This window comes from Triturus cristatus, chromosome 1_2, assembly GCF_964204655.1.
Source record: "Triturus cristatus chromosome 1_2, aTriCri1.1, whole genome shotgun sequence".
NCBI classification, from domain to species: Eukaryota; Metazoa; Chordata; class Amphibia; order Caudata; family Salamandridae; genus Triturus; species Triturus cristatus.
In genome coordinates this window covers 462,601,288-462,745,466 of record NC_140580.1, presented here as the reverse complement: position 1 = coordinate 462,745,466, position 144,179 = coordinate 462,601,288, and the positions used below count along the sequence as shown (strand labels likewise).

The following is a 144,179-nucleotide window of genomic DNA, read 5'->3' as shown; positions in this document are numbered from 1 at the left end:
TCTCTAAGTTCCTAATGTCCATCTCCAAAGCCTCCAACTTCTCATTGTAAGATTTATTCATTTCTGACCTAAGTTTGATACACACTCCCCTTATAGTACTTTTTAGAGCCTCCCACCTAATGAGATCGGACGTGTCCCCTTGTTTGTTAATCTGAAGATATGATGTTATAGCCTCCTCCACTGTGGCCCGGTGCTTATCACTAACTAGGATTTCATCATTCAGCCTCCAAGCTGTCTGACGAGAGGATGGTTTAACATTAGTGAGTGTTAAGGAAATGCATGAATGATCCGATAATACCCTGGGCTCAATGGTTGTGGAGTCCAATCTAGGAACGCCATTTTGTGTGATAAAGATGAAGTCAATCCGTGAGTATGAGTCGTGTGGTGGAGAATAGAAAGTATAATCTCTCTCCGTGGGGTTTTGGAGTCTCCATGTGTCTATCAAATGGAACCGCTTACACATACTAAGAAAAGCTTTATGGGCTTTCGTAGATTTAAAGACACATCGTGAATCCCTATCCAAAATTGCATCTATAGGGAGATTAAAATCCCCCGCTACTATGTGCAACGCAGTATCCGGAATAGTTTCAAGGTGTTTATTTAGTTTGTCCCAAAATACCAGATCGCTAGTATTGGGTGCGTACACGCTGGTGACATAGAACTCTGTATTATCCTTACTCATCTTGGCCGTGACCCATCTACCATCTGCACTAACTTCAGACGACAAGACCTCCACCTTCGATTTCTTTGCAACAAGTATCAGGACACCATTCTTTTTATTTACAGCCTCTGCACCCACCACCTCATTATAGAATTTATTTCTCATGTGGTAAAACTGCTTAGCTTCAAGCTTCGTCTCCTGGAGCAAGACGATATCACCCTTCAGTCTTTTAACATAATCTAATATCTTCTGTCTCTTCACAGGCTGGTTCAGGCCCTTAACGTTAAGCGACAGTACCTTTAGTCTGTCTAAATTACATGCTCCCCCCGGCGAGCCAAATGAACTATTTATCATCAGGAGGTTGCAACAACATCACAACAAACACATATTTCACGGTGTAATCGTATTTAAATCCGCAGTAAAGCCCAGTACCCCCCACACCCACAAGAAGCAAAAAGATGAGGACCATGCAGGCCGGAGTAAACAACAATAAAAATAAAAAACAAAGAACACATACCCCTACCCAACAAACCCCCTGCCCCCCACCCTTCCCACCCCCACTGAACGAGATAGACATGGTGACTGGAAGGAGAATGCGTCGGAACTCCCCCGTGCCTACCTTATACTGAGAAAAAGCACCATGGACCTGAGGAACTATCCCCCTTAGATTAAGGCCTGATACAACCCCTTAGGCAACAACACCCCCCCACCAGCATAACCCACTTGCACCTCATCAATCAATCCGGACCAGTAGTTTAAACTCCCCGACAATCCCTACCAACCCCCATAATAAACCTGTAAAACACTATGCATGACCGTTAACTATTTTGGCCCAGTAAACTGAAACTCCTCTATACAGAAGGCAATAATTCTAAGACATCACACATGGCTAGATATCCTGTGCATCATCCACTGCGTACTGCCAAGAACACTGTTTTGGAGAAAACCCGGAGACAGGAAATATGCCCTAGGCAGCCTGCCCCCCAGACAGCATTAGAACGCACAAAGCTATGTTCACCCATATCCTGAGGCTGAGGCCTGTGCCGCCGTCCCCAATGATGCACTTGTGTCCATGTCCTGATCATCCGGGCCCTCCAGCATGCGTTTCAGTTTCAAAGGATCAGAGAAGAAATGAGGGGACCCGTGGATCAAAACACGGTACTTTGCAGGGCCAGCGAACCCATATTGAAAGCCCCTTTTCTTTAGCATTGGTCGCAGCGCCAAGAACGCTTTCCTAAGCTCCACCGTCTCTTTACTGTAGTCCTGCGAAATGTACACCTTGGCCGATTTCCATAAAATATGATTGTTTTTCCTCATGAATCCAAGAATCTGTTCCACGTGTTGATAACGTAACGGCTTGCACACAATTGCTCTGGGCCCTTTCTGGTTTTTATTTATCTGGCCTGGTACTCTGTGAGCCCTATCGAACTCCAGTGGATGGTGGAAGGACAGATTAGTAGCCTGGGAGAACCAAGACTCCAGGAAAGCCCCGCAACTAGCATGCTGATCCTCCGACCCCTCCGGAAGGCCAAAAATGCGTAGGTTCCCCCGTCTGTTCCTGTCCTCCAACTCCGCCAGTTTCCGCATAGTGTGATCCGATGAAATGCATAAGCGGGTGATGGCTGCACACGACTTTACTTCGAGATCCTCAAGCCTGCTGATCCTCGACTCTGCCTCCACCAATTTTGCATTGGTTTCACGAATATCCTGCCTGATAGCCGCCACCTCATCTTTAGTAGCCTTAGCCAGATCCCTAACTTCCTCCAGCTTATTCAGAATCAGATCCGTCGAATCGGGATTACCTTTCGCCCCTTTGCTGGGTGAACTAGGATTTGATTGGTCAGATTTGAGTCTCTTCGTGCTCTTCATCGATTCCTTGCTATCCGCCATGGTAGACCGTCGAGAAGACACCTCTGCCAGATAGAAAGTCTCAAATTACATCAGCCTGCTCCAGTGGAGTGACTCTTGATAGCCTTACACTCTGGCGTCTGAAATGGCGTCTTCCCGTCTTCTAGCAATGTGATTGGAGGAGCTCAGAACATGGCGCTGATCACAACATGGAGACCAGTGTAGATGGACAGGAAATGGCCGCACCCCCACATATCGGGACCATGGTGCCAGGCAAAAGATCGCAGGCGAGATCACCCAGTGGCCAGGAAGTCATGCAGGCTCAGAGCAACCCAGTCACGGAAAAGAAGTAGAGCTCCGGATTCACCCAGTAGGCCTAGCTCCACCCTGGAGGGAGCCGTGTATTCCATGCGCTCCACCACAGTGACATACACGCCATAATCATATTTACACAGGCCGTACTGAAGGTAGTAGAATCGATCTCACAACTCCACAGCCCACATCATCAGGGTAGGCACACATCCCTCGCGGAACGCAGATAACTCGAAATACTCAAGCGCCCCACAGACTCTACAACAGAAGCACGAGGGCTCTCCTTTCATGTCGCGGTATCCGCCATTTTGTCAATGCGACATACATCAACGACTGTTCATCGCGCTGCGCAGCTCCTCCGTTACACCATAAGTGCGCTCCAGCACCTACACCAGCTGAGATCCGATAGCCTTCACACTTGACCTCGCTCCACTTCGGCGACCGCCAGCCGCCGAAACCTCTCCCGTCACGCGGTCCCGTAGTCTGCCGAAGTCCTCACAGGCATCGATCGGATCGCTTAAGGCCGTGGCCGAGCCGCTTCCCAGCAGCAGAACGGCTCCAAATTTCTCCTCTCAGGCCTCCTCACCTTCCGATCACATCTTCCGCCCTCCGTTGCTGGAGAGGAGCGGTGAGGCCCGTTCCTCAGCCCTCATTCGTGTGTCGCACGGGCAGCGAGAATCACCGAGCCGCCATCTCCTTCGGCGTCCAAACCACGCCCCCTTTTTTAGTCAATTTTGATATCAAAATTCCTTACACTAAGCTTGCTCGCATGAAAAGACCTATGCTGGTCAAATCTCATGCTTGGAAGTCGGTACAACAAACCGAATTGATCAAAACACTGCAAGAGGATCCCCCAATTTTGACAGACCCTAGTGTGGCAGCTATCAATTTTGATAAATGGCTCAGTCAGGCAGCTAATAGATTGGCACCAGAAACTATTAAGCACAGGGAGGCAGGTATCATCTCCCTGGTACTAAAGACAATCAAAATTAAATGTAGGCGCAAAGAACGCACCTCGAGAACTGACGATAGCTCTAGCCGTAGGAAGGACTATTGTCTAGCTCTTGAGGAATATAAGACCACCATAAAACACATGAAAACAGGCCATTTCACTCAAAAAATTCAAGAGGCCTCTAATACCTTGAAGGAGCTATTTAAAACTGTCAATCTCTAGATGTCCAAGAGATGCTGTATTTGCACTGGATCAAAACTTTGTGAACAATCTGGCTGGGATTTTTTAAAGCAAAGTTCAGAACGTCTACAACAAACTTGCAAATACAGTTGAAGTAGACGGGACTATCTATCAGGGGGAAAACTTAGAGAAGGCTCCACAAGGAAGTCTCACTCAATTCTCTGTTTTAGAGAAAGAAAAGGTATAAGACCTCCTGCTTCAAATTAAATCTGGGTCCCCACTTGATCCTTGTCCCCCTCATATTCTTCATCTGTTCGCAGAGGAGCTCACTGTCTCTCTGACGCCGATGTTAAATCACATCACAAGTTCCGGGATCTTTCAATCTAATTGGAAAATTGGACCCTCCTGGTAGGTCGCTCCCTCTCCACGCAGCTCCGCCTGTGTGCCCCTGCTGCTGCTGCTAAGACGCACTGGTAAGTGTGCCCATCCTCCGGTATCTGTGCTTCTGTGCCACTCGTTTTTTTCCCCCTCCATTGTGACCCGTTTTTCTCTGCTTCCTGTGCTACTCGTTCTTCCCCCTCCTTAGTGCCCCGTTTTTTTGCTCTGTGCCTCTGTTTTCCCCTTCTCTGTGCCCAATTTTGCTTTCTGTACAACTCGTCTCTCTGCCGCTGTGCCCCCTGTGGCCCCGCCCCCTGCCCACTCGCTGCTCCCGCCTCCCAGCTGCTCCTCCCTCCCACCTCTCCATATATGCTGGACGCTGTGCAGTCGCACAGCAGACGCGCGCAGCGGGCGCGCCGATAGGCGCGCCTAAGGCAAGCCCGTCTGAGCCTGGACCGCACCCAGCGCCAGAACCCCTGGCCCCCGCGAACGCCACGACACCAGACTCCAATACGACGCCAGCACCCTCCACACACTCAATGCCGTCCGAGACCGCAGCTGCTTCCAGGCCGCCCCAAACGCACCCACGGACCTTTCTCCTGCTGCACCTGCAGCTTCATCTGCGACAGAGCCACCAAACCACCAAGGACCGGACCCAACCACCTCTGCTGCATACTCCTAAACACACGCTCTGCACGCAAACACGCCGTCGAGCTCTGGGACCTGCTCGACACCTCCACCCCAGATGTTGTCTTCCTGACCCAGACCTGGTGGAATGACTCTTTGGCCCCCGATATCGCCATAGCCGTCCCGGACGGCTACAAGATCGCCCGCAGAGACTGCACCAACGGAACTGGAGGAGGAATAGCCATTGTCCACAAGTCCAGCCTCAAGGTCTCCACCGACTCAGACAACACCCTCAGCACCGCCGAACACCTGCACTTCCGGATCCACACTGACCCCAACACCACCCTCCGAGGAACACTAGTCTACAGACCCACAGGACCCTGACCACAGTTCAGCGACTCCATCGCCGACCTCGTCAGCACCCACGCACTCGCCTCCATGGACTACATCCACCTCGGGGACCTGAACTTCAAAAACAACGACGCCAACTCCGCCACCCTGATCGACAACCTCGCCAACCTCGGCCTCAGACAACTCATCACCACTCCCACCCATGCTGCCGGCCACACGCTTGACCCCATCTTCTCCATAAGCACCCACGTCTCCTTCGACCACACCACTGAACTCCACTGGACGGATCACCGCTACATCCATTTCACCTACAGGAAGCCCATCACGCACCACCACACCCAACAGCTGCCCCGCCGCTGCTGGAACAAACGACATCCCGCCCTCACAAGAACTGTGCGACTCGCTGGCCACCTTCTTCCACCACAAGATCGCTGACATCCACGACAGCTTCAACACCACCACGACCACCCCATTGTCAGACTCCACCCCCCCTACGAACACCACCCGCATCAACCGCCTGACCTCTTGGACCAATGTCAACAACGACGAAACACCATGAACTCCATCCACTCAGGATCACGGTCAGTCCCCTGCCCACACCACATATTCAACAAAGCAGACGCAGCCATCGCACCCCAACTACGGAAAGTAATCAACATCTCCTTCGAGACAGCTACATTCCCGGAAAGCTTGAAGCATGACGAAATCAATGCCCTTCTCAAGAAGCCCAAGGCGGACCTCAAGAATTTCCGGCCCATCTCCCTGCTCCCGTTCCCGGCGAAGGTCATCGAGAAAATCGTCAACACGCAACTGACCCGCTACCTCGAGGACGACATCCTAGACCCATCCCAGTCCGGATTCCGAAAAAACCACAGCATCGAGACACCCTCATCACCGCCACAGACGACATCAGGATCCAACTAGACAACGGCGAAACATCAGCCCTCATCCTCCTGGACCTGTCAGCCGCCTTCGACACGGTCTGCCACCGCACACTAAAGACACGCCTCCAAGAAGCCGGAACCCAAGAGAAGGCCCTGGACTGGACCACAAAGAACTGACACGAAGGCTGCAGGAGGTCGGCATCAGTGGAAAGGCCCTGACCCTACTATCATCATTCCTGTCAGACAGGGAGCAGTTAATTCACTGGAACGGACTCAAGTCACATTTGTTCACTCTTCCTGGTGGAGTCCCTCAAGGCTCGGCATTGTCCCCCACTCTGTTTAACATCTATGTTGCTCCCTTAGCCAGATTGATAAAGAACCATGGCTTTTCGCTTGTGTCCTACGCTGACGACACACAGTTAGTGGTGTCCTTGACACACAGTGTAGATGCAACGGCAGAACGATTTCGAAACTGCATCACAGACCTGATGATCTGGATGAACCGTCATTTTTTAAAACTAAATACGGGAAAAACCGAGGTCATACAATTTGGTACAAAACCATCCGTTTGGAGCAAACTATGGTGGCCCCCTGAAGCTGGAATCTGCCTGGTGCCGGCACCCAAAGCTAGAAACCTGGGTGTTTTGATAGACAAAGACCTCACTCTTGCCCCACAGATAAACCAGGTGTCTTCAGCCTGTTTTTTCACATTAAAGGTCCTCCGCAAGATCCTACCCTTTATCCCTTTTTCACTGAGGAAAACGGTGGTCAGAGCCTTAGTACTGTCGAGGTTGGACTACTGTAATGCTCTATATTTGGGAGCTGGTGTAGCCTAGCTCTCCAAACTCCAATCACTACAAAACGCGTCCGTAAGAGTATTGCTTAATCTTCCTAAGCACCATTCCACATCTGCCGGCGTAAAACAATTACATTGGCTTCCAGCTAAACGACGGGTGGATTTTAAGGTCTTGTGTATAGCCATCCACGGAGGAGGGGCCTATGACTTACAAGCCCTCTTCCCTTGCTATGAACCATCACGTGGTCTCAGATCTTCAAATACTGGATTGGTGTTATGCCCCAAGATAAATAGAGTAAGGTAGGAGGGAAAGCGTTTTTCACACTTAGCAGCTAAATTGTGGAATTCACTGCCTATACCACTCCGACTTCAACCAAGCAGGCCACTTTTCAGGAAGCAAATAAAAACCTGGCTTTTCTCTCAATGCTAACCGGTCACGCTGCACTAGCCTGCACTTTATCTCAGCGCCAAGACGCCTCAGCAGTAGTGCGCTTTAGAAATACCAAGTCAGTCAGTTTAAATGGCAAAGTCGAACAAGCAGTTTTAAAAGTGCCCTTCTAGGCTGCGGTGACTGGCTGGGAGCCATTGTGTACCATGTCACACTCAGTGACACAATCAGTGTCACCGTCCTGGTGGGCTCTCTAAGTTACATGCCCTGGGTCCCTATGGTACCATATACCACGGACCTATAAGTAAGTTAGCTTATACCAGTTAGGGATGGCCAATTGAACATTAATTTTATAAGGTGTTGGCACTGAGGTATGGTTAGCAGGAATCACTGCACTCTCAGAGTAGAAAAACCAGCAACATCAGCCCAAAACATTGGGGGATGATCATGCAAAAAGTTAGTTTCCAATTAAAGAAGGTTTTCCCTATGCCTAGATGGCAGATGTACAGTAAAAAGGAGCTCAGTGAAAGAGATATGCATCTCAGGGCCTATTTGCTTTTCTCTCTATTCTTAACCATAATCTGAAAATACATTTACCAATATTTCACGACTTTTGACAGTTTGTTAAGCAACCCATTTCAGTCAACAAGCTTTACTTTGTTGAGGAAGTAAAACCGAATGTTGGTTGCAAACATTCATTGTTCTGTACGTGCTCTCAAATAATATATTAGCTGGGTAAACATGTTTTCAGGTAACTGCCAGGATTTGATTTATTTTTTGCAATTGATGTCGAAGAGTCTCCTGTGGCACTTTTCATGTCCAGAAAGGAGGTCCTCTACCTGTGCAGTATTAGGCAGGACTGCTGGCTGAATTAATGACCCGATAGAAAGAGCATGCACTCAGGGCCACTGCAGAAACATTGCAGTGGAGGAAAAAATTGTTAAGAGTTTAACAAATTATGACGAAAACAAAAAACAGACATATTTAAAATTAAGTAAAACTCGTAATATTTATATGCAATTTTGCCTATGGGACACGTTACAGTGCTTCTAGAAAATGTGCCTTTGCTGAAGAAATGTTCATCAAATTCTGTTCAAAATATTACTTTTACCTCCCAGAGTAAAAGTGTGCTCAAAATAAATATATTGTACTCTATAGAAACCATAAATGTGCTTCCAATGAATTTCGCGCTTACGTTATTCTGCACATCCCATTTCTGTTTCAAAACTGTGTTCAATGTTTGGTTTAACCTGTGTTCACACCTAGAGCCTCCTGGCCCCCTGTTTCCATTAAGAAATATTTTCTATTTATCACAAGCCTTTAAATAGGAGGAACCTTGAGACTGAAGTTGTGTATCTTGAAAAGGAGATGCGATATGTAAAGTATGTTTTTAAAATGTGAGTCTCCTCTTAAACTAATTACCAATTTCAGAAGAGTCTGTATGTAAACCCTTGCATTTATAATAGTTCTTGTTAATGTAAACGTGAACGCATATCGCTATGAAACTTAGATTTTCCTGTTTGAAGAGGGAATCTTTCTTCACACTGCATTTGAAAGGTAGTTAAAGCAAGTTAGCCGTCTTTTTTGCGCCTCATGCAGCCCTTCCCTCAGTCCATTGAAGATGCTAATATTCTCTGCCTTGAGAGGAAGTTCAAGGCTTGACTTGGGGATGGGCAGCGAACCCCATGCAAACACACACCTGCGCATAACAAAAGGGCCATTAGCATGTCAAGAGGCCAGTGCGCCGGAATCTCCTGAAGTCAGGTTTAGGCTGCAGACTGGGGGATGGGCCCTGTGCATAGAAACACCTTTGAGAAGCCAAGGGCATCAGGTGTCACTGATCTGAGACCCTGACTGCAGCAGGGATGGGGCCAAGGCCTCCAAAAAGAGGCTGACTGTAACCTCCAGCTCGAAAGCGAATTACATTAAAAGTAATAAAGCAATGTCTGTAAGGTTAAGGCGCATAGTATATTTAAATGTGCCTGTGTTGGTCTTGTACACGTACATTCACAAAGAATTCCTTCTGTTCATGTCCACAGCTGCCTCGGTTGTTTGCACTTAATAAAAGAGACAAATGTCTCTCAGATTCATTCAGAAGCTGAACATCGATATATTTTGTAGCCTATAAGGTGCTCACACTGAAGGTAATGTGCGCTACAAATGGACAGATGCTGGGAAGGGCCGGATACTGGGACGTTTAAGGGTCAAAAGGGGAGAAGGTAGGGTCTTTTAAAAGAGAGCATTGAAGGCTTGGAGAGTTTAATATGAGGATGTAAAACATAGGGAGCCTCTCAAATGAAGGAAGACGGAGAAAATGGAACGAGCTGAGGTGGAAGCAGGAGAAAAGGGGGAATTAGAGGTTTAGTATGTGGAATATGCGAGATAGTACAAATAGTGTGGTGTAGGAGGTAAGAGGATAATTTGCATACAACATTTATAAATGCAGAAAAGCATATTTGAGATGTAAGAGGGTGACATGTCTACATCTCTACATTCCGCGCCGATGCAAGGACAGAAGGCCGTATTATAACAACAAAATCTCCTGCAGATAACGGACTACTCTTGACACAACAGCAATTATTTAAAAGGCAAAGCCAAATAATGATGTTCACAGCTGAAGCATTTCATTAAAAATAGGCTGCAAAAAATAACGCGCATAGTGCCAAAATATTTGTAATTTGTCCATTATAATAAGAACTGCCTAGGAAAGGGAGAGAAGGGGAGCACGAGAAAGAAACAGGCATTGAGGGAGAGAAACAAGACAAAGAGGGAGACATATAAAGTCGGAGAAGGAGGGGTGGGGAGGGAGGAAGACAGAAAGAGATAGAGAGAAAAGTCAGGGGGAGTGTGAGAGTGGCCAGTATAAAAAGACAGGGAAGACAGAAAAAGATAAAAGAAGAGATGAGAGAGATGCAGAAGAGACAGAGAGAAAGACTTGGGCAGACATGGAAAGACAGAGACTGAAAATGCTAGGAAGAGGGGCAGAAAGACAAGGATAGATAGCCAGAGAGACAGGGAAGAAAGACAAATACATGAAGGCATGGAAAGTCCAGAAAAATAAAGAGATATGGCTATGAACAGGAAAATCAAGCAAGACAGAGAAAGACAGCAAGAGATGCTGAGAGAAAGATGGAAAACGACAGACAGAAATAACGGCATGGAGAGATAGTGCGAGAAAAAGACAGAAAAAAACCTGCAAAGGGGCGACATGGACGGTGAGAAACAGTGAGGGAAAGCCTGAGAAAGACAGGCAAATACAGAATGATAACCACAGGAAGATGTAATGGGAGATAGTTAGGGAAAGGGAAAAACAGAGATAGAAAGGGGGAGAAGATAGAAACACAAGGAAGGGCAGAGACACAGAGGGATGATAGAGATTCAAAAAAAGACAGGATGCCAGGGAAAGAAAAAGCGAGGTAGGTACCCCCTTAACTCACTATATCTACCATTCATTCAGTCTGACTGACTCTATTCATGGTTATCTGTATATTTATTTCTATCGCTCTATCTCTTTTCATCTCCATCTGTCTCGTCATCTCTAGCTGCCTCTCTCCCTCTCGCTATGTTTGTGTCTCTCTCTTTATCTCTCTTTATCTTTGTCTCTGCTTCCCTCCTACTGCCCATGCTCTGTCTCTCTAAATCTTAGGGTCTGATTTAGAGTTTGGTGAAGAGGGTACTCTGCCTCAATGTAGACAAAGTACCCTCTCTGCCAAACTGCACGTCCGTCTGCCTCATTTAGAGTTGGGTGGACCTTCAGTATGCCAGTGGCAGAGACTCCTTTGTCTCCATTGATGACATACTCCTCCGATGGCCAACAAGACCAACTGCGTATGGTCCCTATAGTTGAATTATGTGGCCTGAGGAGTATAAAAGAAATACTCTGATACCAGTGTGGTTGTTTTGTTTATAAATACGTTGTTGATAATATTGTTTATGAATGCTGCAATGCTTATGATGACTACATTTGAATGTCTTTATTGTCCTTGTTACTTTTAATGTAATGACATCATGACATATGGCTTAATTAATTAATGTAGAGACACCCTGACTAAGCTAGTAGGTCTGCCTTATTTAAAATAACATCCCCTTATATTGTGATATTGCACCTGGTATAGTTTGGGGCATTGTGGTGATGGGGTTCAGGACCCATTAGGGGTGTAACATGAAATGAGGATGTCACCAAAAGTCTTTCCATCCACCTTATGTATGTGTTTGCATTTAATGCGTAGTATTGTGTAGTGTGTGTAATATATGTCCTTTTCCTTGTTAAAAAAAAGGCACTGACTGAAAAATAATTGTATGAGTGCTGTTATTGCACGCTAGCAAATGAAGAGTACTAGTCTGCACCACCTTCCTTGAGTAGGTCTTGGACTGCTCTGCTGCGCTACCCTGAGCAAGCCAAGAGCTACCATGTGGGACTTGGTTCCAAGTTATTGTAATTGTTACAGGTTGGTTCAATAATTTCACCACTTAAAAACCATGCCTAAGTACAATTCTGAAACGTTTAATATATGAGAGGAGAAAAAGGTCTAACAGTGCAAAATGAAGGTATTTGAAAGTGCAATACTTTGTATAAGTAGCATCAGTATATAAAACATTCTATGGATACGATACAGTGCAATCATTTCACAGCTTGAAGACCCATGGCTAATTTCTGGTCAGGTGGACAAGTAGCCTGCGGAAAGGCTGCCTCCTTTGACCATTTTGATCTGTTTAAAGTGTATGGTGTGCTGTTGTCTTGACTGTGTTGAAGCGGAGCAACCTCAGTGTGAGTCTTTCTAATATGGACTGTAAAAAAATTCAAGTTTTGACTATGATGGAATTTTCAATAAAGTGGCAGTGCGATCAGGATATTGTGCAAATGGTGTCATGATGCAAGTCCAGAATTCATGTGCTCCCACCTACTACCTACAGACCTTTTATGTTCCAGTTTTATTCGGAATAGTGTGACTGGGTGTGAGAAAGTGGCTCTGTATATACTTTCCCAAATAGGTACAGGGTGTACAGAGTCCACACTCCCCAGAGGTTTGGCAGAGGCTAAAGCTAGATATAACCTTACTCTCTAAAGTGGTAGCTTGGTCGAGCAGTAAGGCAGTATCAGAGGACAGTGTAAAGCATTTGTTGTACACACTCTGTCAGCAAATGGTCTCACACACTCAATAACTGAACTCTAGGCCAATGTTTTATGTATAAAAACATATATGCTTGTTTTCTTTTAGAACCAACAATAGGTATTAAAATATACTTTCTCAGAATGAGATGCTTTATATAAATACAAAACTACATTGAGTTCAATGGAAGTTTCAAGTTATTTGCAACAGATTACTTTTAGGATTACTTTTGGAATTCCAGGACTGGATCCTAGATTCAGTCCTGGGTCAGTACTTGGAATCAAGAGATAAAAGTCGACTTAATTACTGTGATGATTTTTAGACAATATTTAGCTATTTTAAAAGTTGACACTTCGAAAATATTTCATAGAAAACAGTGAAGGGTTCCCTATGGCAGAAAATTCAAGTTGCAGGTATAGTATGTTTTCGTTACTTTTGTAATCCAGTACTGGGTGCCTAGACTCAGTACTGGGACCTTTATCCAAAACAGGTAAATAATTACTTTTTCAGAAATTATACGATTTTTAAAGAATATTTAAAGTTTGCAGAAATTGACACTAAGAAGAAATTTCACAGAAAAACAGTCAATGATTCCCTATGGGAGAAAATTGGGTTACTGGTAAGTACAGTTGTAAGTATTTTTCAGAGTCAGTGCTGGGCACCAAGATCCAGCACTGGGAGCTCATCTAATAGAAGGTGAGTATTTTTGTTTTCGTTACTCGGCTGATTTTTGGTGAATATTTTAAGTTTTGAAAAGTCCACACTTAGAAGAAATTTCTGGAAAAACCTGTCAATGTTACCCTGTCGGTTTAAAGGTTACTACTCAACTGGCAGAGGTAAGGTTCAGGGCATAGACTCAGGGGTCTCCCAGGGTCAGGTAGATACAGTTGGTTCACCCTCAGCGGTACAGGGGCAGCCGGGTGCAGAGAGAGTTGGGTCCAATGTTATCCTATGAGAGGTAGGGGGCCTTGGTTGGTGGCTGCTGACTAGCAGGCCACACGGCTGTGGGAGCTGGGCTTCTGGTCACTTACTCAGGGCAAGGAGGGAAGTAGATAGGTGTAGAGGTTGCACTGCCAGGGCCACTCAGGCGGCTGGGTGCAGGGTGCTGTTGAGCCTTCGGGCGCTCAATTGATTTCAATGAGAAAGCTCCGGTTTAGAAAAAGACTGCAAGCTCGGGGACGAAGATTCTTCAGGTGCCACCACCACTTCGAGAGGTAAGTTGGGTAGTTGGAGGATAGGTAGGTACCCCGGGATTGGGCACAGGGGGCCGCGGGGCGCTGGGTGCAGGGGTGCCTTTTGGTGTCGGGAAATCTTACCCTCTGTTGATCGCGGTTGGGGGGGGGGGGCACCTGGTTCTGAGGCTGCAGGCTTCTTCAGGAGTGTCGAGGGAGGTCCTTGGGTGCCGGACTCAGGGTCACAGTCGCCGTGAGGGTCATCCTCGTGGTCTTTGTTCACTCCGGCACAGGCCAGGCTTAGCGGGTGCAGAGTGTGAAGGGTTCGCGGTTCCAGGCTGATGCCAGGGATTAGAAATAGATTTTGAGTAGAGCCTCTACTCATGGGAGTCCCAGGGGCTTAGAGTCAAAAGGTAGCCTGAGAGTGGTTAGTGAGCAAGAAAGATAGGATCTTACTAAAGAGTGGTTTCTGCTCAAACTTTCTTGCCAGAGATCATTATTCAAGGTTCCATTGTTTGCATTCTTTAATTTGTAGCAGAGTTTGATGAATGCTCGTTGTCTCGCTAAGGATTGTTTGGTTCGACCAAATTCTAGTCGCAACTGGACGGGAGACGAGTGGCGCAGTATTGCAAAAACGGACTTGAAAGAGATTGTGATGATTTTGTCAAATAGAGTGGCATCTCTGCCTCTTAGGGCTTCACTGCCATAGGCAATGATTGAAACTAATTTGGTTTGTATTATTTTCAGAAGAGGTGTGAATGATGATGTTGCAATTGCCAATTTTAGGTGTTTGAAAACTGCGGTGAGAGTATTGGCTTTGAGGTTCATGAGCTACAGATATTGCTCATCAAGTAGTATGCCAGGATATTTGTATTCTTATACCACCTCAACTTCATCTTTTTCCAGATATTATTGGCAGAGGCTCAATGATGGTTTCCCAGTATCACAATAACTGACTTGTTTAGGTTGATTTCCACAGTGTTTGTGCAAGAGTATGAGGCTGTGGGGTTCTAGGCCTCTGAAGACCAACCTTTGTGTGGCTAAGCAAGACTAAGTTATCCGCATACATTAGGCAGGGCAGCAAGATGTTGCCCAACTTTGGGGTTTGTGAGTTTACCTGGGCGAGGCTAGTAGGGGGGTCCACCAAGAAAAGTTAGAGTGTGGGGTCTAGTACGCACCATGGCTTAATCCTTGGTGGGTCCAGATCTTTCTTGATAGATGGGCACAGTTGCTTAACTTTATTCTGATCCAGGTGTCGGTGTGGAGTAGAATCAAGTCTAGCAGCAGTGGGTAAGGTATTTTCCAACTGGCAAGTTTGCTCCAAAGCTTGCCTCCATCCACCCTACCCAATGCTGCTTTATAGTCTATAAAGCACAGGTAGAGAGACTGGTTGGTTTTCCTGTGTTTGTTGAACAGCAAGGCAAGAGCTATCATTTTTTGTGTTGTGCCCATTCGTTTGACAAACCCTGTTTGAGTAAATGGAATCAAACATCTTTCTGTATCCCAGGATGACTACTCCTCAAAGAGACCAGCGGCAAAGTAGAGCTATGCGTCGTTAGTTGGAGGGATCACAGATATTGCCACCTTTATTGATCATAGAGCTGGTAGAACCTTTCCATAAGGAGGGGATGGAGCTTAGAGTGATTATGCTCTTGTATACTGGCTCCAGATTGCTTGTCCAGAACGATTTGGCCTCCTTAAAGATTGCTGTTGGAATGCCATCTGGACCTGGGGCTCCGTCTCGTGGCTTCTCAAAATGTGGCACTCGATTGTTGCTGCCCGAAAGTGCAGGGGGTTAGAGGACTGTGTTGCTCTGATGGAGTTTTGAAACCCAATTCTGCTGAGACTGTAGTTTTGCGTATTACAGTCTTATCTACATGCAGTGCACTCCCAGGTTGGTCAAAGAGTTTGAGAGGTAATCATACCAGCTTGTTTCTTGGATGTTCACTACTGTTTGTTTTAGACAGGTCATTTAGGTTGGTCACAATTTTTTTAATTGTCTAGTGTTTGTTGGTATTAAGGTTGTACAGCAGTCTGATGCTTCGATTGTTGTTAGCCTCCCTTTTTGGGTCCCAACTATGTTTTCTGTAGTCAGACTGTCTTTCAAAAGGTTGTCTTTTACAGCTTTATGATAAGCTTTAAGGGCTTGATTTCCACAATGCTTGAGTTCTTTTGTTTTTCCACTAGCTTTCAACTTAACCGTTCTGTGATGGTTGCTATTGCTTCTTACTGAGGATAATTGGTTGGTGACAAATTAATTGAAAAATTGCTCCAAAGGCAGGATGAGGAGCACTGGTCTTCAACAGGAGGGTATAGAATGCAACTTTTGCTAATTCAGATAGATCGTGGATTTTGCAAGATGACCTTTTCAATCTGTTGTTGTTTATTGTATGAGGGCTAGCTTGTGTTACACCTTCTAATGTATGGTTTATGAGATTTAAGCAAAGCATAATTCTTGTGGTAGATGGTAACTTTCACCTGTTGGGTTTATTGAAAAGCTAGAGACAAAATATATAAGTGGAGCAGGGAACACAGTGAAGTATTTTAGAGAGCAGGTTTTATAGTTGTGATCTGTGAGAGAAGGTGGGCTTAGGGTGTGAAAACGGCCATTGATTGCTTATAAGTTAAGATACTCTAATTCCTTTTTTAGGACCTTGCCCATTTTGTCGTGCTTGAATGCGGAGTTTTTATTTTGTACTGTACCTAATCAGAATGCATTCTGGGTTGTTAATAACTCTTCATCTTGCTGGAACCCGAGTATATTCATATTAAAATCCCTAGAGAGGATTATTTCTGTTGGATGCAGATCTCTTCTATTTCTTGGATCATGGCATGGCAATTCTGGTCATTTATTTTTGGTCGCAGGGCAGGAGATTACTTTCTTGGTACTGGCCTCCTAGGAGGGGGTCCTTCTGCTTGTGGTTCCAGTTTGGTGCCTAATCTGGAGGATCCTTTTTGCACTTCATCTTCAATAATTTCATCCAGCAAAGACTTTGCGATGAAGGGGTTGCCAGCTTGGGTTGTCGTTTGGTCGGCCGTGTTGTTTGCCTGTTTCACTAAGGCTTTGTTGTTGAACAGGTTTGGATTGCAATTTGAATTATTGAAAAACGTGTAGATATTTTTCTGTGTGGCAAAGTTAGCCTTCTGCTTTCGTGCCTTGCATTGATTTTTCCTCCGTGGGCCCTATGCTGGTATGTCTGGGGCAGTTAGTATACCATGGTACACATACTTGGTTTGCTGATGCTGACAAGGTGCTCTCTGACGGAGCTATGGAGCTTGTGGGGGTGTATAATGCCTGGTGTGCTGAACTTTGACTGCCCCTGGGCATGAACTTTTTGACCTCATGTGCTGGAGGAAGTGCGGCCTGTAGGAGACCCTTTGAGGTTTAAGAGACCTGGGTAGTATCTAATTTAAGAGCGCTTGCCGGACTTTCAGGCTGCAAAGCCTTCTTAAAGTCATAGAGAATATCGCCTAGGACCAAAGAGAATGATTTCAGTTTATCCAGAATCAGAGAGCAGGTGCAGGTGCAGGAGAAGGTCAGTCATGTAATTCCTGCTGTTTTTTGAGCTTTGATTATGAGTTTGTTTAAATTTGAAATCTTTGTATCATTCTCGGAAATGAAGACTGCCATGGTTTTTAATAGCTTAATCTGAGTGTCTATTTTTGCAGACTGGTATTTGAGAGCTCCAACTGATAGCTGTTACATCTGCTAGTTTGGTTTTGCACACACTATCGGTGTGGAGACTTGAGCATTATCTCTATACCCTATTTTGTGAGAACTTGAACATGCTTACCTTTACAAACTATCTCTGTGAGATCTTTAACATACTATCGCTGTGAGGACTTGAACATCCCAGTAACCACTCACTATTCCTGTAGTGAACATTCCAATAACTGTAGTGAACATCCCAATAACTACACAATATCTCTGTGGGAACTTGAACATCACTATAATCGCACACTATCTCTGTGAGGACTTGAATATCATTATTTCTTCACACTAAATTGTGCTATTTATACACATTTGTAGAGCCTACTATCACCAGGGAAAGTATCATGGCTATCACTGTATGGATTTCACCATGATAATCTCCACACACTGTGGGGCCCGTTACGATGTAGGGCGGATTACCACCGACAGCCTGTCAGTGGCGGTCCGTCCAACAATCAGACTCAGTGGTCCGGCCTCCGCAGTACGATGCGGTTGTCAGACCGATGCAGCCTGGGAGAAAGACTGACGCCTCCGGCAGGATAAGAGATCTCTTGGGGGCATTGGTCAGACAGATAATCCCCAAATGGCGGCATTGCCTGCTGTAGGAGAGTGGAATCTGACTAATGGTTGCCCCCAACTTTTTGCCTGGTATTTAAGTGGTTTTTGACTAGTCTGGCTGGGATCCTGCTATCCAGGACCCCAGCCTATCTGCTTTCTCCCTAAAACTGTTGTGAGTACTCTAGGTACAAACATAATTGGATGCTGGGCATGCCCTTCCAGTCCCTTGTAGATGGTACCCTAGGTACCCAGGGCATGGGTCCCCCAGTAGGCCTACCAGGGCTGCAGCACTTATTGTGCCACCCTGGGACAGCCACCCAAACTGACACCACCAGGCCACTACTGTAGCCTGGGTAAGGTGGTGCTAGCACCCCTTACCGGGACGTAGGTACCCTATGTCCCATACCATTACAACACATATACTCTCATAGGTCACCCCTATGGCAGGCCCTGGTAATCCTACAGGGCTGGGTGCTGAGGTATGTGTGAGGGGGGACCCCTACATGAGTAGGACCTCTCTGCAACCTTCGTAACACCGTTACTGGGTTGTTTGTAGTGTAGCCATACCATATACTCTACCGCATTATAAGTTATTGCGTCATCGCTGTAACTTGGGACTGGCTACACAGAACCATATCGTGTTTGGTGTCAAACATGAAGGAATCATACCCCCAGTCCAGCCATGGGCATGGGGGCACGATTCCCCCTTGCTAGGAGGGTGATATGGGAAAAGCGGTATATTTTAGACACCAATTTAAAAGTGCACATGTACCACAAAATGGCTACTGTTCGCCACCTACACGACTCTGGCTGGCTGTTGCTGGGGGAAATCCCAGCCTCTCCAGCTGGACAATAGGGCTCCTGTGGCAGGGAGGTGCCAGCACCTCCCCAGACAGGATAATGTGGATTGGAACAGGGTGGGTGCACCAAATGTCCATTCAGAGTTGCACGTAGGCAGCTGCAGAGCCCCAACTCTGCATACACCGCCTGGAACCGGTTCAGGGGCATCCTGCCCCTCGCCCAGGCGGGAAACACACAAAGGGGAGTGGGTGTAGCCACCCTTTCCCGCCTCAACTCTGATTGGTAGGCTCGCTTTGGGACCATCCCCTAATCTTGGGGATATATGGGAATAACTTTGCCCTAGAGCCTCAGATTCGTACAGGACTTCACAGAACTGACCTTCGACGAGCTGCTGCCCAGCTGACTGAAGAAATCTCCCTTGGGATAAAGGAGTTTTGCAGCGTGAATCTTTCTGGATTCACTATGCTGTGCATTATTCCGCGATCTTGTGGTTGGGTCCGGATTCGTAGTCTTTTCTTTGTTTTTTTTTTTTTTTTTTTGTAGCCCAGGTGGGCGTCGACGTCCACCATTTGGTGCACCTCCCGTGACGTCGTCGTGCTTCCTGCGGAAGTCCCACCTTTGGGGCGCCATCTTCGGATTCTTTTTTCCGCCGTTGGGTCTGGATCGTCATCGGGAAGCTCCAGAAGTTCACTCGGAGGAAGAAGGAAGAAAAGCGAGTTTCATCGATAGAATCAAGAGAAGACATCAGGAAAGAACAGATTTCGACAGGAACGCGAAGAAAGAAGACCAGCGAGCCTTTTTCTTCGACAACCTTGGAGAATGCACGCTCAGAGACCCTGAGCGAAATGGACAAGACGCCATTCAAGTTCTGCCCAAACTGCCACCACAAGTTCGCGCAGAAAGACCTGCATCCGGTCTGCAACCTCTGCCTACCGGTGGATCATCAGAGTATCGACTGCAACGCCTGCTCAGTCTTCGCGCCGAAGACACTCAGGGTGAGAGAGAGGCAGAGGAGAGCCAACGCCAACATGGAGGGCCAAGGAAAACCCCCGACACTCTACGCGCTGGGCCTCGACACGGACGACGAGGACAACGTCGCCGAGGCAGCCGAAAACTTCACGGTCGTAGAGACCGACAAGAAGAAAGAAGACGAGGTAAGAGAATCGTCGAGCGCAAATCAAAAAACACCTCGAAAACACGAGGGTGACTCGAGAAAAACTGAGTCAAGGTCCACGAAGGGAGCCCCGGCGCCGAAAACTTCGACGTCCAAAGGGGGAACTTCGGACAAAAGGCCCAGCGGATCCTTACAAAAGGACTCCCTGGCGCAGAAAGACGCCGAAAGGCAAGGGTCGTCGAAATCATCCCATGAAACGGGCCGATCGACGCAGAAAGAACGTTCGACGTCGACGCAAGTTTCTTCGAAAAGGCCCGCGGTCGACGCCGAAAGCATCTCCGAAATGGAGAAAAAGAAGAGGCGGCTCGAGGCCGAAATGGAGAACATCCTTCAAAGGAAGAAGGAGTTCGACGCCAGGATGAAGGAATTCAAGATTCCAACGGTTTCATCGGCGGACGTCGTCGAAGTCGAGGAGGAGTTCGACGCCGAAGGGCTGACAAGGGACCTCGAGGAGGAAGAGGAGCCCTATTATGAGGAAGAAGCCGAGGAAGAAGACCAACAATCGTTCTTCGATTCGGCGACATCTACCGGCAACGACGTCGAATGGCAAGATCTCGACACCGAAAACCCGGAGGAGGCCGTGGACACGTACCCCTCGAGGCCTTCGCCACCAGACGACATCGGGGTGTACAATATGGTGGTGAAGAGCGCAGCAATGGCCTTCGGCGTCAAGCTCGACGAGGAGAGGCCGAAAGCAGATTTTCTCGTCGAAACACTGCTCCCCATCCAGACTAGGAGCCAGTTCCTCCCCATGCTACAAAGCGTGATGAACCAGGGGAGAGAAGCCTTCAAGGAGCCTGCCACCTGTCGGTCGATCACGCCCAGGACAGAGAAAAAGTATAAACACTCCTCCCTGGACCCACCTTACATCAAGGGGAGCGTCACCGCAGACTCCATCATTGCCTCCACGGCCAGGAGAAGGGCCAACGTGCCAGCAACCTCGGGCCCACCTCCAGATAAAGAGAGCAGGAGAATCGACCTCACAGGCAGAAAGGTCGAGAGGAACGCCGCAATGCACTGGCGCATGGCGAATTCAAATGCACTCCTAAATAGACACCAGTACCAACACTGGGATGAAATGGGGGAGCTAGTAAAGCACCTCCCCGAAGAATACCACCAGAGAGCCTCTCACCTGGTAGATGAAGGCAAGAACATCGCCAACTCCTGTATAAAGACGGCGTTGGATGGGGCAGAGACTTCAGCAAGACTCATGGCCATAGGGGTCACAGAAAGGAGGCATGCATGGCTAAGAATCTCGGGATTCAAACCGGAAGTGCAGAACAACATCCTGGGCACTCCCTTCAACGGAGAGACACTGTTCGGAGCAACGGTGGACGAGAAGCTCACCCAGCTCAAGAAGGAGAACGAGACAGCGAGGTCCATGGGGGCCCTGCAGCTGAGGGGAATGAGACGAGGAAATCCCTCGAGGAGACCCTACGGTAGGGGTGGAAGCCAACAGGGGACGTCGCACCAGGCGTTCCAACAAGGTCAGCAGGGCGAAGGTCACGGACAAAGTCAGCAGAAGCAAAGCTGGCAATATCAACCTCGGGGACAGTCCTTTCGAGGGAGAGGGAACGGACGTGGCCAAAGGAGGAGAGGGGGCGATCAGCCCTCCTCGAAGTGACTCAGCACGCAAGAAGACGCCCACCCTCGTCAGGCCCCCAAGGGTGAGGCGCAAAAAGGTGTCATCAGGGGGAAGAGAAGATCCAAGAGCCTACGAGCATACGTCACCGGTAGGCGGAAGGCTGAGGTTCTACCTTCAGGAGTGGCGGCGCATAACCACAGACAAGTGGATACGGAACATCGTGCAGCACGGATACTGCGTAGAGTTGGAGAAAAGACCTCCAAACAGAAAGCCGAAGGGAAGACAGAGATCGGCCCAAGAACTGGCAATACTCAGAGAAGAAACACGGAAACTCCTGCAAAAGGGAGCCATAGAGACAGTGCCGTTCAGGGAACGCAACAAAGGGGTCTACTCAAACTACTTCGTGGTTCCGAAGGTAGACGGAGACCTCAGACCCATACTGGACCTCCGGTACCTAAACAAGTTCGTCAAGACACAAAGGTTCAAAATGACTTCACTGCAGGAGGTACTGCCACAGATAAGAGAAGGGGACTTCATGGTCACCGTGGACCTCAAGGATGCCTACCTTCACATCCCAATAAACAGAAGGCACAAGGGCCTCCTAAGATTCAACATCGAACAGGAACACTACCAGTTCACAACCCTGGCCTTCGGATTAAAATCAGCGCCAAGGGTCTTTACAAAATGCCTGTCGGCGGTAGCGGCACACCTACGAAAGCAGGGCATACACGTATACCCCTACTTGGACGACTGGCTGGTCAAGGCAAACTCACACGAGAAGTGCGAGAGGCACGCAAAACGCGTAACGGACACCCTCACAAATCTGGGATTTTCCATCCACTGGGGAAAATCATCGCTGGAACCCGGTTGGGACTTCGTTGCTCTCACGACCTTCGACGCCTTCCAGCAACCTCGAGGTGGGTCTCCAGTGCATCCCAGCGTCCTGTGAGTGTGCCCAGCAAGTCTGAGCACCCTGGACCACGTGGGTGTCGAGATCCCCGCATACCCCGAGACACCGGCCACCTCTTGTCCAGCACACGACCCCGACCAGTGGGGAAGTTGTGCGTTGGCCCATTTTTGAGCCAACCTTCAAGCAGCATTTGTGCCGACTCTCAGCTCCCTGGCCCGCTCCGGTGGCCCGTGGGAGCCCTTTTACGCACTCCATTTTGCTGCCTTCCGCGGTCCCTTGTCCCTCGACTTGTGGGCCTTGACGGAGGACAAACTTCCTTTCTAAGAGTTCCCCTGGTTGCTCCAGGCCTGCTCTACGCTCCCTGCAAAGGAGAGCACCCTCAGACCTCGTGGGTCTGCACCAACAGCTGCTTTGTTCATCTTGCGTGGGTTGCGGTTGCCAATGCTTAGTGGATCCAATCGGGACACTAACACCGCAGCGACCCTCAGCCGACGTGGGACAGTCGCCCTCCAGAAGCTGGCCTTCCTTGAAGCCTCCCGGAGCCCGTGACTGCAGAGCCCAGCTGTACCTTCCACACCTGAAGCACCCGACATCCACGAGCTCCTTCCTGTGAGCTCCCTGGTCACTGTACTGTGACCCAGACTCTGTCCCCTCTGCTTTCAGGTTCATCTTTGTCTTTTCTTCAACTTTAATCTTCACGACTTCAGCGACACTTCCAGCTAGCAGCAGTTTGGACTCCTTTTCCATAGAAAATCAGCCCGCGACCCGACACCAGAATCGACCTATGCACCCGGCTTCCCTGGGGCAGGTAACAGTGGTACTTCGGTACTCCCGTGGTGGTGGGCTCTCCAAAGCCTTAAGTCTCAAGCCTTAACTTTGTACTGTTGTTAGAAGTGTCCTTAAACCTTAATTATTCAACCGCGACATTCTCCATAGGCTAACATTGCGATCCCGACAGCAGCTTCTCGCACTGCACACGCCTCCCGTGGGTCCCCTTCCTCTTAACTGTGGGTGGATTCTTAAGGGGCCAGCGATCCTGAATGCCCTAGGCATTGCCTGTAGAATTGTCGTGGTTCTTATACCACTATTTTAGTATATGGTTTGGTTCCCCCCTGGGGCCCATTGATTTCTGTGCTATTTATTGTGTTTAGAAATGCTTGTTTGAATTGTAACTTTGCCACTAGCCACATAAAGTGACTGTGGGATTCTGTCTAGAATAAATACATATATTTTATATATATACCTGTGTGGGCTACTCTTTCATTTGGTTATTCAAGAGGTTATTATGGTAAAACAATAAGCTTAACACTCCTTCAAGACTTAGCCTGAAGGCTGCTCTCCACAGCTACCACTAGGATAGCTTTCTTTAAAGGTTGTCTTAAACCTACCATCAATAGGAGTCGAATTGGACTGGTGCAAGGTGTCCCTATAACTAGGAACAGCATATGCCAGGCCAACTTCTCACATTGGTGTGCAGCGGTTGGATTCAAGCTTGCCATTGTTTTACCAGATAACAAATTGAATTTCTAAAGTGAAAGCCACAAGGTACCAAAGGTACATATAAATTCAAGCTAGAATACAATAAGTTCTACTGAACTTGGAGTTGTGTGTAGAGGGTCTAGCACACCTTGACTACAACTCAAGAGAGGGTTCAGTAGGCCACACTTAGTGTAGGTAGATACATCACTACACTAAACATGTCTTCAAGTGGCACTAAGGCTATGGAAGGACCCCAGAGGGTCCCAGTAGATAAGTATGATAATTTCACCTTTGCTGAGCTCAGGGAAATGTGCACCCTTAGGAGACTGAAGACAGAAAGAGGTGCCAACACAAAACGTCTCAAGGAGATCCTGCTCATAGCAGACTTTATGGAGTCCATAGGATCCAGAGGGACGGACAACGTGGGTGGGCACCCCTCAGAAGAGGACACTCCCATAGTGGAATCTGAAGAGGAACAGGAAGAGGATGAAAATCCTGACCTGGAAGAAACAAACCACTCACAGCATGGAGGTGATGGCCCAAGAGGCACTCCCTCCACCCTTAAAAGGGGAGTGGTGGGTCCAAGAAGGAACAGATCCCCCTCAGTGGGATCCAACCATTCTAAGGGATCCAAAGGGTCCTCTGCCTCTTCTCAGAGAAGAGAAACCTCTCATGAGAGGAAATGCAGACTGATCAAATTTGAGCAGGCTAAGCTTGAGCTTAAAAGAGAACAGTTAGCATTAGACAGGGAAACCCTGGAGCTTCAGAAAGCTTCAAGAAAGTGGGGTCTAGAGATCCCTGGTGGCAGTTATGAAACCCCTAGAGTTAGAGAGAGAGTCCCTGACAATAGGAACCTCCACAAGATTGTGCCCCCCTATCAGAATGGGGATGATATCCACAAATGGATATCTGCTCTTGAAAGGGCCTGTAGAGTACAGAGGGTCCCTGTAGAGCAGTGGGCAGCAATCCTGTGGCTCTCCTTTTCAGATAAAGGAAGAGACAAGCTCCTCTCCGTAAGAGAAGAGGATGCTGATGATTATTATATCCTGAAAGATGCTTTAATAGATGGGTTTGGCTTAACCACTGATCAATACAGACTTAAGTTCAGAGACACCCAGAAAGCACAAAATCAGGATTGGGTAGACTTTGTGGATTGTGCAACCAAGGCACTGGAAGGTTGGTTAAATGGCAGTAAAGTTAATGATTATCAAGGATTGTATAATCTCATTATGAGGGAGCAGATTCTTAATAATTGTCAGAACCAACTTTTACACCAGCACCTGGTGGACTCTGATCTGACCTCTCCCCAAGAATTGGGAAAGAAGGCAGACAAATGGGTCAGAACCAGGATAAGGCCTAAGAACCAAGTTGGTGACCAGAAGAAGGATTCCACTAAGCCCAAAGAGAAAGGTGGGGATGATAAACAAGACAAGTCATCTGAAGGGCCCCAACAAACCAGTGCTGGGGGTGGGTCCCAAAATCCTTCCTCTAATGTCAAGAAACCCTATTGCCATGTCTGTAAGAAACCTGGCCACTGGAAAACTGACTCCAGCTGTCCTAAAAATGGCAATAAAGAAAATGTTCCTCCAAAACCTGCTCCAACACCTCCTGTTACTACTAGTAGTAATCCCCCAGGTGGTGGGAGTGCACCCAAAAACTTAGTTGGGTTCTCTTTGGGGACACCAGTGGACTCTGGCCTAGCCAGGTCCCCTGCGTTAGCAACTATGGTCTGTGATGGTGGCATGGGGTTTGCCAACTTTACCATGAGCCCCAGTATTCTGGGCAGGTACAGACAAGAACCAATAATCAATGGTCAGAAGGCTGTGGCCTATAAGGACACAGGGGCCACTGTCACCATGGTGACCAAGAGGCTAGTGCCCCTAGATCAGCTTTTACCTGGGTTTAGCTATCAGGTGACCAACATTGATGGAGTCAGGAAAGATCACCCCATGGCAGTGATAAATCTCAGCTGGGGAGGAGTCACTGGCCCCAAGAGGGTGGCAGTGTCCCCAAACTTGCCTGTAGATTGTTTACTGGGGAATGATCTAGAAATCTCAGCCTGGGCTGAGGTTGACCACAAGGCCCATTTGAAAATGGTAGGAATTCCTGAGAGAGTGGATGAGACCCTGAGGGCCTCACCTCCACCCCAGGAGGAAATAGAAAGAGTGAAGCCTGAAACTATGGATCACTCTACACAAACAGAGAGCATAGGGGAGGAGGAGCAGTCTTCCCCCCACCAGACTACAGGTAAAGGTCCAGTTTCTCAGGGAACTGACCCTGCCCCTTGTGAAGTAACTGCCCCAGAAGTGGACAGGCTTGGCCTGCCCACCTCTCTGATGTCCTGCCCTGGGGGGTGGGAGAACCAGGGTTAGTGGCCCCTGGTCCCATCTGGTCGCGGACGGGCTTGCCCGCTGCGCCCGTCCGCTGCGCCTCCGGAAACAGCACATTCTTAAATATCAATGGGAAGGGGCGTGGCCTATTTCGGTGCGGAGCCCGGGAGGTCGCGGCGGTTGCCTGCTGCCTGCTTCAGCGCCTCGCTCAGCTGAGCGGCGAGGCAATCACCAGGTGAGCAAGTAGTGCAAGTTTTAAAAGCACACAAGTATTCACACAATATACAGTTTTAAAATTAAGTTTAGTGAAGGGGTTCCTAGCTCTCGGCTTTCCGCCTCAAGAGCTCTGTCCTAAGCAGCGCTGGTCAACAGAGCGCGCCTAGATATGCAAAAGGGGGCGTGGCCTATTTCAGTGGGCGGAGCCCGGGAGGTCGCGGCGGTTGCCTGCTGCCTGCTTCAGCGCCTCGCTCAGCTGAGCGGCGAGGCAATCACCAGGTGAGCAAGTAGTGCAAGTTTTAAAAGCACACAAGTATTCACACAATATACAGTTTTAAAATTAAGTTTAGTGAAGGGGTTCCTAGCTCTCGGCTTTCCGCCTCAAGAGCTCTGTCCTAAAGAGACTAATTCACGTTTTTATCCGTATTTACATATAAATAAATGCAGGATAATAAATGGTTTTCTCTCTGTATTTATTTGTAAAAATCAGTAAAAATGGAAATCAGGGAGCCTTAAGTATAATAGTGTAAAGTAGAGTGGAGTAGCGTTGAGTGGCCTAGAGTGGAGTAAGGTGGAGTACAGTGGAGTGGCGTGTAGTGGGTTGACATATAGTGTAATGGTGTATAATGGACTGACATAAAGTGGAGTGTCATAGAGTGGAGTGGCGTAGAGGGAAGTGAATTAATTGAAACATACAAAGCGTGAAAGTGTGTAAACGAATGTAAATTTCATGTGGCAGGAATATGCATTATGATGTGTTAATGTTCATTTTTGATAGTAGACTAGAGTGGAGTGGGATGGAGTACAGTGGAGGGGCATACAGTGTATTAGTGTACACTGTAGTGGTAAATAATGGCCTGACGTAAAGTGTAGTGGCTTAGAGTGGGATAGCGTAGAGTGTAGTGGCATAAAGTGAAGTGTAATAAAGTGGAGTGGCGTAGAGTAGAGTATGCTAATTAAAACAGACCTAGAGTGAAAGTGTGAGAACGAATGTAATGTCATGTGGCAGGACTATATATTATGATGTGGAAATGTTCATTGTTGGTAGTATCTGTAAATAGTATAAGTAATGTTATAACTTAAAAAAAATGTTCTTATATATTGTACCACGTTTTACCGTGGTACGTTCATGGTATACCACGGTACATGGGGCTGAGAAGTGAGTATGTTTATGGTATGGTTTTATATGCTGAAACCGAATAAAGTTGATTGATTGAGTATGTGATTGGCTGATGGTTGTGTTTACCAAAGGTAATAGGCAGCCATGTTGTTTTTATTATAGTTTTGCTGTGTTCTGCGGTCTACGTTCTGCTATATTCTGGGTTAAGGTCTTACTTCTAGGTAATTATTAGGTTTTATTGTTATTCACTATCTATTACCACATTATTCAAGTGGTAATAGGTGGAGCTTTTTATTTAAACATTTTTATATATTTTTACAACAGTTTAGGTTGAACTGCCTTTTTTTTAAGTAGCTCATTATTTTAGATACAAGAATAATAACATTAATGAAAATAATTGTAAAAAACATTAACATATAACACAATTAGGTAAATAGATAAAAACAATATAAAAATATAAAAATATTAATGCCAAATAAAACTAGAGTTTTTAAAATAATAAACAGAAAAGATATATAATTTAAAATATATTAACTCCAATTAAAATAAAAGCAGGAAAAAATTTACACTTGAAAGGGGTTAAATTTACTATTCCCTCCCCAACTTAAACTCAGAGAAAATATTGAACTTCAGATGAGTTAGATTAACTATTCCCACTCCAATCTAAGCAACAGTACAAAAAGGTTTGGATTTCGGAGGGGTTAAATTTACTATTATCACTCCTATTTAAGCAACCCATGGAAAAATGTTGGACTTCAGAGAGGCTACATTTACTAATCCACTCCAATCTAAGCAACTGTACAGAAGTATTGGACTTCAGAAGGGTTGCAATTACTTTTCTCACTCTGATCTAGGCAACAGTAGGGAAGATGTTGGATTTAGGAGGGATTAGAGTTCCTATTCCCACCCCAGTCTAAGCAACAGTAGGTAAAGTGATGGACTCTGGACAGGTTAGATTTGCTACTCTCACTCCAATCTAAAGTAACAGTAGGGAAAGTGCTGGGTGTCTGAGGGGTTAAATTGACTATTTCCACTCCAGTCTAAGCAACAGTAAGGAAGTTGTTGAATTTCAGAGTGGTCAAATTACTATTTCCCTTCCACTCTAAGCAAAAACTGTGAAAGTGTTGAATTTCAGAGAGGTTAGATTTACTATTCCCAATGCAATGTAAGCAAAGCTAGGAAGGTGTTGGACTTCAAAGGGATTACGTTTACTATTCCTACCCCAATATATACAACTGAAGCAAAAGAATTGGACTGACTTCAAAGGGGTTAGATGTACTATTCTCACTCCATACTAAGCAACAGTAGGGAAAGCGTAAGACTTTGAAAGGGTTAGATTTACTATCCCCACTCCAATTAAGCAACAATAAGGAAATCCCTGGAATTGGATGGGCTAGACTTAATGTTCCCACTCCAATCCAAGCAACAGTAGGGGAAAGTGTAGGACTTCAGAAAGGTTACATATACCATTCCAACACAGCAATTTAAAAAATATATATTTAAATACTTTAAAACATAAAATGATTAACCACATTTAAACAAAAAAATATATATTCTATAAATTTAAATAAAATGCAAAATGTATTATAAATTACAGAATAAATGTATAAATACATGAAATATTGAAATAAACATACACAGAAATTCACTTCTCCCACTACTACTGAACAAAACCCCTAAAGAAGATAAATTAAAATATAAATAAAACAATAATAAAATTATGAAAACCTAAATAAATGAGTAATATACAATTATAAATATAATAAATACTCTTTTCATAAATATTAGTCATTATTTCTTACATTATCTAAATTAAACAACAATTTTACAAAAAATTATACAATGACTTGTAAATTAAATATAAATAAAGTTATTTTAATTAATTATTTTCTCACCTTATTCCCCTACATACCAAACCATACACTACTAAATTATAGATGACTAAATAAATATACTATACAAAATATATATTAGAAATCCAAAATTAAACCCAAATAAATGAAAGAACAATTGAACAATTAAAACATTTACATAATAATCATTTAAACATTTAATTTACCTTATATTACTTAACATTAAAAGTTCTTTAAAATGTAATTAATTTACCATATTCCCCTACAAACCCAATATACCGCTACTAAATTATAACCTACTAATTACATTTCAAAAATTGAATTACACATTTAAAATTACAAACTATATTTAAAAAAGATAATCATACTAATATTATTAGTTTAAATATATTTAATTAAAATCAATGTTTATTACAACTATATTAAGGTACACAATAATAATTACAACAATTTTCTTAAAAACATTGGATACAATAATACCTGTATTCTTACTTTTGATATTCTGTTCTACCATATTGTTGCAGTGGTGATATTTTTAACAATATATTTATGTTTCATGATATTTTGGAATCAATTTCATTCACCATATTTAACACGTGCCTATTTTGAAAATGTCCTTTCTCACAAGAAAAGTGTAGTTACACAACTGTAAGTGATTATCTCTACTCCAGCACAAAGGGACCACAATCCTAATTGAAAAATTAGTGTTTAAGACTCTATGAACAAAGTGTCCACTGCTGAAAGCATGTTTTTCAACTTTGTAAGGACTCCTATCTTTAACTGGGCACATTTTAAGGTTTCTTTTCACACTAAAACAGCTAGAACATGACTATCAAGTTGTCTTTCTCTATTCCTGAAAAAAGGATTCACCAGCCCCTTTTAGGAAGCCGAGTTGTATACCCCCAACAGATCGATGTACAACATTTGGCCTCACTCCTCAAAAATGTTTTTGTTAACATTGCAAAAGACTTCTATAATTAAAGTAGGCACATTCTGAGGTGTTTATTCCGATGAAAAAGACAGCTGTACATCAGCCAAAGTGACTTTCTTTACTCCTGTACAATGATCATAGCAGCTCAGTTCAGGAATACAATTTGTAAGGCTCTTGTATATGATTTGGCCTTCAAATAACAAGACCTTCAATCCCGAGAAAGTCTCTTGTACTTGACTTTGGTACTTCTGAGAAAGTGCTTCTTTCCATGAAGAAGGCTGTTGCACCACCTGCCCTTTCTCTACTTGTGTACTCGTGTACAAACAAAACACAAGCCTGGTTTAAGAAAATCTATTCTAGACTCCAAATATTAAAGGGTGGTTCTCAAATAGATCTTTCAACTTTGTGAAAGTTTCCATTGTTTCACCCGGCAACATTTTGAGAATATGTCCTTTCCCATAAAAAGGCAGATATACCACTTCCAAGATGATTTGTTCCTATACTTGCGCAAAGGACAATGAGCCCCATTCTGGAAATCAACTTTAGAATGTGTGCTCCCAGACACTGTCATTGGTTTAAGTTTGCTAAACAAGGTTTATGTACATATATACAGGTATTTATAGAGTGTGAGCCTGGGTAGCTAGAAAGATCCCCACAGCAGGCAGAATAAATACTTTGAGGGAAAGAAGAGCTTTATGAGGAGAGGACCATTACATTCTTAAATTATAGAGATAAAAATTATAAAGATGTGTCAGTTATTCAATCTATTTCTCTATTGTAATAATCCTTAAGGATTAGAACGAATCAGCACGGGGCGTTTGTTGCAATCAGAAATACAGTTTTATCTTTCTTATGGAGACTAGAGTTCATAGATGGTGGCTAGAAAAGAGAATGAGAACTCATATATTTGGATTCTTAAGGAAGTGTGGACCTTCCTGGATGAACACAGTTTAACTCAGTGGATTCAGCATTTGAAGTGGGATTAATAGATATGGGATCATTCCAGTCTCTCAGGTGGTGGCTTGAGCACCACTATTATCACATCACATCATCTCATGTGCATATATATTATGTACACATTCATGCCTGGGGGTATCTTGGCGCTTAATACCATATGTTAATTGCTATCCAATTAAATAGCACTTATTGTATGAACCTTGGAAGGATGAAAAGCTGAGTGGAAGCACCAGGATTCAAATGTGTGAGAGAGACGTCAACCACATATCCCTCGAGTGGATTGATTATTTTAATAAGCTACTAGACTAATAGGATCTGTATGGGTTCTTCAACATCCCCATCATTACACACTGTGGAGACTTGCATATGATTGTAATCACATATTAGCAATGTGGGGACTTAAACATCACTGTAATCACACAATATCTCTATGGGGACTTGAACATGACTATAATCACACACTATCTGTGCCCTATCCCTGTGTATCCCTATAATCACACACTATCTCTGTGGGGACCTGGCAATCCCTATAACCACACACTATCTTTGAGGGGATCTGGGCATGTCTATAATCACACACTATTTCTGTGAGGACCTGCACATCCTTATAATCACACACTATCTCTGTGGGGACCTGGGCATCCTTATAATCACACACTATCTCTGCGGGGACCTGGGCATTTCTATAATCACACACATTCCCATTGACAACCCTGGTAATACTATAGTCACACACCCTCTCTGTGGGGACTTGAACATTCCTGTAATTACACGCAAGCTCTGTTTTGGCTTGAGCATCATCAGCTTCACATTCTCTGTATGGGGCTTTATGAATACTGAAAAGTAGTACAATTAGACTTTTGATCTAAGTATACATTGTTGAAGCTGAAAAGTAGAAAAGCTAGATTTTTTGTCTAAGTTTACCATTGTGAATCAGGCCCTATGTTAATGAAGACTTAAACACAATCATCGTCATGCACTATCTCTGTGGGGACTTAAACTTCGCTATAATAACACACTATCTTTGTGGGGGCTTGAAAACAACTATAATAAAACACTATCTGTGTGGGGACTTGAACATCACAATAAAAACATACCATCTCTGTGGTAACTTGAGCATTCCTGTAATTAAACGCTCTGTTTTGACAGGAAGCACCAGGGGGTGCCATGAGGCACAGGGTCAAGACTTATTTGCATATAGCTGCGTCTGAACTAGGGTGGCGAAGTGAGCTAAAGAATGAGATGGATTCAACCCAGATCTTTGACTGGGGGTGAGTGACTGAAAAATGTCAGCACTCCGTCCATCATCTCCTTGTGTTTGCTTTGTTCGCCCTAAGTTGCACGGTTATGCCCAGACGTTTGTCCATTGCTCACTTTGCTACTGGATTCAAGCTAGCCTGGCTGATGACGGGGTGTTACCCCAAAACTGGTCCCAGGATGCTTGTTTCCAGTCCAGGGAAGACCTGGCTTGGCAGTTCGGGCTGGACTGTTCCTATGAGGCACAGTGTCAAGTCTGATTTGCATATAGCTGGGTCTGAACTGGGGTGGCGAAGTGAGCTGTAGAACGATGATGGATTCCACCCAGATCTGCGACTGGGGGTGAGTGACTGAAAGGTTTCAGCGCTCTGTCCATCATCTCCTTGTGTTTGCTTCGACTTGAACATCATCAGCTTCACATTCTCCGTATGGGGCTTTGTGAATATTGAAAAGTAGTCAAGTTAGACTTTTTGTCTAAGTTTACCTTTGTGAACCGGGCCCTATTTTAATGAGGACTTAAACACAATCTTCGTCATGCACTATCTCTGTGGGGACTTAAACATCGCTATAATAACACACTATCTTTGTGGGGACTTGAACAACACTATAATAACACACCATCTCTATGGGGACTTGAACATCTCTATGATAACACACTATCTCTGTGGGGACTTAAACATTGCTATAATAACACACCATCTCTGTGGGGACTTGAGCATTCCTATAATTACACACAACCTCTGTGTGGACTTGAACATCATTAGCTTCACACTCTTTAAAATGGGATTTAGGCTTTGAATGTACACACTATTCCTATGGAGGCTTAAACACAATGATCTACACCCACTATCTCTGTGGGGACTTAAACATCTATTTTGGCAAACATGTAAGCAGCTAATCAAGCTCTGGGTTCCTCTTGACCATATTCCTTGTTTTCATATGTTAATTTCTTTATGTGTTAGTTACCTTATCTCCTAAGATTTTAAGCACTAATAAATAGGTTAAATACAGCTTTAAGTGTCTTTCTTTAAGCATGATATGATATTTTCTGGCACATTAACATAATCTCTTTAATGTATACCCCTAGTATATATGCAGCAATTCATATATGAATAGATTATAATGTTGTTTGTGTATATGGTTGATAAAATAAACATTTAGTCATGTGCCTTCGACTCTATTCAATCACAAATAGTGTTACAGACTAGGTCCCCATAAGGATGGTAGCACGTGTTCAAGTCCCCACAAGGATGGTGCTGTGCGCACGAATAAATAACAATATATTTACAAATTTGAAGCAGGATCCTGTATCATGAATTTTTTCTTAACATTTTTCTGTTATTAGTGTGTTATAAAAACATTGGGAAAGGTTAGTCCCCACAAGGCAGGTATTCACACATAGTCCCCACAAGGATGGTAACACGTGTATGTGTGTGCGTGTGTGTGTATTCCTGAGTGGTTGGGTTCCAGATATGCCAGGTATTGCAGAGGCCCAAGCTTGTTGTCCATTTAGATAACCCTGTTTCCTTTTCTCCATTTGCTATCCCTGTGCCTGAGCGGTCCATTCTATGATTGTGACCTCATGTAGGAGTTCAAGGATACAGGATTGGACAATCTCTAGTATGGCTCTGGGTAGTTGTGCAGGGACATATACACTAATCAGTTTATACGCCTGTCCCTCCAGCACTCCCTTCAGGGCCACATATCACCACTGAGAAACTATTACTACTTAGGTAACATTCTGTCAAGAATGATTGCCCCCCTCTTGTGCCTCACAAGTGACCCAAGTGGTGGACTCTGTTCTAGCTGTATCTTGCCAGGAATGGACACATAGTGCCCAGGAAGTGGGTTTTCTGTAACATCTGGATGCTCGTGCATGCCGTTTTGCAAACCCAACTGGTGCCCCCTCTTAATGTGATTGTTCAGCCCATTGATGTTTAAGGTCATACCCTTGAAGTCATGCATGGTGTTGCATGTGATAAGCAACTGATAACTGAGGAACTACCACCCCAAAGGCATGGCTTGCAGTCAAATTTGTCCTCTCCTTCCCCATTAGCGTGAAGCTGCTCTGTAGGACAATGAAAAAATGCACAGTAAATAAGGCTTGCACATCAAGAACAACCAAGGCTAAGAGGGCCAACCTCATGCACCTCTTGTACCCAAAAACTCCCCATAGCCCACACTTCTACCAAGAAGTATCTTTCACTCCAGCATGAAATTAAAACTAAACTTTCTTCAAACTTCATATGCAGCACTCAAACAGGCCTCCCCAGCCCCTGGTTCCTAAATCTTCATGTAAATGCTATACTGTTGTTGTTGGCATGGTATAAATTGGGAAGCTATGCAACTTTGAAAAACCAGCAGCATCAGTCCAAATGTTAGGGGGTCATCATGCAAAAAGAGGCATATCATTATACCCTGCCCCTCCCCCCACCCCTGCCCTCTCTTGTTCTAGTCTGTGCCCATATGACCTTCGTCCCGTCCACTATGGTACGTTAGCATTCTCTTGTCCCCTTCCTCCTGCCCTCCATGGTCCATTGTGCTACCACTGCCCTTCCTACGTATAAGCTCTTTTCACACTTCTATCATTGGACTATATTTGGACTTCATTTAGCTGATATTTGGGATACATTTGGACTCTTTTTACCCTAAGCGGCCATCATAAGGGATGATTTTCTTACCATGCCCTCTCGTTTTTTTATTTATTGCAGTACCACTGTAGGGAATGCTTTCAGTTTTAAAACTTAAATTCCATTAACATGGCTTTCAGGAGTGTCACACGTATGTCATAAACACAGAATGTTAGCACTCTAATTGTTCCTTAGAATATGGTGGTAAAAATGCAGTTGATCACCAGTAGATTAACTGGCAGACTGCTGTTGATGTTGAAAGTATGTTTCAATCCGCATGTCAGAATGCTTTACCGAAATGGATATGGAAGATTATGAGAACTCATTGAAAATATGAGCTAAACTTGCTTTCTACAGCACAAACCATAATTTCCATGACAATAAATCTCCCTAATTTTGTTGATTTCTAACGTAAAAGATTTAAACTTTACAGCTGTGATGAAATCAAAATGGCTTCAGGTGTGCCTCACTGTTGTAATGAATAATACTGTGGGATGCTGCAATAGAACACTGGGGAATCAACACACAGGCTTCTGTTGAAAGTATATTTTAATTTGCATGCCGTATGTTCACATGGCTGAGGAAGATAGTGTGACTCTACAGAAAATATGCTCTCATTTTAGCTTTTGAAGCATTTTCCATAACCCCAATGAGAAAATCATGAGAGAATACTATTTTCTCTCAAACATGGTTCATCAAATCCCAGCAGAGGATCAGCATTTTATGCAGAGTAAAATCCCCTTAGAATATACCATAATTCTTAAAATTAAAACCGCAACAATCTATTTATATTGTGACTACAATCTGTTGTCATCTTTATATGTACTCTTTTTGATGGTCCTTAAAAAATAGCTGAAATTCCAGATACATGAGACAATTCATCATTTTCCAGAGATGCACATTTGAACTCTTCTACAAAATGAAATCACCTGGATAAAGATGTTAGCTACCATCCATCCAAAAACGTCTTATTGATAGAGTTGAAATGTCATGTTTTCTGTAAACACTGCAACCTTGCAAGATCTGTCACACATGCCATTATGTATGTTATATTTACTATTTGTGTGTTTCCTCTTGAAAAGATTGCAGAATTCTTCTCATATTCTCTACAAATTATATTGTGATGTATTGATACTATCTATTCATGCAGTATTTTGTTTATCATTTTCTCTTGCTTTAGTAGCATTAAAAATTGAGGCATTTTTTAATACCCTTTTTAGATGATATTTTGTTGCTTTGATATTATCTTTTTATATGATATGTTGTTGCACTAATACTTTCTATCAATAGGATACCGGTGAATGCAGTGATGTATTTTCTACAAAAATGGACACTGGATAAAGCTGTGATGTCACTTCTCGAATTGCTATATACCTAAAGGTTCAAAGATGTTAATTCCTGTAGATAAGGATGCTAGGCAATGGGGTCTACTTGTCTTGCTTCAGCTTTTATGGTTCAAATATTTCTTATTAAAAAGAAAAGACCATTCTTACTACATTAGCACTAAGGCTCAGCACTGGGTCAAACACACCATATAGAGAAAGATTCTACCAAGACCACAATCTTTTCATTTATATACTAATTGTCCCAAACTACTTATTGAACTTCTTAATAAAGTAGTGAAGGGTCCAGACAGGAGGAGGGAATTGAAGGGTAATGGGTAGGAGTAGAAAGAAAAGGAAATACTCTACTAGGTTGATACTTGCGAATCGATCTACAAGAAACATAACTCTCACTAAAGCCCCCTTAAACCATCCCACAATGAGAAAATCAAGAGGTATCATAACTTTTATGTCATGCCACAAAACCCTTGTTGTGAAGACAGTAGCTTTAAACCCCTCAATGAAGGATCGTCCAACACCAATTTCTTAGAATAGGTATTCCCTCTTCACATGCCAGATTTTCAGTCTGACAGGCTTCTTAATGATGAATGCATACCTAGGGATAAAAGTTCCTGGCAGCTCTGTATTTGACTTATTTTGCATTGTGTTACATCTCCATAGTCTGTGAATAGGATTGTTCTTCCACCACCCAATTACACACTCTCTGATGCTGAAGTTTGTGTCCAGAGGATGAAATCTGAAATGTCCAATTTACAGAGCATTGCAACAACCGTGCCACTGTCAGCGTGGAAACCAGAGTGCAACCTCTTGTTTGCCAGCCTCTAGGCGCTCGGTATGAGCTCACCAATCCATCCCTTCATTAAGCAAAGGTGTTCACAAAACAAAGGAGCGATCCACCTCAGTCATGAAGGTGTCAGTGGGGTCTTTGGGTATCTTAGGATGGAAATATTAGAGGCTCCTAACGCATTTCCTGACTTTTCAATTTTTGTTGTCTAATAAGATAATGGCATACATCATCGTTGCTTTAATATCACACTGCTCTCATGTTAGAGACTTAAGTGCATCAGTCTCTTTGTCTAAATGACACACCTTGTTTTATACCAAATGGACAGCTGTTTCTACACCCGCCCCACTGGGTTCTATTTTCTGAAGGTACTCTCCATTGCTGCAACAGATTTTTCCACACTGTCTATATTTTAAAATCTGTTTTTCATGTCACCCAACATTTCTCTCTGCCCCTAGCCAAATCTATCACTGAAACCTTCTGCATAGTTGCTTTCCCTGGGGTCTCTCTCCACCTTCACCTCTCTTCTGGGCTTTGCCAAACATACTTCGGTCAAAGTTTGTACCACTGCCACCCGGTGGCACCGGTCTTTCCTCAGCCCTATAGGTCTCAGTGGTCTCTTCCACATGGGACCAATCCCTAAGCCCTGTTTGCCTCACACCACTTTGTGATCTGGCTGTCTCTGCTCCGATTATGCTCACCAGGGGCAAAACATGTTTTCACAGGCTCAGCGCTGAAGGGAACCCAGCTTTTCATTGTGCCACTTGTGAGCATAATCGGAGTAGAGACAAGCAGATCACATAGTGGTGTGAGGTAGACAGGGCTGAGGGATTGGTCCCAATGTGGAGGTTGGTCGGCCAGCGACGCTTTGACTCTATAATTTGAAACTGCAGCTAGCACCCAAAGTGTTTCCTGTGCTTCTGTTCCACAATCTTCAATGAAAGCCCATCGTTGGACCATAGAATGGAGCCAACCCCTTTGCCTGATCTGTATGCCTGCCGATAGGCTCCACCTCACTGGCTTCAATTTCTGAAGATGGTGTTGGTCCTTCCTGGGAGGGATGCTGTAAATGCAGTGTTGTTGTCTGTTACAGAACTGGACGTTGGAAACTAAAGAGCTGTCACTGCCTGCAAAAATAGATGTTGGGGAATGAGGTCCCTTTGTCTGGCTTCTTCTTTTAAATATTTATGTAAATAATATAATGGAACGAACATAAATGTGTACATGAACCTCTTTGTAAGCCTGTGATCCTACTTGCAATCTCTCTGTGAAAACATTTTCTCTTGATGACAGCTTACCATCTAAAATCCTATATAGTATGCTAGGGGAGACTAATATGTACTAGGTAAACACAAGATAATAGACCGTGAAACAAACATGACCGTATCTGAATCTCTAAGACAGACTCATACCTACCTGACAGCCCAAAATTAAATTATCCCAGCGCAAAGCGTCTTATCATTCGTTTCAGAAAGAATACTTCTTTGCATAATGTATCACACTGGTAACCTGTTTTTGCAAGATGTTTTGTATTCAGATCACCGAAATATATTTTCTGGCTAGATGCAGATTATTATGTGATGCATTCCACAGAGTTTGTAAATTTATAACGGCTAGAGAGAAAATCGAGTGAAATAATTCAGCAGTAAAATAGTCAATTTGTTTGCTCTCTTGCTGTCAGCGGACATGGAGAAATCTAGTTAGTGAGCAATAACTCAATGCCTGGAATGCAAAATTGTACTTTCACTGAACAGCGTCGTCAAGATGCTTTAGCGGAATTTTGCAGACAGTCTCTAAGTGGAGCTCCCAAAGCCTGATGAGCTTTCAATGTTTGTCTTCCCGATTTTTAAAGACCGATTTACAGAGTATTATACTGTAAAGAAAACAATATGATTTTAAAAACGATATTAACAATAGAAGCATAGTAGTTCTCAAGTTTCCTACATGTCAAACCAAAAACATATAGGGGCAGATTTACAAGCCCCTTGCACCTCTTTTACGCCGCCGTTGCGTCACTTTTGTGACGCAGCGGCGGCGCAAAACCAGCGTCAAGCTGCGGGGTATTTACAATGTGACGCATCTGGGAGATGCGTCACGTTGTAAAGCCCTGCGCCAGAAGCAGGCGTTCCTGTGCAGGGGGGGCGTTCCGTCGCAGGAACGCCCCCTAAAAGTGGCTGAGTGAAATCACTTTTGAGCCCATGCTGCGTCAAAACCCTGCGCCTACTTGAAGCAGGTGTAAGGATTGACGCAGCATTGTGCAGATAGGGCACCACAGAGCCTCGCTGGAGCTGCGTCGCGCTTGTAACACAACTTCAGCAATGCGCTGCATTTACGGCACAGATGCGTCACGCATCTGTCCGTTTTTGCCCCATGGTGCGCCGCATTGTAAATGCGACGCATCCATGGTGGCGGAGCCGTGACGTACAATAACTGGCGCATCCCTGCTGATATGCAGGGATGCGCCAGTTATTGTAAATCTGCCCCAGAGGGGCTTATTTACAAGGCCCTTGCGCCACTTTTGCTTCATTTTTAACATGGGAAAAGTGACGCAAAAGTGGCGCAAGGGGCTTGTAAATCTGCCCCATAGGGTTTATTCTGAAGACCAGTATGAACCAGAGAGAAGGGCGTTTTTATTTCTTTATAGGTATAGCTAGAGACAGATTTGCTGCCTGACAGTTAATAAATTCGATGGAAAGAGAGAGAAATGGGCGGCAAAGGTTCACCCTCCTTCAGTCACTGGTTGGCCTAAGTGTCATTCATAGGTTGATCAGTCCACATTCATCTGCCATACTTAATCTAAGGATGGCAAAAAGATGTACATGAGAGTTGTTGAGATTATGATCATTGATGGTATGTGAAAACATAAGTAGGTTTTAAAAACATACAACAGTTCCATAATATAAGTAGTCATTTAAAGGTACATAATTTATACTATATATGATAATATGAGTATTCATTTAAAGATATATAATTTATGATTACCATCTTGCATAACAGGCTATGCCAACAGGGAAAACAAATAAATAGTACAACATTTAAGATCTGCTTAAACCATAATTTAAATTGCACATCTTAACGTCAAAATTTAAACAAAATATACAGCTATTTGAAATTGATAAGAAACCACATAATATGGCTACAGGAAACTGGGGATGTGGATAAGTCATTCTATATGGACTTGTTGTCATTTATTTTTGAGGCTGCTACAAAGAGACGTTTTAATGCATGGGCAAAGTGGGCTCTGGCCCAGGGCCCCAGCCTTTCAGGGGGCCCCCTGACAGAGTCAGCTCTGTTCTCCAGAGTTTTGCCCTAATGACCTTGAATATTTCTCAAACAGATTGTTTTAAATACTGTTTTCCTTTAATGTATTTTTATGTACCTGATGTGTGAGAGTCTAGTACAGCCATTTTGCAGAGAAATGTTGTGTTTATGTTTCATGCAAAATACATAAAAGAATTTTCTTTAAGATCAAAACAAGGCCTAACATATAAGAAATGGGAGGGCGTCACAGAGATTATTTGCAGTAATATTGGTGAGCTGCTGCTGTGTTATAATATTGGAAACACACATAACTATTCCTGAGTATTAGATGTAAACACATTTAGGGCCTTATTTATGAAAAGTGATGCATCGCTGTGTGAAAACAGGGATGTGTCACTTCTTAGCGTGCCCTCCTTGCGACATGATGTATGCGTCCTATTTACTGTATGATGCATCATGTCACAAGGAGTTACAGATACAGCAGTATTTCTGACGTATTTGTAGGCGCACAAGTGATGCATTGCTGGGGTGTGTCTGAAAATAGACGCAGATACAGTAATGTATCCTTTCACATGGGGCAAGCCCCATGTGAAAAGCCCTGCATCAGTCTTACACCTGCTGTGTGGCAGGTGTAAGATTTTTACACAATGGCGTCCTAGAAGTGGCGCACTGAGTTCTCATAGATTTCAATGCGCCACTTCTACGAGACTTTTTGCGGGGCAACACCCACCCTGCATACATTATACCTGGCGCAGGTATAATGTGTTGCAGGGGTTTACAAAGTGACGCATCTGCCTAGATGCGTCACTTTGTAAATAGGGCACAACATGGCAAATTTTTTTACGCTGCCAGTGCGTCACAAAACATGACGCACCGGTGGCATAAAAGGCCCTTAGAATTTGAACGAGTGTTCCTTTGCACTCTCAGGGACCTAATGAAATGAAATAGTGTATTTATCAAAGAGCGCAGCTACTCAGACTAGAGTGTCCTGGCACGTGACAGCGGGAGGAAAACGTGTGTAAAGGTTCTTCCTGAAAGAGAGTAGGTCTGTGGTTAGTCTCAGAGACTCAGGGAGGCTATTCCACAATTTTGCACTTAGAAAGCAGAGGGATCTGCCTCCTGTGCGGGCAGGGCATATTTTAGGCACGATGGCGAGATTGGCTTTGGAACATCTTAGGGGTATAGATGTTGTGTAGCAATTAACTCACTTATTTAGGTAGCCGGCTTCAAAAGCTTTAAAGAAGATGGTCATCGCTTTGAAGTCGATCCGTTCTTTTATGCGGAGCCAGTGTAGAGACTTTTTAAGAATAGGTGTCATACTAAATCTGGGTTTAGGTCTCAGGATGTCTCTGGCCGCCGCGTTTTGTACTACTTGTAGGCGCTGGATTTGGGAAGACCAGAGTACAAGCTGTTGACATAGTCAAGCTTATATGTGACCAGAGCCTGCACCGTGATCTTTCTGCTCTCAAGCGTTAACAGTGGCAGGAATTTTTTTAGCATCCAGAGTATGCCAAAGCAAGCGCCAGTTAGATTTTTAATTTGAAAGCGCATGGAGAGTGTCTTGTCTAAAACAATTCCTACGTTTTTGACTTTCTCCTTTTCCGCGGTCGGGGGCGGCAGGTCTTTTGGCCACCAAGTGCTCCTGTCAGGTGTTTCTGGATTACCAAAGAAAACAACTTCAGTTTTGTCAGGATTGCACTTCAGCTGATAGATCTTTAGCCAGTTAAAAACCTTTGTGAGGCAAGACCTAATCATTGCCCCGTCAAAGTCGGTTCCTTTTTCACACGTAAAAATCAGCTGAGTGTCTTCAGCATAAGAAACAATTTTGGCTACCAGAAATGCAAGGGGGATATATAATAAAAAGGGTAGGACTGAGAATGGAGCCCTGAGGGACACCTACATTCATGGCCGGAACCGGGGATGAGAAAGGGAGGAGCCAGATGTCCTGAGATCTATTTGCCAAGAAAGATGACTTCCATGTTCAGGCAGTCCCCGCCAGGCCGATGTTAGCAAGTCTCTCCAGGAGCCTCTCATGTGGGACCATATCGAAGGCAGCCGACAGATCGAGCAGTATCAATACGTCCTTGCCTCCCTGGTCCAGCTTACCCTTGAGAAATTCAGTCACTTCCAGCAGAGAAGATTCCGTACTGTAGTTAGCCCTAAAACCGGATTGGGATTAATGAAGGAGCTTCCCATTTTCCATGTGTTTTTGGAGGGCCTTGTTTACATGCTTCTCTAATACTTTGGAGAGGGCCGGAAGAAGGGAGATTGGCCTGTAGTTGGCAGGGTCCTTTGGTTTGGCGTCAGCCTTTTTTATCAGTGGAAGGATCTTAGCATTCTTCCATAATTTCAGTATGTTGTCTGAGGAGAGGGAAGCATTAAAGAGCTGGTTTACCGTGGGGTTTATGGTGGGAGCTAATAGGTTCAGGATATTCGCTGGACATAGGACGGTAGGAGAGCCAGACTTAATGCTTTGGAGAAGGGTCAGTGACTCTTCAAGCTGAAACTCAGGGAAAGCTAGTAAAGATGGAGGATCCAAGAGGTGAAATTTGCTATTAGAACTAAGGTAGAAGGTCAGTTCTTCCTCTGAGATGTTAGGGAAGGCTTGTTGGATCACGGACATCTTTTTGTGGAAGATTTAAGCTATTTGCTTAGACCATTCTTCCTTGCATGGCCCTTCCTTTGTGCCGACCTTCGGGCGGTAAAGGATTTGACTATGCTAAAGATTTCCTTACTCTTATTTTGGGCATTTATTATCTTGGTTTGAAAGAAGTTTTTCTTGGCTGCCTTCACGAGAATGTAATTAGCTTTTAAGTTGTCTTTATACACCTTCCTGTCCTCAGGTAGATAGGATTTACGCCATTTCCGTTCCATTTTTCTACAAATTCTTTTCCTAGATCGGAGGGAATTGTTAAATCATGGAGCTGGTGGGGTCAAACTCTATGAGAAGCGCGACACAACCAGTACCGCTGCATCAATGTTGGTTTGGAGCCATGAATATATTGAGGGGGCGTCCGAGTCGGGGCAGCCAGACCGCTCCGGTGAGGAATGACCAAGGGCGTCTGCGAACATCGGGATGGATATTTAATGGAACGTCCTGTAATTAGGGACCCTCTGCCCTGCGTTAGCCCGAGGGGCAGTTGGGAATGACGAATTTTAATAGGAGGTGGTCAGAACAGATAATGGGAAGAGGTAGGCTTACTGATATGTCAAAGTTGTGAAAGATTTGATCTAGGGTATGGCCGTACTCATGGGTGGCCGAAGAAATAGATGGAAACATGTTGTAGGCCTGCAGAGTCTCCAACAAGGAAATTGTTTGAGGGTCTTTTCCATTGTCCATATGTATATTGAAATCTCCCAGAATAAGGCAGTTGTATTTTAAGGCCAGGGAGGTGGTGGCTGTATTAAGCGTACTAATAACATTTCCAATGGCACTGGGAGGTCTGTAAATCAGAAAACCAGCTAAGCTATGATGGGGGGGATAAGGTAAAGCAGAAGCCTAAGGGCTCTGCGCCCTCGATGTTTTCCATCGGGATGGGAGAGCAGTCTAGTTTTTGATTGTAAATTATGGTAACACCACCCCCTTCCCACTCGGCCGGTCCCTCCTAAGGATTTTATAACCCGTAGGGATGGTCGAGGTGATAGTAGGGTTGGAGGCTTCAGACAGCCTGGTCTCAGTGAGAAATAAAAGATCAGGCTGTTCGTCTAAAAGTAGGCCATAAATGTGTGGTTCATGCTTTTGCATAGAGCGACAATTTAAAAGGGTGGCCTTTAAGTCCTCTGTTTTCTTATTGTTTTTACACTTATTGTTGCGTGGGAGGATCTTGGGTGTGAGTTTCCTGGGCTGGAGGAGAGACAAGTTGCACTTATTGCATCAAAAGTCTACCTAGAAGCTCGGATCAGCCGCTGTACACTGACATAATGGTAGCTGCCTAAGGCTAAGCAGTTTTTCCCTATTGTAATATAGGGTAAGAAGCTCACCGGAGGGGAACTGGGCAGCATGGCCGGCACTGGACGCCTCCGGAACGCCTCCAGGCGCAGACGGGCTTGCCTTTGGTGCGCCTTCGGTGCGCCCGCTGCGCGTGTCCGTTTGCATCGGGAATATATAGGCTAATACCAATGATGCAAACTGGATCGCTAACGCAGCTGAGGAAGAGGAAACTGAGTGGACAGTAGTGTGGAGCCCGATAGTAGCCCCAGCCCTCCGCACAATCGGCGTATCAGCCGCGGCAGACCAGGACTGGGGGAAAAGCGAGATGCGAATCGAAGCAGCTAAGGAGGTGTAGGCAAGCAGAATCAGGTAAAGTGCAAGTGCGCGTAGGTAGGAGAAATTGTTAAAAAGCAGAGTAATTAAGCCACACATATTCAATTTAAAATGTATTAAAAACATAGTAGCATGGCAGGAAACACTAAATCCTACCACTGTCAGCTGCACGCGTCTGTTTGCATCGGGAATATATAGGCTAATGCCTATGATGAAAACTGGATCACTAACACAGCTGAGGAAGCGGAAACTGTGTGGGAAACAGGGGCTCAAATTGGAACATAAATTCAAAGTTGTTCTGAACAGGGGCCCCCAAAATATGTTTGGCCCAGGGCCCCCCAAATCCTTAAGATGTCCCTGCTGCTACACACTCGCGGCATGGAAGAGCTAACGGGGCATTTGCTCTCTTTAGTGCTGCTGGAAATGCCGTGCACCTCACTTTTTATTGAGAGAGGTTCTGATGCTTTTTAGCGGTTCAATTACATTTTAAGAATGCCCCAAGTTTCTTTGTTTTAAACTTTTATAATTCTTTTGTGTGGGCTAATGCTAATGAGCATTTGTAAAGTTTACAAAATGTTCTTGATTCTTATGCTGAAAGTCAGAATTCAATATATTTGGTGCTTTGAATGTGTACTTATGTCAACTGTGCTGTTCAATATATGATGATCCTCTATTGGAGAGTTTAGATATCACTCATTGTGAGCATATCCCACAAGGGGAGTTCCTTGAGAATACCCTTGCTGGTGGTAATTTGCAGGGGGTTATAATGAGCTGGCGGCAGATTGTATCACATCCTTTAGCTGGAGAGGATGTAATTCAATAATTGATCATGTCCTAATATCAACTGTTCTTATTCAATATGTTAAATATTTTGAGATTAAATTGAGTCAGTTTAGCAACCACAATCCTTTAGTATTTAAATTAGATTGGATCACAAGGGGTATTGTCGATAATAATATTCTTTATTCGGCTGAATACCAGCCATAAAAGAGAACACCTTAAAAACATTTCATGTGAAAAAAAAATACAGTATAATCAATGGCAGTATCAATTAAAAGTAGCCCGGTGTCAAATCACTTGTAACAAGTTGATCACTGATAAGTATAAAATCAAAACTTAGCAGCGTTTTAGTCTGATCAAGACCGGGCACACGATTTAACATCTATACACAAAGTCCATTTAAATATTATTACTAGTTCCCATATAACAATTTCATCATGAAAGTATACAATACAATACTAATAAAATAATAACAAGAACCCACCAGCCTTACTATACGTACAACATCATATATGCACAGTAACCAAATTAATGAAAGTGTGCATAAACAGCTAACGAATACCATTGATGCTTCCTGTCCAGGAACCCTCTAGCCAGTGGGTTGAATAATGGAGGGCTTGGTTCTTCTCATGCGTATCAGCCAAGCACTACCAAGGAATTTTACTACTCCACACACCATGGCTGAAGCGGTCGTGTCGGTGCAAAGAACCCGCAGGGCCATTTTATGACATCTTAGACCCATCCCCTTGCATAAAGGTTTTAACCATATCCTCCTGGGCACCCTGTAGGCGGGGCAGGTAAAGAAGAAGTGCACCACGGACTCGCTAGGGGCTTGCACAACCCGGGCAAGCCTTCACTGTACCTCTTTGGTTATTCCACCCGGAGGTGAAGTCATTTACTGGGAGAATCCCAAACCTGGGTTTTAGGTAGAGTAATCTGTCCAAGGGTTTCTCTATGAAATCGAGGAGCGGTTCGAGTAACCTGAACCATTTAAACTCCAAGAACCACTCTGTGAGTATACCCCCTTCACCTCTACGGATATCCTCCATCTGAACCCAATCCCAGTACAGCTTCTTAATGACTAGCTTGGGAGGCGGTGTTTGGCTCATCCATGAGTCACTCAAGCCCAGTTGCACAACCAAGTGCCTCAAATTACTCAGCCATTTGATTCTATTACCTGTGTTAAGCAGAATAAGTTAATCTAAAACAGCTGCGTAATCTTTAAGCTCCCCAGTCCTTCTAAGTCGAACCCAAAAAAGTAATGGGCGAAGGCGCACTAAGTCTTTGAGGGGACGCCTATCCATGTCAAGATGTAATGGAATTAACGGAGTGGAAGCAGGTAGAGCTAACAAGGATCTCAAAAATTTATTTTCTGAAATAATTAGCTCCAATATGTTCTCGAACCCCCATAGTTCGGAACCATATAGGGCAGATGGTAATACTTGGCCCTTGTAAATTGCGAGGGTTGGTGCCACGGGTTTACTCAATGACTCCCGCTGTTCTCTCAAGACCGTCCCTGAGACTCTTTTAAAATTTAGTGACATTTTGGCCAGATGGTGGGTCCAACTCATCCGACTATTTACCCTGACACCAAAATAATCAAAGGAGTCTACCATCTCCAGTAACTCGCCATTAAGCGAGAGATTATTCCTGAATCTCTTAGAGGGTGAAAGGGCCATAAGCTTAGTTTTAGAGGTATTGATGGTAAGACCTCTGTCGCTACAAAACACACTAAAACGGTTCAGGAGCTTTTGGAGGCCTGCTGGGGATTTAGAGATCAAAATGGTATCATCCGCAAAGAGTAGGGTAGGTGTTTTTTCCCCTGCCAGGGAGGGCGCGTCTGCCGGTTCCTCTCTCAGATGGTCCACCACACCATTCACAAAGAGAGAGAACAGGGTTGGTGCCATAACACATCCCTGGCGAACTCCCCTCCTCACGGGCACCCTCTCAGTCAGTTGTCCCTGGGTGCCCCATCTGATCCTTGCATAATTCCCCTCATGAAGCCTCACAATAAAATCCAAGAGTGGTCCTGGGAAGCCCATCTTCTCTAAAATATCCCAAAGCCTTGCACGAGGGACCAAGTCGAACGCCATCCTGAGATCTATGAAGGCCAGCTAGAGACTGCCATTGTTGATGGTCACAGACTTCCAATAGATCGCAAAAAAACGGAAGACCTGGTCCATCGTGCCCACCTTTTGACAAAAACCGGCCTGGAAAAGAGAAAGAATGTGCTCCTCTTCCATCCAGGCACCCACCCGCAGGATAATGACCCTGCCAACCACTTTCTGGATCAGGTCAATCAGACTGATCGGTCTGTAATTGGCAGGGTCATCTCTGGCACCCTTTTTATACACGGTTATCACCTCTGCTCCCTTCCACGAATCTGGCACTGGGTGTCCCTTGGAGATCAAATTCATTATTAGGGCAATAAGTTTGGCCCAGGCTGCGGGTTCTTCCAGGAGGAGATCTCCCGGGATTCCATCGGGGCCAGCAGCCTTCTTCTGAGTCAGATGTCGAATAGCTGATACTACCTCAGAAGCCAAAAATGGCTCTTCGAGCAACTGTAAGGGAGAGACCCTACTGACTGAATGGGAAAGAGAAGGGCTCATCTCCTCCCCTCCGCCGTACAGAGCAGAAAAGTGCGAATACCATTGTTGACTGGTTATATGATTAACTAATGGTGGCTTGGTGCGCTGCCTGGCCTTATTAATCAGATCCCAAAAAAGCGATGCATCCTTCCTACTAGATGCACATTTGAGGTTCTGCCAGTGTTGTTCCTCCCACTCTCTTTTAGCCCGCACCATTTCCTTTGCATACTCCTTCCTGGCTACTCTGACCAGAAACTGATTCTTTCTGCGTAAGGCAATGGTTAACTCCTTACTTTTTACCTTGCACTGGTCAGAGTACCATGGATTACTGGTTATGGGCGTTTTTTTTACTCAATCTGCCACTTTTACCCTGGATTAGAAAGTATTTACCAACTTCCTCAATAGCATTCTTATAGACCAGGACGAAAAGGGGCTCCTGGGCACTACCTGTTCCCGAATCAAATCCCGCCAACTCTACAGTCAGCTCTTCTATACGCGCCCTGATCCTCGCCAGGTTGTCAGTCTGTAAATGGACCTTGTCCCATTTCAACCTACGGTTACCATTATAAGGGGCCACCTCATTTGTTAGCCTCAAGGGGGCACTCTTCAAATCTCCTTTTAGATTACCCCACCTTATCTTCATACATAGGGGGTTGTGATCACTATCCTGCGAAGGGACCACCTCCATATCTATTAGGTCACGCCACAAAGTGACATCCAGTAAAATATAATCAATTCTGGATGGGCCACTAAGCCTATTGAAAGTCATTGCTCTGTCCCGGTCAGAAAATGACCTACCATTTAGAGCTCTTAGGTTATATTCCACAGTGAGGGCATTAATCTGTATTGCCTTAGATGACCATTTTTTAATTGGGGCTAGTGACAATGCAGGAATAGACCAGCTAGAGTCCTCGTCCTCTGTACCCAGGGGATCATCCCCACTAAGAGGTTCAAATGTACAATTAAAATCATCACCCACAATAATTTTAGAGGATGGGGGGCAGTTAGCTAGTGCCTGTTCTAGAGTCGTAAAAGTACATGGGGTTTTGTCTCCCGGGGTCCCTCTGGAGTAGATATTACATAAATCAATCCTGGTGTCCTTCTTTTGGCCTGCAAATGAGAGGTGTTGAATCTCCCTGCTTGCTAATTCATGGGTAGAGACGTCCCAATTCAGTTCAGTCTTCACCCATACGTGTAAACCACCTGCAGGTCTGCCCTTCCCACAACTGTAAGCAGGCATCCAAAAGGTTGCATAGCCGGATTTGTGGACGGGGAGCAGGCTCCACGTTTCTTGGAACAAACATACATCAAACTTTTCAATAAAGTTGTTCCATTCTGGAAGAGCCATCTTTTTTTGCAACCCAGCCACATTCCAACATATCAAGTGTAAAACCTCCTTACCTCTAATAGGCTTAACAGGGATAACCCCCTTGTTACCACCCGACACACTTAAAATAGGGTCGATGGTAACTTCAATACGATCTAATGAGTTTAAAGGTTGACAACTAACACATCTACACCCCAAGGACAATGAGTGAATGGTGGTTGGGGTCTTACTAATAACAAGTCTATTGGGAACCGGTGGAACCTCGTTCCCAACATCGGCACCAGTGGCCTCTCCATGAGCCTCAAGATCACTACCCTCTAGTCTGGCGGCTCCTACACTGCCCCGTGTGCCCAACATGGACTGTGAACTTCAATCACAATCATCCATACCGGCAAACACATCGAACCTATTCCCTGTCTCTAGGGGGGTAAAGGGTCTCATGTGGTCCATTCTCCAGTAAGTATTTCTATTAAATCTAGGGGGAACAATGTTCCACCCTTGGGGGTCAAATACAGAATGCCTAGTGGTGGGTGCTATAGGGATCTTTAGATAAGGTGCAACCTGTTCGCTAGTATGGGTTGGAGGGAACACCAGGGATCTAGGATAAAAGTATGTCAAGGCACAGGGGCTAATGCAGTTGTTACCATTTCCCGAGGGCCAGTTCAGAATATAATCAACTGTACCTGGATCTCTGAAATTAATCACAACTATGTCACCCTCGATATCTTTGGATCTGCCTCCAAGCCAGGAGAGTCGCCTAACGTGCAGTATCTCGCCGTTGATGTTCTTATTGATTGGTCTATGTATACTTAACCAGTGCATGATTTTGTTTTTCAACTGGGTAAATCCTTACCTCTTGTTATCTGCCAGTATGGGGACCCCCGTCAGAACAACCACCAAGGGTACAGCTTCTGGGGGTAGTTCTACCTGAGGCCCCTGGTTCGCTAGAACCCTATTGTGACTAGTGTTACCCCCCTCTTCCCACGTATTCCCTGTGGGTGCCATTGAGTTCCCCCCAAATGATCACTAACAGGTTTAGCAGCCAAATTTATTTCATTCATAGGGGGCACTAGTTTATGTTGATTAAGTACTAACTGCTTAGTTGTCTGTGATGTAGCTTTGCTGGATTGAGGGATGTCCTTGGGTGCATTGAAGCTGGGTAATGTAGCAAGGGAGGAACAGGGGGCAACCTTGTACATCTGAGCCTCGACCGAGTTAACCTTACAGCTTAATACGGACTCAATGTTCGTCAGCCTTTGCTCCACCCTCTTCAGACTCTCGATAATAGGTGAAATGAGGGATCTAATCAGGTCACCCAAATTGACTAATGAAGCAGTGGGGGGTACTACCAACTGCGACGGTTCAACTGATGTAGAGGGGGCCTCAGAACTGATCACTGCTTTTACCGGGCCTACAGAAGGGAAAGAGGAAATCAATTTAGGCGGGGTTTCTGATACCGCCACTAACCCCGATTCAGTTCTATCGGTAGTCTTTGTGTGCTTCCCAAAATCAGAGTGACTGGTCTTGGGTTTAACCATGCCCGCCCCACCTTACGTCTTATTTTACTTGGTGGTGGGCCATGAACCTTACCCATGTCAGATTTCTTTGACTTCTTCCTAGTCGTTTTACCGCGGCTAGGGAACTGTGATTTAGAGACAGCAAGAGTACTACTAGAACTATGGAGAGGGGTATCACTAATATCCTGAATAATCGAAGCGCAATTTGTTGAGGAACAATCACGCTGCAAAAGTGGGACCCTCTCCTGTAAAAAAGAATCATCATTAACACTATAACTACCTCCATCATGGGGAGAGGCCTGGGGAGTAGGTTCTTTAGGAGCCCTGAGTTTTAGATTTTCAACAGAGCGCCGGCGCTCTGTTCTACACTCAGCCATTAGAGTATCCCTCTCCTCAGCCGACTGGACCCACTTAAAATAATTAACCAGGGAGCCATGTAACAAACCCCCCGGTTTTGCCACACTAACTTTGTCAGGGCTTTGGGCCATGACAGCACTGGAATCCTCAAGAGGGGGCGAAGTCAGGGCGGCAAGAGGAATTAGTGACAGGGCCCAGCCCGGCCTCACTCGGCCTCTGAGGGCCTAAGAGGGCCCGTCCTTTGCCCGGGGCTTTGCCCCGGACTGCGCCCCGCTCGCGTCCTGCTCGTGCGGGTATTGGAGTGTCTTAAATAATTAGGGGAGGAGTCAGGAAGAGGAAGCCCGGTGCTGGTGATGGTGTTCGCGCTATGCGCCCTGGGCCTCGCAGTCCTGAATATTAAAACCCCAGAGTCCGTAGCACAGGTTTGTGCATTAAAAATCCAGCAGCTCCACACCTCACCACACGAAGGACTCAAGAACAGCAGCAAAGACCAAAGCCTGTGAGCGGCTCCCGCAAAGCGGGGGCCGCGAGGCGTAATGTGCCTTAGGGGGAAGGAGTCAGGAAGAGGACACCAGGTGCTGGTGATGGTGTTCGCGATATGCGCCCTGGGCCTCGCAGTCCTGAATATTGAAACCCCAGAGTCCGTAGCACAGGTTTGTGCATTAAAAATCCAGCAGCTCCACACCTCACCACACGAAGGACTCAAGAACAGCAGCAAAGACCAAAGCCTGCGAGCGGCGCCCGCGAAGTGGGGGCCGCGAGGCGTAATGTGCCTTAGGGGGGAGGAGTCAGGAAGAGGAAGCCAGGTGCTGGTGATGGTGTTCGCGCTATGCGCCCTGGGCCTCGCAGTCCTGAATATTAAAACCCCAGACTCCGTAGCACAGGTTTGTGCATTAAAAATCCAGCAGCTCCACACCTCACCACACGTAGGACTCAAGAACAGCAGCAAAGACCAAAGCCTGCGAGCGGCCCCCACAAAGTGGGGGCCGCGAGGCATAATGTGCCTTAGGGGGGAGGAGTCAGGAAGAGGACGCCAGGTGCTGGTGATGGTGTTCGCGCTATGCGCCATGGGCCTCGCAGTCCTGAATATTAAAACCCCAGAGTCCGTAGCACAGGTTTGTGCATTAAAAATCTAGCAGCTCCACACCTCACCACACGAAGGACTCAAGAACAGCAGCAAAGACCAAAGCCTGCGAGCGGCAAGGGGTATTGTTAGACCTGATGTGGGGTTAGGGAACATGAAAGTTATCACGAAGGATCAGGATCGCTCACTTAAATGGACGAAGTTTATACCGGAGACTTTTGTCAGTAATCTCTAAAGTGAATGTGATGAGGATTTTAGAATTTGCTTGGGGTATGAGCTGTATGATGAGGAGATGTTGAGTGTTTTTAGTAGGATATGTGGGCAGGTTGCTAAACATCTTAGAAGGCCCCTGAGTAAACCAAAATTAGATGGGGTGAGATGGTTTGATCATAACTACTCAAAGGCTCACAGAAACTGATGAAGGAGCTAAATCCTAAACGAGATTGCTATAAGGAGGAGAGAATACAAGCACGCTCTGGCTGATCGTAAGAAAGAAATTGAGGAGAGGGCTTGGAACGAACTCCTGCAGGAAACTGTAATGAATAATAGTGCAAACTTTTGGGAGGTGATTAATTGGTTGTTTTTTAAAGAGACTGGTAACTGTGTTATAGGCTGTACCATCGCCCCAGACATCTGGGTTACACACTTCCAAAGTATCTATGATAGCGTAATAGTTGAGTGACTGAACTTAGATCAGGTCGCATTGAGTGGAGATTATACTTTGAATTTTATGAGGAGGAAATTTTAGATGCTATTACATTTATGTCAAAGGATAAAGTGCCTGGCCCTAATGTGGTACCTTTGGACTTATATAAGGCAGATTTGTGTCTTTGGCCAAAAATCTTAATACAAGTGTGTAACACTGTATGTAGGAATGGTATTCCGATCTACTGGTCTAAGGCTATAATCGTCCCCCTCTTTAAGAAGGGCTTAAGGTCAGATCCAACATGCTATTGTTCAATTTCCCTAAATAGATTTGACCATTAAGATCATAGGGAGCATGATCCTTACAAGGCTAATGGAGTGGTAATAGCTAAACAATGTAATTTCCGGGTAACAATATGAGGGTTAGACTGGGCAAAGCTAGTTTGGACCAATGTCTGAACCTACTAATGGTAATTGGAAAATACACAATAGCCACAAAAGGCATGTTGCTTATGGCATTAATGGATCTAATAACCTCATTTGATTGAGTAAATAGATCTAAATTGTGGAGTGTGCTGATTGACCTGGAGGTGCACTGTAACATAATAAACTTCCTACATGAACTTCATTTGGACCTTGAAGCTTCGGTAAAGTAGAAACAGGATGGGAAACAGTCTGATCACAGAACCCTGTATAGGGGAGTGAGACAAGGTTGCATCCTAGTACCATTTTTTTTTACCCTATATATCAATAATTTGATCCCGACATTGTGCGCAGCGTGTAACAACATCCCAAGAGTAGCTTTGCATCTTATACCTGCGTTCCTATGTGCGGATGACGCAGTCCCAATATCTAGGATGGCACAAGGGCTTTAACAGCTGGTAAATTCCTTTTTAGCCTTCATGAGTCCAATGTTCTTGAGTACCAACCTCTCACAATCCCATACCATGGTTGCTGGTTCAAGAAAATGTAAAAAAAAATGTTTTTGAGGTAACACAGAATTTTCCAGATTACCTATGTTCACATACTTGTGGGTCCTTTTAGATGATCGGAACTCATGAGTCCCGCAAAGGAATGCCAAAAGTAATGTATTCTCGATAGTTGTAGCTTTGATCTTTGGTATCGCAAAAAGATTGGGGGTGAAACCAGTTCAGGCATTGAGCAAGGTCTATCAGGCGAAGGGCATTTCAATGGCAAGCTATGGTAGTGATAATTGGGGCTACATGGGTATTTGGCAATTACATATCGTAGAAAATAATTTTTTTAGACAACTGTTAGCTGTTCCTCAGTCAGTACCCTCAAATGTAATACAGGAAGAGCTGGGTCTGGGATACATTGTTGATCAATTGCCACTTGCGCCTTTGTTAGGATGAATAAGGATATGGAGCAACTCAGATCTAGCTCTGAATCCTATATACATGTCATATGGCTCAAATATGCTAAGAAAGTAATGGGGAAATTGTGATGCCCAGAACTATTTGAAAATCCAAATGGTATCCCAAGGAACAACTTGAACTGGGTGAAAAAGCATTTCCTATGAAATATGGGTATAGAAAGAGAGGTGCTTGACCTTACCAACCTTCTGTTTGTTCCTACATTGTCTTAAAAACCTGTCAAAAATTTGAGCTTTATTTAGCCATAGTTACAATACCTCATCCCCGCTTTTTATCGGCAAGATTTAGATAAAATCTTTTACATTGATCAGTGGAGGTCCCATAGGGGAGATACAGGGTGGATGAAATAGGGCCTTACTCCTGCAACAATTTCTCTTTACAATTCATTATGCATTTTATTATCTTTTGTGATCATTATTGAGTTTTACAACCACATTACATAGAACCTTTACTGCATGTGAAGACATTGTTACCAACAACTAATTTTTATGTTAAAGTGCCTTTTAGTTATGGAAACATTAAGAAGAATTTAGACTCAACATTTGTATTTTCACATTAAAAAACTATGTAGGAATCATTCAATTCCTTGATTTAACAGGACAACATATGGTACAGACAACAAGGACATAATAAAAAGACAGTATACTGGAGACACACTTCATAAACATTGACCCACTTTTATTATTAAATATATATTAGCCTTTCAGTTTTCTACTTCTCATATGCTTCCAGGTGATCATGGGAGGTTGGCATGTTGTTCTAAGGACCTTCCTGTGCAGTGGTGGCAATCACGGGAAGGATGATCCCACATATCTTGTGCTTTTAGATGTGTCCAATGTGAGAGACACTTCCAACCCTGTCAGCACTCCTTCCTTCTGCAGTTGTGGTCATTTTCTGCATCACAAAGCATAGAGATGTCACTCCAATTCTGGATCCATGCTGCATTGCTCTCCTGGGTGTCTGGAATCCATAGAGATGAGGATAAAGTTGGAAGGTCTGCTCAGAAAAGCTAGTGGTCCTCATATCTTGTCCATTGGCCATTTGTTGGTTTTGAAAGGCAAAGAAGCAGCAGGATAGTGGAGGATGTTGTTCTGGTGAAAAAGTGAAGTAGAATAGTTCAGAAAATGGCCAGCTCTTTGTTCCTATGTATAACTCTTTTTTATAGTGGTAGGCAGATATCTCCACCCATAGAATATTTGTCTGCAGCACAGTTATGGAGGTCCCCAAATCCCACATATAGAGGTCTGTGGCCCTTGTATGCAGGCATTGCTATGCATGCAAAGATCTTCATTAGTATAGGGAAGAAGATTACATTTTGAATGGAGTTGATTTTTATTATGGTTAATGACTTATAAGGGCTATAATGAGTATCTTCAAATACTTGTGTAATTAAGAGTGAGTGTTCACTGTTTTCCAATCACTCCTCTGTGTCCTACTAACATTTCCTACTAATTTTCAAACTTTAGTGTGTGGAGATCTCCTTACAGAAAAGATAAGCAGAGGTTAAGACTTCCAGTCAAATTTAAAATATCGTTTATCATCATCAACTTTATTCAATTATTAATAAATAATCATAATAGTACATGGGCAATACAAGGAAAAAAGGTAAAACTTTTGTAACACCAACCTTATTAGCATGTACGCATGCCAACACAATCAGTTAAATATACATACAATTTTATTAGCAAAAGTCAATTAATGAGATTAGGAGCAACCTTTAAAAATGACATTGGCGTACATAAGACACACATTTGTGCTTACCTTTAGCATAGTTAAAATGTATAGGCATACAAAATAATCAGTCAAAAATGCAGAGAATTGTGATGACGAATAGCAGATTTTAAAAAGTAACTCACTGTTACACGTCAGCAGTAGAAAGCATTTGCAAAAAACAATGTACTGGCCGGCATCTATCAACACTGTATCTCTTTAGTAAGGAAAAAGAAAGCTGTGTGAAAAAGGTTGCTAAAAATTAGTAAAGGAAACAGATGTAACAAAGTCTGAGGAGAAAATTAATTGCAAGGACAGTTGCAATTGGAAGCAGTGTCATAATGGCCTAGAGGAAAACAAAGTTGAAATTGAGTAATACCTATTCTGAATCTAGTGAGACACGATTTCTCCCAAGTGTGTATTACAGTGTGTATTGCAGTTTCTATGCATGCTCCAGGCCACTATAAGATTTCTAAATAGGCTCCTACTTGTGATCTTTGACTTTCCATTCCTTCCCTGTTTGCCTGCCGGACTGCAAAGAATGACAGCTTAACCCAGGACATAGCTGCTATTTTAGAAGGTGAAGTGAATTGGGATAATCTACCAGGCTCTGCTGTTGCAATTTTAATGTAGTAGATCCAGAGAATATTAAAACCTTGATCACAACATAAACAGTCTAGTATTTTTGATCTATTTGGTAAGGCATGATCATTACTCCAAACTGAAAACCCTAGTAACAGAGGAGCATATTTTATCTGGTACTCAACAAAACATAACCCCAGCTCTTAATATGCAAAACAGTGTGGGCGCTCGGTGGAAGGACAAGAAGGCATCTGCAAAAGTGATTTTCCTCCACTTGGAGGCTACCTACATTACTATACCCCCAAATGCCACCACCATATGTTACAATAAGAAGGCATTATCATTTCTAAGATTTCTAATAGAGGGGACTTGGGCTCATTTCCAATGCTAGATGGCAAGTTGAACAAAAAACTCACCCACAGACAAAACAGAAGTACTGAATTTCAGGAACAAAACCTCCTCGTGGAACGACTCCTGGTGACCTTCTGAACAAGAACCAGCACCCACAGCAACTGACCATGCCCGCAACTTTGGCATCATCCTGGACAGCAAGCTCACCATAAAAAAACAAATCAGCGCAGTTTCCTCAGCCCACTTTTTCAATCTTTGCATGCATCTTCAAATGGCTCCCCATCAACACCAGACAAACCATCACTCAAGCCCTACTTATAAGCTGGCTAGGCTATGGCAACGCACTCTAGGAAGAAATAACCTTGCACCTCCTGAAGAGACTGGGGATCATACGAATGCTGTGGCCAGACTCATGATCAACCACACTGAGTGTACCCACATCACCCCCCACCTCAGGCAACTCCATTGGCTCCCCATTCAGAAGAAATGTCACTTCAAAATGCTGATCCATACATGAAATGCCTTTACCTCGCTCCTATCCCTTGCATACAGTGTAACTACTACAAAGGTCGTTCATCCTCTTACTTTGCAGCCAGGTTCTCGAATAACCTCCCCTTTCCTGTGGACTTTACCCTCTCGTTGAATTTCAGGGAAGAACTCTAGAACTCGCTGTTCCACCGATCCCCACCTCTGCAGCATGATCCTCAGCGCCTGGATACTCTCACTTGTGATTATCAGCACTATGTGCCAGATGTAGGTGGCTAAATCCCGGTTGGTAACCCCGAAATTCAGTAAATTTCAGGGTTACCGACCGGTATTTAGCCATTCCTAATGTAGGTGATGATTCGGTATTTACCGAATCTGTATTTACCGAATCGGTATTTACCGATTCGGTAAATGCAATGTAGAAAGCACATAAAAGAGTGCTTATGTGCTTTAAGAATTTGTTAATTACCACCAACTTCAAGTTGGTGGTAATCAACGAATACCGAATCGCTAATACAGAATGGCTTTAGATTCATTCCTATGGGCCTCCAAGCCCATAGGAAAGAATGGGTAGGTATTACTTATTACCGAATCGGTATTACCGATTCGGTAATAAGGAATATTAAGGAATCAGTATTTTTTACTGATTCATTACCTACATAAGAAATACCGATTTCTTAATACCGAATCAGTAAAATTCGGTATTAAGAATTCAGTATTTGTGGACTACCTACATCTGGCCCTATATGTCTTGTTTTATTCATTGATTGACTGATTGGGAACATTGTTGCTTCCTGGATGTGAGACAGTGAGCCCAGCAGCTAGAGGATATGGCTATATCCTTTACTGAAAAATATTGTGACTTCTGTTTTTTTTTTGTTAAGCTCTTCATAAAGAGAACAAAAGCATCAGTTAATGGTTTCAGACATCCGGGGTACGGGAGAATAGTACCACAACATCTGCGTATGACAAGGCAGGCTGCTGCTTTGTTGTTCACTGCTGTCCATTCTCAATTTAAAAAAACTATAAGTTTGTTAAAAGACAACGAAAATAGAATGAGGGCTAAAGCACAGCCCTAGTGAACACCACAAGCCAGTTTAAAAGTGTTAGTAAACTCCCCTTGCTCCCCAAACCTCGCTGAAGCAGTTAAATCACAATGCAAAACATGGTTATTGACAACTTGGACTTGTTCACACAAGCAAAGGTGCTACTGAGGCCCACAAAGGCCAACTCTCTTGTGCTACTTTTGGCAATGGAGAACTCACGTATAATCTGGTGTATATGTAGACATTCTTTTAGTACCCCAAGCCATCCTTAAACCCATATTTTAAGAAGTGGAAGTGGAGAAGTGTGGCTCACTGGTTAGAGTAGGCAGATCTGGAAGCAGAGGTCAGCCCGGGACCAGGGTTCAATTCCCGGCTCGGCTGGGTCTTGAGTCCATAAATTGTCCATGGACTCGATAATTCCTGCTCCAGTGCATACTCGATTCATGGGTTCACACTCTGCGACTCTGGGCAATAGCTTGCTTAATCTCCACAATGGCCCCTCGCGGCGGGATGCCTGGCTTTCACCTTGTGGATGCCCTGCTGGGTTATCTCACAGGGGAATACCAGGACGGGTTCCCTAAGCAAGCGCTTAGAGACCGGTTGGTGATTTGCGCTATATAAATATCTGCACATTTACATTTACATTTACATATTGGATTTTAGAGGATATCCTTGAGTTGGCTGTCCATGTAATAATTTGATCCAGGACTATTCGACCAACAATCTTTATCATCAATTCCAGTAAAGATACGTGCCAGTGGCTACGTGGATCCTGGCAACTGCCCTTTTTATCAACCTGCACAATTATGGCAGGATGTCAGGACTGGGGTTATTGACTTTTGCTAGCAGAATATAAACTGTTCATAATAAGTGCAGCACAGAGTTCAATATTAGCTTTATATAAATCCATTTGCAACCCATCTAGGACAGGTGCTTTACCTTAGGGCTTTTAAGTATGGCTGTTTCCACTTTGGGGAGATGAAATAGAATAGATAATGGATATGTTCATATCTCTAAATTAGACGTTACTTCCCCAGAGACGGGATATTTTTAAAGTGAGACACCCTTTGGTAAGCCCTGATGTGTGACTGCAGTGCTGCCATTTTGGTTTTGGAAAACTGATTTGAATTGGTAATTTTCCTGAATGCTCCAGTATTCTTATGCTTACACGCACCATCTATAGGCTCACCAACGTTTCTTCCCATAGGATTTTTTACCTCTTTTCAAAACATTTTTTTAAGCCCTTCTGGAGTTAACAAGTTCACCCTGGGTCAATAATTCAATGCCTTCTGAAGTCTTGAATTGCTTGGCTGTGAGCCGTGTCAAACCATCCAGGAAATTATAAGGGCCTGATTACGAAGCAGTTAGGAAAGCATTCCCACCTAGGGAGCATTTATGATGTGGTTAGGAATGCCTCCTAACGGTCTGTGCTCCTTCTGAATCGGATCAGGAATGTGTCTTCCTGACTGAGGGCCCGGTTACGATGCGGTTAGGAACATAGGCTCCCATTGAAGTCAATGGGTGTCCAACCAAATCATATCTGGAAGCATCCGGATGCATTGTATTTGATCAGTTGGAAACCATTTCCAAACCAATTAGGTCAGTAACATTTCCTAACCGCATGTTAATCAAGTCCTAAGTCAGGAGTCCTGATTGGTTTCAAAAACAACTTTCTCATATGGTTGGCCCACTTCACAAAGGCATTAATAACATCTCTCGGCCTACACTCCTGAGATCAAGGCCAGACTGGCCAGATCAGGAATGGGGTGTTTCCTTCAGGAGGCTAGAAGAGTGGGGGTTTTGTTCATGGAGCTGGGTTTGTTACTGGGGGCCATTTTATCACTGAGCTGGGGGGTACTGTGTTTTGCAAATTTTGATTGTTTCAAAAGCATCCACTGCAGAGTTCCTTTTATATCCAGCAGTTTTCAAACAACAATAAAAATGTAAAGATAACGCTGGTGATTACTGATCCTGCTAGAGAGAAATCAGAGTTTTATCTAGTGGCAGTTTTGACTCATCTAAAGTAGCTCAGAGGGATAACATGCTTCCTGCAAAAAGTGTGTGCTGTGCAGATCACAGAACTCTATTTTCTGTGGATTGCTCAATGGGTAACTTCTTTTGCTATAATAATCTATTTATTACTTCATAGTTTATAAGTTACAATTGTAATAAAGCAGAGTGAGCTATGACACGCTATCAAAGAGTTGCATGCAAACTGCAGGATAAAGGTTAGAAAGTTATGTTTTTCACAGTATTATCCTAATGTTGCTAAAAAAGGTTGGTTTAAGTAGAAATAAATTATTATTAGTAAAGCCAACCCTAACAACTGTGTCATGTTTTAAATCCTGAGTTCGTGTTTCTCCAGACCCAGCACTCTTAAAAATGCCTTACATGATGGATTTCATTTATATCCTACACCTTGTAGTCAAATTTGTCTTATGAAACATTTTCTATACACTGATTTACTCACTTATGATTCATTATCTTTGTATATGCGTGTTATGTAAAATGCACGGACACCATACACTGATATGAGAGGTGCTATAGACCAAATGAAATACATGTGGGAGAGAGGCTTCGGAGAGATGAGGGTCACTATTGGAGAGTGACAGTTAGGAAATCTGGGAAAGGAGGAGGTAGGAGGAAGGTGCCCAAAACTATTGTTACACTCTGCACCAACAGCGCTAAAGCTGGCCTTATCGTGTCACCTGTCGGGGTGGAGGATGCTAACATCCCTCAAAATGGTCTTTCATTGTATTCTTAGCTCCTTTACTGTGTTTAACAGCGAATGTGTGCACTTGTATTACAGTTAAATTTATGTTTCATGCTTGACATCTTATTTTTTGTGTTCGCTATAAGTGGGTTTCTTTTCTTCAAAGTATAGGACAATAGCAGCAGCGTTTCGCTCCTTTGGATGATAAAAAATTGCTACTATTTTATATTTTAATCTCAAAGGTTAGGTGGGTGTATTTTAAGATGTTTTAAGTATGCTAGGTTAAAATTGAATGTTTAGTGTATCCTTGATGCATTTTATTACATGGTTTAGTGCCTGTTTGTTAATTTACTGTAGCTTGTGTAATGGGTGGATAGTAAGTTATTTATATGTCTGTTGTGTTATGTGAAGAAGGATTGTGTAGTGTGCAAAAAGTATTTGGTATTGTACTGTAAAAAGAGTCACCATAAACATGTTTTTATTGTTGTTCTTATTTATTTTGTGCACATTTCTCTTTTTTTCATAATATTTTAAGGAAAATATGTTGAAAAGCTGTGTTACAACATAGTACATTTTTCTTTATTTTTTCAGTTTGGAATTTGTAATTTGTTCTTACTCTGACTTTTTGGTTTCTAAGCAAACTGTTGAATTTGACATGGAACATTTACTGAGGTGCTTTTTTGAATAAATATGTATTTTTACATTAAAGGTGATTTCTCTGGATAATCTACAACAACTGAACTGCGAGTACGTTTTTTAAATGATTTCTATATAGGAGTAGAGATGTAGGTTTATCAATTATGATTTAATTTTTAATGTGTTTAATTAGGTATGTATAAGCTATTGTTACTGAAATGGCAATAACGTGTTTTAAGTTTTGCAAAAAAATTTGTAATGTAATGTGTATTTTGATGTGAAGGAGTACTTTTTTGGAATATTTTAATTATGTTATTTTTTAATCATGTTATAGTTTAGTTTTTATGTTTAATAGCTGTGACTTAAACAATAAAAGTGCCAGAACGACATGAAAAATCATGAATTGTGAAACCCTCTCCGAAGGCAGATATGGAGGAGCAGTGATTGTTTAGCATCACTTTTAATTATCCATCATCATAATTAGTTTTGTTTTCCTATTTGATAATTATTACAGTTTTACAAGTGATGGCTTTAGTAGGGTAGTTACTTTTGAACCATTTTTTGCTTCTTATTTAGTAATCACTAGTTTATAATTCAAACATATTTTAAACTTTGTTTGCCTTTTAAAGTATACTGGGGAGTATATCTCTATAAATTTTAGTTAGCATTTTTTAATATATTTTTGTTTTGTCAATGTTTTGTAATGTCCAATTGTATTGTTTGAAAATGTATCATTAGAATTTCTGTTTTGTACTCCATATTATGAAATGACCGATATGTTAATGACTATATTTTTGTATTGTTAGTTGACGTTGACAAGAATGGCTTTCTTTTTTAATCACAATACTTTTCACCATTCAACCAAAAATGCAATACGCCAAATGTGAGGAAACTTTTCACCACTGAAAGGAAAACCTAACTTTACTACACAAGATTGTGTGATAATGGAGTTGTCAGTTGCCAAAAGTGACATCATCAAATTCCTTTAGATATGATTTCTGCATACCTAGTTACATAGGAAATAAGAGAAATGTAAAATATTTGTATTGGTTCCTTTCTCCTCTTCATGACACTTTTTATGATGTTATATTTCCTTTCCTTTCTAGAATTAGTGAATTTTGGTGTACTTTACTCCATTTGATATATCACTTTTACTCTTGGTGCATCGAGGAGTATTTTTTAAAGTGTCAAGAATTGTTCAAAAGTGCATAGAATCTCACATGTAATGCAGGTGTTGATGAAGAGAAACCTTTACATGTTAATGCATATTTGATATTAAAATAAGTACATAAAAAGATGTAACATAATTATAATATTGATTTGAACTAAAAGTGTTCCTAATTCTAAACATTTATCCAGCTCATGATTTAGTATGGCATAATTGCTACAATCTCTAACTATGAAACCATACCATCATGCTTACAGATAAGCATGATGGTAAAAAGACTTTGGGTCATATTACAGAACTTTACGCTAAATCAATATTTAAAAAAGAACAGGTTGATATTTTTCTAGAATGGGATTATTAATTTGAGAGGAAGCTACCCCTAGTATCTTAAAAAAATCCTCTCTGGTTAGGTCAAAACACATTTCTGAAAGAATCTCTGTTCAAACCCCGGTATCTACTCCTGATGAAATTTGAATTGTGCTTGTATAATTGGAAGAGTTTTGAGAATTTTGCATTACGCTTGTTACCAGAAATGCCTGAAATTCTTCTATTATGCCTCTTCATTCAATTATACACCATAATCAGTAAAAGTTCACACCAACACATGTCATTTGTAGTACAGGTTTACCATGAATGCATGCAAACCACAGCATGAAAGCTGGCTGTTGTTCAACAGGATATTTTTAAATGCGACCTCATGCCAAATACTCATGCAACAACAAATTTCATGCTAATATGTAGCACGAAATGACAGAGTCACATTTTGTGTAATTTTGAATAATTTTGACAAACTTTTGTGTAATTATGTGAAGGCAAATTATGTGGATTTCATACATCTCTTCTAGTAGCAATGGCAACAACAGCTGCCAATCCCCACAGGAGTTTGTGCTTTGTTCAAGCAGTACCAAGATTCTTTCATTAAAAAGCACAGTTCAGTGGTGGCCGCTCCATTAGGGCGTCGAGGCGCCGCCCCACTGTTTTCTCGCAGTGTGAGAAGCAGAAAATAAAATGGTATTTAAAATACCATTTTATTTTCTGCTTCTTGTGCTGCAAGAAAGCAGAAGGCAGGGGTATGCCGGGTTGGGGGCGGGTGGGTGGCTCAGGGAGGAGTGACTTGCATCACTCTGAGTGCCCTGACTGTTTGGTCGGCCCTGGGGCCGACCAACGCAGTCATGCACACTCTACATTTTCTCTATGTAGGCTGCATGCAGCCTACATAAAGAAAATGGCCTCCTTACAGGCGCCCGACTGGGCGCTGTCCGGGACTTCGCACCAATCACTACGCTGCCATTGCAGTGTAGTTATTGGCTTACAGGAGGGGAGGGAGCATGCCTGTTCCTGTACAGGAGCAGAGGTGCCGTGGGGCCTGGCCCAGGAGCAGAGGTGGCAGGGAACCCGTCAGATAAGTTTTATTTATTTTAGTTTTTTTCGTTCCCTCATGTATTGCGAGCTGTGACTGTTTAAATGTATCATGAGTTAAGAACGCGCATCTGCTCCGCGCGGAGCATGTGTTTCTAAGTTGGAGTAAACAGTTCCTTAGTGACACAGAACAAATGTGAACAGGCTGTTTGTGAAATATTTATGTTCAATCTAATTCCAGTTTTGTAATTTGATTTGCTAAGCACCATCAACACAGTATTTAACGGGGGAGGCTTCCAGCGCTTGCGGTGATGAAGATTCTACAAGGTGCGCAGATTGGCTGGCGAATTGAACCCCGTTTTAAAGATCTTTCTAAAGTGGGGATCACATGGGTCATGAGGGTGCAGTGGCGCCAGGATAGGTTGTGGTAGGAAGTGCACCGTGCTCTCGCGTTTTAAAAAGAACAAAAAAAATCCTAACTTAAATTCCTAGTATTGATTTAGTACAACAGTATTCTTCCTTGCTGCTCCCTATCTGCAAGTGCAGCCATTGTGGTTGGCGTTGCCCTGCTCAGATGTTGTGGAAAAGACAGGAGACATCCCTGCTCCCTTCTCACACAGAGTTTAGTTTTAATTCTTCATTCACAGATCAACATACCATTGCCTCGTCCACCCATCGCCCACTTGTTTGTTTATCAATCTACTCATGTGTTCATTCCCATGCTTGAATCCATTCATCCTCACTGATGTCATTACCCTTTCACCCATCAATGTCTGAGCTCATCCCCCTCACTTATCTACCCCTTCGCTTTCTCATCCACCATGTTTTCTCATTAAAGTGCAGGATGTATGGGGCATATTATCAAGCCAGGCGATAAAATTATCGCCGCTTTTGCGGCAGAAAACTGCAGCTAAAACAGCAATAATGGGCTTGATAATATGCTCTATGGAATTCCAATTGAAGCCCATGTTAGACGTCCTTCACATTTAACATGGGCTTCAATTGGAATTCCATAGAGCATATTATCAAGCCCATTATCGCTGTTTTAGCGGCTATCTAACATGGGCCTCAATTGGAATCCCATAGAGCATATTATCAAGCCCATTATCGGCGTTTTAGCGGCAGTTTTCTGCCGCTAAAGCGGCGATAATTTTATCGCCTGTCTTGATAATATGCCCCTTAATTCCTAAACATACTTCTGTTTATTGCCTGGAGTGTTAGACAACGCATTTCTCTTCTCTCCCACAGAATGTTGTTCTTTTACGACATTTATCTGTTCATCTATGCTCGCCGCCGGTCGTTCAGACATCCTTCCTCACTGATTTACACTCCTCTATTCACACAGAGATTCACCAATTATTAAACAAAGACATTCACTCTTGCAAAACTCAACATCTTTGTTTTGTCAGGGCTTGGTTCCTTTAGTCAATTGATCGAAAGTAACACATTCACATAATGTTTGCGTGACCCAAAAACATATTTACGCTGATTTTATTTTGGTAAACATACCGACTGTGTCCGATTTAACAGCTGCACCACGATGCGCAAAAGGTGCTGCAGCCATTTCTCCTAGTGTGAGATACTTTTCGACATAGCAGAAAGTACTAGAATATTCTCTTGTTGTAATTTGTCTTGGAACGGAATTACGCAACGGCTTCTCAGCGGTGTGTATTTTAAACATACATTTAAAAACAGAATAGCCAGTTTAATTCTTCTGCAAAGTAATAAACGGCTTGCCACCAAAATTTCACGAGATGTTTGCTACTAATAGGGACATTGACATATGTGACCGAGTTACCTAAGGAAGGCGTGAGGCTGCACTGCACGCTGCATTCCATATTCATTCTGATTTTTTTTTTAAAGTGCAGGTTGTGTCCTTTGGGGCAAAGTGCTTAGGAATGCGCTCATTAGTGTCGAGCTCTTCGAGATACTTTTTGAATGAGGCAAGCTTGCATTTCAGGGAGCAAACTGCAGTTCCTTTGTGCTGCGGATCAAGGTTGCACTACAAGGGCAGATTGCTGTAGGAAGATTTACTCGGCCTTTTCACCTTGACTCTGCTGTCTCACGCCACTGCGCCGCTATGTCGCATAGTCTTTGTCAATGGTTGTAAGTTGCAAAAGATAAATAAGAACAAACTGCAGCATTTTCATTATTATATACAATAAAAACATAGGTGGTTCAGAGATGTGTACAGGTGTGAAACACTTAGAGGGCCTGTTTTCGTTGGTTGTATGTGCTTGGCTTGGGGGTCATTTTGCAAGCAGACCAGTTTGAGGATTGGGCACATTTTTGATTTGATTCTAATGTTTTCTTCACACCTGTGCTTCTAAATGCTATATTTGGATCCCCCTTTTTTCAACAATTTGCAGTAAATATGTGGTGTAAAACCCGCCATTTGAATCTATTTTTTTCCAGAAAGAATTGCAGAGGTGAAACACCCCCCGCACCCTCCTTTTTCAGTTTGGGCTCACTCGCTTCGCTCGCTCATTTATTACATTAGGGTACAACATTTTTTGACCACCACTTTCAAAATACACCAGCCACCACTGGCACAATACAATTCTTAAACTAATTTAGAATAAGGTGAATAAGCAAAAATATGCCAAAATCATTAACACAGAATAAGCAGACCTGGAAATGTGAATTTTAAATGTTTTAGGGCAGAAATTGCCAAGAAAAAATTAACACCAATCAAATGTCACTGTTACAGATTGGCTGGCACCTCAGTGCGATTTCAAGCTACCTGCGAAGGAACAGAGGTCAGATACACCAAACAGGTGATACCAGTCAAAGTTTCTATCCACAGACCTAGTCTCTGAAATGGAATCAACATTTTCCAGTGGGTCAAACTCCAAAGCTGCTGTTGGTAAATGTCCCTTGAAGTTAGATACATTGTCTTTGAGCTCCCACTGAAGCTGCCAGTTTGGCACTGTTAGAAATGGGGGTCTCTAGTTGGCAGAGGTAGGAACCTTTGACCAATAGGGACCCTTGCTTATAGTCAGGGTAAGGGGGATACACTCTTTATATCTTGGTAGTTTGGCACGAGCAGACAGGCTTATCCCAAAGGCAATGTGTGAAGTATTGGTACCAACACTCACAATAACACAGTGAAACACCACAAATGGACACCACACAACTTATTTATAAAAATATAAATATCTTTATCTGATGAGGCAAGATCAAAATGACATAAAAATGGCAGCATACACGATTACTCTCTTCTTTTGGAATGTTCTCTTTTCGGGTTCTTGTTATAACAACACAGATAGTTCCTGCTTTCATCGGGGCTGCTCGCTCCTGTAGCGAGAATGATAACGCTAGTATGATGCTCCTAAAAGATGTGGTATGGAAAGCAAGCAGGCTCCGTGGAGCGGATCGAAACCCCCAATTACGTTGTCGTGGCCCGCAACTCGGGCAGAGTTCCTAATGCACCATCCGGCTCGCAACTCTCACTGCTAATGCGAGCCTTACTCTTCACTCTGCAAAGTTATCAATGCGTAGTCCGGCTCACGGACCTCAATGCATACGCGAGCCTGACTCATCACTCAGCAAAGGTATCACTGTACAGTCCGTCTCGCAGACTTCAGCACTAATGCGAACCTGACTCCTCACTCGACAAAGTTATCAATGCACAGTCCGGCTCGCGGGCCTCAATGCTAATGCGAGCCTGACTCCTCACTTGGCAAAGTTATCAATGTGCAGTCCGGCTCGCAGACTTCAACGCTACTGCGAGCCTTATCTATCAGATGGTGTCTCTACTGCTCCCGGCACCTCGGGTAGATCACCCCTCCACTACACAGCTGCTGCATGGGCTGAACGGGGTGACCTTTCCTCGACTCGAGCACGGCTTCCTCTCGATGTGGCGAGAATGGCGAAATCGGGCACGCAGTACTTGGTTGTTCACGCTGTCAGCCCCACGACGGTCTCAGTGCCAAGCAGCAGATGTGCAGACACACGCACACCGTGTTGCAGCGCGCTGGTCCTCCGAGGCCTCTCAGTGCAGATTGGAGCACGTGCAGGCACAGGCACACAGCGTGGAGGCTCAGAGTAATCCCGATCTTCAAGTAACACAGCAGACTTCACGTAGATGCCAATCTGGGTCCAGGCACATGTACCCAGACAGATGAGGTTGCTTCTGGAAACTTTTATATCCCTGTGTTTCTCAAACAGGAGGCCAGCTCTCCTCGGGCCCTTGGAAACTCTTAGGACACAGCACACAGCAAAGTCCTTTTCTTCAAGCAAGAGGCAGACACAGCACACAGCAAAGTCCCTTCCTTCTCCTCCCTCAGTAAAACAGCAAACTGCAGGCCAGCCCCAGCAAGGGCAGTCCTTTTCCTCAGTCTCTTCAGCTGATCTTCTTTTGGGCAGAGATTCCTCTTGATTGTAGAAGTAGTCTTCGAAACTTTGACATCCCTGAGTTTCCACAACAGGAAGCCAGCTCTTCTCAGGCCCTTGGAGACTTACCTTTCAGGACAAAGCACACAGCACAGTCCTTTCTTCAAGCAGGGGACACAGTACACAGCAAAGTCCTTCTCTTTCCTTTGGCAGAAATAGCAACTGCAGGCCAACCCCAGACACACAGCAGTACTTTTCCTTCAGCTCTTCAGCTTTTCTCCTCAGCAGAGGTTCCTCCTTGATTCCAATGTAGTCTAACTTTCAGGGGTTTCAGCTCTCATCTTTATACCCCAAATGTATTTGTTCTCTATGTGTGAGGGGTCCTTGACCCAGTCCAAACCAGTGCACATCTTCTTCCTTTGTGAGTGTGGGCCAGGGCCACCAGACACACCGCAGGAGGTGGAGCCAGCATTGTGAAAGGCAGGCACAGCCCTATTCAGACCCAGGTGCTACTCCTCCCATCACTCAAAATGCAGATAGGTCTATTCAGCCTAGTGCTTACTCACCCAGCCTCCTGGAGCCACCCCAGCCTCTGTCACTCACAAACTAGACAGTCAATTCACAAACAGGCAGAGGCACACAGAAAGCTTGAACAAGAAAATAGCCACTTTCTAAAAGTGCTATTTCCAAACACTGAATTAAAAAAACATCCTCCCTAAAAGATGTGTTATTAAATTCTGTGTTCAGGGATACCAGATTCCAAATTTCTATCTTGCTGCTATGGAAAGATATGCAGGTAAACATGTTACACCACATTCCTCATTCAGTCCTATGGGCAAGATAGCCTTTCAATAGTGAAAAACATGAAATTGGCAGTATTTCACTATCAGGACATGTTACCCACACGAGTACATGTCCTACCTTTCACATACACTGCAGCTTGCCCAGGGGGATACCTTGGGCCTACCATAGGGGTGTCCAATGTGTAAGAAAAGGGATGGGCCAGGCCTGGCAAGTGTGTTCACTGGCCAGGACAACATGGCAGTTAACAAACTGCGCACAGGCACTGCAAGTGCAGGCCTGAGACACCATTTTAGGGCTACTCATGTAGGTGGCACAATCAGTGCTGCAGGCCCACTAGTAGCATTTGAATCACCAGCCCTGACACATGCAGTGCACTTTACCAGGGACCTACTGGTAAAACAAATATACCAATCATGGATAACCAATCACAATAACAATTTCAATCAATCAATCAATGAATTTGTAAAGCGCGCTACTCAGCCGTAGGGTCTCAAGGCGCTGGTGGGAGGGGGATCCGCTACTGCTCGAAGAGCCAGGTCTTGAGCTGTTTCCTGAAGGAGAGATGGTTCTGGGTCAGTCGTAGGTGTGTGGGGAGGGAGTTTCATGTCTTGGCGGCCAGGTAGGAGAAGGATCTTCCTCCGGCGGTGGTCTTGCGGATGCGCGGGACGGTGGCGAGGGTGAGGCTGGCGGAGCGGAGGTGGCGGGTGGGTGTGTAGAATGTGAGGCGGTTGTTGAGGTATGTGGGTCCCATGTCGTGGAGAGCCTTGTGTGCGTGGGTGAGGAGTCTGAACATGATCCTCTTGCTGATGGGGAGCCAGTGCAGATCTCTCAGCTGGGGAGAGATGTGGCTGAAGCGGGGGGTGTCCAGGATAAGTCGTGCAGAGGCGTTCTGTATGCGCTGGAGTCTTTTCTGTAGTTTGCCTGTGGTTCCAGCGTAGAGGGTGTTTCCGTAGTCCAGTCGGCTGGTGACGAGGGCCTGGGTGACCTCTTCCTGGTGTCGGTGGGGATCCACCGGAAGATCTTTCGGAGCATGCGCAGGGTGTTGAAGCAGGATGACAAGACGGCGTTGACTTGCTTGGTCATCGTGAGGGAGGAGTCCAGGATGAAGCCCAGGTTGCGAGCATGGTCCGTTGGCTTTGGAGCGGAGCCCAGGGCAGGGGGCCACCAGGAGTCGTCCCAGGCGGAGGGGGATGTTCCCAGGATGAGGACTTCCGTCTTATCTGAGTTCAGTTTCAGCCGGCTGAACTTCATCCATTCTGCGACTTTTTTCATTCCTTCCTGGAGGTTGGCTCTGGCTGTGGCGGGGTCGTTGGTGAGGGAGAGGATCAGCTGGGTGTCGTCGGCATAGGAGATGATGTTGAGGTTGTGTTGGCGTGCGATGGCTGCGAGGGGGCTCATGTAGACGTTGAAGAGGGTGGGGCTGAGCGAGGATCCTTGCGGGATGCCGCAGATGACTTCGGTGGCCACGGACCGGAACGGGGGAAGGCGGACTCTCTGGGTTCTGCCGGCGAGGAACGAGATGATCCATTCCAAGGCCTTTCCTTGGATTCTGATGTTGCTGAGGCGCTGTATCAGGGTGCGGCGGCATACGTTGTCGAAGGCTGCTGAGAGTTCCAGGAGGATGAGGGCAGCTGTTTCCCTGTTGTCGAGCAGGGACCTGATGTCGTCGTGGCTGCAATGAGGGCGGTCTCGGTGCTGTGGTTTGCTCGGAAGCCGGACTGCGAGGGGCCGAGGGATCCGTTGGTCTTGAGGAAGGCGGAGAGTTGTTTGTTGACCATCTTCTCGATGACTTTGGCCGGAAAGGGGAGGAGCGAGATGGGGCGGAAGTTCTTGAGGTCTGTGGGGTCTGCGGTGGGTTTCTTCAGGAGGGCGCTGAGCTCGGCGTGTTTCCAGCTCTCTGGGAAGGTGGCGGATGCAAAGGAGCTGTTGATGATGTTCCGGAGTTGGGGTGCGATGATGGAGTCGGCTTTGTTGAAGATGTGGTGTGGGCAGGGGTCGGTTGGGGAGCCGGAGTGGATGTTGTTCATCGTGTGGGTGTATCTTCGGTGCTGATCGTCGTCCAGGTGTGGAGGGTGGTGGTGGGGGGCACCGGATCTGTGGTAGGGTACGCGGTCTGTGCACCGAAACTGTTGTGTATGTCGGCAATCTTGCTGTGAAAGAACGAGGCGAGTGAGTCGCAGAGGTCCTGCGAGGGTGTGATGTCGTTGTTGCAGGTGCTGGGGCTGGAGAGCTCTTTGACGATGCTGAAGAGTTCCTTGCTGTTGTGGGAGTTGTTGTCCAGTCGTTCTTTGAATGTGGTTCTTTTGGTGGTGCCAATCAGTTGGTGGTGTTTGCGGGTGGTGTTCTTGAGAGCTGTCATGTTTTCTGTAGTCTGGTCGTGGCGCCAGGCTTTCTCGAGGGTACGGCAGGTTTTCTTGAAGTTTTTGAGGTCGTTGGTGAACCAGGAGGCTTTCTTGCTGCCGTGTCTGCTGGGGGGGTTCTTCAGTGGTGCGAGGTCATCGGTGCAGTTGGTGAGCCACTGTGTGAGGTTGCGGGCTGCTTCGTTGGGGTCCGTCGTTTTGGTGGGGGGGTTCTGGCTGAGGGAGGTGGTGAGCTGGTCGGCGGTGATCTTGCTCCAGCTTCTGTGGGGAACCTGTTGAGGGTGGTTGTGGGTCGTGGTTCTCCTGAAGTTGAAGTGGACGCAGCTGTGGTCTGTCCAGTGCAGTCCGGTGGAGTGGCTGAAGGAGATGTGCTTGCTGGAGGAGAAGATGGGGTCAAGCGTGTGGCCGGCGATGTGGGTGGGGGTGTTCACCAGTTGCTTGAGTCCGAGATTGGCGAGGTTGTCCAGCAGGCTGGCGGTGTTGCTGTCATTGTTGTTCTCCAGGTGGAAGTTGAGGTCTCCTAGGAGGATGTAGTCTGAGGAGGTAAGGGCGTGCGGGCTGATGAAGTCTGCGATGGCTTCGCTGAATTGTGTGCGTGGTCCCGTGGGTCTGTAGAGGGTGGTCTTGGGGTCGGTGTGTATCTGGAAGTGAAGGTGTTCGGCGGCGGTGAGGGTGTCGTCGGAGTTGGTCGTGATTCGGATGGTGTTTCTGTGGACGATGGCGATGCCTCCTCCAGCTTGGTTGACGCGGTCCTTCCGGGCGATCTTGTAGCCATCCGGGATGGCTATGGCGATGTCGGGATCTGAGGAGGCGTTCATCCATGTTTCAGTGAGGAAGGCAACGTCTGGTGATGTTGTGTCGAGAAGGTTCCAGAGTTCGACGGCGTGCCTGTGGATGGAGCAGGTGTTGAGAAAGATGCACTTGAGGTGGTCGTTGCCGGAACCTGGCTTGGTGGGTGCGGTGCAGGATCGGGTGCAGGTGAAGTTGCAGGCGTGGCAGGTGAATGCTCCGTGGGTGTGTTTCGGGTTGGCTTGGTAGCAGGCTGGCTGTCGGCCGGTGTTGAGTGCGTGGAGGGTGGCGGCGTCGTATCTCTGTCGGGTTGGCTGGCTCTGGCGGGGTCCAGGGGTTCTGGTGCTGGGCGCGGTCCAGGAGTGGACGGGCGTAGACGGGCTTGCCTTTGTCGTGCCTTTGGCACGCAATCGGCGCGCCCGCTGCGCGTACGCGCAGTCCCCGCCATATATGGCGAAGTGGGAGGGTGGAGCAGCTGGGAGGCGGGAGCGGGGCGGCGAATGGGGAGCGGGTGCCAAGAGAAGGGGGCGGGGCCGCAGGAGAGCAGCGGCGGGGAGCGGAAGGGGGGGTGGAAAGAGCGGGAAGACAGTGCGGGAGAGCGAGGGCAAGCCTGGGCAAGCCTGGGCAAGCCTGGAGAGCAGGGGCCTTAAGAAGAGGCAGCAGCAAGAGAGGCCAAGAAGGCAGCAGCAGCAGAATCTGGGCACAAGGGGGCCGTGTGGAGTGAAGTGAGTAGAGAGCATATGCACTTTAGCACTGATCAGCAGTGGTAAAGTGCCCAGAGTCCTATAGCCAACAACCACAGGTCAGGAAATACAAGGGAGGAAGTAGGAAAAAGTTTGGGGATAACCCTGCAAAAAGGGCCATTTCCAAAAGGCACCAAAAGCTCCAAGTAGGGCAAATATGGATTTCCTAGATTCTGAGGTTGCTTTGTAGGCCACATTAATTTGTCACAATGCTCGAGTTGAAGTATTTACTTCAAACTAAGTCACTTTTCAAGAAGTCAAAGTCCTGCCACAGGTAATGGCTGGAAACCATAGCTGGGCAGTGCTCCACAAGGCGGGATATCTTAATTGCAAGGTTCAGCTGAATGAGTTTTCATCAAAGTAAGAAGCTCCAAGCAGGGTGAACCTGTTTTTATTGATACCCTTGGGTAACACCTCCCTGGGCTGGCCTCAGTAGCATGTCAAGGTTCTTTGGAGATGGAATAAAAACTAATTGATACTTTTCTCCAACTGCTGAGAAAGTTCCTTCTTAGATCCTCGGGACAGACTTCTTGGCACCAGATGTCTCTCCAACCAAGTCTCCTGTAGACTAGTCCAGTCCTCGGTGGTCAGATGAACCCGACTGAAGCCATGACTACTTCTACTTTTTGTATCCCTGAAGCTGGCAAACAGGAAGACTACCACATGACTGTGGGAGAGCAGCTGCAGTGTCTGTTTGCCAGTAGGACCACTTAAATTCTTAAGTCTCTAATTCGAGTGAGACCTCTTCTTCCAGTCAGGAGTAGGGTGCCTTTTTCCATCAGAGCCTGCTTGTTTAGGTGGAGTCTTACCAGGACCAGGAATGTTCTGAGAAGATGGGTGTTGAGGTGTCATATTTATCCAGTGCAATATCCACTGATTGGAAAAAGTCTGCTATCCAATCCGAACTATTTTCTTGCAGCCATTTACCACCCTTTGCAGCACTTCCTCTTTGCCTTACTGTACAATTATCCAAAGACCCTTTGTTCAATATGACAGAACCTACCAGCAAGCATATAGTCCTTTCTGCAGCTTCATGTCCGCTCCCCTATTTAGATGAGCTCTCCTCCCACTTCAAAATATACAACCTGGTTTTCTCACCTAATGCTACTGGTGCATGGCTATTTGGGAGGATATAAGAAAAAATTAGGAGTACCCCTTCCTGGCAACTGCAGGTCAAAAAAGGGAGTGCCAAGCTATCCTTTGTTGTGACAACTCTAATCACTCCTTAGTATTCAGCAGTTTACTCTCATCTGCTCTTCCTGAGCTCAGAGATAGGCTATTACCCTCTACTGTCCACTGAGCCAGAGTCATGCATTCTCCCAGCCAAGTATGTATATTCCAGGTTTTAAACTGGTTTTCACTAAAGGTAGCCTAAGGTACTTTTTTCCAAATTGCTTTTCCAGCTATCATAAATCTGATTTTACCATTAAATGAGATTTTGAAAATTAAGCAGGAACAACCGGTTGGGGGTTAGTGAGGTGGGAAAGGAAGATGGTGGATTAACCCCACGACGGAGAGCGCTGCTCGGACTCCCATTGATCCTATGGCCCCTGCCCCCGATGTAGAGTAACTAACACAGGAGGTTGGGGTGACTTGACATAACTGAATATAGATGTGCAGGCTGTGCTCCTCGCTGATCCGTGGCTTCATTCATCTTGGCAGATTGGTGCGGTGGGGGCCTGTGGCTCTGCCTGCATTTCATAGCTGCGGCAGCTCTCAGCGCAGCCCCGCTATCGATTTTACCGAGGCAGCACCTGGATTGAGGAGGGCTCCGCAGCGTCTTCCGATCCAGAAGAGACATGGCCAAGCCGAGGAATTAGCACTTGCAGCATCGAGCGTGGAGTCTGCAGCGGCCATAGCGCGGACTCTTTCTGGCCACACAGGGGGGTTTGGAAGGGCATTGGGAGAGCCCCCAACTCCTTGCTGGGGAGACCAATCCTTTGACTCCTCCACTCGGGGAGAGCTGGAAGCTCACTCCAGTCCATCAGAGCTGTGGACCCTACTACAGGTGAAGAGCAGGTCAAAGCTCTGAACTCTACAGCAGTAGCACCAACACTAGGGAATCAGATTAACTCTACAGGTGACCTAGTAAGCCTGGACATGGGGGATGATATTGCAGGCAGTGAATTACTGGCTTTGGGGGATATTGTTGGGGGAGAACCCGTCTAATGTGAATACTTTTGTTCTTCACAAACCAGCACCCCCCTTGCTTCACAGAGGCTCATCTCCATCCACATCAATCATATGCTTACAAACTGGCCTTGTGGACATACGTCCGGTGCAGCAGGATGGCAAAAATGTCTCGTCAATGGGGTTCTAGTCAGACTGTCGATTTACTGACTTCTTCTCTGCCTTCTACAAATCCGGTGGCAGACTTGTTAGTGGGGTCTGGGGCGCATCCTGGGACATTGGACACTCCACTGAACGCTTCAAATACTGCCGAGCCTACTAAACCGGACTCAGACCCAGCACAAGTAGATCAGCCTATTTTGCTTAAGGAGCCCATTGTTGCAGTTAATCCCAAAACAATCCTTGGTAACCCCGATGCTGGTGATAAATCTTCAGGAGAGAAAGGATCTAAAGGAGTCAGGGGAGCGAAAGGAGGGGGCAAAGAAGGGTGAGGTTGGGGGGCTCAAAACTTGATCTCACTGTTACTGAGGAGCGTCTCAAAAGAACCGCCCCAGCTCGGTTTAAGGATGGCTGTGTCGCTAGCCCCTTAAAAATATGCGTGGCTTCAAAGGGCGAGGTAAAAGCTATAATTTCCAGACTGTGTAGCCATGACCGAGTAGATGCCTCATTTCGATCATCAGAGGAGATACTTCAACAACCCCAAGCCGATCATGTGGATTTTGAGATAAAACCTGGCCCAGCCCAATTTGAAGACAATTGGGGAGAGGATGTGGCCTTACGGCTAGAGCGGTCGACTTCGGAGCTGGGGAACCAGGTTCGAGTCTCAGCAACGATGCTCAACATCCTGTGATTCTGGGCAAATCACTTAATCTTCCCGAGCCTAAAAATAAATGAATGTGTCCTTCTGTAACGAAACTGGTGCTCATGTAAAGCGCTCTGATTCCCAATGTCTCGGGTATAGTTTGTGCTATATAAAACTCTTTTTAAAAATGGTGGAGTTCCTGATGGGTCCCTCAATATACCCACTGTGGCTACATCTCCGTCTTCAATCCCAGCATTCGTAGACCAGATGGACTATATGGTCGAATCAACTGGCCATAGTGCAAGATCTGATAACCTAGAGGAACCTTCACTATCCAAGATCATGCAGGCTTTAAATGCTCAAAGAGTAGAAGCTCTAGAATTTTATGTTCAAGCCACAGCTGCCAATCGGGATTTCAAACATGCACTGCTGGATGTCACTACTAAGGTTGCCTCACTCTCCTTAGACGTTTCTGATCTACAGCTGCAGATCATGACAGTGGAAGAATCTAGCACCACTACTGCTCGCACTGTCAAGAATCAAGAGGCCTTAATAGTGGTTTTACAGGTCAGGGTTGACAATATGGAAAACGAGCTGCAAAGGAATAATTTGCGGATCTTTGGAATCCCTGAAGGGAAAGAAGACTCAGACCGCAGGACGTACATAGTCAGCCCCAAAATGGGAATCTCATCCTCACCCTATATTGGTATATATAGGTAACATTTTGCTCAGACAAGCATTATTTTTCAAGGCCTGCCCTACTGCTCCCGTCAAGCTGGACTCAATGACTATATTTTGCAGGTCTGATTTCTGCAAGGCTACAATGGATCGGTGGTGGAGGCTCCGCCAGCTGATAGATCCATTTAAGAAAGTATGCACACAAGTATTCCTGCAGGAGCATGCTTGATTGAAAGTATATAGAGATGGGCGGTCATATTTTTTTCATACTGAGATGGATGCTAAGCAAGATTTGAGCCATTGGGGGTGTAGCAATCCAGCCTCATGTTGGGGTGGCCTTTTGGTCATATGATGGGGGGGCTCCAACAGTTAAGCAGTGCTCTGTGAAAAGGCTTTCTCTTATCTCCTTTTTTCTTTATTGGTTGCATAGACCTGTTGGTCTATGCGACCAATAGCAAGGGGAGGACTATGTCATGTCTTAGTTAAAGCTTATCTGTTGGAATGTCGCTGGACTAAACCTAGCCAGGAAATGATGATTAGTGTGGGAGGAACTTCTGGCCGTCAAACCACGGGTCCTTGGCTTAACTGAAATCCATTTAGCTTATAAAGATAGGTCCATGCGGAATCAATTAGGGTTTGACGTCTTAGTCTGCACCTCTCAAACAATCTCGATACGGGGCAAAAATCTAAAAGTGTCAGTACTGCAAACTATAGGGAGATGGGCCATAGTACAGCTGTCAACAGCCAGTCATACATATAACATCTGTTTGGTTTATGGCCCCAATATTGATAACTCTGACATATTTCACTTTTTAAGTACTGAACTATTGGGGTGGGGTGGGGATCCGATTATTATGGGGAATTTTAATTGTATAATGGATCAGAAAATTGATACTACAAATTGTAAGACATCGGGCAGAATGCACAGAATCCGAGCTGCAATTCTCGAGCTTATCAGCATTTATCAACTCGATGATAAATGTAGGACGCTGTATCCTGTGCTGCCAGGGTTTACATTCTATTCCAATCCACATAAACATTATTCAATTATCGATATTATTTTCGCAAAAAGATCACTTATGGTGAATGCCCAAATGGAAATCTGCCCCAAAGTAACATCTGATCATAACCCCCTGACATTAACACTATGGGTGCAGCAGAATGTAAGGGGTGGACACCGATCTTTCTCATGTCCCAGGCACTTACTTAACAACCCACATTATTGTACCGATCTGAGGGCTGCGCTCAGAGAATATTAGGTGATAACAAGGGTACTGTTGCGGCCCATGTAGTTTGGGACTGTGTGAATGCTTTCATTAGAGGGGCAACCCAACTGTTTATTTTGGCTCGAAACAGGCATTTAGCTCAAGAAATGGAAGAAAATCGCCATGAATATATGAGTATAGAAAAACAGCATGCACAGGCAGTTAAGTCCAGGCATAAGACTGAACATGAGATCTATTTACAGCAGATAGAAAAACGGTCTATGCTGAGTAGAAGACTTATGGAGAAAATTGCTCTAAATTTTAATAAATGCAAGGATAAACAATATGAATACGGGGAGAGGGTTGGTCAACTTCTGGCGTTACAGATAGCAGATAGTAAGGCAAAATCGAATAATTGTCGGGATTCCTGGTTTCAGACCAGCAAGACCAGTATCCACGGGAGCGAAGAGAATGTCTAAGCACTCCCGTAGGGTATATACACCTCTAGTAGCTAAACTCACAGAGGGTTGAATGATATCCTCAGGGAGTGGAGAGACCAAAAAAAACCACTAGGGATTCGGGCAGCATGAAGGACCACAGACAGGGTAAACCTGTATGAAATAAACAGAAAAAATGAAGGAAACAGGTAGTTATGTACTTAGGACATGTAAGGGTGTTAAGGCATATGCTTTCCCAAACTCACCAAAGTACTTTCAGCAGAGAAGCTTTAAGCAGGTCTCTCTAAATCATAGAGGTACGTGGAGGTAATACTGAGGATTTTCGGGGAAGTTCGTGCTCCTCAAAAAGGCATGTAGAATAAGCCCTCCTCACAAATATCCGAAGTTCTTGGAGGAAAGAGGAAAGCCCACCAGAGAATCCATGAAATGAAGAAGGCGATCTCTCCTTTGGTAAAGGGGGTTTCCCAATATGATAGGCCAAAGGCAAAAAACATAAAAAAGGAAGGAATGTTCTTTCACAATTAGCAGCTCGTCTCACGCTGCTTTCCAATTGCAATCAAGCTTAAAGGTTCCAGCTGTCCCGAGAGTATTTTGATCTAGCGATTGTATGCGCATAATGGGAGTTTGTTGCTGAAAACAAAAAGATAACGCGACTCCGCGCTTCCAAAAATGCCAATCACGTACTAGCGCGACCAACTGAAGAGCCGCTTTGAAGTTAATGAGCGACTTCTCACTCCGTGATAGTGAGCGGGGCTAGTGCACTACTTAAATGTCAGCGTAGTATGTGTGAGCCGCCCAAACAAAACAAAAGCAATTGTCAGCGCTAATTCGCGCTCTTTCTCTGCTGTCCGTAGGGAGGTGGGTATGGAACGGGAAGGCAGACTGTAGCGCGTTCTCGCACTGCTGGGAGTTGGGCAGAAATGGAAAGGGGAGGCAGACTGCAGCACGTCCTCGCACTGCTGAGGGATTTACCAGTTCCAGGAACAGGCGGCAACAATAGGAAAAGATCCTCTAGAGAGTAGGAGACTCTGATATGAACGGTCCAGGTAGGGAACTTCACTCTTTAGGTTCGAACAGGTCACAAAAGGGGCGTGGTTCTACCAATAAAGAAAGCCAAGCACCTGATAACGGGCATTGGCTGCCTTTATACCAGAAGTCAGCTGACATGTATTCAGTGCAGCATGGGAAAGCATACAGGGTGATAACCCTCACAATGTATTATGGGAGAGGTAGTTTTGTGAGTGTTGGTAACAGACAGGGACAAGATACAGAAAGCCTGGCGGTTGACAATAATAAAGCAATAAAGGGAGAAAACGGGCTCCTCTACATTCAACCTCAAGAGATTTTTTAACAGTTCGGAGCCTTTTACGCTAAATTATATGGGGAATCAGTCTCGAATAAAAGCAGGCTTACTGATTATCTACGAGAGAGTCATCTTCCACTGCTCGATATCGATGAAGCAGTGATATTACAAGAAGAAATATCATTAGGCTAGGTGGTGGGTGCAATCAAGGCTCTCCCCTCGGGTAAAGTCACTGGCAAGGAAACTATTCCTCTGGAGATTTATAAAGTGTTCAGGGATATTTTGGCTCCAGAGTTTATGGATCTTACTATGTATATCTCCAATGGAGGGCAAGCTCCGGCTTCATGGAGCAGGACTACTATTATTGTTTTTCCTAAGAAGGGAAATTCGACAGGGGACAGAGGCTCTTATTGTCCCATCTCCTTGATTAACGCAGATGCTAAAGTATTTTCAAAGATTTTTGCCATACGTCTGGCTTCTAATATACATCAGCTTGTTTCTCCACAGCAGCATGGGTTTGTTCCCTGGAGAGATATGGTGGCACACATTAACACCGTTATAGCGGCCTTCGATGTATCCGGCAAACTAGCAACATCGATCGGTATGATCATGCTGGATGCCAAGAAGGCTTTTGACAGGGAAGCATGGGAGGCAATTTGGGGGACAATATTAGAATTTGGACTGGGGTCCCAGTTTATTACTCTTGGTCAGAAATGATATAATAATCCAATAGCGGTTGTTAATGTGAATGGGCTATCATCTACACAATTCCCTGTTCAAAGTTGCACTCATCAGGGTTGCCCACTTTCCCCCTTAATCTGCACTTTACATCAAGCCTTTTATAAGGCATCTCTTGCAAAATACTGGTATTCTCCCAGTAAGCCTGAATAGTATGGAATTAAAACTTACCGCATATGCGGACGATATTGCTGTCTATTCTGTGAACCCTGTTGAAGCGGTAGCTCATATAACAAATGAAGCCGAACATTTTGGTTCTTTCTCCGGCTATAAGCTGAACCTATCAAAAACTCAAACAATCCTTTACTACCAGCCCGATATCTTGCCAACATCTTTGGGGGTCACTAACACAGCCACATATCTTGGTATTTGCCTTTTCAGCCAGGTAGACGAACTCATAGCTTTGAATTATGACCGCTCTTTAAAGCCGTCACTGCTAAATTACGCAACTGGCATCGGCTTCCCCTCAGTATTATCGGCAGGTGCAATATAGTTAAAAAGAATATCATACCTAAGTTTCTATACTTTTTTCGTTCAATCCCTCTCAGGGTTCCGAACTCTTTTTTTAAGCCCTTGGAAAGTGCAATAAGCAGCTTTATATGGGGTTATAGACGTGCCAGAAGGGCCCTTAGCTGTATTAAGATGCCTTACAAACGAGGGGGCTTTAGTCTTCCAGACTTTAAACTCTACTTCTGGGCTGCATTTACAGGACGGATGTGGAGTCTGCTGAATGAGCAGGAAGCTGGACCTTCTACACAAGTTTAGGATTCATGCTTTATAAGACCTCTGATCCCAACTATTACAAGCGGCATGAGATATCTGAGAGGTACTCTCTGCCTTCCCTGCAATATTATACAGTTTTATGGGGCAACCCTACTGTGCCTGACATATTCCAGGATGCATTTGGAAGAACTTGGCAGTCTTCAGGCATTATCTGGCTTGGGTCGACTAAATGACAATCAGGGTTTTTGCTCATTTATGGTGCTCAGAGATGAGTTCGGGCTTCCTCATAACTCTTTTAAAAAAAAATATTTCCAGGTTAGAGATTATCTTTTAAATGGGATCAAATTACCTACTCCACCATACACATCTGAGTTATTGACTGGTACTTATAAGGACACTGGAAAAGGCACCCTAGGTGTATTATATATCTGAAACGAATGGCGTTTGTTCTTGATGACTACCTGCACATATCTATGAAACTAAGTCGGCTAGTGAACACTGATACCACGGCCAAAGAAGAGCGGGTGTCACTAGGTACCCTAGATAGAGCAGTTGCCTCTATCTATCAATTTAATATTGCAAAAACACAATCCAGTGTTCATGCTCTACTATACTCCCAAGCTCATCTATAAGTGGGCAACATCCTGGCTCCCTGATAAGTCATTTTGCCCTCAATGCAATTTATTTGCTGCAGACCTTAAGTATATGCTAATAGATTGCCCAATGCTTAGGACTTATTGGCAGCATGTTTGTGCAACATTAGCAGCGAAAAGCGGTAGCCAGGTCCAGCTTATTGATACAGAAAGTCTTCTTGGCCTTAAGCATGACGTTAATAAGGCTCTTTTCTATATTGTCAATGTCTGTTCCCGCCTTTGTTTCGCTAGGTCCCATCAATCCAAATTTTAAGGAGTTCTGGGCACTCCGCAGACAGTTGTTTGAATATGAGTTACCCTGGTCAAGGCTAGGGACCCTTGCGCACTGTGCAGGCTCAACAGGGTCTGGGCCAGTCTACAATGGGTTTAGTCACCTACCACTTTGTTGTGATCTTGCATTCATTCCACTAAGATGACATGTCTGTGGAATGTGGAACGTCCTGTGTGAGCTTGTAGCTCAGAGGTTCCAGAGGTGACTGTTGGTCTGGTCTGCAGCAGCTGTGGCTAATAAATACACTACTTGAAGTAATCCTATTTGATGTCCTACAATCATTATTACTTCACTACAATTTGGCGACGAGGATGGACACGTTTTCCATTAACTCCATGCCTTGAATTTCCACATCTAAAACAAATATTCTTTTGAGAGAAAAAGTTATTTTTATACTCTCTTTTTTTTGTTGGATTTTTTCCACTAATATTTCGTCTATCACTCCTACGTACAGGATCAGGAGGAACAGAACCCCTTGATTCTCCTCCATCTTCTCATTCTGATATTGATGTGTCAGAATCAAGGGGTTCTGTTCATCCTGATCCTGTACGTAGGAGTGACGAAATATTGCCAAACCTCTAAGATATCGTAATTGATGTGTATTATCATTAGGTCATTTATTGTATGTTCATGATTTGGTGCATTAATGCCATGATGTTTCATTTGCATGATTATTAATGTGTCTACTGTAAGTTTATGATTTGTTGCATTGATGCTGTGTTATTTTATTGTTGTTTATTTGTTTTATTCTTTGTAAACAAGAGAGATAGTGTTGTGATCTTGCATTCAGTCCATTAAGATGACATGTCTGTGGAATGTGGAACGTCCTGTGTGAGCTTGTAGCTCAGAGGTTCCAGAGGTGACTGTTGGTCTGGTCTGCAGCAGCTGTGGCTAATAAATACACTACTTGAAGTAATCCTATTTGATGTCCTACAATCATTATTACTTCACTACACACTTCTTATTAACATTCATCATAATCTTATTCTTTTTTCCTTACGCTCTTTCATTTTCAGCTTCCTATTGTGGTAATAACTAATTTAATGTGATCAAATTAAATGATAAAGCTTTGTCATTCCCCTGGCCTATTGTTTTTTTACTTTTTGGTTGTATTTGCTTTTTCTATTGCTGTACTTATCCAGTGTACTCATGGCTTAAACAATATCTAACAAAAATATATATTTTTTTCAGTAAAAAAAGCAGGAACTAACTTAGAAGCATTTTCTAGCATTTTCAGAAGTAGACATAGGAAACGGAGATGTTAATACCATCTAGGTCTTTTCAGGGAAACGTTTAACAAAGTCTACACAATGAAATAGCAGTTGGATTTTTTTTCTAATGTAAGAGCACACTTACCCAATATATAGTGTGCCCTCGTTCTGAATATCAATGCCCTCGTTTTGAATATCAATACCCTGTCCAGTGGGCTTACAAGGCACACGTTAGGGGTGGCTTATGCATATATAAAAATAGGCTTTTTCTACATGGCAACAGTGCTTTCTCCTTCGCTTTGTCACTGCAGGGCATTTAAACTTCAGCCCAGAAAAGACAGATTGGTTCTTCTGCCACACACATTTATGCATTTTGCCACACACTAAGAAAGAGGAATATGCCTCTAAGGATTGTTTATATGCAAGAATGGCTCTCTTCCTGCAAAAAAACAGACCTGCACATAATGCAAGGACCCTTACTCAATGTGCAAGGGTGTCTCTGTTGGCGTTAGGAAGCACACAGTGTGTCAGTGCAGGGAGAGAGCAGAAATGCCCAATAGCGTTCACTTCTCTCTTTCACCCAACGCAGCACAGCAAGTTCCCTTGCTACACTGTGTTGCATGATATAATAGTAAATGAGCCCCTTTTTCTTTTCTAAGGGATTTGTTCTTGCTTTATATGGATTGCTTTCCTTTCCTCGCCTCCTTTTTGTACACATAACAGATGTGGCAGCTTGCAGTTACATAGACACAACTCTGGGGGGAAATGCTAAAATTCGTCCTTACTGCAGCTAGAAAATGTGCATAGTGAGTGGGTCATTATGGAGCGATTTGAGGAGCTCTCTTCTCAGGCATGTTTATAAATACTGGGTCACGTAAAGTACTTTTTCCTAATTTGTTTTCCGTAAAAGTTGTATTTCTTAGACAACATCCAGAATGAGCTCAAGGCATGTTCCAATGCTCCACGGAACCTATTGTAACCAAGAACATCACAACTCATTTTGTTAGCTTCGGACACGGGACTCATCAATGCATGCCACTGGGGAAACAGCGATTCTTACATTGAGCCTCAGTGGACAAAATGCCACAATAGATCCTGTGCTAACAGATTAAACATCACATTGAAATAATGTGCAGGGAAATATAATGTCCATTGCAAGCTCCATGACAGCGAAGACAGGGTGAGCATCCAAATGCCATCGAAATAAATCACGATTTGAACTGCTACCAACATGAGTCAGGGATTTGACTGTGTAGAGCGGAGGCATAATGAAACATTCCAAAAGGCTCTACCAGGGAAGAAGAAAGCTCTCGGTGGTCTGCTCAAATGTGCTAAAATGGCTTATTGGTGCTTCTTAATGACGCCAATGGGCATAGCTATGGGACCATATGCCTTCCCAATTATGACAGCAGTTTCTCCAAATGATACGGTCCCAGTGGTGCTTCTTAGTTATGTGAGGGTTGCTGTTCAAACTAATTTTTAGTAATGCTTATTTGTGCCAAGTTAATGACGATCTACGCAAGTGAGGACTTGACGATTTTTTTTCCGACACCTGGAAGCACAATAAATGTGACAAACTGATTTTTATGTATTTTTGCCTCAGTAAAGAAATGCAAAATTTTGCAGGATCATTGGTTTGAGGCAGTCCTAGGTGGTCATGGGGCTTCATGCCATGTGGTGGTGGGAATGGTGAAAAATCTCCGAAAGCTGCAATATTTCCCTCAGCAGAACGTATTCGAAACTCTATGGTTAATATCATCAAGGACAGAAGATTTTCACTTTTGAGTCTTTCGAGTTCTACCTGTATTTTTTACCCACCTCTAACGGTGATCAACTGTGCACGTGGGTACTTCTCATTAAGCATGATTTATTAATTTTGCCAGAGGTGTGCTGTTTACATATGTGTGAATTGTTTTAAATTATGTCATTTAGCTGTTTTATGATTCGAGAGTTCCTGGAAATTATGGGCCTCATTTATGAAAAGTGACGCATCGGTGCATGAAAACAGCGACGCGTCACTTTTCATTGTGCCCTCCTTGCGACTGGATGAGTCATATTTATAAAATGACGCATCATGTCGCAAGGAGTTACAGATACTTCAGTATTTCTGACGTAGCTGTAGGCGCAAAAATGACGCATTGCTGGACTGTGTCACAAAAAGTGACGCACCGGTAGCACAAAGGTGACGCAGGGCCTCATAAATAAGCCCCACTGTCTCTGGTGTTGCTAGTAGAGTTAACTCGTGATGCACAAGGGTCTGGATCGTCTCATTTGAACATGTGTGTCTTGTCAATATTAATGGGTGTGAAACTCCATTGTGCGAGTGGTTCTATTCAGCTGTATCACTAGTGCTGCTTACTTTTTGAGAGCAGCACTGATGACAAAATATGAAATGTGCGATGAAAATATCCCAGAGGTGCATCCCCGCTATACAAGATTTGCAGCGTATCCGGTATTTTGGAATTGCAAAGCTCTAACGCCTTTTCTGCTCATTTGTGCTTGTGGTGGTTAATCTTTTTTCTATGGGTGTATTTGTCATGTGTTTCTAATGTAATTCAGTTATACCTTCGGTACCACAGTTAACTGTGTCCATTAAGAATTTCCCTTGTGGATATTGAGTTTTTATGGCAGTGGTACTACTGAGTTGCAAAAGTGCTGCTGATCAGTTGTGACCGTGTTGGTTTACCCTTCTGCCAGTTTCCCAGCTCATACTTCAACAGACAGATTTTAGTAGTTTTTGTTTCTTAAACTTAACCTCAGGTCTCATTTGCACATCGAACTATGGCCTAATGGCCAGCGCTGCCAACTTTGAAACTGGAGAACCAAGTTTGAGTCCTGGCAATCAGCGCGACATTGTGTGATTGTGTGCAAATCATTTCATCCCCCTGTGCCTTAAAAAAATCTGACCTTGGGGTCGATTCCGATCCTGTAGTTTTTTTTCCTGTACGACTCGTATCCGTATTTTTTTCCGTACGAATCGTACAAGTCACATCCAACCCGTGAAGTACGATTCGTATGGGAAAAAGTACATACAGATCAGCCCTATCCGTACGAATCAGATCGGGAAAGTTGTACGAGATGTACCCAGACACTTTTCCGTACGAAACGTACAAATGCAGTCCGTGCGTACTAGTACGATCCGGACCGGCTTACTGATTCATTATTTGTACGGAAAACGTCCGTCCTGTACACGGGGAATGACTTGTACAAATGCAATGTCTTTGTACGCACCATACAGTAGCAATGTCGGTGTACGCACCGTACATAAGCGATGGTGGTGTACGCACCGTACATAGCAATGTCGGTGTACGCACCGTACATAAGCGATGGTGGTGTACGCACCGTACATAAGTGATGGCGGTGTACGCACCATACATAAGCGATGGCGGTGTACGCACCATACATAGCGATGTCGGTGTACGCACCGTACATAAGCGATGGCGGTGTACACATCGTACATAGCAATGGGGGTGTACGCACCGTACATAGCGATGGGGGGTGTATGCACCGTACATTGAGATGGGGGTGTTCGCACCGTACATAAGCGATGGCGGTGTAAGCACCGTACATAGCAATGGGGGTGTACGCACCGTACATAGCGAAGGGGGTGTTCGCACCGTACATAAGCGATGGTGGTGTACGCACCATACATAGCGATGGGGGTTGTACACACCGTACATAGCGATGGGGGTGTTCGCACCGTGCATAAGCGATGGCGGTGTACACACCGTACATAGCAATGGGGGTGTACGCACCGTACATAGCGATGGGGGTGTTTGCACCGTACATAAGCGATGGCAGTGTATGCACCGTACATAGCAATGGCGGTGTACGCAGCGTACATAGCAATGGCGGTGTACGCCCCGTACATACACAACGCATGGGGCCGTGTGTCTGTACGACTCGTACCCCTGTACCGTACTGAACCACGGACACTGGAAAACAGCACAAGGAGGGTCTATTCGACTCGCACAATACCACAAAACACGTCTACACTGCACAAAAGATGGAAAGGACTGACCTGGACACATCCAAACAGGCAAACAGAGGGGCAAACTCACAACCACCCCTTATGACACACCCACCAAAAATTCAAACTGAGCCACACCCACAAATGGACCAATAAAAAGGGCCCACACACACAAACCATGAGCCTTTGCAACAGACTCGCTGCAGCTACAGAGCACACACCAACAACTGCACCCATCCACCTTACCATATACACCTTCACACAACCTCCTTCACACATACCCCCTCTACACATTCACACCCACACCGTCACATTCAGACCCACACACCCACAACCATCCACACCCTCACCCCACACCATGCCCACAGACAAGAATCCAAAGTTCACAAGGGAGGAGCTGGAGATCCTTGTCAATTAAGTCATCAGAGTCGAGCCACAGCTGTTTGGAACATTGGTCAGACAGACCAGCATAGCTGAAAAATCACGTCTGTGGCAGAGGATTGTCGATAGGGTGAATGCTGTTGCCCCCATCAGAAGGACCAGTAATGAATACCAAGCCAGGTGGTACGATCTGCGGAGGGCGGTCAAGTGCAAAATGAATGAGGACTACGCCCAGAGCAACATCACTGGAGGTGGTGCACCCCACAGACCAGTACATTACCATCCCTAGGAGGAGAAGGTGATGGCCATGCTTCCGCCGGTGGGAGTACATGGACTCCAAGGAGTTGCAGAGCCTGGTGAGTACACAAACAACTTACGTAACATGGGGGTAATGCCATCCACACCCAAACTACACCAAATGCACGCAACTACCCCCAAGCCATCACCAGCCAGAACCACACTCAAAAACTACGCTAATGCCAATAACATGTGTATGCCCCATTGAGAAAGCAAGGCCATGCTACGTCCCATGCTACATGAAGCACCAACCCAAGAATGGATGTCTGGTATGCTGGGAGGGTGGGTGGCACAAAACACATGTTTGAATCATAAATGAGACACAATTGCCCTCATCCCATATGGCCCAGCTACATACCCATGCACCATGTGCAATGCACAGTGATTGGGAAAGTACTGACAAGATAGCTCACACTTGGCCCTGGTGTGGGCAGCACAAGGCCCTCCTGTGACCAGTGCAAACACAAACACCAAGACAACAAGGTCAGATATCTAGGACAGGAACTCACACTCACTGTCATGGCAGCATGCTCCATGGGGGGACAGCTACATCACCTGGGAGCCCCAGGGCCAAATCACACTACACCCACCAGCAGGTCCTGTCACACACACCCCTTACACAAGCAGACACCACCAGGACAGGCAATGGATTTACCCACTGTCACAATGGACATGCAACACAACAAGACCAATACATACCCAAAGAAGCATCCAAGCCACAAATCGACATGTCAAAGACTCAGGAGAACATATCAATCTGTCACCCGCAACATACCCATCCACAGGTGAACATTGAGGAAAATGCTAGGCACATACAACTACCTGGAGGAACAGTGCCAACTTGAATGTGTATGAAACATGCATGTTGCATGAAACAGCATTAACATTGTCTGTCTCTCACACACAGGGCAACGTGATGAATATCTCCCCAACAATGGGGGGGAAGAATCACAGTCACAGGCTCGGGAGGAACCTGATCCCACCGGCAGTGACGCCTCTCAGCACTCCGCGGATGACCCCGACCGACCTGGACCCTCTGGTGTCCAAGCTCCTGCAGAACCTGGTTCAGGACTATCTGTGCCAACCACCACCCCCATTCCTGCCACATCCCAGGAGACACCGAGGAGCCCTGCCTGCAGTGAACAACTGAGCCAGTCTGACCAGGAGGGACAAGGTGCGGCGGGCACCCAGGAGGAGGCAGACAACACCGACACTGCCATCCCTCAGGGATCCCGTAGAACCGATGTGCCCACAACGGCAGGCCAGGCTCGTCTGGGCAGGGGTGGTGGGAGTGGAGGACGGCGGAGGTGAGAACCTGACCAGCCAGCTGAAGGGACCGGTATGTCACACATCCACAACATCATGGAGGCATACCGAGTGACACCAGGGAGTACAGCCAGGTAGTGGTGACCCTCACAGAGATCAAGAACCAGCAGGCCGAGCAACACGCCAGTCAACAAGAACACCAAGGACGGATGGAGGCAAGACTGGCTGAGCTCCAGGCGGTGCAAAGGGACATAAGCCATTCACTCCGTCGGATCGCCGAAACATGGGCAACCCTCCCTGTGCCACCAGGCGAAGACCACCACCAGCCACAGGGAGGGAGGAGGAGGAGGATTCGTCCGATGGAGCGTCCCAAGCATCGTCAAGGCCTGCATCTGAGGGTCCCGCGAGGAAGGTAGGTCGTCCACGGAAAAGACCATGAGAGGCAGCGGCCCATCCACATCTCCCAGGTCACCTGGCCTGGCACCTGGCCTTCATGTGCGACAGCATCACCTCATTGACTGACATCATCTGCCACATGGACTTGCTGGTCACAGTCTGACCAATGATGCCAAACACTGTGGTCTGGACTCTGATGACTTCAAATGCCAAGGATCCCATCTCCCCCTGTGAACTTTGGATTCTATGGTCCCTGCATAGCACCTTTTTCTGTGCACAAATCACTCCCCAGAGCTATAAATAAAAAATTAAGACATGAAATTTTATGTTGCAGTCATTTAGCATGATTACACAACATACGTGTGGGGATATGTCGAAGTATGCCTGAGTGTGGAACGAACTCCAGCCATCCATACACTTGGATCTGAGTCCGGTTAAGGACACACATGGATCACAATGTATCACAAAATACAGACATGGAGCCCAATACTCACACGTGATGGCCTCAAGATGCTGAGGGGGGGCTTGCAATACTGCTCAGTCAGACCAATTTGAAAGAGTATCATGAAGGTGTAGAGGTCATGGGTCATGTTGATGTGCCCGGGGAGGGAGTCCTAGGTCTGTTTTGCGAGGTGGGAGAACTATCTCCTGCATGCAGTTTTTATGTGGATGTGATGAATGGTGGCCAGGGCAAGGTGGGCTGCATGGAGTTGGGCCAACGGGGTGTTGGATGATAGACATCCAAGGTCGGTGTTGGATCTGGGGTTGTGGACTGCCTCCTGAGTGTGGTTGAGGAGTCTGAACGTGATCCTGCAGCACACAGTGAGCCATTGTACCTATCTCAGGTGGATGGTGATGGGGCTGGGGTGGGGGATGTTGCATATGAGGTGTGCGGATGCACCCAGGATGTGGACAACTTCTCCTGCAGTTTTGCTGTTGTTCTCCGTAGAGGCCGGTGCTGTAGTTGAGCCGGCTGGTGTCGTGGACCAGGGGGACAGTCTGTCTTGCCTTGGAGTGGATCCATCTGTGGGTCATTTGCAGCATGAGGTACAGATGGTGGTGAGTTGCATGGTAATTGTCAGCGATAGGTCCATGATGAACACCAGCTTGCGTGCGTGGCCACTAGGTGCTGGTGCGGTGCCCAGACCAGTGGGACACAAGGAGTTGAGCCAGCTGTAAGGGGACAATCCTCAGATGATGACCTTTGTCCTGTCCAAGTCCAGCCTCAGGTGGCTGATGTTCAGCCATTCCTCAACGGATCTCATGCCTTCTTGAAGTTTTGATCTGGCAATGGCTGGGTCTTTGGTGAGTTGGAGGAGCATCTGGGTGTCAATGGCATATGAGATGATGATGAGGTCGTGTGCGCATGTGATGGTGGAGAGGGGGGTCATGGAGACATTGAAGATCGTCACGCTGAGAGAAGAGCCCTGTGGCATGGGCCAGATGACCCCAGTGTACTACATGTTGCAGGGTGGAGGCAGACTCCCTGGGCATTGCTGGTGAGCGACTTTCTGATTTAACCCTGGGTCCTCCTCTGGATACCAGTGTTGGAGATGTGTGAGCTGACAGTGTGGTAGCACATGGTGCAGAATGCCATTGAGAGGTCAAGGGTGGTGGCTTCACCATTGTTGAGCATGGCAAAGTTGTGGTTGGTGGTGGCAATGCTGACGGTTGCAGTGGTGTGATTACTGTGGAAGATGGTCTGGTGCCGGTTGCCTGGAGAAGGTTGCATGGAGGAAAATTGTCATTTTCTTGTTGAGTGTCTTCTTGATGACATTTGCTGGGTAGGGAAGCAGGGTGATGTACCAGGAGATACTGCAGTACTGCCGTCCGTTGTTTAAGAAGGGCCTGGGTCTCTGCATGCCTCCTGCACCCATGGAATGTGGCAAACTCAAAGGAGACATTCAGGACGCGCTGGACGTGGCCTTCAAGGATGTGGAATGATGTGGTTTAGATGTTGTGTGGGAAGGGGCCTGATGGAGAGCCAGAGAGTATGTTGCAATGAGCCAGGTTGTGTCATTGCTGCTGATGGGAGTCCATAACCTGATGGGGGTTTGTCCTGCGGATAATAGTGCTGTCTGCGTCTGTGTGCCAAGGCTGTCGTGTATGCCCATGAGCTTGCAGTGATACAAAGTTGCAAGGGATGTGATCTGCCTTGCAAGGCTGGGGTGTCTTGGATGGAGATCTGCTGTCAGTTCACTCACAATGCTGATGAGCTCCTTGATGTCGTGTGTTTGAGTCTCGGCACTACCTGAAGGATCTCCACTTGTCCGTGCTGATGATATGGTGATGGCTGTGTGTGGTGTTTTCCAGGGCTGTAAGGCTAATGATGGCTCTTTGTGTTGCAAGGTTTGCACAAGAGTCCGGCTAAGTCTGTAGGAGCCCAGTAGGTCTGCCTTGTCCTGGGTGCCTGAACTGTTGTTGTGCTTCACAGGAAAGTCCGTCAATGTGGCAAAATTGTTGGATCAGTTGCTGATCCAGTGCGTGAGGTTGCAGGGTGTGGCGGGGGTGTTGTTTTGAGTGTCCCACACAGCTTGTCTGTGGTGACTTACATCAAGCATATTTGGGGGATCGGTAGCGGGGTGTGGGGCAGTGTGTTGCTTGTCGGAGACATGGATGCAAATGTTGATGGACCAATGATGGATGGTGGTGTTGTTCTCCTCCAGCAAGAAGTTACTGGCACACAGCCACATGTAGCCCGTGGAGGTGAGGGCGTGTTTGCAGATGTACGTGTTGATGACTTAGCGGAACAGTGGATGTAGTCCTGCAGATCTGTAGAGGAGTGTTACACTGAGGGTTGCCATGGAGTTGCTGCAAACCCGGATTTGTGACTCTGAGGGTGTACTTGTGAATAAATAGCAAGTCATCCCCCAGGATTGGTGTTGCCGTCCCTGTGGGTGGTCTTGTATCCGTCTGAGATGGCAATGAAGACGTCATGTGCTGAGGATGCTTTTGTCCAGGTTACTGTCATGAAGGTGATGTGTGGGGCTTTTGTGTTGAGGAGGTAACAGAGTCCAATGGCGTGCTGGTGGACGGAGCGAGTGTGGAGTAGGAGGCACATTACCTGGTTGTTCAGACAGGGTCTTGTAGGCTGGGCAGCACTGTGTAGGCAGTTGGAGTAGCACACTCAGCATGCGAAGGTGTCATGTGTGTGCTTAGGGGTTGTCTGATAGCAGGAGGATGATTGTCACGATGACATTGCTTGGAGAGTGGCTGCAGCATGAGCCTGTTGTGTGACGTGGGTCATGCAAAGACTAGAGGGTCGTGCACTGTGCATGTTGCAGGCACAGACGTACCTGCATTTGGCACAGCGCTGGGGCTACAGTGGCACAGAAAAGCTGCTGCCTGCATTTTGAATGGGTGGAGGGGGAAGGGCAGAGCATTTTGGAGGCGTGGGGGTTGCAGAATCAGGGCACTCGGTGGGGCGGTGCCGCAGGTGAGGCAGCAGCAGACGGAAGGGGTTAGAAATTAGGCAAAAAGTAGCACACAAAGACAAGGTCTGAAAGGCACAGTGCAACAGGTGTATGTAAAGCAAGGAGTGTCAGGTCACTCATGGGTCACTACGAGAAAATGTATGAACAATCACCATAAATTACAGCCACTGGATCAGGCAACAAAATGCGGAGATGCGCAAAGGAGACACACCATCAGCAGGCGTTCACGTCCCGTTGTGGGTAGCAAGCTGCACAAATACATACCCAACAAGGTACTTCATGCAAAATAGAGATCATTAGCCATAACGCACTGCATGCATGTTGCCAAAGTACACATACGCACAGATGCTCAATCTTTGACAATTATGCCATAGATGACGCATGCAAACTGTCAAGAGAGCTGCAGTGACAGAGATGAGGCACTTTGGATTGTGCTGAACACCTTTATTCCACATACACACACAAAGGGATATGCATCCATATTAACAGACTCACAGGTCAGTTGACAGAACATGTGATAAATACGCTGGACACCCCCTTCACAACACCGATGATGTCAATCCCAATGAACTGGCACACAAGTTAAGGGGATGAGCCAAACACATCCTGCTGGACACGGAGAGGCTGAAATTCCCCATGGAGCCTGTTGTTGTGATGTCCCCCACTATGTCCATCCGTAGCATCTGCAATGTTTCAGAGGCAAGGTTTACACATATTTATGCCTTCATCAGACGCCACACTCCACTACAGATGAGGGTGACTATCATGTCATGGGAGTGATGCTATATGTTATATGCTCCATGGTGAGAAGACATGTATGCATGGTACCACAGCATGCACAGAAGCAGTCCCCACACATTCCAAACCCGTACCACCACAAAAAATCCTTGCTGCAAACCATACCAAGACTGACCTTTCCACATGTCCGTGCATGCAACGCTGATTCAGCACACGTTGCAATCCTCATGAGGAATAGCAGGAGGACAACGATGACACGAGCAGACAACAGGTGCTAAATACCTGGGAATGACAGACACACAAGAAGTCACCTAAAACAATTCTCACCGCACACATGGACATTTACCAAACATGAACAATGTTTGACACATGCAAATTTCAAGGAAAGTCTCTCCGCAAAACTGTGTGGCTTGACATCATCACTCTAGTGACACATCAGAACACACATCCAAGTCACTTTGCATTCAGTCAGCTGGACACACACATTGCAACACATGCCACTCAATGCTACAAGCTTGCACACTCATACCCAGTGACTCACCATTATGAGAAGAAGTTGCGTATGAGCTGACTCGGATATCCTCCTACTCCTCCTCATCATCACTAGCCTCGTGAGCAAGCCCTTGATCCTCCACGGGTGGATGTTCCTGCTCATCCGGATACAGGATGAGTGGCACTGCCTTCTCAACTGCCATGTTGTGCAGCATGCAGCACACGAGGAAGATTCAGCAGACCTTCTCCGGGGCATAAGGGAGGGACCCGCCTGTCTTGTCCAGGCACCGGAATCGGCTCTTCAGGAGGCCAAACGTCCTCTCAATCACTCGCCTGGTCTGCCCATGTGCATCGTTGTACCTGTGATCTGCAGCTGTTCTTGGGTTGCGGAGAGGTGTCATTAGCCATGGCATGTTGGGATATCCAGAGTCCCCTACATGGAAACATCATGTAAAAAACTGGGTCAGGAGATGCCGTAAGAGCCAAAGATACCGCAACACAGAGGACAAACAGAGTATACCCACCAACAAGACATGCTCGTTCGTTGTGCAGCCGCAGCATCATTTGTGGCACCCTGCTATGCCTCATGATGTAGGCATCATGTGCTGATCCTGGAAAACGTGCACAGACATGGGAAATCAGCATGTTAGCAAGACACACCACAAGGGCATTTATCGAGTGGTAATGTTTTCTATTGCGATAGGCTTGTTCCTGTGCCTGTGGTGGTACCAAAGCCACATGTGTACCATCAATGGACCCAATGACATAGGGCATCCCTCCCAGGGCATAGAAATCACCCTTGACATCTATCAACTCCTCCCGAGTAGGAAATGTGATGAATTCATCAAGGTGCTCCAACATGGCTGCTAAAACATCACGCAGGACACGGCTGAACATTGTCTGTGACATGCCACCAACATCAGCTATGGGGAATTGAAACGTACCTGTGGCAAAAAAATGTAGGGCTGCCATCACCTTCATCTTTGGGGTCAGTGCAGTAGGATACCTGTGTCGCGGTTGGAGGTGTGGTGCCAGCCTGTCGGTCAAGTCCTCAATCAACTGTTGAGTGAATCTGTAATGTCAGATGCAGGCACGTTCCCTCATGGCACCCAAGTCTGGCATTAGTCTTGGGACAGGTGGTGCCCTGCAAGACATTGTTTGGATGAATGAGGATTGAGAGTCGGCCAACATCAATGTCAATGAACATAGCACATGCTACACTGCTAATACACATCAGGTAACTATGGAGTCGGGTGTGTGCAATACATCCAGGACACATATGGAAGCTTGCTGGCACTCCTACAAAAAGCCAGATGCACATGTTGATTGTCAAGTCTACATGACATGCCGTGAAATGAGCTGGGGGCCAGTCTGAGTGAACAGCCAGAGATATCACCAGAGTGACACACATCCACATAGCTGCATTGGAAGGATGTCATCTCATCCAGACAGCTGACTGCAAGGCACATGCACAGGTCACATGGAATGTCAAATGTACATATCAAACACATTGCGATGAAGGGGTACACGTGACAACTAAAAAACACAGCCATTGAGACAACGCACACATGTCTGACTGGGAAAATATGATGCACGATGCACACAGACACTGCAGCAGTGGGAATCCACGTGTGGCATGGTGTGCATAGATGTGTTCCATGCCCATCTCCACACAGACCCCTGTTGGATGCACCAACAGCAGATGCAGTTGACGGGACACTGACATCAAGCTCATGGGAACATATGGCACACACCTGACATAGTCCCTAAGGGGCACGGTGATCGAGACCTGTCAGTTGATTGAGTGTCCCTGTCCCTGGCATCAGGAGACAGGTGCGGGTGTTGATGACTGTGCCATCCCACTGCTGCTGTGCATGACACAGTTGGACTACAGACACACATGTGGCAAGTGGCAAGGTGATGTGTTCCACATAGTGCCCCATCACACATGACATGTGTCCACAGGTCATCACACATCAATTGTGCAACTAGATGAGATGACCTGTGCAATATCACTGGCTAACACACCTAGGGCCTGCACATGTAAGTATGCAATGACAAGTACTTGATGGACATCCATGTGCGACTCGTAGCCCTCGATTCCTGTCATGTGTACGCCTGTATTACCATTGTAAGCGTGTGAAATGAGTACACGTACGTGTTCGCACTGTACTACTAGTGCATGCACCGCACGTGTACTACTAGTGTGCACCCGTACGTGTACTAAGGTAGTACGCGTACGGGTACGCACTGTACTACTAGTGCATGCACCGTACGTGTACTGCTAGTGCGTACCTGTACGTGTACTACCTTAGTACATGTACGTGTACGCACTAGTAGTACACGTACCTGTATGTGTACTAGTAGTGCGTACATGTACGTGTGCACTCCTCACTTGCATTGTGCTTACTGTGACTTTCACTGCATAGTGCATGACACATGACACCTGTGACACCCCACTGGCAAGTGGCACATGTGCAGAGTGAGGGTTGTATCTGCTGTTGTCAATGATAGGCGAGTGATCTGTGCTTGGGTGTGTCTGTCTAGTATGCTGAGGGTGCATCAGTGGAGTGGGACATGTGACTGGTTGGCACATGCTGGCCATCAGCCTGCTGTTGCATGTGCTGCACAGTGTGTGGCATGATCAGTGAGTGTGTCGCAACCCTCATGCCAACCGGTTGACTTTCAATGCCATGTAGTGCATTGGGGCTTGCACACAGGCCAATTTCTTATTGTGTATGATGTAATTCCTGTCTGTATCCTATGCCCTGTTCAACATTTCTAAGAGGTTCAAATGTGTGTCTCGGGGACATGGAGCAGGTATATTGATGGTGTGTCACTTTGTCATCCTGACAGGTAACTGCCTATGAGAAGGGGGTGATTTGGAACCACATCGTCAGGGCCATGAGATCTGAGGGGGAGCGTAGTCGCCGGCTGCCACAGGTCCACAAGAGTTGGCAGGACATCCGGTGCTGGACCCAGCAGATCGCCTGGGTCCAGCTGGGACTTGACAGTCCTCGCCCCCACGGCAGACGCCGACGGCTGACCCCCCAAATGACACGTGTCCTGGCGGTGGTCTTCCCAGACCTCGATAGGCAGTTACAGGAGAGACTGCAGCAAGGAGGGGGTAGGTACATGGCTGTTTGTCGTGTTATGTGTCGCAAGCTTTTGTAAGTGCTCTGTAGCCTGGATACACTCCCAGAGTTGATATGTGCAGTGCATTTTCTGTTCCCCAATGTCACCTGTTGCTCTTTTTCATCCCTTCCCCTCCTTGACATGTGTCCCCTGGTCTGTGTGTAATCACATTTGCACATGGTCATCTAGGGTGCCAGTAAATCTAAGTGCACATTGCTTTCTGCATCATGTGGGAGGGTGGTCTGTGACTTGTGTTGGTACCTTGCCTGTGCCATGACCTGTTCACTATGTTGGGGGTCCATAGTTGTTGTTACTGATGCTGATTCTCCACATAGGAGTGTGAGCTTTCAACTGGACACCCTTGCAGCATGCATGACCAATGTTGTGGCCTCAGACATGATGTGCATGAGTGTGAGATATGCATAGTGCCATGACGGTTGAACATGGTACAGTCAGCTCATTCCAGGACCACGGAGCAGTGTGCCCACTACAGTCCCCTGAGACACCCTGGCATCCTAATCATGTGTGTCATCCAACACTGTGCACTTTCTCTGTGTGTTCTGCATAGGTCTGTCTCTGTGGCATTGTTCCCTGGCCTAGTTTGTATTTTGCTAATGTGTGCTACCTGTGTCCACTGGACAGGGATACACCATTTTGCTTGTGCATACTCACACTGGGCAGTGCCTGTGTGGCTATTCACAACAATCTGTTGATGGTTGTTTGTCACAAATATGTGTTTGCAGCCCCACGAGGTGATGTTGTGTAAATGAAGCTATTTTTCAAGCACAGTTGTTGTAACCCAGAATAAGAGGTGTCAGTTCTTCATCTGTATCAATCACATTGACTCAGGTATTGGGGGGGTGCGGGAGAGGCATACATGTGCAACCCTGATTTTTCATTGCCAGGTCTGACTTGTGTGTGAGAATTGCCTGTACAAAAATAAACTGTGCAGTGCCCCTGTGATGCTGGCCTGTGCTCAATGTTCGTGCCTTGCAGCCTGTATCATTTTTTTTACCAACATGAATCCTGATCATACATTTTTTTGCAACTGTGTGTGGTTCTGATGCAACGCATTTTGGACTTTGTGTGCTGACATCTGTGTGTACATTCTGGGTTGCCATGAGGGTGTCCCCACAGTACAGCTGGGCTTTTTTACCACCCAATTGCAGGCCCATTAACGTATGCATTGTCCTGGGTGTGGACATGTGTGCCACTCCAGATGACAGGCAGTAGGTCATATGTGTAGCCAACTGTGTAATTAGGTGACAGATGGCCTGGTGACAACTGACATAATTAAAGTTGTTACTCTTACAAAATTGTACCTTGGCACTCACAGCACTTGTCAACAGTTGTGCATGTTTTAAATGTGGAAATTGGATGATTGTGTTAAGTACACTGATGTGCCTGCATAAAAAAAGTCTACCAAGGAAGCACACACCAAACGACATTTCAACTTTCATGGAACACACTGGCACCTATTCAAAGAAGCCACTGTTCAAATTAAATGGTGTTGCAGATTCTCCATATACAAGTTCCCACAGTGGTCTTGATTTTGTGAGACTCCTTTGTTGTTGGTGATACAAACTAACGAGTCTCAAGACATCAAGACCTCCGTGGGCCCATGTATATGTACTTTCTGCAACACCATTTATTTCTAACAGTGGCTTCTCAGAAAAGGTGCCAGCTTCTTCAATGACAGTATACATGTACTTTTGTGTGCACTGCCTTGTGCGACATATTGCATGCAGCCACATGAGTGTTCTTTTCACGAAATGGCCAATTGGCACATTCAAAACATGGAGATTGGGTAAAGTATTGTGAGTCCCAAGGTACCAACATTTGTTCGTTTTGTGTTCCAAAGGACTTACAGGTCTCTGAGTGTGGTGTCACCTTGAATATTGAGGTGTGTTAGTTTACCTTGAGTGCATCACTACTGTTTCTTTCAGGCTAAACAAGAGGTGTCCTGACTTCATTGTATTGCTGTGCTCACCGGTTCACAGACACTAGCTTCTCAGTGTATTTCTCATTCAAGTTGTGGCCTTTTGTGTATGTATTTTCCTGGTGTCAAAGTGGCATGTTGGGTCTACCAACTCGGCAGTACAGGGATTACATATGTGCGGAGTAATCTAGCTGTTACTCATGATGCATTGCCTGATATGCACTGTGACCAATTGTTCTTGTGCTCATGTGTCAGATGTATACAGGTGACTGATGCATTTTGGTTTCTTCTCCTTGCCCACAGCATCATCATCCGCAAGCGAGGGAGACACCTGCATGGACCTTGAGGAGGGACCCAGTGACAGTGCCGCCAGTGCTGTGGAGTCAGCAGGAGCCAGTGGCACGGAGGGCGAGGGGAGTCAGTCGGAGGACCTGTCTGGAGGCGAGAGCATCTACGACGCCGACGGGTCCGAGGCTGAACTCCCTGAGGAGGCGGGGGATGCAACAACAACTGGCAGCATCCCACCATCTGTACCCGCCTCCTCCATTGACATCTCCGCCCTCCCAGTTGATCCCGTCCCTTCTGTCCATGCAGGGTCCCACCATGTCTCCTTCGGACCAGGCACCGCACCCCCTGCCCCAGTCACTCCTGCTGCCCTCAGTGAAGAGTCTGTGGACACACTGCGGCAGTTGCAGGTTGGTCAGGCATCAGTGCTGCATGTCCTCCATGGACACACTAAACTACTAACACATTTGGTGTCGTTCGTGGAGGGCATGTCATCAATGATGACTGAGCAATGCAGGATTCTGCGGTCCATGGACTCTTCACTGACGGAAGCAGTTTCTCTCCTGCTGTGCTCCGTCCCCCCTACCCCGGACCCATCCACACTGCCCTCTCCCATGCCTGCCCAATGCACACACAGACAGTCACGGGCACACACCCCAACAGACACATCCAGCACACCCCCAAGTAAGGCACAGCGCACTCCTCCTGGCATGCACACTCAGGGGGATGTAGGCACACCCACAGGATCTGGGGGCAAACGACAGACATGCAGCCACAGTCAGAGTCCGCAGTCCTCACAACCCAGTCCCCGGGCAGGGAAGTTGAGTCCACCCCCATGTCCACCCCCTCCCCCAAGAGCGCTGCACCCCATCCCTCGGCCACCCCCCCCCTCCGTTGGCCCTGGGGTAACTTCCGGTGCAGGAGTTACTCTGGACGCCCTGGCAGCAGTGTGCAGCGCCGAGCTCACCTCCACCTTTGGTGCTGCCCCACCCCCTGTGGTGGAGACGTCCAGCCCTGCACCCACCACACCTACCCAACCCCCTCCTGTCCCTGCGGTGCCTGGTCCTGCCACAGATGATGCACCCCGGTCGACAAACCTTAAGGTTACTTTGTGCAGGCAAGGTAGGGGTGGACATGGTCCTCTTCGTCCACCCTTGGACTATAACAAAGGACTGGCCATTGGCCTTTGTACATAGTGTCTTCTTAATTTATTATTTTTGTGTGCTGAATAAAGCCTTTTCTTTTACTTTCAACACTATTGCATTTCAGGTACTTGATGTTGGTGATGAGGCTCCTGGAGTTGTTGTTCTGGTAATGTGTTAGGGTTCTGTGAAATGTTTTTGTATGATGGTCATGAGGTGGACCATGGTATCTTTGTGCCATCACAATGTCTCTGCAAAGAATCATTGGTAGTGTGTGTTCCTTTTCTTTGGAGACATTGTCCCAAGGAGTGTTCCTTCCGCTGTGGCACCTGACATCTTCCCTGCAAACAGTTGCACAATTGTTGTGCTGACCTGTGTCAACATTTCCTTTGTTGGTGAGGGATCCCCTCAACAATGGCCATGCCTGCTCACCGATGTCTCCTGCTGAATCGTCTGTGCCATCCTTGCTAGTCACTGTACTTGTGTTTTGGGTATGTAGGAATGCCTTCAGGGACAAATTGTCCCTTTTCAGCACTATGCATGTGTGTAATCATGGCCTACCACACAAATGGTACTTGGTATGCAGGGTATTTGGGCACCTGACTCACAATTGTGGGCATTGTATCTGGTGGAATTGAACCCTATTCCTTCCATGAGAGACAACATCTTGGTGGCTGGACCAGCACCTGGACATTTCTATCAGTCCTGGGATGTGCGTGACAGTGTGTGTTCCCTTTGGGTATCTTAGTTTTGTATGCAGTTACATGACTATACAGTCTGTTGGCATGAAATCAGGGTGTGTATTGTGCTGCATCCGCCATGGGTGGGTATGCATGTGTTACATGTCCTCACACCCACATGTGGTGTGTCATGCAGTGTGGGAAAGACATCCATCCTCCTGGGAGTGGGACACTGCTGGGAGTCCTCTGCACCCACCCCTCATATGTCTGTCCACTGCTGGTAGTGATATGCACCCAACCCTCATATGTCTGTCCACTGCTGGGAGTTCTCTGCACCCACCCCTCATATGTCTGTCCATTGCTGGTAGTGATATCCACCCACCCCTCATATGTCTGTCCACTGCTGGGAGTCCTCTGAACCCACCCCTCATATGTCTGTCCACTGCTGGTAGTGATATGCACCCACCCCTCATATGTCTGGACACTGCTGGTAGTGATATGCACCCACCCCTCATATGTCTGGACACTGCTGGGAGTCATATGCACCCACCCCTCAAATGTCTGTCCACTGCTGGTAGTGATATGCACCCACCCCTCATAGGTCTGTCCATTGCTAGTAGTGATATGCACCCACCCCTCATATGTCTGTCCACTGCTGGTAGTGATATGCACCCACCCCTCAAATATCTGGACGCTGCTGGGGGTCCTGTACACTCACCCCTCATATGTCTGTCCACTGCTGGTAGAGATATGCACCCACCCCTCATATGTCTGTCCACTGCTGGGAGTCCTCTGCACCCACCCCTCATATGTCTGTCCACTGCTGGTAGTGATATGCACCCACCCCTCATATGTCTGGACGCTGCTGGGAGTCCTCTGCACCCACCCCTCATATGTCATGTCTGGACGCTGCTGGGAGTCATATACACCCACCCCTCAAATGTCTGTCCACTGCTGGTAGTGATATGCACCCATCCCTCATATGTCTGTCCACTGCTGGTAGTGATATGCACCCACCCCTCATATGTCTGTCCACTGCTGGTAGTGATATGCACCCACCCGTCATATGTCTGGACACTGCTGGGAGTCCTCTGCGCCCACCCCTCATATGTCTGTCCACTGCTGGTAGTGATATGCACCCACCCCTCATATGTCTGTCCACTGCTGGGAGTCCTCTGCACCCACCCCTCATATGTCTGTCCACTGCTGGTAGTGATATGCACCCACCCCTCATATGTCTGGACGCTGCTGGGAGTCCTCTGCACCCACCCCTCAAATGTCTGGACGCTGCTGGGAGTCATATGCACCCACCCCTCATATGTCTGTCCACTGCTGGGAGTCCTCTGCACCCACCCCTCATATGTCTGTCCACTGCTGGTAGTGATATGCACCCACCCCTCATATGTCTGGACGCTGCTGGGAGTCATATGCACCCACCCCTCATATGTCTGTCCACTGCTGGTAGTGATATGCACCCACCCCTAATATGTCTGGATGCTGCTGGGAGTCCTCTGCACCCACCCCTCATATGTCTGTCCACTGCTGGGAGTCCTCTGCACCCACCCCTCATATGTCTGTCCACTGCTGGTAGTGATATGCACCCACCCCTCATATGTCTGGACGCTGCTGGGAGTCATATGCACCCACCCCTCATATGTCTGTCCACTGCTGGTAGTGATATGCACCCACCCCTCATATGTCTGGACACTGCTGGGAGTCATATGCACCCACCCCTCAAATGTCTGTCCACTGCTGGTAGTGATATGCACCCACCCCTCATAGGTCTGTCCATTGCTAGTAGTGATATGCACCCACCCCTCATATGTCTGTCCACTGCTGGTAGTGATATGCACCCACCCCTCAAATATCTGGACGCTGCTGGGGGTCCTGTACACTCACCCCTCATATGTCTGTCCACTGCTGGTAGAGATATGCACCCACCCCTCATATGTCTGTCCACTGCTGGGAGTCCTCTGCACCCACCCCTCATATGTCTGTCCACTGCTGGTAGTGATATGCACCCACCCCTCATATGTCTGGACGCTGCTGGGAGTCCTCTGCACCCACCCCTCATATGTCATGTCTGGACGCTGCTGGGAGTCATATACACCCACCCCTCAAATGTCTGTCCACTGCTGGTAGTGATATGCACCCATCCCTCATATGTCTGTCCACTGCTGGTAGTGATATGCACCCACCCCTCATATGTCTGTCCACTGCTGGTAGTGATATGCACCCACCCGTCATATGTCTGGACACTGCTGGGAGTCCTCTGCGCCCACCCCTCATATGTCTGTCCACTGCTGGTAGTGATATGCACCCACCCCTCATATGTCTGTCCACTGCTGGGAGTCCTCTGCACCCACCCCTCATATGTCTGTCCACTGCTGGTAGTGATATGCACCCACCCCTCATATGTCTGGACGCTGCTGGGAGTCCTCTGCACCCACCCCTCATATGTCTGGACGCTGCTGGGAGTCATATGCACCCACCCCTCATATGTCTGTCCACTGCTGGGAGTCCTCTGCACCCACCCCTCATATGTCTGTCCACTGCTGGTAGTGATATGCACCCACCCCTCATATGTCTGGACGCTGCTGGGAGTCATATGCACCCACCCCTCATATGTCTGTCCACTGCTGGTAGTGATATGCACCCACCCCTAATATGTCTGGATGCTGCTGGGAGTCCTCTGCACCCACCCCTCATATGTCTGTCCACTGCTGGTAGTGATATGCACCCACCCGTCATATGTCTGGACACTGCTGGTAGTGATATGCACCCACCCCTCATATGTCTGGACGCTGCTGGGAGTCATATGCACCCACCCCTCAAATGTCTGTCCACTGCTGGTAGTGATATGCACCCACCCCTCATAGGTCTGTCCATTGCTAGTAGTGATATGCACCCACCCCTCATATGTCTGTCCACTGCTGGTAGTGATATGCACCCACCCGTCATATGTCTGGACACTGCTGGGAGTCCTCTGCGCCCACCCCTCATATGTCTGTCCACTGCTGGTAGTGATATGCACCCACCCCTCATATGTCTGTCCACTGCTGGGAGTCCTCTGCACCCACCCCTCATATGTCTGTCCACTGCTGGTAGTGATATGCACCCACCCCTCATATGTCTGGACGCTGCTGGGAGTCCTCTGCACCCACCCCTCATATGTCTGGACGCTGCTGGGAGTCATATGCACCCACCCCTCATATGTCTGTCCACTGCTGGGAGTCCTCTGCACCCACCCCTCATATGTCTGTCCACTGCTGGTAGTGATATGCACCCACCCCTCATATGTCTGGACGCTGCTGGGAGTCATATGCACCCACCCCTCATATGTCTGTCCACTGCTGGTAGTGATATGCACCCACCCCTAATATGTCTGGATGCTGCTGGGAGTCCTCTGCACCCACCCCTCATATGTCTGTCCACTGCTGGTAGTGATATGCACCCACCCGTCATATGTCTGGACACTGCTGGTAGTGATATGCACCCACCCCTCATATGTCTGGACGCTGCTGGGAGTCATATGCACCCACCCCTCAAATGTCTGTCCACTGCTGGTAGTGATATGCACCCACCCCTCATAGGTCTGTCCATTGCTAGTAGTGATATGCACCCTCCCCTCATATGTCTGTCCACTGCTGGTAGTGATATGCACCCACCCCTCATATATCTGAACGCTGCTGGGAGTCCTCTGCACCCACCCCTCATATGTCTGTCCACTGCTGGTAGTGATATGCACCCACCCCTCATATGTCTGTCCACTGCTGGGAGTCCTCTGCACCCACCCCTCATATGTCTGTCCACTGCTGGTAGTGATATGCACCCACCCCTCATATGTCTGGACGCTGCTGGGAGTCCTCTGCACCCACTCCTCATATGTCTGGACGCTTCTGGGAGTCATATGCACCCACCCCTCAAATGTCTGTCCACTGCTGGTAGTATTATGCACCCATCCCTCATATGTCTGTCCACTGCTGGTAGTGATATGCACCCACCCCTCATATGTCTGTCCACTGCTGGTAGTGATATGCACCCACCCGTCATATGTCTGGACACTGCTGGGAGTCCTCTGTGCCCACCCCTCATATGTCTGTCCACTGCTGGTAGTGATATGCACCCACCCCTCATATGTCTGAGTCCTCTGCACCCACCCCTCATATGTCTGTCCACTGCTGGTAGTGATATGCCCCCTCCCCTCATATGTCTGGACGCTGCTGGGAGTCCTCTGCACCCACACCTCATATGTCTGACCACTGCTGGTAGTGATATACCCCCACCCCTCATATGTCTGTCCACTGCTGGGAGTCCTCTGCACCCACCCCTCATATGTCTGGACGCTGCTGGGAGTCATATGCACCCACCCACGCACCCCCTTGGGGCTGTACACTGCTGGCCTGGACCTACACACACACCAATATGAAGGTAACATCCTGGGCCAGTCCACTAGGCCCACCTTCCTGGTCCGTGCCAATGTTGTAATGGTGCCGTAGGGGACGTGTGGTACACACCGAACACGTCCACTTCCGTTGTTGCGGTACGCAGGGTTTGCTGGACACGCCCCCCAAAGTGACCAGACCCTGGTGGAAATGTATGGCCTCCATATTATAGGTTTGGGTTTGAGTATGTGGTATGTTTCGTGCCCCTCACCCCCACCCTGGCCCCTGGGAGTTGTTCTCACCTTCTGCGGCGTATGAGTTGGGTGTGGTGCACCAGGTCGTAGGCCAAGAGGACCGGGATGACACGTACAATGGGGTTCATGGCGTGTACGTCGCATACCGAGGCTCCGTTGCGTAGCGGTTTGCATCGAACTCTGCTTTTCCGGCTGTGTTTGACTCTCATAAAAAAAGAGCCATACGGAGTGACGAATCGTACTTGCTGGGCCGGAAACCGCTGCGTGAATACGTCCGGACGTCGCGTACAAGCTGTTCCGGATCAGAATCGTAGGTATTTTTTCCACGTACGGTCTTTTGTACAATTCGTACAGAAATAGGCTTTCTGTACGAATCGTACTTCCTAGGTTGTAGGGACAGTTTACCGGGTGCGAGTCGTACGGAGAAAACGCTCCGTACGACGATTCTTAGGGCCTTTTTACAGGATCGGAATCGGCCCCCTTGTGTAATGTAATGCAATCTGGTGCTCATGTAAAGCAATGTGATGCTTTAGGGCCATGTTTGCACTTGATAAAACTGTAACAAAAAAAAGCTATGGGCCTCTTTTACTAATTTTTGGTGCAGGGCAGCGCAGCAAACCACTTTGCAGCACTGCCCTGTGTCAAAAGGAAAGGGCAGGAATGTGTCATATTTATGATATGCTGTGCATTACTGTTCTATCTGCCAGCGCAGGGGCACAATTTGGTGCCTAGCACCAACGCAGGCTGTCTGCGTTGTTGCCAGGATTGTTTTTGTGCAGGAAGGGACACCTTCCTGCACAAAGACAATCCATGGAGGTGTTTTCCTGGTTCTATGTGTGTTGCAGAATACAGCACCCATGGAAAGAGTAAAAAACGAGGAGAAATGAAAACATTTCTCCTCATTATGCCTGCTCGGAGGAGGTGTAAGGTTTTGGAGCTGCCCCATGTTTATGTGATTTTGAAAATCTGAGCAGCATCAAATACATGGATGTTGCATGGGAACACCCACAGCAATGCCCAAGGAACGCCTCCTTGATGCACAGTAAGGCCACACAACACTTTGTGCTGCCTTGCCTTACTTCAGACCTATGAGACCATGCAAAACCATGTAGGGTGGCTTTGCGATGCCTCATTGATATGATTGAGAGGCCTGCGCCACCAGAGCATCACAAAGAGTGGCGCTCCAGCACCACAGGCCTCTTGTAAAGTAGCCCCTCTGTTTTATTCCTGTCAATTTCAGGGTTTTATGTTAACATATGTCTCGATCTTATTTGTCAGACCAACTATGACATAAATGTAGCCTTTGATTTTGCAGTGAAAAAATATGTTTGATATATATTTATGTCTAAATAAAGGAGTCAAGAATGTAGGGGTGACCACTTACACTGTTAACTCTGAGGGCCCTATAAGGAGTCTGGCAGACCGAGGACCGCCAGACTCATGGTGGTGCAACGGTGGCCGATCCAGCCACTGCTGCACCGGGGGTCAGACCTCCCCATTAGAAGTTGAGCAGTCGGACCACCGGCCCCATCTGGGAACTGTCGTTTTTCCGGCTTTGGAGCGGCGGTCAGAGGCGCAATATGTTTGGCAGGACTGCCGCCGGTCCTGTCAAGCATATTACAAGTTTCCTCTCCTCCAGAATATACATGGAGGTTCTTCCTCCATGTAAACCTTGGAGTGGTATTCAGACAGAATATTGAGTTGGAAATATCGTGACACAGAAATATCGACAGCAAGAATATCGTGGTCAAGAATATCGAATTTAAGATAAGAAATATTGTTTAAAAAAATATAGAAGTCATTAATATCGTTTGCTAAAATATAGTTGTTTAAAATATAGATTTTTTAATTAGTGTTATGTATTTTAGTTTATATTTTAAATGTAGGTGATGTATTTTTTTGTATAAGGATTGCTTATGTTTTAAATATATGTGTTTCATTATTAGTAGATGTCAATTTTATTTTAAGTACATTTTTCGTTTTTTAGTTCTGTAGAGGGTTGTGGGTTTATAGGGGAATAGGGTGGGAAGTAATTTAATTATGATAAATCAATGATTATTTTTTATTTATTAATATTTATTTAATTGAGATTTTTTTATTGTTAACTGTGGCAAGTAATTTATTTTAAATTAATTATATCTGGTTATTAATTAAAATTAATTAATTGGCAATTAATTATGGTAATTGTGTAATTTGCTTTAGGTGTTGGTTGTTGTGTTTATAGGGTTAAGGGTGGGAAGTAATTTTGATTAGTTAATAATTAGTTGTTAATATATATTAATTAATTGATTGAAAATCAATTTTGGAAATTGTGTAATTAATTTTAGGTGCAGGTTGTGGGGTTTATAGGGGTAAAGGATGGGAAATAATTTATGTTTAATTAATTAATAATTAGTTGTTAGTTAATAATAATTAATTAATTAATTGAAAATTAAATATGGAAATTGTGTAATAAATTTTAGGTGTGGGTTGTGGGGTTTATAGGGGTAGAGGGTGGGAAGTCATTTATGTTTAATCATTTAATAATTAGTTGATCATTAATAATAATTAATTCATTGATATTTAATTAGGGTATTTGTTTAGTTTTTTGTGTGTGGGTTTTACTGTTATAGGGGTACAGTGTGGGAAGTAAATGAATGTTGCTTACTTTATAATTAGTTGTTAAATACTATTAGTTTCCTTAATTGAAAATACGTTTTAATAGTGTAATTAATTGTTTTACAATTTATTATTAGCTGTGGGTTTTGGGCATTATAAGGGTAAAGTGTGGGAAGTCAGTTAATTTTTATGAGCTTGAATTTGTTTTTTAATTAATATTATGTATTTAATTGGTTATTCATTATGTTAATTAAGTAAGTAAATACAAAAATAGATGTGGGTTGTGAATTGTGTGGTGTTATAGGGTAGGAAATAAAAAAAAGTTCATTTATGTAATAATTAATGTTTTTGTTTCTAAATTATAATATTTACTTGTTTGGAATTTTAAAAAAATGCTGTTTAATATAATATTTGTAGGTATTTGTCATATGTATTGAACATTATAATATGTTTCAAAAAAAAAATTATATTAAATATATTTGTATTATAATCTTTAACATAGTTATATATTTTTTAATGTATTTAGGGGCTCATTATGATGGAGGGCGGACGTCAGTCTGCTCGCCATCGTCGCGATACTGGGACCACCTGCCAGACGTTCGGCGGTCTCACCACTGCAATTAGGATGCGCCCACAATTCTGGCAGGTGCATCCAGGGCATTTAACATTGCGGACAGTGCTGCTGGCTGCAGCACAGTACGCAATGCTAAAATGCCATGCTGTTAATTTCCGTGCACTACCTGGCAGACACCACGTGGTGCCTGCCATGGAGTGCAGGGAAATGCAGTGGGGTTCCATGGGTACCCCCCAGTGCACCCCCCAACACAGAGGGGGCCCGCAACGGGCCCCCGAATCCAGCCTCCACCTGTGTTTTTGCAGTGGGATGACCGCTGCGAAAAGACAGGAGGAAAGGGATATCCTAATCCCTACGGTGGTGCAATGCTGGCCTGTGTTCTGGTTCTGCAAAGCGGGCAGAAAAGGATCTCCTTGCGGAACCGTAGCGGATGGACTTTCCGTCCGCTGGGGACAGATTGGGATTCCCACCACCATCATAATTCGGCTGTGGGAATATTCTGTGTGATGGCGGAAGGACCGCCACCATCGGCCTGGCGGTGGCGGTCCATGTGCCATCCTAATGACCCCTCTGTTTTTCGAATAATTTAGTTTTTGTAAATATTTTGTTTGTTTTTAATTTTGACCTTTTTACCCCTCCGCTATCCAACACTTTCCCTACTGTTGCACTCATTGGAGTGGGAATATTAATTTTTACCCCTCTGCCATCCAACACTTTCCCTACTGTTACAATTATTGGAGTGGGAATAGTAATGTTTACCCCTCCACTATCCACCACTTTCCTTTCTGTTACACTGACTGGTGTGGGAATAGTAATTTTCACCCCTCCGCTATCCAACACTTTCCCTACTGTTGCACTGATTGGAGTGGGAATAGTACATTTTATCCATCCACTATCCAACTCTTTCCCAACTGTCGCATTCATTGGAGTGGGAATAGTAATGTTATCCCTCTGCTATCCAACACTTTCTCTACTGTTGCAATGACTGGTGTGGGAATAGTAATTTTTACCCCTTGGCTATCCAACACTTTCCCTACTGTTGCACTTACTGGAGTGGAAATAGTAATTTTTACCCCTCTGATATCCAACAGTTTTCCTACAGTTGCATTCACTGGAGTGGGAAATAGTTGTTTTTACCCCCCCCCCCCCCGCTATCCAACACTTTCATAACTGTTACACTCACTGGAGTGGGAATAGTAATATTTACCCCTCCGCTAACCAACACTTTCCCTACTGTTGCACTCGCTGGAGTGGGAATAGTCATTTTTACCCCTCCGCTATCCAACACGTTCCCTACCGTTGCACAGACTGGAGTGGGAAATTTAAGTTTGAAGCTTTTTAAATAGTTTAATATTTTAATTTATATTAGATTTTTTTAAATTAGATTTTATGTTTTTGGCACAGATCTTGTTATTGCAGACTTGCAGAATACTTTTACAATAATTCTAATGTTGATCTGCCAAGCTACCTTCCAGATCCATTTAAGAAGTTCCGCCATCCCAAATCATGAACACCACAATGTGGTAGAAATCCTGTCCTTGATACATACATTTTATCCATCAAGAAACTCATCAAGGAATCAACACCTAAAAGGATTTTTGATAACATCACCCGAGAAGAAAGAAAAGCTCTCCACCTCCTTCAACAGAGAATGGATGTCATTATAAAACCGGCAGACAAAGGTGGTGCAGTGGTTGCCATGAAAGTAAGTGATTATATTGAGGAAGGAATGAGACAACTAATGGATATCAACACTTACAAACCTTTATAAACTGATCCCACAGAAGGCTTGAACAAAGAAATTAAGAACATGGTTGTAAGATACAGGAGCTTAAACCTTATTGAGGAAACAACAGCAGATATACTTGTTCATCCCAAACCAAGACCTGGGAGATTTTATATGCTTCCCAAAATTCACAAAATGAACAATCCTGGCCGTCCCATCATCTCTGGCAATGACACAGCCACTGAGAGACTATCTTTATTTGTCGACCTGCACCTCCAGCCCATTGTACAGGAACTTCCATCATTTGTTAAAGATACCAGTCACTTCCTTCAGATTGTTGAAAAATTAAACCAAACCTACACATTTGATGATGATATTCTTCTGGCTACATTTGATGTTACATCATTATACACCAATATACCACATGAGGATGGTCTTATGGCATTATCTGAAGCTCTTTATAAAAGAACTGTGAAAAAGCCATCAACAAATGTGCTTACCAACTTTGCAAGAGTTATCCTTAAATCCAACAATTTTACATTCAATGGTAAACACTATCTGCAGATACAAGGGACTTCATGTGCACTCGGATGGCTCCATCCTCTGCAAATATCTTCATAGGCAAACTAGAGAACTGTATACTTGCTACTTCTAGCATCAAACCACTGGTATGGCTACGATACATTGATGACATATTTATAATATGGAATGCAGGAAGTAGAACATTCGAACAATTTACAGCTTATATCAACAATATCCATCCTACCATCAAATTTACCAGCAGCAATACTAAACAGAAGCCTCATCTCCCTTTTCTGGATGTGCTACTCACCATTCATGAACACAAAATTACAACTGATCTGTACCACAAGCCTACAGATGCTCATTTGTATCTAAACTGGACTTCATATCACCCACACCACACTAAACTGAGGATCATCTACAGTCAAGCACTCAGAATAAGATGCATCTGCAGCAATGAGGAAACCTGTAAAGACCATCTACAGGAGCTTGCTATATTATTTAAAAGGCGAGGCTATCCTCTGCATGTCATACAGCAACAAATTGACAAGTCTTTGCAGTTACCCAGAGAAGCACGTATTTGGAATACCAACGGCAGAAACAAAAGTGACAGAACTCCATTTGTAGTTGACTATCATCCATCAGCTCCTAACTACAGAAATGTAATGCAAAAAACATTTCCCTTACTGTCCAGTTGTGAAAAATTGCAAAAGGTTTTTCCAAAACCACCAGTCATTGCTTACCGCAGAGCTCCAAATGTATGATCTCTTATTGTGAGAGCTGAACTCAAGCAAGCTGTAACAAATGCAGAGGTTTATTGCTGTGACTCTAAAAGGTGCATCACGTGTGAATATCTTTTACAAACATCAGCTGTAACTAGTTCTGTTACAAAAAGGACCTATGCAATAAGGCAGCATCTTACATGTCGCTCAACATGCATTATTTATGTGATTCAGTGCCAACGGCAAAGCTGTAAAAAACAATATGTAGGCCAAACAGTGAATGACCTCCGTACACGATTCAAGAACCACAAATCTACAATAATTAATAAGAAAATTGACCAGCCTGTAGCCAATCATTTCAACCTTGTGGATCATTCACTATCAGATTTGAAGATTTTCCCCGTGGAACATGTTTCAAAGGAAGAACTACTGGACTCCAGGGAAAACTTCTGGATGTACCGTTTAAAATCACTGCATCCAGATGGACTGAACATTACTGACAACACAACCTGATTACTGCATATCTCAAGAGCTCTCAGGACTGCATTGATTCCACATTCCAATTGGAATCTTCACACATGATGCTTTTTGAAGCTTCAGCTGTGTCATCTGTCCAGCCACAGAGCAAACCATCTTCTACTACCTGAGGAAGGCGGAAGCTGAAACGTTGTAGTGGAAATATATTTTTGTTCTTTGGTGAATCTATCTGTTTGAGTCACTTCTTTCTTGGATATTTTATTTCTTTGTGACTCATCGTATCCTTTGGGATCCAGATTTTTGCCCTCGCTGGCTGTTGTTTTCTTGTGATCCTTCAACTTCAAGTATATATATATATATATATATATTCACTTACAAAACCATAGGTTTCACACATGTTATAGTTAGCTGAACATTTCACTCGTGAAAAACCATTGAAATTCCCCCGTTATAGTTAGTGCAGGCAACTATAACTCACGCGACCGCAATACTCTGCTGATGACGTCAGATATTACATCACTGTATTTAGACACTTATTTACCCATGTCTTCTTCCATTAATTTTTAGCTATACATATATTACAAATATTTTTTTTTCAGAAAGACACATATGTCATCAGTGATGTAATATCTGACGTCATCAGCAGAGGATTGCGGTCGCATGAGTTATAGTTGCCTGCACTAACTATAACGGGGGAATTTCAATGGTTTTTCACGAGTGAAATGTCCAGCTAACTATAACATGTGTGAAACCTATGGTTTTTTCAGTCAATTTGTACGTTTTTTTAAATGCTAAGTTATGTATTTTTTTATTTTTTTTTAAGGTTTTTCACCGTGCGCGTACCGTATGCACACGGTGCGCTTCGCGCACCGTGCGCGCGCTATGCGCCCACGTTACGCAGTTCGCGGAATTTTCCCGTTTCTACCATACGCGCACGCTACGCGTACTCCGCGATTTTTCGCAAAAAAATTAAAGGAAATTTTGGCCCTTGGGGGTCCTTCTGGGACCCCCTGACAAAGGCTAGGGGGTCAGGGACTGTCCACCCTGCCCCTTTTCACGTTCTCCACCTTTGTTTTTCACCTCCTCAGACTGCGAGAGACAAAATGGCGGCCGACACTTCCTGGTTTCGACCGATTCGAATGTTTACTAAGATCTAACAACCAATCAGAATCGCGCTCGCGCACGGCAGCGTGCACGTACGGTAAGTTTTACCGTACGCTCACGGTGCGCGCTTATAGATATATATATGCTTTTAAATGCTATTTTCTCAGGAAATACTGAACAGATTTACACCAGACCTGCAAAAGGCACATCCCTGACCTGAGGACTACCTCTCTGCCAAATTTCAAGTAATTCTGTTCAGCCGTTCGGGCTGTAGCTTGGACTAAAGGTCCTATAGAAAAATGCATGGGGAAAACACGTTTTGGGACCCCCCTTTTTCTCAGCCCCCGCTTGACGAGCCCCCCGAGACTTTCAGGGAAGGAGCGGAGCGGAGCGCCCCACTATTTTGAAAATTTCGCGAGGATTCGTCAATCGGCGTCAAAGTTATTCCAAATAGAATGTTGCGGATTTCCAATGGAAACACGATCCTAACTATAACTATCTACTATAGATAGATAACTATATATATATATATATATATATATATATATATATATATATATATATATATATATATATATAATCTACTGGCGGTCGCCAGTAGATAGTTATAGTTAGGACCGAGTTCCCATATGAAATCTGAAAATTCTATTTTGAATAACTTTGGCGCCGGTTGACGAATCCTCGCAAAATTTTCAAAACTAATGGGGCGCTCCGCTCAGCTCCTACCCTGAAAGTCTTGGGGTGATTCGTCAAGCGGGGTCTGAGAAAAAAGGGGGGTCCCAAAACTCGTTTTCCCCATGCATTTTCCCATAGGACCTTTAGTCGAAGGTACAGCCCGAACGGCTGAACAAAATTACTTGAAATTTGGCAAAGAGGTAGTCCTCAGGTCAAGCATGTGCCTTTTGCATATATGGTGTCAATCTGTTCAGTAGTTCCTGAGAAAATTGCAGGTAAAAGTACATAAATATCTATAAGCGCGCACGGTGCGCGCACCATAACGTGCACGAGCGTAATTCTGATTGGTGGTTACATGTCAGTCAACATTCGAATCGGTCGAAATCAGGAATTGTCGGCCGCCATTTTGTGTGTGACAGTGAAAAAGAAAGGTGGAGAACGTGAAAAGGGGGCAGGGTAGAGAGTTCCTGACCCCCTAGCCTTTGTCAGGGGGTCCCTGAAGGATCCCGAAGGGTGAAAAAAACATTTTATTTTTTTTCAAAAATCGCGGGGTGGGCGCACGGTGCGCGCGCGGTGCGCGCACGGCAGAAAAAAATTCGTAAAAAAAATAGAATTAAAAATCAAGTTTAAGTGTTTGGATGTTGATTGGCTCTAAAATGAGCTGTTGTGTTAATTGAGGAACAGAGGAACAAAAAAAAAAAAATGAAAAAAATTATGGGGTGGAGCATGTGTGCTGCTGTATCTTGTTCTCTATTAGGTTAATGCTGGTCTCACCATAACAGAGAACAGCATTGCACACATTGCACCGTATTTGCACCTTCTGGAACAGAGGGTGCATATCCAGAGGTCGAGAAGCAGGTGAAGCTGCAGCCGCAGATGATGTGCTCGGCTGAGCTGCTGGAGGGTTGTCTCTTGCAGCTCGAGTAGACTCCCGATCATAATCCACTGGATGCACTTTTTGGAAGTGCCTTATCATGGAGTAAATACTAAAGGAGTATTTTTTTATGGGTCTCCTCTCGATAAGACCACTCTACAAACAGTGCAGGGGACTTTAGGAGCATTCACCTTCTTCTGGCCCTCTGGAAAAGTAAAAAATTTCCAAATAAATGAGTCTTTTTGTTTCCTCTGCGTTGGTGGCACAAAGGTCTCCTCCTCACTCCCAGAAGATGACTGCTGCTCTGCCATTTTCAAGTACTGGAGTACTGGAAAAGCTGTTCAGCTCCTTCTCCCAGGAAATCAGAAGAAATATTGAGGGAATGGGTGTGGTGTTTGAAGATTCTGAAACAGAAACTTCTATTAACCAATGAAAAGTGTTGTTTCGTAATCACATGACTTGCCGTGCGCGAACGGTGCGTGCACTGAGCACGCGCGCATGCACGCATGGAGCACGCGCGCTTGCGCGTACGGAGCACGCACGACGCACGCATGCGTGCACGGAGCATGCACGCATGCGCGCACAGAGCTCGTAAGCATGCGCGCACGGAGCACGCACGCATGCGCACACCGTGCGCGCACCGTCAAAAACCCTAAAAAAAATTTACAAACATTTTTTTTAAACTGTTTATAAGGTTATAGACAGTTTACAATTTGTATTTTTTTATTTTAATTTTATAGAAGATATTAACTATGCTGTTCAACTTTATCCAAACTCATTAAAAAAAAAAGATGATGAGCCATTCCATATTACAGGATTCAGTCAATCTATAACTATATACATAGGTAGCTTATTGTAAAATAAATATATAATAATACATTCATAAATTAGCATTTAAAAAACCTTTGAAATTCACTGAAAAAACCATAGGTTTCACACACGTTATAGTTAGGAATTAGCATTTAAAAAACCTTGCAAATTCACTGAAAAAACCATAGGTTTCACACGTTATAGTTAGCTGGACATTTTACTCGTAAAAAACCATTGAAATTCCCCCGTTATTGTTAGTTCAGGTAACTATAACTCGCGCGACTGCAATCCACTGCTGATGACGTCACATATTACATCACTGTATTCACTAAGATACTGTTAATAAGTCAGTTATACAATTAATTTTACAAAAAAACATCCATTTAGAAACGTATTTACCCGTTTATTCTTCCATTAACCTTTAGATATACATATATAAAAAATATTTATTTTACAGAAAGACACATATTCACTGGATGATGCCATCAGTGATGTAATATGTGACGTCATCAGCAGTGGATTGCGGTCGCGCGAGTTATAGTTACCTGAACTAACTATAACGGGGGAATTTCAATGGTTTTTTACGAGTGAAATGTCCAGCTAACTATAACATGTGTGAAACCTATGGTTTTTTCAGTGAATATATATATATATATATATATATATATATATATCTATATCTATATATATCTATAGTTGTACATTTTTATAAAATTTTCAAATTATAAAATAAATTAACATTAATAGTTTATTAAGTGTTTTAAAGTAATATACATATATTAATTACTATGTATGTGTTTAACTTTTTTTAAGTTTATTTGCTATATTTTTTTTATTTATATTAAATCAACTTTATTTTTCTATATTCTTTTATTATTTGACATATTTAATATTTATCATTTTATATGTATATATATATATATATATATATATATATATATATATATATATATATATATATATATATATATATATATATATATTCACTGAAAAAACCATAGGTTTCACACACGTTATAGTTACGAATTAGCATTTAAAAAACCTTGCAAATTCACTTAAAAAACCATAGGTTTCGCACATGTTATAGTTAGCTGGACATTTCACTCGTGAAAAAACAATGAAATTCCCCCGTTATAGTTAGTGCAGGCAACTATAACTCACGCGACCGCAATCCTCTGCTGATGACGTCAGATATTACATCACTGTATTTAGACACTTATTTACCCATGTCTTCTTCCATTAATCTTTAGCTATGCATATATTACAAATATTTATTTTTCAGAAAGACACATATGTCATCAGTGATGTAATATCTGACGTCATCAGCAGAGGATTGCGGTCGCGTGAGTTATAGTTGCCTGCACTAACTATAACGGGGGAATTTCATTGGTTTTTTACGAGTGAAATGTCCAGCTAACTACAACATGTGTGAAAACCTATGGTTTTTTAAGTGAATTTGCAAGGTTTTAAATGCTAATTCGTAACTATAACGTGTGTGAAACCTATGGTTTTTTCAGTGAATTTGTACGGTTTTTAAATGCTAAGTTATGTATTTAATATTTTTTTTTTTTTTAGGCTTTTCACCGTGCGCGCACCGTGCGCGCTCTGTGGGCAGTCCGTGCGCAGTCCGTGCCATGCGCTGACGGTGCGTGCACCCCGCGATTTAAAAAAAAATTAAAAATTGTTTTTTTCTCCCTTGGGGGTCCTTCTGTGACCCCCTGACCAAGGCTAGGGGGTCAGGAACTGTCCACCCTGACCCCTTTTCACGTTCTCCACCTTTGTTTTTCACCCCCTCAGACTGCGAGAGACAAAATGGCGGCCGACACTTCCTGGATTTGAGCGATTCGAATGTTTGCCGACATCTAACAACCAATCAGAATTGCGCTCGCGCACGGCAGGGTGCGCGCACGGTGCACGCACGGTGCGCGCATCTAGATATGGATATGGTTTTAAATGCTATTTTCTCAGGAAATACTGAACAGATTTACACGAGACCTTCAAAAGGCACTTCCTTGACCTTATGGCTACCTCTTTGCCAAATTTCACGTAATTCTGTTCAGCCGTTCGGGCTGTACCTTCGACTAAAGGTCCTATGGAAAAATGCATGGGGAAAACGCGTTTTGGGACCCCCCCTTTTTCTCATTCCCCGCTTGACGAATCACCACGAGACTTTCAGGGTAGGAGCTGAATGGAGCGCCCCATTTGTTTTGAAAATTTCGCGAGGATTCGTCAACCGGCGCCAAAGTTATTCAAAATAGAATTTTGAGATTTCCTATGGAAACTAGGTTGTAACTATAACTATCTACTGGCGACCGCCAGTAGATAATATATATATATATTATATAATATATGTATAGGTAGTTATAGTTAGGACCCCTTTTCCATAGGAAAACCTCAACATTCTATTTTGAATAACTTTGGCGCCGGTCGATGAATCCTCGCGAATTTCTCAAAATAGGTGGGGCGCTATGCTCCGCTCCTACCCTGAAAGTCTCGGGGGGTTTCGTCAAGCGGGGGCTGAGATAAAAGGGGGGTCCCAAAACGCGTTTTTCCCATGCATTTTTCCATAGGACCTTTAGAACGAGCTACAGCCCGAACGGCTGAACAGAATTACTAGAAATTTGGCAGAGAGGTAGTCCCTAGGTCAAGGAAGTGCCTTTTGTAGGTTTGGTGTAAATCTGTTCAGTAGATTCTGAGAAAATAGCCTTTAAATCAATATATATATCTGAGCCCGCTTACGGTACGCTTACCGTACGCTTACCGTAAGCGTACGGTGGCGTGCGCGAGCGCGATTCTGATTGGCTCTTAGATCTTAGTAAACATTCGAATCGGCCGAAACCAGGAAGCGACGTCCGCCATTTTGTCTCTCGCATTGAGAGTTATTTCTCAAACTTGATGCCCAAAAACATGTTACGGGGCTTTTTTGACAACACCCTCCCACACAGTCATGTTGAGGGAGTCCCCAAACATCCCCCAAGAGCAAAAACGGTTTTATTTTTTTTTCGGCAATTTCGCCGAGTACGCTTACCGTACGCTTACCGTAAGCGTACGGTAAAAAAATAAAAATTAAAAAAACACTATCCACACTTACCCCACCCCCTGTGCTTTTGGTGGCCGGAGGCCACCAAATGTACAGGGCTTATTAATAGGTAAAAAAAACTAAATTTTGGCAACATGAAATTATAAAATCGAAATAAAAAAAACACTATCCACATTGACCCCACCCCCTGTGCTTTTGGTGGCCAAAGGCCACCAAATGTACAGGGCTTATTAAAGTTGATAAAAACCGTGCACGGAACGAACTGCGTTAAGTGGGCGCGCACGCCTCGAATGGCGTAAAGTAACTTAGCATTTAAAAAACCGTACAAATTCACTGAAAAAACCATAGGTTTCACACACGTTATAGTTAGGAATTAGCATTTAAAAAACCTTGCAAATTCACTGAAAAAACCATAGGTTTCACACATGTTATAGTTAGCGGAAATTTTACTGATAAAAAACCAGTGAAATTGCCCCGTTATAGTTAGTGCTGGCAACTATAACTCACGCGACCGCAATCTTCTGCTGATGACATATGTGTCTTTATGAAAAAAAAATATTTGTAATATATGTATAGCTAAAAATGTATGGAAGAAGACATGGGCAAATAAGTGTCTAAATACAGTATTAGCATCAGCAGAGGATTGCGGTCGCGTGAGTTATAGTTGCCAGCACTAACTATAACGGGGCAATTTCACTGGTTTTTTATCAGTAAAATTTCCGCTAACTATAACATGTGTGAAACCTATGGTTTTTTCAGTGAATATATATATAGATAGATATAGATATATATATATATATATTACCTATATTACCTACTGGCGGCTATAGTTAGGACCTATTTTCCATAGGAAATTCGCAACATTCTATTCCCAATAACTTTGGCGCCGATTGACGAATCATCACGAAAATTTCAAAAGGTTTGGCCAGCTACGGTCCGCTCCTATCCTGAAACTCTCAGGATGATTCGTGTAGTGGGGGCCGAGAAAAAAGGGGGTCCCAAAACATGTTTTCCCCATGCAATTTCCCATAGGACCTTTAGCCGCAGCTACAGCCCGAACTGCTGAACGGAATTATGCCAAATTTGGCAAAGGTGTAGTCCTTAGTTCAGACTTGTGCCTTTGCTTAAATGGTGTCAATCCGTTCAGTAGTTTCTGAGAAAATCACAATTAAATGTACATATATATCTATGGCCTTGGAGGAGCCGCGTACCGTAAGAGCACACAGTGTGCACCCTGCCGTGCACGAGCTGTATTCTAATTGGCTGTCAGCACTCCAAATCAGGAAGTGTTGGCAGCCATCTTGTGCCTCGGTAGAACCGAGGCACAAGAATCCTAAAAAACAAACACACAAAACGTGAAAACGGGGCAGGGTAGAAACACCCTGACCCCCTAGGGCTACTCAGGGGGTCCCACAAGGACCCCCAGGGCCCCCCAAAAATTTCGTATTACTTATTAGCCCCCAGTGGGGGCCAAATCCCGGGGCAATAACATAGTTTAAGTGGGGGGCCCAAAGGGGCCCCCCATCACCGGGGACCACCACCCCTGGAGCTTTATTGTAAATTGTGCGGGGGCTCATAGCCCCCCAGCCCCGGGGACCGCCACCCCCGGGACTTTTTTTTTTCAAACCTGTGTGGGTGGGCTTGAGCCACCACAACACGCCCCGGGGACCACCACCCCCGGGGCTTTTCAAATGATGGGAGGGGGGCCGCGCGGCCCCTTCCCTGGAGCCCTTGATGGCCCTGGGGACCACCACCCCCCAAGGGCCGGCTCCTGGAGTGTCCCGGGGTGCCCACTCCCGGGACACTGCCATTTGCAATGACAGGGCGTGAGCCTAGCGGCTCCCACCCGGTCATTCAAAACTGCTTTGCTATTTGGAAGAGAGAGAAGGAAACCTGATCTCTCTTCCAAATAGCAAAGCAGATTGCTTTTCCACATGGGGAGCAGCATGTTAGCTGCTCTCCATGGCACATGGCACATGGAGGGGAAAACGCAAGTTCAATACTTATGCCCACCCCCCTGGACCCAGGGTCTCCCCAGGGGGCTTATTTCCAATATTTCTTTAACAGGATTGTGGATATGCAGGTCCTTTGTGGATCCACAATATCATTAAAAATAATTACATTTTGGGCTGGGGGGGTCCTGATGGGACTCAGATTTGGGGGCAGGAAATCCCTACCCTGCTCCTATAAGGTTTTTTAATTCATTTTGCAGGACAAGCAACTGAGTTCTGGGATCCAAAAGGGCTGTTGCCATGTCATGGTTCATGTTGTGGCAGCCAATCAGATCTTATCCTAAGATCTTTAGATGTGTCAAAGTTGCAGATCCCCTGCAATGTGAAATATACATACATTTTTAACCTCGATTTCTCAGAAACTACTGAACAGATTTACATCACAAAAAGCATGCTTTCTAGATCAAGATCTAGCTTTCTCTCCAATCTGATATAATTTCTTTCAGCCACTTTGACCATAACTGTGTCCAATTTTCCAGTGGAAAATTGCACAGGAAAAACACATTTTTGAACCACCCCCCCTTTTCTCCGCCCCGCTGATGGATTGCCCCGATCACCAGTAGAGAGACCTTGAGGTGGTTCTGGTGGTTCTCGCGAACTAAAAAATCCATTTCCTATTGAAGAATGGTTCTAACTATCACATTCAATTAGGGACTGCCACTTGGTGATATATATCTATATATCTATATATATCCAAACAAGAAAAACATGGCATTCCAGGGAAAATTGTATATCAAAGCAATTTATTTAGCCAAGCAATCGTGTCTTTGACACACACCAACACGTTTCGACAACAAGTCTTCTCACCATTAGTGAGTTCTTTTTTATTACAAATTTTTTACAGGATCCCAATTTGGCCATTATGCAGCATTGTGGGAACTGTAGTTCATGACATATATTTAAAAGAAAACGTAATAGAAGTGAAAAATGGAAATATAAAATTACAAAGGAAATAAAAATCTTGATCTATGTGGACTATTTTCTGGCACCTGGGGTAACAACTTTGAGATTGTATATAAAGAACACTGGGGACTTTCTCAAAATTCTGCCCAACACTGGATGGCAAGAGGTGTACTTACTACTAACGATAGATGTGGTGTCACTATAAACGTCAATGAACCATGATCTAAGAATAAAATCAACTGAGTACTTCCTAATACAGAGAAACATTAAGGAGCTGGAACACTCAGTCATACTACTAACAATGTTTGACATTTGTCTAAAAAACAATGTGCTTCTCTTCAATCATCAGATGTACTCATAAATCCGTGGTACAGTGATGGGAGCTTCCTTCTCTTCAAGCTATGCCAACCTTACCATGGGTTGGTGGGAGAAAACTGTAATTGGTGGGAAGAGAACAAGACATGCACAAAGAATTGTGATCACAGTATAATTTTTTTTTGTTTTATGCCCCCCCCTTGAAGGAAGGTAGGATCCTTCTGAATGGTTACCCCCACTTTTACTTGGTGCTAAGCTGTTTTTGACTAGTCTGACTGCTATCCTGCTAATCAGGAGCCCAGTACCTCTGCTTTCCCCTTAAATTGTTATGTTCAGTACTTAGTTGCATCCCAGGATGGATACTGGGGTACCCTTCTCAGTCCCTAGTACACGGTACTAAGGTACACAGGGCATAGGTACCCCAGAGGTCCTCCATGGGTTAAAGCAGGTATTATGCCACCCACGGGAGACCATTCAAAGTGTAACTACAGGCCTGCCATTGCAGCCTGTGTAAGCTGGTGCCTGTATCACTTACGAAAGATATAGGTTTTGTGTATCTAGGGTCACTGCACTGAAAACCTATAAGTCACCCCTATGGCAGGCCTTATAAATCCTGCAGGCAGGGTGCTTGGTTCTAAGTGTGAGGGTGCCTCTGCATGAGCAGGACACCCCTACCGCCTATGGAGTCCATTCTGCCGGGTTGTAAGTGAAGCAGCCATATAATATATAGAGGGGCACCGTGTAATTATGCGATGACCATCACAAAATCGGCTGCAACAAAACCTATCATGTTTGATCTCAAACATGTTGGAATCATACCCCACACCATAAATGGTGTGGGGGTATGATTCCACCTTAAATAGTGTGGAGGTATGATTCCATGTACTGGAGGCTCTCAGTGCACCCGATACCGGTCTTTTAGACCTGGACAGCACAGCATGGCTGCTGCTGACCAAGGACATGAGTCTGCCCTCCTGCTGCTGAGCTAGGCTCGAGCAGGGGAAGGCAGAACAATAGGAATCCTGTCACAGGGAGGTGTGACCAACTCCCAGACAGGATTTAGTGTATGGAGGTGTGGTGGGTGCGCTTGCCAGCACCACTCAGTCTGCATGAGGGGCACATTTGGTATTCCTGTGCATAGTCCTGTTCAAACCAGCTCTGGGAGCTGTTGGCTCCCGTTCTGGCACAAAACTCGACAAAGGACATGGGAGTAACCTCACCCCTGTCCAAACCCTCCCATTGAAGGGTCCCTTGAATTGGACTAACCATTTCCTTAGGGTACTTAAGAGGTTACCTCTGGGTGGGTCCCTAGATTCGTTGTGGGACACGATTCAATTCAGACACCACTTCAACTTCTACCGTTGGGGGACTCTGGACTTTGCTGGACTTCATTTGGGCTCGACTTTGTCCCCCTTTCAGTCTGCTGCATCATCTGTGCCTGTGCAACATACAAGAACCTTCCAAGGCCTGTGGACATCCATGACACTTGAAAGAATCTCCCTTGAAGTGAAGGAGTCACTTTCCTGCATCTGCAGGCACCGCAACTAAGCTGACAAGTCTGCTGATCCTGAGCTCCTACAGACTCCGAAAGGTTCTGCAACACAGGTTTCGGTTCTACACAGCTCTTGATGCCTGCCCTGCCCTCCTGCTAGGTTTGGGCCTGTATCCCTTGTGGGAGCCGCAGGAACCGAACCCCTGTGTACTGCGTTGACTTGCTGTTGCAAAGGCTTGTTGGCTTCCTTCCACTAGGATCTTCGGGCTCCAAGTAGTACCTTAAGCATCTCCAGTGACTGGAATCTTTGTCCACACCACATTGCTTGCACCATGGTCTGCATCTTTTGGTGAGCTTCTTGAGGTCCTCTTGCGACTTCACTGCCTCCGGCCTGTGGGTCCTGTTGAGGGTCACCTTTGTTTCCTTTGGGCTCCCCTAATTGTTTGGGGCCTGACTTACTCCCCTGCTTGTGGCAAGTCCCCTGGACCTTGCTGGTCCCAAAATTGCACCTTCTTCGACATCCACGTTCCTTGCAGTTGTCAAGGCTTGTTGGAGCTCCCGCCAGACACCGACCCCTTAGCTCTGGACATCCAACGTGGGACAGCTTGTGCATGGCTACTGGTCTTCCTCAGCATCGCCTGGTCCTCACAGCTGCAGAGTCAATGTCACCGTCAACTCTCCTGCAACACCCGACATCGGTGGGCATTCGTCTTCCAGATCTCTTGGTCACTTCTGAGTGACATGGACTCTGTCCTCTCTGCTTGCAGGTACCTCTCAACTAGAATCCACCTTCAGATTCCACCGGACACTTTATCCTTCTCTAGCAGCGGCACATTCCTGAGGTCCTCCATTGGGTTTAATGGCGGTTTCCGACACCACTTCACACCTATGCACCAGGCTTCTGAAGGAAGTGGCCCTTAGGGGTCACCCGGGCTATTTACAACCACCTGCTATGCCTTTTCAAGCAATGAAGAGTCGGTCAGACAGTAGAGAATACAAACAGGTTTTATTAGCAATACTCTGCAGAGGAGTCCAATCTGACTTGCACCCTAAGATGTCTGCCAAGGGACTGGCTCCCCAACGGCCTGCTATGAATGATAATTCCTCCAAGAACCCCCCAACCACGCCCACAGTTGAAAGCTACCGGCTCAGGCCATACACAAACAGGGGGGCACAGAAGGATGGGCTACCACCTGCCAGATGGGTACATACTATCTGCAGCTCAAGGTTACCGCCTGAGTCCCAGCGTCTCCTAACGTGGGAGCAGAACCACACACTCGGATAGGCATGCAAGGGCAGAATGGCCTATTCATTAGTAAATGGAGAAGCAGCCTTGAATAATAAAGAAAATAGAACTAAATAGAGTGTTCTGCTGAGGCAAGCAATACGAATAATGAGGCCTAGTTCAGGCAAAGCCTAAGCTGCCTAATAGGGATTACGAAATACAAAATGTAGTCACACTCGCTAACTAAAGCTTGCAAATTACAGGGATAACTCAGTGGGTTGCATATGTGAATGCAAATGGTATCTATTTAGCCAGACCCTGCTAACCTAATATAAAATAAAACGAGTCTATAGCAAGAATGGGGTTTTCAAACCTAACACTTCCCTGGTGTAGGTCACGTGGGTACTAGGGTATCCGCGATTGGGGTGGCTCTCCAATCTTCTGTCTTCCATGGGGTGTCTTCAAGGTCCACTGGGAAGGGTCCTTAATCTTTAAAAATCCAACTGCGACTTACACGTTGACTTGTACGGAGAACGCGGTCATGTTCCCATACTGCACACGATCTCTGTGGGGTCCCTATCTACTCACGTTGGGTGGTTTCTTGGGTCCCCAGCACTTCCATGTCTTCTCAACACTGTCTTGACCTGAGTCGTGGTTCTTATACCACTTTCTTAGCATATGGTTTGCCCTTCCCCCACCGGGTCCATTTTGTTTTCTGTGCTATTTACTGTATTTCTATGCAAAGTATTGTGTGCATTGTGTTTATCACTGGATAGGAGATATTGAAACATGTTAGAAAGTATTATATAAAACAATATATACATTTAATCTATACTATAAGATTGCCTTCTGGTAAAACAAGCTGCTTTACACTCCTTCTGGACTAAGCCTGAAAGATCCTCTCCACAGCCACCACATAGAGCGCTTTCTAAGGTTGGCAAAGACCTCTTAAATCACCATAAGGGTTGCCTGGACCGGTGCAGGGTGCCCACTTACATTAGTGGACACCATATGCCAAGCCAGTCTCTCACACACCTAATAGGGTCTAGGTCATCAGAGTATACTGACCTTGACCCCTTATATTATTTATTTTGTTACTTCATGGCATGGGGTTAAGTCCCCGAGACCTGTAATGGCTGTCAGCAACATTTTTCTCATGTTGCTGGCAGCCAACCAGAGGTTGAGCTCCAGCAGGAGTCTGACTCCCACATGGAGCAAGATGGCCCAAGGGAAATAAAGCTCCCTGGGCCAATCAGAATGCACTATTTATGTTCTTGCGGACCCATCTGTCAAGCTGTACCATTATTTTCAACCCCTAATGTCTCAAAAACTACTGTACGGATTTCCATCAAATCACAAAAAGCACAACCAATGGACCATGATCTAGCTTCATGCCAAAGTTAGTGTAAATCCATTCAGCAGTTTTTGCAGTAGCATGTCTGAAAGAAGTCTATGAAAAATGCTTGGGGATTTGGTGTTTTGGGACCCCCCTTTTTTCTTGGCCCCCTCTTGATATATCACTCCAAATCTCCCCCTACACAAGCTAGTTAAAAAGAAGCATATTTTTGGAAAGTGTCATGGAGGTTCTTCAAACAGTGCCAAAGTTAATAGCAACACAAAATGCTTTTTCTTTGGAACAGCTGAACTCACTATAACTAACTAGAAAGTATACATGTAGATATACATATATATATATATTCACTTAAAAAACCATAGGTTTCACACATGTTATAGTTAGCTGGACATTTCACTCGTAAAAAACCAATGAAATTCCCCAGTTATAGTTAGTGCAGGCAACTATAACTCACGCGACCGCAATCCTCTGCTGATGACGTCAGATATTACATCACTGTATTTAGACACTTATTTACCCATGTCTTCTTCCATTAATCTTTAGCTATACATATATTACAAATATTTATTTTTCAGAAAGACACATATGTCATCAGTGATGTAATATCTGACGTCATCAGCAGAGGATTGAGGTCGCGTGAGTTATAGTTGCCTGCACTAACTATAACGGGGGAATTTCATTGGTTTTTTACGAGTGAAATGTCCAGCTAACTATAACATGTGTGAAACCTATGGTTTTTTAAGTGAATTTGCAAGGTTTTTTAAATGCTAATTCGTAACTATAACGTGTGCGAAACCTATGGTTTTTTCAGTGAATTTGTACGGTTTTTTAAATGCTAAGTTATGTATTTAAGAATTTTTTTTTTCAGGTTTTTCACTGTGCGCGCACCGTGCACACTATGTGGGCGCACGGTGCACAGTGCGTGCCGTGCGCGCACGGTGCGCGCACCCCGCGATTTTTTTAAAAATGTTTTTTTTTTTTCTTCCTTGGGGGTCCTTCTGTGACCCCCTGAACAAGGCTAGGGGGTCAGGAACTGTCCAGGAACTGTCCACCCTGCCCCCTTTTCACGTTCTCCACCTTTGTTTTTCACCCCCTCAGACTGCGAGAGACAAAACGGCGGCCGACACTTCCTGGTTTCGAACGATTCGAATGTTTACCGATATCTAACAACCAATCAGAATTGCGCTCGCGCACGGCAGGGTGCGCGCACCCTGCGCGCACGGTGCGCGCATATAGATATGGATATGGTTTTAAATGCTATTTTCTCAGGAAATACTGAACAGATTTAAACGAGACCTTCAAAAGGCACCGCGCGCCCACTTTACGCAGTTAGTGCCGTGCACGCACGGTGGTCACGCGGTGCGCTGCGCGCACCGCGTGCCCACGTTACGCGGGATGGGCCATGTACGCACGATGCGCTTCGCGCACCGTGCGCACATGGAGGACATATTATGCGCTTCGTTGTGAAAGGTGATCATTTATATTTTCAATTGGTATATATAAGCCATGCACAAAAGGTGCACATCGGGCACCTTTTGCACACGGGTGGGGATAGTGTGGATAGTTTTTTTTTTTTTTATTATTTTTTACCGTACGCGTACGGTAAGCGTAATCGGCGATTTTTCGAAAAAAAACTAATTGAATTTTTGGCCTTGGGGGTTCTTTGGGGACACCATCATCAATGCTAGGTGGTTAGGAACTGAATACATTGCCCCTTTAGATGTTTTTTGCCTTTGTTTTTGCTGCCTCACTCAGAGTGCGAGAGAGAAAATGGCGGCCGCCGCTTCCTGGTTTCGACCGATTCGAATGTTTACTAAGATCTCACAGCCAATCAGAATCGCGCTCGCGCACGGCACCGTAAGCTTACCGTAAGCGCACGGTAAGCGCACCGTAAGCTGCCACAGATATATATATTGATTTAAATGCTATTTTCTCAGGATCTACTGAACAGATTTACACCAAACCTACAAAAGGCACTTCCTTGACCTGAGGACTACCTCTCTGCCAAATTTCAAGTAACTCTGTTCAGCCGTTCGGGCTGTAGCTGTGTCTAAAGGTCCTATGGAAAAATGCATGGGAAAAACGCGTTTTGGGACCCCCCTTTTTTCTCAGCCCCCGCTTGACGAATCCCCCCGAGACTTTCAGGGTAGGAGCGGAGCGTAGCGCCCCACCTATTTTGAAAATTTCGCGAGGATTCGTCGACCGGCGCCAAAGGTATTCCAAATAGAATGTTGCGGATTTCCTATGGAAACAGGGTCCTAACTATAACTATCTACTGGCGACCGCCAGTAGATAATATATATATATATATATATATGTATATATATGCATGTAATTATGTGTGTCCTTATGTACCATCAAGATTCTTGTAGGTCTCTAATCAGTGTGTCCATTGAATTTCGAAACCACAATATCGAGGATAGAATATCAGAAATAAAATACCAACAGGTAAGTAAGTCTAGATTTTCTATTCCTAACTCAACATTTATGTACCTACCTACAATATATACTAATCTGCAAGGTACATATATGTGAAGTTAGGAATAGTAAATTCATACTTCCTCTTATGTACGTACCTTTCAGTATTTTGTCCCTCGATATTCTGTCCTTGATATTCTTGTACCACAATATTGTTGTTGTCGATATTCAGCACTACAATCCTCAAATTAAGAAAAAAACAATGTCAGTAGAGATGGAGAGGAACTCTAATAGCCTTCGCAGCTGGGCATATATACAAAAAATGTTCTACAGCCATATATCAAATTGATGAAAATATTCAGTATGTAGCTTGACTGATGGACAGTAGTCATGGGTTATACCATATAAATAAATATATCCACACACATACACACATGCATGCATATACATGCTTGCAAGAGCGCACGCACACACACACACATACACACCCTAACATAAAATTGCCCTGTTACATGTTATAGATGGCCCGAACACTTGTATTTGAGGCCACTTATGTGCACCACGCAAAACATTTCTAGGAGCGCTGTTGGACATCTCACAAATGTAAGAAAAGACACAAATATTTAAAGTGCTATATATGTAGAACAATGGTGAGGTGGGTTCAACATTATTGATCAGGCATGGTTATTAGGGAGGGAAATGGGAGATGGCATGAATTGAGTTTGGCATAATGGCAGACATCTACCTGACTCCACGATGAAACCTGATTGTAGTGCTTTATTTACTGGGATGGCTTTTGCATCAATTGTGGTGTTTCTGCTGCTTATATACAGTAAGGGGCAAATTTATTTAAAAATCACGCAGCACAAGTCACCTTGCTGTGATGTGTGATAGGGAAAGAGCAGGAATGCACTGTATCTAACATTACATGGTGCATTTCTGTCTTTTCTCTGAGCTGGCGCCCAATGTGTTGCCTGGCACCAATGCAGTCACACTTGTACCATGGTGTAGGGTGCCTGCGTTGGAAGCAGGATTGTTTTTGTACTTGAAGGAACCCCTTCCTGCACAAAAGTAATCATCTGAGGCATCTTCCTCTTTCTATGTGTTCTGCAAAATTCAGCACACGTAGAAAGAGGAAGTAATGAGGAGAAATAAAGCTATTTATTCTTGTTATGCCTCACCCTGAGAGGCATAGCATTTTGACACATTCCCAGGTTTACCAGTAATGGTAAATTTGGGAATACGCCAAAATTCATGGGTGGATGCGTGGGAACACCCTTGGTCTACCCATAGAACACCTCCCTGTGGCAGAGTTTCACAATGCAGCACTGCATTGCTTTACTTTACATTTATTATGCCACGCAAGGCCACACAAGATGGCCTTGCGTGACTTGATAAATCTAAATTACCAGTTGCATCACTCTTGAACCCCATTGGTGCAAGGGCGATGTAACTCTTTAATAGATATGCCCCTAAATATTGAGAAACTAGAGGTAATTAAGTATGAACTGCAGTACATGTCAGTTTTCAGATTAACACAGTTATAAAGGAAATGCATAGTGAACACACTACACAAGAAATGTAAAGGTTGGAAATGTTCCCTTCCATCGAGATCACCCAGGATTTTTGTTTGCCTTTTACTGAACGCTCTTTTTGTTGGCTGTAGAATTCTGTGCACTTTACCCCTGCTAACCAGAGGTAAAGTGCTTGTGCTCTCTTTTTTAAACATGCTAAAATTGGTATACCCCTGATTAGCATAAAAATGTACTTATAAGTTGCTAATATATGGCATTACTCGTACCCAAAGTCTGCAAATAAATGCTACTACTGCAGTCAAGCACTCATTGCGCTACCCACTAAAGGAGCAGTGTAAAATATGTCTACAGACTAGCCATTGCCACTTTGAAGTTCTAAACTGCTAATTCTACCTGGTAAAAAAACCTTTGTGATGCCTAAACCTTATTTTGCCATATTTAAATGTCAAAACTACTAAGGTAGGCCCCCAAAGCCCGACAGCATGGTTCATGGTATTTAAAAATAGGACATGTATATTTAATGGTAAACATGTCCTGGCAGTGAATGCCCTCCAAAGTCGTTGTTCCATGTGGCAAGGCTGACTTTCTGATAGGTTAACACTGGTCTGCACTACCACATTGAATAAGTTCCAAATTTTGTTTGAGAATAGCTAGAAAAATAATTCAAGGACTCATTATAATTGTAATTTACAATCCAACTTAATGATTAAGTCAGACTTTATATTATTATTTAAAATTACTCTTTTAGAAAGTTTTCATTCTCCTGCCTATAACACAAAAGGCTTTCCTGACTGTCTATCTGTCACCTGACCCCTGTTGGCTCCCAGGTGGTGAGATGTTTGTTACTCCTAGACAATGGGCAGAGGGCAGGGTCTGGGTTCAGGGAGAGCATCTCCTCTTTTGACACAATGGCTGGGGGGCTCTGCCTAGCCCCTTTCTGCACTTCAAAAGATACCTACCCTGTCACTGGCAGATGAAGCTCACACATAGGCCTGACTCCATTTTGTCTCTCAAGTCAGGCTGCCTCCAAACCGAGAGGGATCGTAAGAACTGACCAGAATTGGTTTAGGGTGTAAACAAAGGATTGCCTTGAGCTTATGATCCCAAGAGAGACTCTAAGCTACAGGGACTCAAAAAACTTCTTCAGGCATTGCTCCCTGAAACAGCTGCACTAACCAGTTCCAATTGAACCTGTCCGTGACCTTGCTGCTAGCCTCTGTTGAATTGAGTTCTAAACCCCAAGTGGTGCCCCACAGGGCCTGGACATTTGGCTGGTGTTAAGTGAACTCTTCCTGTTCCCAAACTGCAAGAAGTGGGACCTAGAAACTTTTTGGCAACTTTTTAAAAGGATAACTGACATGACTGGGTCACCAGCATAGCTGCAGACACCAACATTGAATCCCCAGTCAGCCACAACTTGTCGGTTTACCCCGCTGATGAAGATCTGACTTCCAGAAAGAATTTGAAGTCTGAACGTAGGAGCTTCATGGGAACCAACACGGAGCAGCATTTGATCAGCATTAGGGCCTTTCTGGACACGGACTGCGGACTTTGTCAACTCGGAACTTACCTGCCTCCATAGACAACTGCAGCAGGACACTGTTCTTCAGCAGCCAGCCATTGTTGAGCCCCACTTCGGGCCTAGCTTGCAGCTTGCCATGCTGATGACTCATCAATGGACACTTTTTATCCATCAAATTCTCTAAGTCAAAAGGTAAACTTTCAGATGGGACAATCCTCATCCCTGTACCCAACTGCCGATCCATCACAGTCTGCCTTATCGTTTGATTTTACCCTGTTGCCACTTTGTGCCTTTTGGTGCTATTTTTAATTCAAACTTTAAAAATTAATTTTCCCAATACTACTTTTTGGATTTTTATCATTTTGGTGTCATATAGTTATTATAATCTCTATTTCTATTAAAAGAATTGGGATTTTTCTAATGTTTTCACTGCATTACTGTTTGAGAAGTGTATAAATCCTTTACACATGACCTCTATACTAAGTCTGTCTGCTCTGTGCCACAGGTACCAGAGAGTTGATTTAGTGACTTTGAAGGTTTATCCTAACAAGGGTTCTGATTATTATTTGAAGTGAGTTCTCACTCCTTCAACCAATTCTCCATTTTCTTCCAATATTCAATGAGCAGCCTTTGCGGTGTGTATTTCTCTTGTTGAGTGCATTGAAATGGTGTGGCCCGCAAGTTTGAGGGAGACACGTAGCATGTGCGACTATGCAATCTGAGCCTTTTGGGGATACCTGTATTTTATGATCTCCTATTAAAGTTTCTGTGTTGGCATGGGTTCCCTCCTCTGAATACATTATTACAGCCAGACAAGGATACTTCGAGGCATGAACATTGGCTTTGGACATATTTGTCCGGAGACAGTTCCAACATGCATTGTATCATGCTCTTTTGATAGAATGTAGACCTTGAGAATTATTTCCCTTGCATGATAGCAGGGCAGAATGGCAGCACCTCTGTGATTTATGATTGTCACAGACATAAACTTCAAAGCAGGTGAGTATTTAATTTCACACATTTATTCTGTCCCACTTGCACTGGAGTAGTGCAATTTTCTCTGAGAGGCTTTTGTTTATGTTTTACTAAACTATAAAATTAATGGAGGACTTGTCACTAGAATTCACGTGGCATTCCAGCATGTCGTCATACCACATGCTTCTTTGTACCATAGTGCACAGAAACGCATGTTTACTCTAAAATGGAAATAGGGCTAGCTCATAATTGGGGTCTTGTAAAATCAAACAACTATGGGGCATATCAACAAGGGCTTTATCTCTGCTTTTTTGGCTTTAAAAGCCAAAAAAGCAGAGATAAAACTAGCACCCTATCAACAACAGGGTGCTAACATGCAAATTTGCATGTTAGCACCCTTTTACTCTACGCTTCCCCTTGCATCTCTAATGAGATGCAAAGGGGGCGTTCCAGAGTAAAATAATAGGAGAAATGTCGCTAAGCGACATTTCTCCTATTATCAAGAATGTCGCTAACCCTGTTAGAGACAAAAAAAGCAGCGCTAACCTCGGTTAACGCTGCTTTTTTACGTCTGGTATTTTTCTGACTTAGCCATGATATCCTATGGAAGGAGGATATCATGGCTAAGTTTGCCTGTCCCTATCAACAAGGTAACGTGAGATTATCGCTGGGTTTCCAGCGATAATCTCACGTTAGCCTGTTAGCGTGAGGATTTTTATCGCTATTGAGATAAGCGTTGCTAATAGCACGCTATCTCAGCGATAAAAATTCACGCTAGCCGCGATAATTATCCTAGCACTAAGGGGCATATCAACAAGGGCTTTATCTCTGCTTTTTTGGCTTTAAAAGCCAAAAAAGCAGAGATAAAACTAGCACCCTATCAACAACAGGGTGCTAACACGCAAATTTGCATGTTAGCACCCTTTTACTCTACGCTTCCCCTTGCATCTCTAATGAGATGCAAAGGGGGCGTTCCAGAGTAAAATAATAGGAGAAATGTCGCTAAGCGACATTTCTCCTATTATCAAGAATGTCGCTAACCCTGTTAGAGACAAAAAAAGCAGCGCTAACCGCGGTTAACGCTGCTTTTTTACGTCTGCTAATTTTCAGACTTAGCCATGATATCCTATGGAAGGAGGATATCATGGCTAAGTTTGCCTGTCCCTATCAACAAGGTAACGTGTGATTATCGCTGGGTTTCCAGCGATAATCTCACGTTAGCCTGTTAGCGTGTAGACTTTTATCGCTATTGAGATAAGCGTTGCTAATAGCATGCTATCTCAGCGATAAAAATTCACGCTAGCCGGCGATAATTATCCTCACGCTAAGAGCGCTGAGCGATAATTATCGCCGGTTGTTGTTGATATGCCCCCAAGTGCGCTTAGAGATAATTATCGCTGGTTGTTGTTGATATGCCCCTATGACTTCTGGAAATGTTAACGTTCTGCATGAGCTTAACTTTGTTTCCAGTAGGGCACTGAGCAGATTTGAGAGCCTTTATTCGCTTTTTAATTAAGCTAAACCTTTTCTTTTTGTAGGTATTTCTTTATTAAATTTTAATAAACCATGGTTCCATCGTAGTCACAATCACAGTTGTGGAAATTACCCATTCCGGCGCATCATCCTTTTTTTGTCGATCATAAGTGAACACAGAAGACATGCAGTATGTATGCAGGCCGTCTTACTCGGTAAGACAACCGTGGTGCAATTAAAGATTATGCCCACACAAGGAACTACCCACGTATACATAGTAACCACGTTATAGTATTGCGACGTATGCTAATATGGTGTAAATAAGGGTGGTACAAGTAAAGAAGAGGATATAGCTAGGAAGAACAAAAGGCCTATGGAAGGGGCCAGTAGGAGGGGGATTTATGACAAAGCACTCGCTCGGCCAGTATCATGCATTCTTCCTTTGTTGCTAATTTTGCAGTTTCCCCCTGCCCATAAGGAAATCCCCCTGTTTCATTTTAGCGTTTCTTCTTTGTTCCTTCTTGCACCATCTCGAATGTTTGTGTTGGTATTTACTCTGTTGCTTGTTTCGAAACTAAATTCTAGCATCTCACACAGCACACAATATGATAGAGAAAAAGACATCATGCGTGCAGTTGTGCATACGTTTTTCGTGTTTAAGATCGATTTTTTCAAAAGATACATGACATTCGTATTTAAGTATTATATAACTTCACGTTTTGAGTGGGGCACATTGTCTGTCAAAAATGCATTTATTTTCTCTCCATTATTCATTAAAAAACAAATTCCGGCTAGTCCTAGTCTAGTGCAATAAAAAGACATCTTCACATTGCCGTACACATCTCATTTGTAAACAGACACGTTTTTTTCTGCTGTGTATGCCTTTGACAGGGTGGAGACGAACATCAAGTTTATGAGAATTAAGTTCCCTACATTAACCATTCCAATTATTTTTTATGTCGACAAATGTTATCTTTGTGTATTGCCAAGTGTGTTGCAATTCCAATAAAAATGAATGACTTAATTAACCGTGCTACCAAGCATGTTTCAATGTTTGGGCCCAGCCATCGGGTGGCCCACCTTAAGTCAATTACAAGAGTTTATGCTATTTTTCCATCAGTTTGGCTATCTTTTTCAGCCAAATTGCTGTCTGATAGACTCAGCAATGCAATTAGTATATTAAATATAAGCTGCCTAATTGCTGCTTTACAGATCATTTGCAGCAGCTTGTTAAACACCTGCCTCATGTCTTGGTTAGTGGGTCATTTAACAAACTACAATTGCTCAGCAAGATAAATATGCATATGTTGATATTTACAGACTAAATATCTTATAAGCTATGGCAGCTCCTAATTACTAATTTAATGTTGTATATTGTGGGCTTCAAAGCTTTATATTTACATTTGAACTGAAACGTTGGTATTCACTCTTTGGCTGGGCAGTGTCTGAATTTTTCAAATCTTCTCCAACCTAAAGTGCTGTTTTATAAATGCTTCTCTTAGCTGGTGGTTTTCCTGACTCCCTCAAATTTGGTGTACTCAGAACAATCTTAAAAAATAAAATCTGATCCAAACAACCTATCCAACTTCCCGCCTGTGTCCTACCTTCCCTACCAATGCTAGGTTCTTGAAACATGTGCTTCCAGTCTACTTAATAAAAACGCTGAAGCTTAAAACAAGTTCTGCAATTCATCATGCTACCAGAGCTGGAATATACATTCTTGACTCGGAGAGTTAATGACCCTGATTTAGAAGAAAATGGGTTGCCTCTGAGTCCCAGAAGGACAGATATGTGTTAACTGATAACAGCTTCACATGGATTAGCATTCTGAGAGTGGACAGGAACACAAGACAGAAAAAAACAGTCTTAGCGCTACTTTGTTTGACTTAGAGATGACAGGGAAGACTTCTTCAGTTTTTTTCCAGGACCCTCCTAGATAGCGAAACACTTGTCATAGTGGGTTAAAGAGCTAGTATGTACTTAGAGTAAAGGACAGATTCTAGGAATCATGTTGGATTCTATCATCAGTTATTCTTCATGCACAGTAGTGCTGTCTATGTATATTTTAAGGTGGTATTGTTCAAACAGGAGATCAAGAGAGGACTTTATGTAAGGTGAAAAGAATTATATAACTGTTCTTTGATACTTAGACAGTAACTTGACATATGATATATCTGTACTCCCAAATGAAAGTTGCTACTCTCTTTGAAAATGGTTGAGGGCCTTATTACAAGTGCTTAATATTCTTTGGCACTTGTAAAGAGGTGGATGGGCTATGCATTATGTTTGTGGTGGAGTAACTGGCCGCAAAATTCTACATCAGCCCCTAAGTATTTGAAACAATCCCTCTGTAAGCCAACTTTAAAATGTGGGCCAACGTGTATATTACATCTAAGGCAGTTATGGAATTGTAGAAAATGACATTCTCCCTACAAGGATATGTAGAGATGATGAAAGCTCGCACCATCAACTAAAGCCATGCTGCAGTACCCGTGTCATAGGAACAAATTTAATGAATTTGGATGTCAGAAATGGTGGGAGCAATTAATATAAAATCATACCATATAACTAATCGACATGAAAAGGTGAAACCTTCAATTTCTGAGGGGTTTAGTCAGACTGCATTTTGTACTGCGTCTACAAGTACTACAATAGTACTAATCGCCTACTACAAAATTCTATTGGCAACCTTCTGTGCACAGGTCCCTACTTCTCTTATCTTATCGGAGCAGAGATTTCCATCCTGACTGCAGAGCTCTCTACACATGTCTGCATACTTTTTGTAGTAAAAATTAAATGGATGGGGGAGTGGCTGGAATATAGAGGAGATTTACTAGAATATGGGAGGGGATTAGGGAGTAAAAAGGAGGGCTTAAGGGAGGCAAGAAGACCCATGCACAAAACAGGAAGCGCATTGCAATTAGGAAACTGCACTTTTAAATCTACCAAAGTCAAAAGAAACAAAAGCAGTACTAAATGTACTCCAGCTCTGGCAAAGTCGTTGTTGAGGATGTCATTGATGAGGGGCCTGCTATGGGAAGTCCTGTGTCGAAGATGCTTTGGTGGTTCTGAAGAAGTGGTGGGCTGCTTGGCAGAGCCCTACGTCATTGTCAAGAATGACATAGATGAGGGGCTTGCAATGGAAAGGCCTGTGTCATGCAACAGAACTTTCTAGGAGGCTGAGGATAAGATGCGAGGTTCGGCATTGAGGATGCATCATGCTGTCTTCGTTCCAAAGCGGAGCTTTGAGGGGTTACATTGTGCTGCTTTGGTTCTGACTACAGGGCTACAGCTGGGTTGGCAGAGCACCTTCAGGCCTACTTCCAAGTGTCCCGGACTGGGATGGAGCAACTTGGGGGGGCAAGACACATAGTGGACTGAGTCCAGATGCTAGGTTCAGGATGGTGATACCTTTCCCTAAAGCTTCGATCAGGAGGAGGCCACCCAACTAGCCCAGAATCCCACAGGTGGTCATGGGATCAAGATGCAAATCCAGACCGTTTTCTCAGGCAGCAGGGCAGTAGGGCAACAGAGTAGCAGTCCTTCTTGCAGAACAGCATAGCAGTAATTTTGAGTCTTCAGCAGGTCCATATTGATATACTGAAGACTTGGGTGTGAGTGTCCATTATTTATACCTGGTGCCACTTTGAAGTAGGAGAACGTTCTGGAGGTCTTTGGTATTTCCTACATTCATGCCCTGACCCTAGATTGTCTGGGGCCACAAAAGACTACTGTCAAACCCCTTGCAAGTGAGCTCAGGCAGATGCTTTGTGATGTGCAAGAGTGACAGGAAGCAGCTCTTCTCATTCATCAAGTCAGAGATGACCAATCCTGCCAAAACCAATTTATCTTCATCTCATTGTCTGGGAGCAATACACAAAGGCCAACTGCCGGCTACACCTAGCCATGTGACCCAGGATACAGGCACCAAATGGTTAAGACAAGGAAATGCCAACTTTCTAAAAGTAATATTTTCAGAATTGTGACTTAAAATCCGACTTTACCTTTACACAGAGTTTTAAATTGCAATTCTTTAGTCACCAAACTCGATATTCCTACTTGCTCCCAATTGAAAGTTAGTGATTAATAAATGTAGTAAGAGGTAGGCCTTGCAGTAGGAGAAAACCAGTTAAAGAGTTTTTCACTACCAGGACCTGTAAAATTTAAAAGTACATGCCCAACGTTTTAAATGCACTGCAAACTGCCTCTGGAGTGTACAGGGCCAACTCTATGGGTGCCTTAAATATATTGAAAAGGAAGGTTTAAGCCTAGCAAAAGATTATTTTGCGAAGGTTGAAACAGAAGTTTAAAACTTCACATGCAGGCTGGAATGGCTGTCCAGAGACATGTTTAAAAGGCTGATTAAGAGGGAGTCACAGTCTTTGTTGCATGCTCACTATTAGCATTTAATTTACATACCCTAGGTACATTCAATACCACTTTACTAGGGATTTACAAGTAAATTATATGTGCCAGTTGGGTGTTAACTAATTTTACCATGTTTAAAGGAGGGAGAACCAGCACTTTACACTAGTTAGCAGTGGTAAAGTGTTCGGAGTCCTAAATGCCAACAAAAATGGGTTCACAAAACAAGAGGGTGAAGGCAAAAAGTTTGGGGATGACCCTGCAGAAAGAGCCAAGTCCAACCACAAATTACTATAGGAAAATATAGGAAAATAAAGGAACATTTATTCTTTTTGGGAATATTAAAAAAACTGAAACATTTTATGAAATCCCGTAAAAATGACTAATTATAATATTTCATTTCTATCATTCAATATTTTTAAAACTTTTAAAGCAATTTCAGTATCAGATCCAGTGGAAAATATTTTTTAATATCTTTTTTTCTTAAAAGCAAATCCTTTTTAATTTTAGAACAAGGGTAATTTCTATTGCAATCATTATTTTTCTCTTAAAAATAAATGCTATTAGATTTATATGAGCATTATTACAACACTTGCCACACACACCTGTTAAATCAAGGAGTATAAATGAAGGAGTGATTGTTCCCATCACCATCATCCATCTCCATTTGAAACATATTTCTACATCAACTAATCACAGCTCTTTGTTTAACGTGTTTGTTGCTTTGCCTTTGCTCCTCACATTGAGAAATATTTATGCGGTATTGACAGTTAAAGTGTACTGCAGATGCGCAATTCGAGGTAAAATCTACTGTAAGCACAAAGGAACAACTGAATAGGGCTTTTTGTTGCGATGGATTGTGCTTTTCTTTTAGCACAAAATTCGTTCTGTTGTCACAAATTGACACAAGGATGCATTTTGAACTAAAATATAGTGCTAATTGATGAATTTGTCTTTTTTTGAAATTTCATGTAATTACAAAAAAGAAAGTTACGCACATTTCATACACTCATACATCTCACCTAGTGTAATCCTTGACATGGTTACAGACTGGGAACAGGAGCATGATTCACCTACAGCCCACTCCCAGGCAATCCCTGCAAATGTCAAAACGCTTGCTGAACTCTACTTCTTGGCCACTGATTCATTCCAGAGAATCATCTCTCACAACATTGGCATCTCAAAGCATGCATCAGGTCCTGAGATGCATTACCCGAAGAGAGCATCTTTTTATCACCATATCACAGTCAATGGGGGAAAGTCAAAGAGTGACAAGGAAAAACTATGCCTTTGCACTATTTCCTTGAGGACTAGGTGCCACTGACTACATCCTAGTGGCACTTCAGCCACCTTAACATACAGCACATCTTTCCATCAACAGAAAATATTGACCCTCCATCAGTGTGCAAACTTTCTGCGATGCTAGGTTCTGCTTCATTGAGGTAAATGCTTACCTTCCTAGAGTCACCTCCTGCTTGGTGCTTAGCTGGTAGTGATTTCAGTGACATGTGGTTCATTAGTTAGTACACCCTGATGTATGCCCAAATCCAGGTACCTGATCTGGGTTACAGAACAGAGGTTAGAGTCTTCAGGTGTGGGATTTACTGGTGAGCTGCTAGTTTGGTTACAGCTTTTATGTGGATGGACAGTCTTGTGTCCATGTTGAATGATGTGCTACTACCACCTTGTCCATGTATACCATCCTGAGAAATACTATTTTATACATGTCATCAACTAACATGCTATGCCCAAAGTCTCATATAACACGGTCATGTTTTTGGACAAGCATCCTAAAATCCTTACTTAACAAACATACATTAGGTACACAGACCATCCCTATTGTGATTTTTTGCTTCTATCCAATGTGTTAGTGTTATTGCTACATGCAAGGGTCTTCCTCTTGCATATGGGGGAATCTCCTCCACGTATGGAGGGTTCTCTTCCACATTCAGAATCTCCACCCCAACTATAGAGTCTCCGCTCACAAGCAGAATGAAGACTACGCAACTGGGGCAAAAACTACCACCTCCCACAACAAAAAGGAAACTACATACAGGAAGATTACGATTTTGTGGTCATTCCAAGTCACCCTCTCATCATCATAACACCTTCCTCCTCCATCCTGCTGCTCCTTGTATTAATATTATCCCCAACATGACTGAGTTACTCAAAGTCCCCTTCATTCAATAATGATGAATTAGAAAGAGAGAGGGGCATGTCCAAAGTATCCTCAGCTTTGGGGGTAATGGACACCCAGCTGAGCAAGGTAGCATGGGCCAAAATCTGGCGGGACATCACAACGTGACAGTTAAATGAGTGTACACACCCCATGGGTCAGAGTGCTGCTGCGGGTACTGTGAGGAACTTTGTCACTGGTCCCAAATAATGGCCATGACATTTTGGGGTTGTCCAACTAGCCACATTCTCAGCACCCCCGTATGACACCACTGCACAGAAGGATCCTGAGTAGTGCTTGGTTGACCATCCACGCGCAACTGGACAATGTTGAGTAGCAGAGAGATTATGTTTGGATTTTTGTATTATTCACATGAGTTTTGAGAGTGGTGTCCTGTTACATGTTCCCTGTGAGCTCTGTTTCAACCTGTTGTATTTAACGTGTATTTTGTTTGTTAAGAAAGGTTTAAAAGTTCATCATTGCTAACCTGTGTATAATAGTAGTTTAGTGTGTATTGACTAAGCATATGATCTTGCTTTCATATTTGTATGTTTTGTGATAACATAACAGTTTAAACCCAACTCACACATTAGTAATCTGATACATTTCCATTTTGTCAAAGATTATCTATGTGATTCTGACATTATGCAACTTTTTATTTTTAAACCTGTTTATTAGTTTTATAACACAGAGATGTAAGGTCCATACACGTTTACAAACATATGCATAGAAGTACATACATCAGGAGTGGACCAGGTTTTGCAACATAGCACTCCCAAAACAATACAAATCAAGTACATCTTACAGAGGCCACTGAGAGCTGTTCAGTACAGTAAAACATCTTATGATGGAGGAAAAAGCAATTGTGACAAGCAGGAATCGATAGATGAAAGAGAAGGAAAAGAAGAAGGCTGACATAATAATATTCAAGCATCTGTGGATCTTAACCAGGGAGGGTCAGGCAGCAGTGCCTTAGCATGGCTACAGTTGAAAGGGGAGTGGCTTAAATCTATAGGCAGTGATCAAAATTCACCAGCGACCATACCCCCACATCTTGTATCTAGGCAGCAGTGTTTTGGCATGTCTCACTTGAAGGCATATAAGCTTAAAATGGTTCCCAAACGTCCCGGGGGCAGGTATTAAACCCTAGTAAGCTGCTAGTTGACTCTGACAATATGCAGTATCCCTTAACCAGTCTTCCAAACGAGGGCTAGGGTGGCGGCCGCAGCACATCGATACATGCTGATTACCTAGCAGCAACAGCAGCGCAACTAGCTTGCGGGTCTCCGGAGACATCTTTAACATGACCCAATAGGGCAGTAAGTGGAGTTCGTCCTAAACGCAGCTCTGTCATCGCATCTATAGCGTCCATAGTGGCAGAGCCCAGAACACATCACACCTCCTCCACAAGTCTCCACCTGCACAGCCACTCTGGCATATGATACAACCTATGCAGAAATTTAAAATGAATCAATCTCAATCTGTAGTTGGTTGATAGCACTCTTGGCTGGGCTTAGCAGAAATGTCACCTATCCTCTGGGAAAGGCACCCCAAGTGAGGCCTCCCAGTCCAGACGAGCGGTATGAATCCGTGCAGGAGCCTTGCACTGCATCTCAGAGTACAGTCTGATAATAAGCTTGTGTGGGGAAAGATTCCCAATAAATATTCAAGCGCCTGCAGTTTGGGGGGTGCCATGGGAAATGAGGGGTGAAGGGCACTCAGGGAAGCCCTGAGCTGGTTGTTGGTGAGCTGATCAATCAAGGATGTCTCACCCTACTCCAAGGCATCTTGTGGTGATATGAATAACCCATCAGGAAATGCTACCTCCATAGTAGTGAGCTGAAGTCACCTTAGATAATCACATGTGCCATCATCCTGGGTGAGCGGAAGGACCGGGTCTCCGACCAATGGCACAGAGGTGGAAAACAGGGCATCCAAGCGAGCACATTGCTGCAATTCATGCCAAGCACAAACAGTGCAATCAATCATGTCGAAAGTTGCCCTCGGCCGAGTCTTCAGTCTGTTTAAGACTGTATGAAGTGAGTAGGGCTAAGCATGGTCATACTTCGGCGTTGTATGCGCCATGAATTGTGTGGGATACAACCAATAGAATACAAATTGTGCCTGTGTGCAGCAGCAATATAGATCTATGTCTGGCGTGCCCAATCCACCTTGCCCAATCCACCTTGCTCAAAAGGTAGGGTGAGGGTCTCCCATGCTATTCTGGGCTGCTTACCAGCCCATGCCAAAGTCACCAGGCTCAACCTCATTTCCCGCCATAAAGCTACTTGTGAGCGGGAGGGGAAAATTAAGAAACAGATAAAGAAATTTAGGCAGAATAATCATTTTGGCAATGGCCAGCTGTCATGCCATGGACGAAGGGAGGCATGACCATGCATCCACCCTACTCTCTGAACCACTCTATCAAGCATCCATAGTTGGATTGCCATAGAACATCCATATCCCGACTCAGCCAGATGCCTAAATATTTAATTGGTTCTTTCAAACAGCGGAGGGAGAACTCCTTGGTTACCTCTGTGAGTGGAAACACCACCGACTTGGCCCAATTAATTGAGATTCCAGAAAGCCGACCAAAGTGAGTGAACTCCCTGATCACAGGTCCACATTTCTAGCTGGGTGTTTAACATATAGAGTCATGTTGTCAGCCTACATGGACACTAGCACCACACAGGGGTAAAGGCAAGGTCACGATGTGCATTGTACTGT

The 144,179-nt window shown here is 44.9% G+C and overlaps 1 long non-coding RNA gene across 1 annotated transcript; it reads right to left on the bottom strand.

The window, feature by feature from the left end:
- Window positions 1–55,174: 55,174 nt before the first annotated feature.
- Window positions 55,175–79,978, bottom strand: LOC146867497 (uncharacterized). The gene is made up of 2 exons (XR_014966100.1): window positions 79,118–79,978; window positions 55,175–55,608 (listed from the first exon to the last, which is right to left on the bottom strand). It is a non-coding gene; the product is annotated as an uncharacterized LOC146867497 (long non-coding RNA).
- Window positions 79,979–144,179: the final 64,201 nt, after the last annotated feature.